Source organism: Lepidochelys olivacea (assembly GCF_965140295.1).
Source record: "Lepidochelys olivacea isolate rLepOli2 genome assembly, chromosome: 8".
Classification (NCBI taxonomy): domain Eukaryota; kingdom Metazoa; phylum Chordata; order Testudines; family Cheloniidae; genus Lepidochelys; species Lepidochelys olivacea.
In genome coordinates, this window is record NC_140418.1 from 6,680,933 (window position 1) to 6,787,322 (window position 106,390).

The window sequence follows — 106,390 nt, forward strand, 5'->3', positions numbered from 1 at the left end:
TCAAAGACAGACCGTGCCAGGGAAGTGCTAAGTGCCCTAGCAGGGGATACAAACTAATGCAGGCACTCGAGAAGGAAAGTTAGAAGCTTTCTCTAATAATGCCAGGGCAAAGGGGTATTTGATTAAAATCAAAGGCAACCCATTCATGATACATACAGGGAAATACTGTTATGCACTTCTTATTTATTATCATTATTTTTGGAGTACATACGTGTACAGAGTACTTCGCAAAACACAGAGCCAGAAAAGGCCCCCTGCCCCAAGGCATTTACTGTGTCCAGTTTTGGGCGCCACACTACAAGAAAGATGTGGAAAAATTGGAAAGAGTCCAGCGGAGGGCAACAAAAATTATTAGGGGGCTGGAGCACATGATTTATGAGGAGAGGCTGAGGGAACTGGAATTGTTTAGTCTGCAGAAGAGAAGAGTGAGGGGGGGATTTGATAGCAGCCTTCAACTACCTGAAAGGGGATTCCAAAGAGGATGGATCTAGACTGTTCTCAGTGGTAGCAGATGACAGAACAAGGAGTAATGGTCTCAAGTTGCAGTGGGGGACGTTTAAGTTGGATATTAGGAAAAACTTTTTCACTAGGAGGGTGGTGAAGCACTGGAATGCGTTAACTAGGGAGGTGGTGGAATCTTCTTCCGTAGAGGTTTTTAAGGCCTGGCTTGACGAAGCCCTGGCTGGGATGATTTAGTTGGTGTTGGTCCTGCTTTGAGCAGGGGTTTGGACTAGATGACCTCCTGAGGTCCCGTCCAACCCTGATAGTCTATGATTCTACTCTAAAATTCAAATGAAGGGCAAAATAAAATCTGCAGAATTCATTGCTACAGGATATTCTGGTGATTAAACAGTACCGTTCACAAGCGTGGTAGCAATTTAGAGGAGTAAGAATAGTATCTGCAGGGTCAGCAACGAGAATCAAATTACAAGAGGATGCAAACTTCACAGGTCAGGCCTAAGCTGTTCACCAGCTGGGGTCAGGAAGAGTGGCTCCCATGCACGTCCAGGCTGTGGGATAGCACCGCACAGCAAGGTGCAGGGATGGAGCTACCTGAAGCCTCCCATTGTCCGCTTTGGGCTCTTATTTAGACTCACATCTGTGTAATAATGCCAAGGGGGCGGGGGAGGGTTGTTTCTTCAGCTCACGAGCCCCTCTTGAGGAGCTTTCGCAGTCCAATTTGTAGGAGGAGAGCACAGGAAAGACCCCCCACACTGCAAACATACATGCTGCCATTACGGGTTGAGAGTCTTACGCCAGCCAGCTCTGAGCCGCGTCATGGCTGAGCCCTGATGGGCCCTACCCAGCCTGGCCGGAGGATCTGTGCATTCCAGCCAGCTCGGCTACAGCCTTCCGCTGCTAGGGACATTGGGCAAAGCTTTTCTCCAGCTGTTGATATGGGTTCAAATCCACCACTGGCTCAATTGACCTGGTGGCCTATGTACTCTAGGGCTCCCCGGCGGCACTCACCCCAGCAGCTAGTGACGGGGGGGGGGCGTTATTTCCCTAGTGTAGACGAGATTCCTGTAGCTGCCCATCCCGCCTATGTGGGGCTCTGACATTGACCATTCAAGCAGGGAGCGGCAGACAAAACCCAGCTGAATTGGGAGGGGGAAGCCAGGGGGACCCACACAATGGGGGATGCTCATTCAGCTTTGCTGCCACCTGGTGGCCGTTCCTTATCACTGCAGGTCTAGTGTTGGAGAGGCCAGAAGCCTATGAACCCCCCTGGTGTGAGCCATTTGGGAGCGCTAGAGAACCCCAGACTGCCCCTGCCATAAGCGAAATGCACGAAGCCCAAGGGCGTTCTTAGCTACCTTTAATTTTACCCCAAGTAGGAAGATGCTGCAATTAGGCCAGCTTGGACGCCCAGCATGTCTAGGGCACTGAGGGGGCTGGGGGGGGAGGGGGGTCACGCCTGGCTGGGTGGTTTGGGTTCGAAAGGACACAGGCAGGCCAGACTGGGTGGGATAATGCCGGCTTTATTTTCGAGCGTGGTATACAGTGATGTGGCAAAATGCGCGTCAAAGAGCAGCTGGCGAAGCAATGGCCAGGAGCGCCCGCTGCGGGCTCTGTGCGGCACACGTGCACCTGGGCACGCGACGGCCCAGCAGGCCAGAGCCGCTGGTCACACGGGGCTGGTGTGCCCTGCCTGAGCGGGTTCGCTTTGCTGTGTGGTGAGTAATGGACCCAGGCAGGCCAGCCCCTGCGGCACTCGGACGCCTGCTCAGTGGGGTCACGCAGCACCATGGTGATGAGGCTTTGGGACGGTCCACTGGTTCCTCCCAAGGGATCCACAATCCATGGGCCCCTTCCCCTGCTGGAGAAGTGGCACGCTCTGAATGGAGCCATTCCAGCCCCCTACCCTGCTCTCCCCCCTCTGGTGGGACTGCTCCCTGCCCAGCCCCCTCTGAATAACCCAGTTTAAAGGGCCCTCGCCCACGGGGCACTGGGGCTAGCCAGTGTGAAAGGGAAGCCCAATGTGCAGAGTGGGTCTGGATGAGCATCCCAGGGAGGAGCACGGCAGTCAGAGATGGAAAAAGCTAGTTACTAGGGGCCCTGCTCTAAAGCCCGTTCAAGTCACTGGATATCTTTGGATAAGCCCTTAGAGCAGGGCTGGGATCTGCTCCCCAGCGGAGAACATGCAAGAGCCTACAGTGCTCCAACCCTGGAGGACATTTCATCTCTGGTTAGTGAGCTAGTTGTGTCCCTGCACTAATGCCGGGCTGCACGTGTACTGGGGGGCCTGGCGTGTCGGAGAGGGGGGTGCCCAGCAACGTCATTCCGCACTGCCCAGCGCTCATCAATAATCAGTTAGTATTTATCTAACCTTCAGCAACTCGCATTTAACCAGCTCTTGCCATGACACGCCCCATGGCCCATTTGGCTCGTGCTGTCCCAAGCGGCCAGGCTAAAACAACCCCCATTTCACACCTCCCTTCACTTACAATAACCTCTGCAGTGCCACTTCTCCCGCGAGCCCTCTCCTCATTGTCCCGGGGCTCTTTCTGAAGAGCTTTCCAAGCCACACCGCTCCATGCCCCAGTGCGCCGCTCAGCCCGACGGAGCATCACCCCTTCTCAGCACTTGCCGACACATGCTCTGAACACCTACCTGTCCTCCCTCTCGCCCCACACATCCTCCCTGCAGCAACGACCCAGCCCAGGCCCCCTCACTCCCAGCCACGGCGAGCTGTGCTTGCCTTGGCTTTGGACAGCACAAGCCAAATGGGCCGTGGGGCGTGTCATGCGCGAGCTGTTCTTGCCTTGGCCGTGTGATCGTCTCTGTGTGATCAGAGCGGGGTCCACTTCATTGGCGCTAAGGAGCCATCAGCCACAGGGTGTGCAGACATCACAGGGCCCCACCCAGAGGCTCTTTCTACCTCGTCCTAGCAAACCTGGTAATAGTACATGTGATTTATAGCCAGGCTGGGGTTTGGTTTTGCTCTCCTTGCTTTGCTGCTGGTGTCAGATTTTTGCCTCTCACCTCTGCAGACTGAAATGCTCTCTGTAGCCCCAGGTTTCAGCATGGGTCAGCAGCGACATTAGCTTCCCCCACACATTGTGTCTCTAACCAGGACCTTCAGGGGACAGTCACCAAATGGCACCAATAGCAGCCCTGTGGCGTGAACCGCTGTCCATGAGACGTTGCACTGGGACCCCACATTCTTTTTATATGAGCCAGTAAACCGCTCCCCAGTGAGAAAGACTTTTGGTCTCTCCTGGCCTGGGTGTCCCCTCACAGCAGTAACCTGGAAGCAAAAAAACTCTTCATGTCGTTACCAATCCTTGGAGACACCCAGCCCCACAGGGATGAGTTGGCTGGTAATGTCCTGGGCACTTTAGCTGATGACCAAAGTCATGTGTATCTGAGACGGTGCTCTCTCCCTCCCAGCCCCTCTCCGCAACCTGCCCCACTTCCTTGCACACCTTGGAGCAGGGCGTCTGGGCTAGAGCAGAGCTCTGGCTGCCCCCTCGTCCCACTTCCTGCGAGCCGCCCCTTTGATGTGTGCACCCACATTCCTGCAGCCCTATGGGGGTGCTAGAGGGCGGAGGGGAGCTGGGGAGAAATGGACAGGAGTTGCCATGAACATCAACTTTTGTGAAACCTTGTTTTGGCTTGTTTAGGGATGAAAAAGTAAAAAAAAGCCTCATTTTCAGGGTCTTTTCTGAAACATTAAATGGGACGTTTCCAAAGAAACAAACCCGTGCCCCAGAGATTGCCCTGGGGGAGTGAGGGGGGGACATTTTTTCTTGAAAAAAATTTCACGTTAAAAATTCCGACTGGTTCAAAGGGCTTCTGCAGTTGCCCCAGCTAACCCCTAGAGGGCTCCACTTTGTGGACTGTCGCCTCCTCCTGGGAAAACGCGGGCCAAGCCCGGGGCTGTTCCCTGGGGGGTGCCAGGCGCTCCCTGGCGGGTGCCAGGCACTCCCTGGCTGTCGCTCTCTCTTGGCTTCATTTGTTTCCATGCGCCCAGCAGAAGCTGGCCCTGAGCATGTGATCCCCCCGCTCCCATGCCATTCCTTTCGTGAAACCAGAGCAGCAGAAATGCACCCGGGGGGCTTTGGGAGGCCAAGCGGCTGCGGGGCAGGACGGGAGGGCGGAGATCTGTGCACGGATACGGTAACTCCCCGGGCGAGCTGGGCGCAGCTCGGACACCTGGGTTCGCAGAGGCAAACCTTTCCTCCACTTGCTCCCTGCAGAACAGGGGCCCGGTGAGAGTTGCGGAGTTTTTGCTCTGGCTGGGGTGAAAGGATGCAAATCCACCTGTCTGGGACAGGCCTGAGCGCGGCCCTCTCCTGCCTGCACCCCATCTCCGGGTGCCCCAACTGCCCTTGCCCTTGGCCCTGGTATGGTGGCGTGGCACCTAGCGGCGCCTCACCCCTTGGCGTGCAGAGTTCAGCAACATCAGTGCGCCAGGAGCATGAGCCAGGCAACTGTGCAGCCCCAGCGGCTCCCCACAAACCCACCCCGCAGGACCTGTGATCAGCACCAGGGGCTAGAAAGCCCAGGGGCTGGGAATGGGGAGAACGCGAGAGCGCTGTGTCCCACTGAGTGCAGACGGGGACGGGCCGCCCTCCCTGGGCTCACCTGGCATTAAAGCCGGGCACACTCCTGCCTTGAAAGGTTAGGGTAATAAAAAGACAGGATGGCCAGCTTATCAGGGGCACAGAGGGTAACACCTGACACTGCTCTGTGCCCCCCGCCAGATCATAGGCTGCATGCCACGCTGCCAAGCATACAAAAGAGAGAGTGGGGGGACCAGCCTGGGACGGGCAGGAGGGGCTGGGCTGGCCAGGGAAAAAGCAAATGGGCTAGGACGTTGGTTTTCTTTCCCCAACACTCTGTGCGTGGCCGGGGACCATGATGCTGCCGAAGCTCAGTGGAGAAGCTCTGGCTGCTCTGGGAACCTGCCGCAGTGAAATACCGTTGTGCAGCAGGGTCAGCAGAGCAGTCTATAGCCTAGGCCAAATTCAGATGCCCCCAGTCTCCCCTCTAGTTTGCAGCAGCCTCTCTCGGAGACTGTCTATCAGCTAACGAGGCTGATGATTCACCCGGTGACTCCCCGCAAACAGCCCCTGGGCCAGACGTGCCGCCGACAACTCCAGAGCCCCATGGCCAGGTGGATGGCAGTGCCAGGCCTGGCCCAGTGACAGGACGGCACGCGTGCCTCTCTGTGCCTTCACCTAGAGCCGACCCGGACAGGGCCTTGTACCTTCCCAGGGGCCTCCTCCCCAAGTCCCTCAGCACCGCTCCAGTGGGCTCCTTTCAGCGCCTCCTCACACCCAGCCGGAGCGCTGCAGGTCAGGGGGAGTCCTTCCAGGGCCGAGACAGGGCCTGGGACCCATTGGCTCCATCCATTCTGCCGCAGGCCACTTGCTAAGAGGGAGCCCACCTCCAATCTCCCCCCCTGCTTCCGCTGCTTGGGTCTCGGGGTTGTTCAGGGCTCAGACCCCCAGGCAGGGTCCAGGAGGCCACAACAGCCAGAGAGGGCGGCTGCACATGCTGCATGGCTCTAAATCTCTGGTGGCTCCACCAAGGCCCCTTGGACAGGCCTCCCTGGCATCTGTTCTCCAGGAGCCGGCTTTAGCTGCAGCCAGCTTGGCAGGGGTGCGTGGAGCACGGTCGTGGGATGTTGGTTTGGGGCGTAGGCTTTGGTCACAGTCCCGCGGCGGGGCGGGGAACACCGACTCCATCACGCCCTGCCTGGGCGCTGTGGATCAACCTAAGGCACAACCTGCCCCCCTGCCAGGGGAACTCCGGCTCCCCTCCGGGACTTGAGCTCCTAGACTCGCCACGCCTCCCTCGAGCGCAGGGAGCCGCCCTGCCGGCGGAGCCCTGTGGCCACGGGGTGGGAGCCAGGATTTTGCTGTTCACTCCCCCGAGGCAGCTCCAATCTCTCCTGGGCTCTGGCAGCCCTGCTCTTCCCCTCAGGCAGCTGGAAGCAGGCCTGATCCATGGCCTCTGCAGAGCACACAAAGGAAACAATGGGATTCAGAGGCAGCAAGCTGGAAAGCCCACGGCTGGCGGCCTCCCAAGTCCCCTCTGGCCACTCGCTGTCTCTCTGCTGGGGATTACGCGGCCGGATGGACAGTCTCGGGGCTGCCTGTCCGCCGTCTGTGTCCCCTTCGTCCCGGGAAGAACAAAAGCAACGCCAGGCTCCCTAGATGTCATTGCTGGCTCCAGTCCAGCCGGGAGAGCACAGTCTGGGAAAGCAGAACACATGCAGAGATGGAGTTATGGGATCAGCAGTGGTGTTGGCTTGGGGCAGGAGCTGGGGGAGTCTGGATCTGGCAAAGTTAGCGGGTACCATCCCGCGGCTGGCTGTCGCAGGCCAGACTGCCATCTGCAAGGTCCCTGCTCTCTGGTGCGCTGCCTGTTGACCAAGCTCCTGCCCCGTTCTAATCCTGCAGCAGGTTTGGGGAGAGGTGCCGCGGAGGTGGGGAGAGAGAGGGACTTGTTATCATCTGTCCCCACAGCCCCCAGCATCCTCCCCCCTGCTGTGTGGCTTGGCCCGCAGGACTGGGTGCTGGTGAGTCTATGCATCAATTCAACGGGCTCCAGACGCATTCTTGCTCACTTCACTTGTCTCCTCCTGGCCTAGGAGGTGCAGGGCGCTTCCGAGGGCAGGCGGCCCTGTTTCAGCCGCACGCTCCCATTCCAGCCCCGGGGGCAGATATTAAAGCTGCGGATCCCAGGAGACTTGACCCCAGAGTCTTCTGAGTCGATGGACACATCCGAGTCCGTGGGGGACCTGGAGGTGTAAAGCTTCACGGGGGACCTCGCTCCCGCAGGGGGCGACTGCACTGGGCGAATGAAAGTCGGCGAGTAGGAACCCAGGCTCCTGGGACTGGTACAAGAAGATGCGTTGGCTGGTAGCACCCCAGCGCCGGCGGGTGGCACGAGAATCCTGTGGCCATCTGTCCAGGTGGCTTTCGGAGATGGCACTGGGTTCCTGTAGGTTGGAGAGTGGCTGCCTGTGGTTCCAGGGCTGCTGCCAGCTGCTGCATTGAGCGCTGGTGCCCCGGTGTTTGCAGGTAATGTGAAGGACCTGTGCCAATCCGCCCTGGCTGTGCGTGGCGACTGCAGTGGGCTGATGTAGGTCGGGGAGTGGCTGCCCAGGGTCCTTGGGCTGATGCAGGACGAGGTGTTGAATTGTGGGGTCCCAGTGTTGGTATGTCTGTGCCCATCCACCCTGGTGGCTCTCGGAGACCGTGGACTCGGGGAGTGGTTGTTCAGGGCTCTTGGGCTGCTGCATGGGGATGCGCTGGCAGGTGGTGCCCCAGTGCCGGCGGGTGGCGTGAATGGCCTGATGCCCTCAGTCCCCAGGGCTTTGGGGGAGGAGCTCTTCCTCCTGGCAGCATTGATGATGTTCCTGGCGAGCCGGGCCTGCATCTGCCGGCTGGCCTTGGGCTCTGCCTCCTGCCGCAGTGGGGAGAGGGACCTCTCGCTCCACGATGGCGACATGGGAGGAGGGGGGCTCCTCACACTGGCTGCTCGCAGGGCCTCCGCAGGCCTTTCCTCAGGCTCCGGCGTCGGGCTCGCCCACCCCTTGAAGGGGCTCGGGTGGGGCACCAGCCGCGGGGTCCAGGTCAGGGAGGCAGGCAGGGACACTCTTCTTTCCTGTAGGGGGAACACAGAGCACGGCTGAGTGTCAGGCTGACAAGGGAGGCCAGGGCAAAGAGCCAGTGAGGGATCCTGGAGACCAGAGCATTGGACTGGGAGTCGGGGCTTCTGGCCCCACCACTGACTTGCTGCGTGACCACAGCCAAGGCTTGTGACCTCCCGGGGCCTCAGCTTCGCCGCTGGTAGAGTGGATAATAACACCCATCGCACTGGCAGCTCTGGGGCCGACCTGTTAATAGCTGGCAAGGGCTTTGAGCTCCTCAGATAGCACAGAAGGGCAAACCCTTCCTCCGTCTCCTTCCCCCTTAACCCTGCCCCACCCCGCCCATCCCTCTCAGCCAATGGCAGGGGCAGGTTGCTAAATGTGATGGCATGCCAGGAAGCCCTGCCTTCAAAAGGCGGGACTTCCCAGAGTGAGGCCACACACCTGGCCAATCAGCACCTCCCAGCCAGGCAGGCTGTGTGCCGACAATGCTAACCTCACCCACCTGACCCCTGCTAGCAGAGACGAGACCAGCTCTGCCGTGGCTCTTCCCCAGCCCCGGCTTCAACGCCGCCTCCTTGGAGCACGCCATGTGCTCAGCGTCGGAGGAAGGCTGTGCCGCGGGCAGGTGGCAGCTGGGCGGTGACTGGGTTTTGTTAGCACCGTGGGCCCATTTATTCCATCCCGGAGATCGGGAGAAGCAAACCACACATCCAGGCATTTTTAGCCAAGAACATCCTGCTTTCTTCTGATGCCCTCATCTGCCCGGCAGGGACTTGGGCTCTGACGCTGTGCCCCTTACTCACGCTGGGTAGCGCTTGCTCTGACCGCCTTGGGACTACGCCCCCGAGTCGGCGCTCCCAGCCTGAGCGAGGGCTGCAGCACCAGGGCCTCCCTTGGGTCGTGTTCAGTACGTATCGCCTCCCTTGCCCCTTTATAGCCGGGTGCCCATTAACCACCGTCGTGCTGCATTGCTGCTGTCTCCTGGGGCCCTGCGTAGCTCCCCCTCCTGGTCCTGTTCTCAGGAGGAGCACTGGCTTGGCACGTGCCAGGCTGTCCCCAGAGGCATGACGCCCAATCATGCTTTCAGCGTCCTCAGTGCGTGGGGAGGGCTGGCCACCCGGGGTAGCCCCCTCTTGGCAGCAGGGAATGGAGCAAATGCTGCCCTGCTTCAATGGCTGGAGAGATGGCATCCAGCCAAGCTAACGGAGGGGGGATGCAGAGGACGGGGGGGGGGCAAACAGGACGGCCCATCATTAGGTTGTTCTTATTCTGCTCGCTCCTCCCTCCATGCTGCTCAGAAGCACAGAGGCCTCTTTGACAAGCGGGTGAGAGCCCTGTCCCACAGGCTGGCCAAAGGGAGGGAAAGCCAGAGACAGGAGCCTAGCAGGACAGGTCTGAGCAGGGCATAGGTGCCCAAGGAAAGCGACAGTGAGGCAGGGCTGGGGCCTGGAGCACCGGGTGCAGCTGGGACAATGCTTCCTTGGTCCAGTCAAGCAGGAGGAGACAAGAAGCCGGGGCCAGGGCTTTCCCATGGGTTGACCCTGCTCCTGCTCCCAGTGAGCTCGTGGGCACCGGGGCAGAGCTCAGCTCTGGGGCCCTCGGCCTCATCAAAAGCCCAGTGGAGCCCTTCCATTGACGTCAATGGTCCTTGGTTTAGGTCCCCTCTGTGCCCCCCTTCCAGTTCCTTCTGCAGTGCTGGATCCACGCGCCCCGGCTCGCTCTCAGCCCAGCTCATGCTCATGCCTCCTAATCCCTGTGCCCTTGGCATGGGACGTGCTCCAATTCTGTTCCTAGCCCGCGCGCTGCACACGGGAGGTCCAGCACCCCCAGCACGCCATCTGTAGGTCTGCTGCATCATTACAGCAGAGACTCGGCCCCAGGGCGCTGGGCTCAAACACCTAGGGATGGTTTAATGTTGGCCTGGGCCATGCGGGAACGCTTGGGTCTATCTCACTGCTGGTCCCGACAACCACCTGGGGCCCTTCCTGCCACCTTCTGCTGCTACCACTTGTTCCTGAGCCTTGGCAACACGTAACCTCGGCTGTGCCAAGGATACGCAGCCTCCAGCCCAAGCTCTGTGTCTGACCCTAAAACGGCTCCAGGTTGGACACTCCTGCGGAGAGTGGTTCAATTCCCTTTAAAGGCAATACTCAAGCTTTCTGGAGGTCCTGTCTCCCAGCCCAGGAGCTGCAGAGGGCACCAGGGCATGGGGCTGAAATGCCTACCAGGCCCGACGGGACCCAGCTCAGCCACAACCCAGACAGCATTTGTCAGCTGCTTTCTGACTAGACTCTCCAGCTATCTAGCAGGGAGAAGAGCTCATGGCACATGGGTGCAGCCGGGGCTGCCACGCTGGGCTGGTGTGAAGGAGAACGAGGACAGACTGAAAAGTTTCATCGAGTCACACAATAAAAATCCTCCCTCCTCCAAAACCCAATTCCCCCGCCCTGGTCTGGCCTTGCCAGCCAAGAGGAGCATGCTGGGGCGTGCCCTGCCTCTGCAGGGGCATCCAGGCCTGGATTTGCAGTGGGCACGTTCAGTTGAGACTTGGAATTGTGCTGAGCAATTTCCCCTGCAGCTGACGGTGGGCAGTGTCCTTGGGCCACTCCAAGGGGCAACTCTAGCCCTACCAGTGACTAATGTCCATATAGTCGTGGGTGTGGATGTGTGTCTGTGTATGCCCCTGTGTGTGCACACATGTGCCTGTCTGTGTGTGGGCACAAGGAGGTGAGATTTCAGCAAATGTAGACAGACCCAAGTCAGCTTTCGTCAAGCTCGCTTGCTAAAATAGCTGGGAAGATGCATTACCATGGATCAGCATGGGCTGGCCACCCGAGTACATACTCAGGATCCCAGGTCGGATGGCACTCAGACAGCTAGCCCATGCTGCTGCAGCTTCACAGCTATTGTGAGCAAGCTAGCTCACTCCAAGCTAGCTCACGCATGCCTACAGAACTGCGGCAGGAACTGGCAACTTTTAGGTAGCGTTCCAGCCAGAAGCAGGGTGGCACAGATTCACCTTGGGTCCTGTCACTCCTCCCTGACTTCGCTTTCCTCTTCAGGAGCACTCAAATAGTCAGGAAGATCAAATTTCAAACTAAGTCGGGGAAACATCACGACAGCAAATCAACCAAGTACCAGAGTGGTGTATAGCGTAGGAGTGCTGGGGTGGCTTTTCGGAGACAGAGACCCTGCCCTGTGCCACCCCACTGACTTCACATCCTAACCCGCGTTTACACAGCACTTCTGATTCCAAAGGCGCTCCCAATGTTTTACACCCAACGGGACAACTCTGCGGCTGGAGTAAATTGACACAACTCGGTTGACTTCGGGGAGCTTTGCTGATTGACACCAGCGGAGGATCTGGCTCTATGTGTACAGAGCGAAACGGCACGGGGAAGCCGAATGTACTTAGTCACTAGGCATGCGGTTGGGCGAGGGCATCACCAGGCCAACTTTTGCCCAAAATGCATGACGGGATGGTTGATTGCCTGTCACATCTCTCTGGGCCTATGACAACAGGGTTGCCCTAAATTACTCCTTTAAATGACCTAATGTGCTTCTCCATACATAGAGTACCACCAAAGCCAATACCCAAGGATGGCAGAGCACAAGAGGCCCCTCCCCACCACACCTGCTGCCTCCAGGGGGGTGGTGATGGAGGAGGAGGGCGTTGGAACAGAGAAGCTCCTTGGGGCAGGGACAATCTTTTGATTCATTATCTGTACAGCACCAGGCACAATAGGGTCCTGGCTCAGGGCTGGAGTTTCTAGACACTCCCACCAAACAAATCATAAATAATAACCCTGAAGCTACAAGACAGGCCTGTTAGTTTTGCTACTCAGTGTGTTGAGATCCAAGAGGAAAGAGCAGAAACAGACGAGAGGTCTGTGCTGTAGTCAGAGCCAGTAAAGAAAATGGACGCAGAGGAATTAGAAGCACAGTCGAAAGTAACCTTGTTAACATGGAAAAAGTGGAGAGACCAAGTGAGCTACAAAATCTTTACTAGCGTCCTGCCCTGGGTTAATTCAGCAGCTGGGATCGCAGGCTAAGTTTCCAAAACACATGTTCAAAAGTGCAGGGAAGGCACCGAACTGGTGACAGCTTCCTCTCTGCCCAGTTCCTTTCTCTGGCACGCTCCTTCAGCTGCATTTGTTCCAGGATGTGCTGTGAGTCACTGGCCCATCCCTTCCCCGGGAAGAGCCCACCAATCTGACACTGCCCAAACCCATGATCTAACGAGGAAATGAGGTTTGTCCAGGTGCTGCAGCAGCTAAAGGCCTCGTCTAGCTGGCAAGCGTGTCTGGGCTTCCTTGGATCACGGTTCTGGCTAGTGAGCCTGGAAATCAGCCTGGGAGCAACCTCTCCAACTGCTGGCTCAGAGCAGCTCCAGTGATGACAGTGGAGGTTACCCACATCCTGTGGCCCCCTGTGCCTCCCCCAGCTTGTGTCTCCCTGGAACAATCTAGCCAGGGAGCTGCCATGCACTGTACCGTAGCTATCCTGTCACTGCACGGCAGTAAACCCCTCCCTAAAGGATGGGCCAAGGGCCCAGGCCCTGCAGCCATCGCTCAGACCTAGAGCGGGGAGAAGAGTGAATAACATTCTCCACCCCACAGTCAAAGATTTCATGAAACTCATTGACTACATTATTTGACGAGTATCGTTTGACCATCTCTACCTGGCTCAAACGCCCTGCGCAGCCAATGGGGGTTTGACCTGAGTAAAGACTGCAGGATGAGCCTCTTCCCCTGGAAAAACCCAGCTCTTCCACAACAGCCCGTAAACACCTGGCTAGCCCATGAGATTAACCCTGTCATTGTCCCGCTCTTCCACAACACCTGGTAAATACCCAGCTATTGTACCCTGTAAATGCCCTCCTGCCATATGGTAACCATCCTATTGTTCCATCCCGTAAGTACCTGACCTGCCAACACCCTGCTACTCCATGGGCACTTGCCTTATATGTAAATCTGTTTCCATTGTCTAGCCTTTGCCTTGTCGCTTCTGGCCTTTGCCTCTACATGGCCCTCACCAGTGAAATGGCAGGTAGCAGGTACAGTAAGCGGTACTGGCAATTCCCAAGGACTGTAAATAACACATCATCATTTTGCCCTGTATGGTAACGTTTCATTACCCTGTCTGCTCCTGATGTTGATTCCCTGTCAGGAATTGGTTCACCAGCGTCCCTGCTTGGGAATGCTGACTCGAGCTTTTCACTCTTTCCACCCTGGCCTGGCAAAACAAGGTGTCAGCCAGGCTAGTGGGATCACAGAGAGACAAGGCAGGTTAGATTGTAGCATAAATAGTGTCCCAGCTGTGGGAATTTTGCATGTTTATTTTACTAGCAAATCACCTAACGGAACCTGGCTGTAAATTACGGTGCATGCCCAGAGACACACTATAAAGTGCTAAAGCTGTCGGTTTAACTGGAGACCTTTCCTCCAACTGCTTTTTAACAGAACAATTCTTGCCACCGTTCTACATAGCTGTCAGTTTTCTTATCCCTGACTGTTATTTTGCAGGTTGTCTGCTTTCCCCTGTAGCAGCCTCTCCTGTGTGTGTGAATAAACCCCTTGCACGACTAGGTGTCCGTGAAAGGGCTTTTTCTCTTGCATTCTAGTATATGAAGCAATATCCTGCAAACTGCAGAGCATTACATTCCAATGTGAGTGGAGAGTGCTTCGGACATTTGCAAACCTGAATCCCTACATTAAACCTGATATTTAGTCAACTAAATATAAGGAATAAAAGAGACCTGATTTGCAGAGCTAGGGCTGGTCAAAAATTAGCTGGTCAAACTGGTTTTCAGTGGAAAACTGGGGTTTTGACTCAGTGAAATTCTTCCCCATCAGTGTTTTCTTTCCATGGAAAATGTAGAGGAAAACTTTTTTCCAGCTTTCCCTGAAAATTTACCCAAATCCCCCTTCCATTTTCTGACCACTTCTACTCAGCCCTTACATCTCCCATTGACTGCAGTGGGGCCTGTGAGGGCTAAGCACCTCTGCAAATCAGATTTAGATTTAGATGCCTTGATTTAGATGCCTCAATATGGATTTAGGTGCCCACCTGTAGGCACCTAAATCCACCTTTGGTTGGAACATTTTGGCTTAAACAAATACATTGCTATGTCAGGTTTCGAGCCCTAGTTAATCATGCTCTTGGCCAGCTGAGGAAACCCAGTGACACCCTTTTGAACCTTGTTCCTGGAATCTCGTTAAGCTGCACTGATGCCTGGGAGACCCGCTGTGGATGAATACGAGACTTGGTGTGTGAACGCACAACGTATTCCGGAACAGAGGAATAACATAGCCCCAAATGCACTTGGTTTGTTGATTTGAGGAGTGTGATAATACTTGCTAGTGCACAAGTGTGGGTCCTGCAGCGGCTAGGTTCTGCTCCCAGTACATCCAGAGGAACTCCGCTGACTTCCCCTGACACCCGAGATGACCATCTGGCCTAAACCTTTAATAGCACGGAAAAACCCATCCTGTGGCCCTAAGCTGTCCCTGTGGCGGGCCTCTCACAGCTGCTGTGCCATCTTTAACAAGAAAGCACTGTGCCCTCCCGTACACACCCCAGCGGGCTAGTGCAGAGTGGCTCCAGGACCAATGCCCCCCCCTCCTCTGCCCCTGTTGCAGAGGCTAATACCATTGACCCTACAGAGTCCCAAGGGAGTACGAAGTGCCCCCTTTCTCGTACACCGAATAGATCTGATGCTAATTCTTTGCTGGGAAGGGGACTAAAGGACAGGCGGAGACTAGCAAGGTTCTCCTGTCATCTCAGTGCTGCAGTGGTGCTCCCTGTGCTCTGGGGGGGACCTCGAGTGATGCTGTTAAACTAAGGCAAAGAACAGAAGAAAACAGGAGAAACATCAGGAGCAGGAGAAGAAAGGAGACAGAAATGGAAATGCCACCGCCCCCCTCTGGGAAGCCCTTTGGTAAGGTGCACATGACAGAGTCAGTGGAGAGGAGAGGCTGCAGCTGAATGGCCTGCGAAGTTGCAGAGAGGACACGCAGAAGGCTTTGCAAAGCGGAGGTGGAAATTCAGAAGGCGAGAAGAAGGCTGAGCCAGAGGGTTGATGCTCCATAACGTTGCCAGACAAGGGAAAAGAAAAGGCACCAGAGTTCCTGCTGTTTCAGTGAAGCTTCTAGTAATGATCTTCTAGGGTCTGCACACTGGGGTTCTTATTAAACTCAGAGGATGCATCTGCTGCTTCTCTCTCCCTCCAGAATCCAGTCTGCAAAACTGTCCAGCTCTCATTACATGGACTGGGCTGGGCTGGCTCAACAAGCATCTAGCTCTCTCTGTAGGCTTTAGGCTACACGGCACTCCTCCTCCCCTGGCCTGGCCCTGCATCAGATACAGCCCAGACTCTGCTCCTCTTGCTCAGTTCAACATCCTCAGGACCATAATGAGCCAACAGCTGGCAGAGGAGGGCTGGCTACAGAAGGGCACGTTCTTTGCATTCAAAACCTCCAAGCTATTGGTTGGTTAGTTTGGGTTTGTTTGGTTTTCTGCACATCAATCACCAGTTAGATATGATTGTGGCCAGTTGAGGAACCCCAAAAACACGCATTCTAACCCCATTACTTGAAGTAAAAAGAAGGTTTCCACACCTGGGGTTCAATCCCTGCATTCCTGGTGGAATAAGAAGGTCTCGGAGCTTGGAAGACTCCTTTGGCTCTTGGTGACAAAACTCTGGAAGGGGATGCAAAGGGAGCTTCTGGTGGGGCACTTGTTCTGATGTCTTGGGCAATAAGCACAGTCCCAGAGGCTGGAGAAAGAGGACCATATGTTGGCCTGCTTGAACTTGACAGAGCAGGAGAATGAAAAACAGGGGAAGGTGTCAAGGGAGACGTTGGGCACGAGGTATGTCTCGTGTAAGAATTAGAGTTGGGAAACACGGCTTGTGGCGGTGGTGCCCCTCTTGGCAAAGACCTCACCGGTTCTTTAGCTGGGGATAGGATGAACAAAGATGATTGGAGCTGGTATGGCTGCTGCTTTGAGATTTCCAGCTCCTGTTGGGAAATCTCACTCTCCGCGACGTTGCTGTTGTACAAAGATGCTGGGGGAGTTTTTGATGACCTGGCTGGACTCTTGGGTGGGTGTTTGAAGACCATGGGTGTTACATGAATATTGGAAGCATACTTCCAGGATGGAGGCAGAGACATGGTGGGCGAAGGTGACCTGGCCAAGCCAGGGTGTGCTGGGGACTCAATGACATACTTCTCCATCCTTGACTGCCTTCTGGCAAACAGTTCAGCTCCTTTTCCTTTCGCTTCGGTTAGGTTTTGATTGGGTTTCATTTGAGGCTTAGGCTGTATGCTTGGGGACTTCAGGCATGAAGACCACTCTGGGGCATTGTCTGAAGAATCCTGGTGAAGCCCACCTTTCAGTGCATTCTGATGCAGAAAGTTGGAAGCTTCTGCCCCAAGAGCAAATGGTTCTTCCTCTGGGACTGGTTCTCCTTGCTCCTTCTGCTTCTTCCTTACATCTGCATTCTGCACTAAGTTCAAAAGATCTGGGTTAGGAGCCACCTTTGGCTTTTCAACAAAGGTGAACATGGATTTTTTAGTTGTTCTCCAGGTTACGGACTCCTCTAATATTCCTGTTTTATGCAAGGGTGTAGATCTGCTTTCGCTATGGTGAGGCCCTTGCAGAATGAGAGGCTTCTGTTCTGCACTAGGATACAAGGCTGAATACGCAGGAGGTGACCTAACCCTAGTTACTGGAGGTGGACTGAACAAGGTCTCTGCATAGGTGGGGGGCGGAGGAAGTTCTACCCCAGGGCTTTTCTCCGTTGGTTGGCTTGTTGTAGCTGATGATTGAGTCCCAAACGGTCTTGCTGTTCTGTTCTTCACTGGCATTGGTTTAGCCAAAGTGAGGTGAACTTCATAATATTGTTTATTGGGCCCCCCATTCCACTCTTTGCCGGTAACCGGAACAGCCGTCTCTTTGCTGGCAACCGGAACAGCCGTCTCTTTGCTGGCAACTGGAACAGCCGTCTCTTTGTCAGTCATGGGCACATTCTGCTCTTTGTTGATAACTTCTCCATTCTGCTCCTTGTCGATAACTGGGGCCGTCTGCTCCTGGATGAGAACTGGTGCGTTGTTCTCGCTGTCATGTTCATGCTCATTGGCGCTAGGTTCTTGCACTCCGTTGGTTGATGCCACCTTTATGTTCTCCTTTAAGTAGATAGTTAGAGGGACCTGCTGTATGTCTCCACTAGGAGACTCCTTGAGGGACGGCACTGGGATTGTTTGGGGAAGGATCTCCTCACTTTTGACTTCATTCTTTGGCGGGGACTGTGTTTTCTCTAGGCAGGTGTTTTCCTCATATTCTTCCATGTTGCCTTTAAGGATCTGCAGTCCAGGGGCTTCCACGCAGAGTAATTCTTTCAGTTCTTTGCTGCCTTCTAAAGTCTGTCTCAAATGCAGCAATTTTCCCTGGTTTGGGAGGCTGCACTGAAGAGCTCTTGGGCTGCCTCTTGTGGCTGCTTCCTCCCCACTTTTTCTGGTGCTTGCCAAAGTGAACGCATTCACTCTCTGCTTGCGCCTGTTGAAGAGCAGCACACCTTTGGAGTTTGAGCTGGGTGGGTTCGTTAGTTGGGCTGCGATTTTCTGGCTCCTGGCTTTAGCCTCTTTCAGCTCCTTCTCTGAGAGACTGGCACTCCTGGAGAGATCTGGAAGGAGAAAACAAAGAGAGGATAGTATGAACAAGGAGGGACCAAGGAGCCTGAAGAATGCAAAACTCCATTTATCTCTGCTTATTTACTTATACACACACACACCTCCTCTCTGCTCACGTTGGACAGGACGAATCTTGCATTTGAATCGCTTTCCCTACTGCTGTGAGTCTCTAAAACTGAGTGAGCTAAAGCCCAGTACAGAAGCCAACAAAACACTAAAGCCGGCAAGAACTCAACACACATCAAAGCAAGATGCTTTGAGCAAATCAGTGACAAAATCCCCCCTGCCTTGTAGTTTAGGAACAAGAGGGCGGCAGGGGGATGTTGACCAAACATGCTCCCCTGTAGGTACGTGTGGAGTATAATGGGGATTGCACTGCAGGGACAATAAACAAAGGGCTGTGGTGCAGATCCTGGAAGATGATGGAATTTAGGAGAATTAGTCTTCAAAAAAAGGGAGATCTAGGTGGCCCCTTGGGTGACTGACAGCTGCAGACTGCATCCTTGGATAGCCGTGAGGACTGAATGGGGGGTGTTGCAAGACTTTCCATTATAGCACGGAAAATTAAATCCCTCGCACTGCAACTCAAGAAGTATCTCTTGTGTGTGGTGGGGGAGGGGGATATTGAGCCTCTATTGTGGAGTGTCAGAGATCCTCCTTCTCTCCCCATCTCCCTAGCCCTATGTTGCAATGACGGTATTTCCAGCTGGGGAGCATGGGATAGGGCTCCATCTAGATCCTGTCCATGATGTTCCTACATTTGCTAGCACGGTAGCTGCAGAACAGGGGGTGCACCCCAGTGGGGTGAGGTGCATCCAGCCCCTGCCAGCCTGTGAGCCACTGAGTATAATGGAACCTACTGGCGTGATGCCTCCCGTTCCATCCCCTGCCCTGCAACCCCCTCAAAGACAAGGTTTCAGAACACTGGTGAGAAACGGGATTTTGAACAGAATGCAGGTTGGAGCCATCGTTGCAAGGCAAGGCTGTGCTGTGCAATTATGCTGATTTGCAGTAACGTTCAGGGATACAGATGAATACCAGTAGCCAACAGCCCAGTGCAGCAGGCTCAGAGGGGAGACAGAACGTGGGGACGGGGCCTGTACAGTTTGTCTTCTCCACCGCATGGGAAGTGGCAGGGACAGGAGATTTCCCAATGGCAGCCCCCACATCACCACTGGTCTGGGCTACGCAGCATCTTCCAGGATCTGAACCAAGAGGCAGGTGGCTGCTCCAGCATCAGGAGGGTCTATAGGGCTGTTCCTTTCACACAGAGGGATACACTCAGAGAAAGGAACAAGCCCTGGAATGTCTTAAGAACACAGGTAGCTCCTGGGTCATCAAGTCCAGTCTACTGCTACAACTCAGTCATAGACCTCCATTCGCTGGGGTCCAGGTTCTAGCACCCTGCAAGGTGGGAGGGTCCCAGAGCTCGGGCTGCAGCCTAACCCTTTACACCACAATTAAGCAGCTCCTTAGCCCGAGCCCCGCAAGCCCGAGTCAGCTGGCACAGGCCAGCCGCGGGGGTCTATTGCAGTGTAGACACACCCTAGGGGCCTTGTCTGGCAAGGAGAAGAGCAACAGCCAGAGGCACTGAGCACCCTCAACTCCCACTGAGTGGAGAGATTCCCAAGATGGCACCCTGCTGTCTGCAGCCCTGAGAGGTTCACCCGGCAACAGCCATACTTCATCGTTGTGCAGCCCTTTCAAACGGGGAGTCGTTTCTTGCTCTGCGTGAGCGTGTTCCCCAGCATCACAGCCTCCGCTCGCTTAAACTAGGCCTTTGCCTCAACACTGCAACTGGAGGCAGCCTGTACCTGGTGGTTGGCACTACCCATACACTAGAGATGAGAAATCAACGCAAGCCTCCGTCCCCAGAGATTAACATGCAGGAGAAGCTCCAGAGGTTTGGTCCAGGGCAGCACAAAAAGCCTGGATGCTTCTCGGCATCCTATTGGCTTAGAGACGGGACTGGCAGTTTAACCCGGGCAGTATTTCTTGGATGCTTTCCAGCACTCCCTGGCTCCACGGGATCCTGCAAGAATTGTCTTGTGTTGTTACAACAATTCCACTTCTGGCCCCAGCTAAAAGCAGGAAGCGCCTGAGTTGGGTGGGGAATCAGTTTATAAAAGATTCTCCGAAGTTCTGCCAACCCTGGGAAACTTCAGTTCAGGCACAGGGCACCGTTTCACCCATCCCTGCTCTCGACCCCGGGCAATGCATCGCTGGGGGCTAGCATCCGAGTGATAGGGGGCAGTGGGGGGTAACTGCATTGGTTATACATTGCCGTGGAGCGGGCAGTCAGGGAACTAGATCTATACCAGACGTCCATAGTGGGTGGCTTTAATGTAATCAAAACAAGCAGACAGGAATTGGAACAGAAGCCTTCTGATCGCGTTATGGGAAGTCTACCCCTGGCTGCAGCAGTCTGGCAACTCCCATCACTTTCCATGCCTGTCTGCAGAAAGAAGTGAGCTGTTGTTCATGTGAACCTGCTTGGGAGAGCACCTCGCTGCCTTCTACACCTCGCTGCCTTCTAAGACCATGCATTGCTTTTGGGAAGACAGAAAAGCCCCTGATTCCTTCACTCCTTGCAACATAACAGTGACTTTGAAAAACAAACAACAAAGACAACCACTGGGTGATTGCGTCCCTGTCTTCTTTCTAGTGTGTGTGTCGAGCTTTGCTTTATGGTTGCAGTGACTGTATTGGAAAGGAATTTATTGAAAGACTTCAAAAGGTTTCAGGTTGCAGTTCATTTGGTTTCAACCACCCTGCACAAACATGCTCAGAGCAGGAACTTGGCTGGCTCTGAACTATCTCACAGACTCCCCTCGCTCTTTAGACTGTCCAAGTGTTGGCTGACCACAATGCACGCAGCCGACATCAAGTTAGGAAAATAAACCCTGCTTTAGCTGGAAATGTCACAGCAGCACCCGTGGGTAACCCCTTGGGTGGCTGATGAGCCCTGTCACTGCAATGTTTTGTTGGGTTTTGAAGCAACACAAGAGGGCAGCGTCTGCTGGGAAAGCTGTATATGTTTTGGCCTGTCAGATGCAGCCTGAAGCAGTGGCTCAATCTAATTAAGCCACAGGCTTCCTAGAATAGCACCCACTTAGCTCCATGGAAGTGCTGAAAACATGCCAATTGCATGACTCTTAACCCACCGAAAATCCATTCATGGGCCTCTGGGCTCTTCAACTGTTGGACAAAAGGCTGGATATGGGTCAGAACAAAAGCTGTTAGCCAAGTCCAAAAGGATGTGGAATGACATGGAATGCATTTTCTCTGGGTGAGCAATTTCCTAGGAAGCAGTGTTCTGAATCTCCCATGATTTAACCCAGCTGATTAGAGGAAATATCAGAAACAAAGTGCAGTCATAAAAAGTTTACAGCCAAATGGACGACATTCCTAATCTGGATAGCAGGGTCGATGCTGCAGAGCCTCTGTCTGGGCAAAGACTATTCCCAACTCAGAGTCCCCATCCCACGCGGGGATCAAAATCATGCTAGCCGCAATTAGGGCTATACCCAGCTATTGCTAGCAAAGTCCCAGCACAGTTCCCATGGAGAGGGAATTTCTTCAGACAAAATATGCTACCGACTACCATCCTTGTGAGGGAAACCGTGCTAGAAGCCGCTGCAACTGTCCACAATCACACGACCATGGCAGCAACTTGTACTGTTCCCATCCCAGCATGGATCCCTGAGCCTCAGAAAAGAAGCTGAGTCAACCTTTGTGTAGCATAGTCACTGGCTCCTCTCATTACAGGCTGCTTTCGGAGCTCCCACCTCTTCCCTTCCTTACATGGGGGGAATCCGAGGTGACGGGGCAGCAGCGGGATCCCAGAGTGGGCCGGAGGATGGCAAGAGGAGACACAGCGGAATGTAAACAGAGGGAGAATGAAAGAGGGAGGAAAAAAGAGACTGATGGAGGGAAGGTGGGGTGGAAGGAGGAATAGGGAGGAGGGCCAGGAAGGGATGTGGCTGCTTCCGAAGGCATCTACCACCACCCTGGTGTTTGAAAAAGACAGATGGGCCCATGAAGTTCAGAGCAAGAGCTGCCCTTCTCCGAAGCTTGAGGGCGTTTGATCTTGGGGCTGGTTTGGGTCCATCTCAGTCATGTGAGGGAATGGTGCCTGCCCCAACGTGACCGTCGCTTACACGCATGCAGGCACAAGTTCCTGCCTTGCTCGGGCGTGCCATGGCACCCCGTTACCCCCTGTGGGCCTGGCCTGGTGAACCTTGAATCTCCTATCTCCCTGAAGGAGGCATCTCCCAGGCAGCAGCAGGAGGAGGAGGAGCTGAGAACCCATCTCCGATATCAGCTTGCCTGATAACCACCCCCTGCCTGGAAACCAGGGTCAGTGGGAGTCTGAGAGGCAGTGTCTGTCTAGATGAAACATGTAGCTAATGCCGGCTGACAGCTGGGCTCCGCTCCCCTGTGCTGGTTCTGCTCCCGCTCTCTCTCCCCATCAGACAGGGTAGCCAGCTGAAGGGGCACCAGCAGCCACAAACTCCAATCCAGACGACTAAGGGATGGGCCGTCCCAACTGCTGGGGTTGGGTTTTTTTGCTTGGTATCCGAGGCTTCCAGCACAGGGAACGGTCACAGGTTCCACCCTGCCTCCCTACCCACATCAATCTGAGAAATTCAGCAGCAGGGGGGGTGCTGGTCCCAGAAAAGACACCACTCCCTCTTTGCCCGGCAAGGGATGCTGAAGGAGAAGTGGCAGGAATGGGTCTATTTGGGTGGGGCAGGCTGAAGCAGAGGAGACTCGATCAGACTGCACGCCAGGGTGAGCAGGGCAAGCACGTCTCCTGTTTCCGTGGGTAAGAAGCCGATCGCCTGCAGGGTGCAGGAATCTTCCCGACCCTAACAATTGCCTTCCTCCCATCACCGCCCACTGCTGGAGGTCGTCACACCATGGTCTGGCCATTCCTGTATTCTCTGGGAAATTACAGATCATTGCTGTAACACCCCAGAGGGAGGGAAGTCCTGCAGACTGAGGCTTGGTCCCTGCCAATTGTCACCCTTTTATTAGCTCCCTTGCAACCATGGGGTGGCCACCAAGCGCCAGCTGAGGGGACGGGAAGGGAATTCCCGACAGGCTCTGGGACCTGGCATGGGGCAACACTACTGAGAACACAAGGAGACTCTCTTTCTCTCTCCCTTGACTTCATGGATCTCCCGGACGCACCCAGGGAGCAAATGGCGGAGCTGGGGACCCAGCCCAGGGCAGCACAAGGGCAAGAGCGGCTGGAGTGACGTTGCACGTTCAATGGCTGTTGGCTTTGTCAGTGCCTTTTGCACCTGTTCACCTCTCCTTGGTCGGTCCCTCTGCCAGTGCACCTCAGTCCTGACCACCTGCCTCTCCTGCTAGCCCTGAGCCCATCCCACCCCAGCTCTGCCAACACATGGCAGTCCTACCAACAGTACCACACTACCTGCTATTCCAGTCCTGGGCCACCATGCCGAATGGGCGGCAAGCTCTTCGGGGCTAGGGCCATCCTCTCCTATATGTTTGTACAGCACCTGGCACAGTGGGGTCTCGAGCTACCGCAATACAAACGTTAAACAATATAATAGCAGGGCTGGATTGGGATTCTTTGCTGTGCCTGTAGGGCAGTGAATGAGGGGCTAGCCAATTCTGATTTGTGGCCTAGCTCAAGATTGCAGCTGAGATCTCCAAAGGTGAAAGGTAGGTGTATCCCCACCCACCGGCTCCCAAGTCTCCAATCTCCGTAGAAGTTATAACAGCAGCCAGCACGCATTCAGCTTTGCAAGATCCCTCTGTGGGGAGGCATCCAACTACCACTCACCAGAGAGCACCATACCCCCTTGGCTGAGCTCTGCCCATGCCCAGCCCTCAGCGTCTGCCTCCAGCAGGGAAAGGAGCGTTTCCGATCACACCGGAGTGAGTTCACGGAGACGCAGGGTGTCCCACGAAGCAGAGGGGTTTGCTGTAAGCGCATCAGAACAGAGCCACGAGCCAGTCCCTGCTGGGAACCCCATGGGCATCTCTGTTTGATCTGGAGGCAGATGAAGGCCGACAATCACGGCCTTGAACCAAAGCTCCACAACTCCCAAAAGCCACGGAACGTGCTCTGATCTCTCCTCAGAGCTTATTCTGAGGAATCCATGGTAACCGCCCAGCGGTGCTGGCGAAAGGCGGGAGTGGGCGCATGCATTGTATGCTGCTACCAACCCAGCGCCCCCAGTTCAGGCAAGCACTTACGCACGTGCTTAAGTCGATGCTACATGTTTAAAGCTCAGGGCACACTTGAGCGCTTCAGGGTCAGAGAGCAGGGCTGGTACTTTGGGGCAGCTCAGACTGCACAGAAATCTCACATGCAAAGAGTTAAAATTCTCCCTCTCTCTCATCCTTTGCAAGAGACCAGCAGCCCCAAGGGACAGGGGTCTGGCCATGCTTTAGGGGTGCACATAACCCATAACGGGCAATTGTCAGTGCCAAAAACCATGCTCTGCTACTTAAGCCACTCAGCTGGGCTACTCTGGGCATGTGCTTGGTAGCCTATTGCCTGGGCTTGTTTATTGGCCTTAAGCCGCGCCCTCAGGCTGCCATAGCCCCCAGGCAGGTGGCAGCATTGCCCCATTATAATTAAAGTGGGGGTGGGGGTTGAAAAAGAGTATAAAAGCCGGTGATTCGGGGGGGGGGGGGGTTGGGAGATGACGGGGCTTTCCATTGGCTCTCCCCTTCCAATCTGTGCACCCTGGATAAGTGGGAGCCTGTGTCATATGGGGCTAGACTGAGCCTTCCAGCTCAGCCCTGAGGAAGGGGTGGTATTTGGCTGCGCCCCCCAGGAGGGACTCCAGGAAGCAGCTGTTACTTAGAGACACAACCCTCCCGTGTGTTACTTCACCCCTTCGCCGACACCCTACCCCCGCACTAGGCACCCAGCTAGCTATGGAGACCAGCAAATGGGGGGAAGGGGGGGCAGAGAGTCAAGGCTTCTCCCACCCCCTGCCCTCTCTGCCCACGTGCCCAAATTGGAGAGTATTAGGTGAGCAGCCCTGCTCTCCCCTCTGCAACCGGAGCCACAAGTGAAGCAGCTGTTCCTTGGGTCAGCAGGGAGTAAGGGGAACCCTCGCTCCCCTTTAATTTACAGCACAGCTGATCAGGGCCTGGGGATAATCTAGCCATAAATCAGCAGCAATTTACTATGATAGCTGAGCAGATATTGACCTATGGAGAGTGTGTGTGTGTGTGAGTGTGAGTGTGTGCAAGTGTCTGCACAAGTGTAAGGGAGTTCCATGTGTGTGCATATAGGAGGAGTGTAAGGGAGGGAAAGACAGAGGGAGAGCATGTGTGTAGGAGTGTAAGGGAATTCCATGCGTGTATGTGTGTGTGCAGCAGGAGTGTAAGTGAAGGAGTGTGTGTGTGTAAGCATGTAAGGGAGTCCCATGTGTGTGTCTGTGTGTGCATGCAGTAGGAGGAGTGTAAGGGAGGGAGTGTGTGTGTGTAAAAGGGAACTCCATGCATGGTGCCGGCAGGGATGCTCTGGGCTGTTGCTGACACTAAGTCCAGCTTCTCTGATCATGTCTGAAGTTAACTCCCATTCGTTTAATGTGTTTTTCATTTTCTTGCCTTCTGTGCTGGTTGGGACCCTTCCAGGCTATTTTAAGCAGTGGTTCAGACTGTAAGCCTACCAGCGAAGGAAGGGCTGCATTACTAATCCAACCCTTTCAGAGAGCTCAAAGTAAGAAGACAGAGAGCTCCAGCGAGGGAACGCTGGTCTGAGCTGGGAATTTCCTTTTCATCCCACACAAACCTGCCCCTCGATGCAGCGTGAACTGGCTGGTGGAGACTCCCCTGACTCAGACAGGCCTCGTTTCCTAGCAGGAGTTGTTTGACCCCCTGAGGAGTTGAGCAGCTACGGCACAGCGAAGCCGAGCGAGGGGCACGGGAACGGCTGACACCTCCCCGCTGGGAGCTGCATGCGAGAGAGATTGAGCTTATTCCTGTATTATTTCTATACCGTCTCTCTGAAGTAAACAAAGCCTCGAAACTATGGTCGTGCGCTGGGCTCTGCCTCGGTTAACACACACTCAGAGCTCAGCCCTCCTGCCTTGCTCTGTCCTATTTTCTGTTGTAACCCCTGCTGCGTCTCGTCTTAATTTAGGGTTCCATGAGCAACCCAGGAGACGGAAATCAGTGGGACTCCTCAAGGCGTACGGTACTATTCCATGAGTAAGGAATCAGATATGCCTCCTCTCTGCATGTACTTCACCCAGCGCTGTGGGGCCCTGATCCCAGGGTCTGTTATTGGTTACCAGCCTGCCAATGAGTGCACTTCTAGGCCTTATCACCAACACACAGCGTAAAGCCTGTAGTCATCCATTTTTGGCTTATATCCCATTAAGGCAAATTAGTTCTGCCAACTTGTCCTTGTTCTCCAACACCACATTCAGGACCGGCCAGGGCGCTGTCTGGGGAACTCCCTGCCTCAGGATGTCTGTCTGACTCCCTGCGTGGCTGCGTTCCAAAGCCATTGTAAACCGTTCCTGTGAGGTCAGCGATTCCAGGAACGTAGAATTCTCCCAGGTCTCATCTCACAGTCTGTGCAGCTGGGTGGGGCCGGAGGTGGCAATCCATAGCTGGGACGAGTTGGGGTGAATGAGTGTGCTCTTTGCAAAACGCCATGCGGTCCTCCAAGGTGGTTGCTGGGCATGAGCCCAAGCCTGGGTCTCCCATGCCCAAGCATGCGCAGCCTCTGGCCGCGAGGAAGCATTTAACGCAGGGAGGAGTGAAGCCCCATGGAGGACCTGGGATTTCCCACTCCACAAACCAGCAACAGTGCTGTGAAAGCCAGCCCTGCCCCAGAAGCCTCGAACTGGAGGGGGATGAGCAAACAAACCGGAGCTGGGCAGAGAGCTGGCAGGGAATCCTGCAGAAGGCGAAGGGACATGAGCGGTGCAGGAGCAGTGGCTGCTGCTGCAGGGACACAGTGGGCTGAGAGCTCTGGGCAGGGGAACAGATCCAGGGAGCAGCCGGAGCATGGCCCCAGGGGGCCTGCACCGCACGGTACCTGAGAATCAGTCAGAGCCCAAAGGGAAGGAGACCCCTGATTGGTGACTGAGCGGGAGGTGTGGGGCAGAACCACGGTCCTCTTCATGTCCCGCGTGGGCAGACGGCACGGGGCCGTAGGTTGCTGCGGTTGGCAGGGGGCAGGACTGCCTGAATCGGCAGCTGAGCGGTCGACCCAAGGCCGGACCCAGCGGAGAAGGCCAGACCAGCACGAGGGCGATGCTGGCAGAGACCCAGCCTCAGCCCACTCGCGCTGTAGAGAGACCGGAGCTGGGGCAGACCCATCCACCCTGGCCCGCTCGGCTCCAGTGAGGCTGAGAGGTCTCCACCCAGCCATGAGTATCATTGTTGGGAGTTTATTCAGCACCCCCCATGGGGACGCCTCAGGTTTACTCCAGCAGTGGCTTTGGCCCAGCAGTGCTGGGGGCCCTCCACAGATGGGGAGGTGTAATGCAGCAGGGGGAAGGGTAGACTCTCACCCCTCCGCCCCCATAGCCACGCAAACCCAACCAAAGGAAGAGGCGACACCCACCGCGGCTGGAGCGTGTGTCTCTTTGCTCTCGCAGCCTAGGCAGCACGGCACTTCTGCGTGTTCCTCTCCGGCGTCGGCCACACCTTAGCACAACCTGTCTGGCTCTGGCAGAGGGATTGTCCCCAGAGCCCTCGTCACGTCATCGCAGACAGGACACCCTTAGGGGAGGATTCACTGCACGGGCCTCGAGACTTATAGGACCCTCTATAGCTGCCAACGGACAGCATGCATCTAAAAGCAACCAGGGGTGCACGTGTGTGAACTCTCTCTCTCTCTCTCTCACACACACATATACACACACACACAGTGTCTCCTCTCTCTCCCTTACTGTCCCACCAACTTTGCCACAGTCCCTCTGCTATTCCTTCCCGATTATTCTTCATAGCAGAAAGCCATGGCCGGGGGAGCTGGAGCAGGGCCGGGGAAGGCAATGAATGGGACATGTCCTCCCTGCAGTATGCTATCAAGGGGATCCAGCTCCTCAGAGTGGGAGGCAATTCAGGGTGAGGGGCCCCAGCCAATCTTGGCAGCATGGGCCCTCCCTGGTCGCACCTGCAAAGCGATGCCAGTTGCCGTGGATGCAAACTACGGGGAGCTGGGAAGGGTTTCTGAGTGCGAGGGCCACGTAGTCACGGAGCGGCACAGAGCCAGCACCAAGCGGCCAGCAAGGCTCTCTCCCGGCGGACGGCCTCGCCTCTGGTGGATGCCCTGAGATCTATATGCATGGGGGGATGAAATTCCAGCCTCTTCTCTTTCTCTCAACAGAACAATGACGGGGAAACTCGGGGAGCTGTGTCTGCCCTCTAGGCAGGGCCCAGTGTACACAGCAGAAACCCGTTCAGTCTTTAGCAATGGGAGAGACTGAGGGGAAGTGTCAGAGAAATCCAAAATCTCCCTCTGTCCATCGCACACTCATTGCTGAGTGGCTGCTCTCCTCCGGCCTTGCCTCTGAGTAAACAGAATATGGCCTGGTGTTGGCAGCATGAGCCAGGATTCATTACCTCTGCTGGCTGACACTGCCCCTGGGTGAGTGGCTACCACAACCCCCTCACTTCTTCCACAGAGGTGAGGTCGTCTTCTCCTTAGCCCGGCCACAATGGGCCAACTTCATCCCTGGCGCAATCCCACAGATTCCAGTGGAGTTACACCTGGGATGAACGGGATCCACCCTCAACATGGCCCTAAATGTGCCCAGCACTTCACAAAGCAAATAAGGAGACCCAGCCTCAATCCACATCTACATACGGTACATGGGGACGTCCCGTGGGCCGGTTTTTGAAGTGGAGGACGTAGGTTCACATCCTGCATGTGGACCTTCAGATCAGCACTTGGGCCCCTGGAATGACACTTGTCTGCCTTTGTGCAAGTACGGCCTCTGAGTGAGGGATACGGAGGTTACAGCATGAGGTCCCTGGCTGAGAACGAGGCGTGGGGCACGCCTGTCTGTGCACACCAGAGCCAGCTGAGAAGCAGGAAGAAATTAAGGAACATTTTTGGAAAATTGTGGTTGACGGTAACATTTTGTTTCGGTTGAAATTTTCCAGCTAGCTCCGCTACGAGTGAGAACGCACAGCCTCTCTTCCCTTTAGACTCTCCATTGTACAGAGATGACAATCCGCTTCCTGTGGCTAATGGAAACTCAGAAAGAATGCATCCGATGAAGTGAGCTGTAGCTCATGAAAGCTTATGCTCAAATAAATTGGTTAGTCTCTAAGGTGCCACAAGTCCTCCTTTTCTTTTTTCAGAATAAACACGTGCACACAAATTCACACCTCCTACAGACACCCCTCTCCAACGTGCATCCTCCCCAAGCCACACACGCTCACATCCTGCAAACACCCGCAATGTACATCCTCCTGCACCCCCCCTACACGCCACACAGACCCTATGTCCAAAACACACAACACATGCATTCTCCCCACACAGCACTCCTTTGCCGTACACATCTTACTATACAGATAGAGGGAGAAATGCACTCCCACTTTCATATCAGGCACCTCTGATTCCCTACACTAATAATCCAGGGGGAATTTCCCTTTTTTACAACACTCCTCTCCATAAAGTGCACAACCAACACTTCCCAGACCTTTAGCAAGGGGTCCTTCTGTGGACTGCATGTACAAGCATTGTACATTGTACATCTCCTAAGGAGGAGACTGTGCATTGTACAAGCACGCAGGCAACATTCCTCATATCCTCTTTATTCTGTATATTTCTTTAAACCCTTGTGTTTTTTTCAGAATCTGCACCGGGCAAAACCCAAAGCAAACTGGCTGTCAGACAACTCACAACCACCCACCTTCCGCTATTACTTAATTAGGGATGCGTCTGATTCTGTTCCTTCGGAAACGCTCTCCCTGCTAAGGGAAGGGTTGAATCATTTGGCCCCTCTCTGGCAGCTACAAAGGAGGAGGAACGAAAGCCCTCCCCGTGTTATTTTAGCACCTGAAAGCACGGCCTCTCTGGCCTCTCTCTCTCCCTCTCACAGCGAGAGGCAGATTTATGGGGAGCTGTGAACTCCAAGGGTAGGGAGCTCAGTGGGGCTTTAGCAAAACTTCCATGCTGACAAGCTCCATCATGCACTTTGCAGCTGTGCCACGGCTGCCCCCCACCCATCTCTCCAGTTTAACTACTTCTGTTTGACAGGATGCAAATTCCTTCCCCCAGTCCCACAAAGGATTTAGCCAGCTCTTTTTTGATAGCTCCACTGCCCCAACCCGGCACTCCCTGTCCATCAGCACTGCGATCAGGGATGCATCCCTGACTCAAATGGACAGCACCAGACTAGGATCAGCCTGTTTGTTCCTACGGGGTTGGCGGGGAGGGGGAGGCTGGGATGGGGTGTAAGTCAGGTGGAATTGATTCAGCCATGGTATCTCCTGCCTGGGGCTGGCTTCTGGCTTCTTAAATGTGCTTCTGTACAGCGGGTTTGGGGAGTGAGAGAAGCTCTCGTGGGATGTCAGAGAGATGGACTGGAGACTACTGCAAAGAAAGAAAGAAAGCATATGGTTCTCTTCTCCTGGAAATGATGAGTCTGTCTAAAGCAGGGACATTAGAGGTCAAAATCTTCTCTCCTTTTTTTTAAATGCAACAAACATTTGCCCTGGCTTTGCTTTGGCAACAGCACAGAGGAGGGAAGCAGCGTTTCCTCAGCCAGCCAGCGTGGCTGACGCTGGCTGGAGAGGGGCCAGGCTCGGTCTGGGCTCCATTTTCAGCGGGGTCGCCCTCTCGGTGTTTATTTCTGAGGGAGAATGGAGGAATATGGCTCTGGAATGCTGGAGCTGCTGAGAAACAAGCCACAGGCTCCAGATGTTTGTGAATTTCATGCTGAACCACTCCAAAGCTGTCCAAGTTACTTTGTGTCCAAGGCTGCCTGAGAAGCAAAGCTCTCAACGGAGCCATTTCGGAGTCTCTCGATCTTGCTACTGCCTTTTAGTAGCAACCGGGGGGGCCTTTCAGGCTTGCTCTCTAGCTCTGAGGATGAATTTGCAATTGGGCAGTGAATTCCTGCTCGGACCAGCTGCACTGCGAAGGCCAGTCTCGCTCACAGGCCAACACACACAGCATCCCCAAGATGTGTGGGCACAACAAGTGTACATACACGCACTCTGGTCAGTGTGACAGAGACAGATGTTTTCTAATGGCCTCAGCACAGGCCTGGGAGCCAGGAACTCCTGAGGTCTAACTCTGAACCTCTAAGCCAACTACACTGATTTACACCGGCTCTGAGGCCTTGGACAAGCCACTTACAGAGGAATTTTGAAAACCAGCCACTGATTCTGGGTGGCTTGAGTTTGGAGCGTCCAACTGTACACCCCCAAGGGCCTGGTTTTCAAAGGTGCAGAGCACCCACATCTCCCATCGACTCCCACTGGAGATAGGAGGGTCCAGCTCTTATGAAAAGCAGGCTCAGGGCATCTCCAAATGGGCATGCCCAGACTCCGCACCCACGCTGGAGAACGTTGACCTATCTCCTCTGTCTCAGTTTCCCTCGCTGTGAAACACAGATAATAGCACCAATTCCCCACCTCCCAGGTGTATGAGGATGAACGGGTTGGTGCACGTCACCTGATCTGAAGAAGAAAAGCCCTGCTTAAGCCGTACATATTATTGCTGATGAAGGCATTGCCTCTGGCTACATCTGAGCGCTTCTCCTGAAGCCCGGGACCAGCGGGCATCCGTGCTCACACAACCTTTATTAGGAAAGGGTTTCACAGGGCATGGGGAGTTTGCAGGTGACCCTGCTTTGTGGAACTCCCCTCCCCACAACCAGCTCAGTCTCACTTTGTCCTTTCCCAACTTTTAAAAGGTACTTTACGTTTTTTCCCTCCAATAGGGGATATTTTCTTAAATGGCCATTCTGGTCCCTATATTTATCACTCCACGTTGCCAGTGATTCCAGCTGTGTTTTCTGTCAGATATTCTAGGTCTTTTTAATCAAAAGTTCATTTCAAATGTTCTTATTCAATTATTATTACTAATAATAATCGGTGTTGTGTGGCTTTTATTGCAGGGCTGACCAGCACCGTGAGCCCTCTGGCAACGCAGGGGAATTATAGCTCATACAATGATTATTAACTGTTATGATTACTCCTCTCACATCGCCAGCTCCCACATGCTGCAGCCGCACTTCCCCCTGGCATCGCAAGTGGCACTGCAGGACTTAGCCCTTTGGCATCCACGCCTCCCACGTGCAGTGACATAAACGTAAACTTAGCACTGCCCTGCACACACCCCTCCCTCCACGCCCAAGGCCGCACTCCGGGATGCATTCATTCTGTCACCCACCCCCCGGCATCCTGCCTTCCATCACCAGTCTAGCTGCAACAGGGGCCTTCCGCTTACCTGCCTCCCCTCCCCCCTCCATAGCTCTGATTCAGCCGTGGACTGTGGTTATTTAACCTGCGGGACAAAAGGGCCACATCCATTCCTGGCCCAGGAATAGGGTTCCTGGGGATGGGTAGGACGTCTCGTCTCCTCAGAGGTCTGAGCAGCAATCCCCGCCTGCCGTCAGAAGTTCTGTCTGGTTGCTTTGCACCTGGCTGCTGGACTGGAAATCACGAGAAAGGGGAGTTTGTGATGGGAATGCTGACAGACCCTGAAATGCAGCAGAGCTGCTGGGGGCTGCTAGGTTATACAGGCACTTGTCACTTAACCAACTCCTTCGGTTTCCAAATGTCACGGGCATGACTTCCAGCAATGCCCCCAAAGCTCAGGGCTTAACAGCTTTTTACTGACCCGTCAGAGTCGACCTTTTTGCAGCAAGGACATGGCCTGTTCCTGCAAGGCTGAGGAAGGGCTTTTTTGGTCACCCTCCCCTTCCCAGCCAAAGAGAAAACAGAATTCCTCCCTGCTCAGCTTACCTAGCAGTGGCAGGGTCCGGTTGCAAAGGGCTATTTTGCAGAGGGAACTGGAACTTGCAAACCCCCAGGTGACTGATGACATAAGAACCTAGCCCTTCCTGAGACTGTGATCTTACATGACATCCAGGCTACCCCTGCATCAAACCTTGACGTAATGCCCGGTGACGCAGATATCGGTGTCAAACAAGGGCGAGACCCTGGCCCCACTGATGTCAATGGGAGTTCGGTGGGTCATTGACGTGGGTGGGCCAGGATTTCACGCCAAGCCATTTCTGCTGCTTTGCTGCCTGTTACTGCTACAGTTGCCGAGCCAAAGGGTACCTTGGAAATAGCAAGGGAAAGTCTCCAAACCCATTGTGTTTAAAGGTCCCACAACAAACCCAGACACAAAGTATCATATGCGGAGTTCAACTGTGCTGGGGACACATGGGAGAGCCCCTAAGCCAGAACGGCAGGGAGCACATTTGGGGAAGAAAGGAAGCGACTTGGCTGGATGAAGGGCACTCTACCTCCACAAGGGAAAGCCCGTGCACTGAGACGACCTATACCAATAGTTTAATAGCTGAGGCCAATGGTGTTAATGGGCTGGAAGAGGAAACATCAACTCCCAGACTCAAGATTTGGCAGGTGATTTTCAAAAAGGTTCAATTTCGGTTTTCCACCAATATCCTGCTCCCCGTCGGGTGCCTTTGACTTTCCAAAGCTCCATGGTTCTCCTCCAAGAAGGCCCCGTGGTATGCAAGAGAGCTCAGGAAATGACACTGCACTGAACAAACTAACTATCTGATTCCAAACAACCAAGAAGAGAGGGCATGAATCCAACTCCAGAGACAGCACTGGTAATATGGTACAGGAAACACAGATTACTCCGGAGCAGCAGCCAGCCCTGGCCAATGAAGAGCTTTCTTCCACACCCGAGAACCCCATCGCCTCACACCGCAGTGTCGCTGGCAATCCAGGCACAAATGCAGGTGTCTCTACCAGCCAGTGGAGTGTGGCGAATAAGGAGACAAGTAGGAAGCTCCATCTCTGACCAACACAACAAATCAGGCCAGAGTTCTTCCACGTGACACCAGAAAGAAACAAGATAAATTCAGTCTCTCAGTAATGGCACCAAAAGCAATTTCTGAAACTCGGCTTTATGCCTCCGAGCTGCTTATCGAGACCAGTGTCTGCAGCAGACCAGAGACCCTCCTGACAGAGTCATGAAATGAAATGTAGTCCTGTCCAAACATACCCAGATGCTCACACTCTCAAAGAAGCTTCATATTCTTCATATGATCCTTGTTTTCCTCCCAGCGGATTATCTTGGATGCTGCGAGGTGGAGAAAGAGCAGGGGCTGGCTGGGTTATTTGCCTGAGGTTCTGACAATGCTTATACCAACCCTGTGGTAAAGGTACTTCCCAGACAATGCCAAGCAAGCGGAGCACCTGGATTCCATTCCGGTAACAACACGACTGTATCAGGTATGAGTTGGCCTTTGTGCAGCCTGGCTTTATTATGCCAGGAATGTTACCTAATGTGGCTGAGTGATCTTATGACTCAGCTTGTAACCTGCAACGGGGAAGACGATCCGGTGGTGGATAGGCTCAGGTCTCCAACAGATTTGTAGGTGGGACCACTTTGCTTCCCCCAAGCCAGCAGGCTGGGCAGTTCAGTGGTGACACAAGTATCAGAGAACTGAGTGAAAAACCTTTCCACCGGGCACCAAACTCAGGGAAAGAAACCGTGTTCATCAACGCCACATCTAAAACCACGGGGGGGGGGGGACGGGGGGACTTTCGTTTCAATGTTTTGAGCGTTTGACGACGAAGAAATGAAGGCATGTTTTCTGGCAGGAAACAACTGACCTTTCACCTTAACTATAGCTATGTGAAACTTTCTGCCCACAAATCAAATCAATATATGTATTTTCTGGTTCTGCTTCGGGTATGAAATTTCGGCCTCCTTTCTGGCCTCAAATCCTCTTCCCCCCAGATGTGAAAACTCCATGTGACCTAGGGCACTATAGACCCAAAGGAAATGTCAATCCTAACTTGGTCTGGGGGAGCCTCACCCCACACTTCCCTACTTTGGGTAGGTTCCCAGCTTTCTGGCAGGACATGCCACAGATGTCGCTGATGCTCTGTTTGGAAAGGCAATGGAATACAGTGGTCTAGCAACATCTCCCTGGGGCCGTCTGCGAACTCAGCTGCAACACTTGGGGGAGCGTCTAGTTTCCTTTTGCACGTGGGCAAGAGGAGATGAGAAGCAGGAGGAAAACCTCACTGCCTTTGCAAAATATGGAGGTGTTGGTGGAAAATAAATAAGTGGGTGAAAGCTGGGGATTGCATCCTGCTGCAGACATGAGTTAAAACTTCAGATTAACCCAATAAATCAACAGTCATAGAATCATAGAATATCAGGGTTGGAAGGGACCCCAGAAGGTCATCTAGTCCAACCCCCTGCTCGAAGCAGGACCAATTCCCAGTTAAATCATCCCAGCCAGGGCTTTGTCAAGCCTGACCTTAAAAACCTCTAAGGAAGGAGATTCTACCACCTCCCTAGGTAATGCATTCCAGTGTTTCACCACCCTCTTAGTGAAAAAGTTTTTCCTAATATCCAATCTAAACCTCCCCCACTGCAACTTGAGACCATTACTCCTCGTTCTGTCATCTGCTACCATTGAGAACAGTCTAGAGCCATCCTCTTTGGAACCCCCTTTCAGGTAGTTGAAAGCAGCTATCAAATCCCCCCTCATTCTTCTCTTCTGCAGGCTAAACAATCCCAGCTCCCTTAGCCTCTCCTCATAAGTCATGTGTTCCAGACCCCTAATCATTTTCGTTGCCCTTCGCTGGACTCTCTCCAATTTATCCACATCCTTCTTGTAGTGTGGGGCCCAAAACTGGACACAGTACTCCAGATGAGGCCTCACCAATGTCAAATAGAGGGGAACGATCACGTCCCTCAATCTGCTCACTATGCCCCTACTTATACATCCCAAAATGCCATTGGCCTTCTTGGCAACAAGGGCACACTGCTGACTCATATCCAGCTTCTCGTCCACTGTCACCCCTAGGTCCTTCTCCACAGAACTGCTGCCTAGCCATTCGGTCCCTAGTCTGTAGCGGTGCATTGGATTCTTCCGTCCTAAGTGCAGGACCCTGCACTTATCCTTATTGAACCTCATCAGATTTCTTTTGGCCCAATCCTCCAATTTGTCTAGGTCCTTCTGTATCCTATCCCTCCCCTCCAGCGTATCTACCACTCTTCCCAGTTTAGTATCATCCGCAAATTTGCTGAAAGTGCAATCCACACCATCTTCCAGATCATTTATGAAGATATTGAACAAAACCGGCCCCAGGACCAACCCTTGGGGTACTCCACTTGATACCGGCTGCCAACTAGACATGGAGCCATTGATCACTACCCGTTGAGCCCGACACTCTAGCCAGCTTTCTACCCACCTTATAGTGCATTCATCCAGCCCATACTTTGTTAACTTGCTGACAAGAATACTGTGGGAAACCGTGTCAAAAGCTTTGCTAAAGACAAGAAACAATACATCCACTGCTTTCCCTTCATCCACAGAACCAGTAATCTCATCATAAAAGGCAATTAGATTAGTCAGGTATGACCTTCCCTTGGTGAATCCATGCTGGCTGTTCCTGATCACTTTCCTCTCATGCAAGTGCTTCAGGATTGATTCTTTGAGGAGCTGCTCCATGATTTTTCCAGGGACTGAGGGTTGACAGTCCTCACAACATACCCCATAGTAATCCCACAGAACTCCAGTGCCCAACAGTCCCTCCCCCACAGTTCCTATTGCCTCTGTCCGGACCCACAGGTGTTCCAGGAGGCCTTCCCCAGTGCCAAGGGGGGCTGCACACACTCCGTCTGAACCTGCGCTAAACTGCAACACAGAACACAACGGCTTTGAAAGCAGCAAACTTTGGGGCTCTGGCAGGTTGGTCAGTGCAGCAGATCGAGCGTCTGTATTGCAACGGGTGCCAGCTGTGCTCCTTCACGTGCAAATCACCAGCACGCCCCTCTCAGCCCTGAGCGCGGCCAGAGAGCAGGCTCTCTCGTCTGTGTAGGTATGTAAATGGGCAACCACACGCAAAGCAGCTGTGCGGTGCCAGGGAGCAGCCCTGGGAGCCCCAGCCAAAGTCCCTGGAAGAGGAGGGAGCCTGATTGGCTCTCGCCTGCTGAGGTCAGATGCCGTACCTTAAAGAAAGGAAAATTAAACTTCCGCCAAGACAAAAGGGGCAAGAAGGCAGCTGTGGCAAAGGTGAAGGGAGAGGAAAAGGTAACAGCTCCACAAGAGCGGATTCTCAGTCGAGTCCAGGACGCAGCAGGGTCTGCATCTGAAAGCCAGCACCACGGCCATTCAACAGAGAAGCCAGCGCTGAACAAGGCAGGGAGACCCAGCTGTCACCTCCCGAGAGGAGGCCTTCCGAAGTGAGGGTGAGGCACACTGCAGGGCCATCCCATCGCCCCTGCCTGTGAGGCAGTTGCTCCGCGTAATAACAGAGGGCATCTGGCTCTGGGCCAGTACATCCAGCACCTGATTCACTTCCAGAACTACATCTTAGAAAAGCAAACAACAGGAAGTTTGAATAAAACAAACTGCCCCCGGGGCACAGATGCTGGAACTAGGGGTGCTGGGGGGGGGCTGCCACAGTGCCTGGCTTGAAGTGGTTTCCATCAGATGCAGGGTTGACAGTTTGGTTCAATGGGTCTCAGCACCCCCCACTGTACAACTTGTTCCAATGCCACAGCCTGGGGGCTCCTGCCTCAATATCAGAAGGGCCTGGACTCAGATTTCTGTGTAACGCATCAGGCAATGGAGCAAAATCTGAACAATGGGCAGACCTGGAAGATGATCCCAAATGACGAGCAACAGGTACAGCTGGCATCCAGTAAGACCAACAGGTGTCTCAAGGAGAACTTCTCCCCTCGATCCAGCCTGCCAGCGCCTCCATCCCTGCACTGGGGTGCAGACATATCCCCGGGGGGAAATCTGGGTTGGCTGAGTATTGCCAGGATCTAGCGCAGCAATGCTCAGACTGAGGCTCAACAGCTGCAAGTGGCTCTTTTATGGGTCTCCTGCAGCTCTAGTTTGCAACACTTGTGATATTCAAACACCCTGTGATTGAATTATTAACCAGTCTAAGTTATTAGCCGGTCAGGGTGCTCTTACTGTGTTATTACCCAACTGTACCTGATAAAAGAATCATACGTGGTCAGAATAACCAAGACAATATATATATGCACACCCGACCCTGGCTCTTTTGGGTAATGCCGATCGCTCATTTGGCTCCTGAACCACTGGGGTCTGAGTAGCCCTGCTCTAGGGCAGCAAAGCCAGTGGAGCTGCCTGACTAGCCCTTCCTTTGCAGGAACCAGGGACCTGCTGGAGAGATCTCCTTGTTCAGATGGAGGTGGAATCAGGCACTCAAGGGGGACTGTAGGTGGGTATTTTGTAACACCCTTCGAGCAATCTCCTTGGCCGCAGACAGGGTGCAAACAGGTAGGCCTCCTGTCTCCAACACAAGGGGGGGTGTGGTTGCGGCAGGAATCCCCCATGTGCAGCCCCCTGCCAAAGGAAGAAGGGAGGGCAGATGAAGTCTCCGGGGCTAGGAAGGAGGGGGTGGGATGGCAGTAAGGGAGGGTGCCCTGTGAAGCTGGGGGTGCAAAACCCCAACCAATCAACCCGGTCCATTCACACATCCTGCCACTTGGCTTTAACACAGGACAAGGTCTATGCCTCCAGATCCACTCCTACGTACTGCACCCCTTGGCAGCTCCGGCGTGGACGCTCTACGATACCCAACTCTGCGCACATCAATGTCCAGGTCCGGAAAAAAGCAGCCCAAGTAGGTTTGCAGCAGAGAGCTGGAGCAGGCAGGGGGGCCCGGCGAGCAACCGACCCTCCCCTCCCTGCACTTCTCCCGGCGCGAAGCGCTGCAGGTGAACGCCGGGAGACAGAGGGGGCCCAGATCTCTGCTCCTGCACCTGGCTGAGATTATAGGACCCGGCTTCCCAGCTCTGCGCTTGGGGCAAGCAGCCGTTTTGCATTACCCATTAATACCCAGGCTGCCCATCGTGTCTCTCTCTCACACACACACACACACGAACACGGGTGTCAATTTACGGCGACAGAAAACAACCCCCAGGGCTTGTTTACGGCGCAGCCAGAGGCGAAGCCGAGTTGGTCCCCAGCAGCGAGGAACCCCCGGAAAGTTTCCCCCCGCAGACCCCGCTGGAGCAGGCGGGCGAGACACCTGCCCTTTGCATGGCGCGGCTGGGGGGGGGGGGGGGGAGTTGGGAAACCCCCCCAGCGCTAGCCGCAGCCCATCCAAAAGGCAGCAGCAGCCAGAGAAGTTACATCAGCGCGGAGCTGCCCGGCGCGCCTGGAGCGCAGCGAGCGAGAGAGACCCGGGCGCTCCTGGCAGAGGCTGCAGGTCCCCTCGCCTCTGGCTGCTCCCAGCGGTCGCTGGCCTTAGGGTGCTGCTGGCCTGCGAGGTGCAGGATGATCTGGGGGTGCGCTGGCTGCCCCCCGAAGCAGGACTTCCCACCCCCCCCCTCCGCCCAGCTGCAGCCCCGCCAGCCGCCCCTGCCCCGGGGCAACTTTGCCCCCCGTTACCTTGGGTTCTGGGCGGGTTCCCCGCAGGGCGCGCCTTGCTCTGAGCCGCTGCCCCCCGCCGCTGCGCTTTAAGCAGCCGGGCTGCTCCGCGCTCCCTGGCCCGCTGGATCGGGTGTCAGCAACTGGCCGCGTCTGTCAAAGCGGCTCCTCTCCCCCCGCCCGCCCCGGCGAGCAGGAGCCGGGGACTTTGCCTCACGCCCGCTCCCCCTGGCTCTGCCGGGCTGGGAGCCGCTCCGCGAGCAAAGCCCATTGTGCAGAGCCAGCCTGGCTGCCGCCAGGTCCTAGCGCGGCCCTCCCCGCCCAGGGAGCCTGGTGTCTTTCACTTTCTCCCTGGTCTTGGGCGGCTCATCACTGGCTCAGGCCCCAAGAGCCAAGTCGCCCTGGGTGACCAGAGGTCCCGATATTTGGGGCTTTGTCTTATATAGTGCCTGTGCTGTGTCCCGATTTTTCACACTTGCTGTCTGGTCACTCTCCAGGGCTTTAGCCGGGCACTCTCCTTTGGCTGGCAATGCGCTGTTGGCAAGCTCCCCAAAGGGGAACTCCCCCACTAGAGAGGGGGCTGAATCCTGTCCCCCGCCGTCCCCCTGGAGCTCCCACTGGGTGAGGGGGGTGAACAGGCCAGGCTGCCACTCCTGCACGCTGCAGCTGCTGGCTGCTGTCCCTCTAGGGGGAGATGGGGCAGATGTGGGGGGAGGACGACAGCCATCCACTTGCCTGAAGCCTGCCTCAGCTGTTCTTGGTAATCCCTGGCCTGGAGCAGAATCTGTACTGCAAGCTGTGTGGGTCTCCCACCCCCTGTCTCCATGCTGGGGACTGATTACATGCCCCTCTAGCCCCCCAGAAGGATCCTCCCTGCAAGGCCAGGCTTGCTGGGGTGGGGGGAGAGCAGCCTCTGTTCCTCCCCGCCTAGCCCAGCTTCTTCTTCAGCAAGATCCTGCTGTGACATCATAATCCTGTCCCCATGACATCACAGGCTGTTGCCATGGAAATGATAGTGATGTCACAAATTCAGCATTATGATGTCCACTGGCTGGGATGGGAAGAAGCAACCCCTGCTTCAAACGCAGATACAAGTAAACAGGTCTATGTATTTTCCCAGGTGCCTAAGGGAGTTAGGCACTTTGCATTTCACCAGGATTGGCACACCCATTTCCTTTAGGCTCTCTGGAAAAGCCCAGCCCTAGTCTGACCCACTGGAAAGTCTGGGAACCTATTGGAAAGAGCAGCAAAATCCCCCTTTAAGGATCCAATCCTGCTCCCAATGACATCAGTGCCAGAGTTCAGCCGTTCAGGCTCAGGCCCTAACTAAGGAGAAGGGAGAAGGAGTGAGTCTCAGCATGTCTCCTCAGCTAGGAGGACGGGGCCAGGACTGGGGGCCTTGAGAATGGGAATGTGGTGCGGGGGCTAGTGAGACGCTCTTGGAAATTCACCCAGGAGTGGGGCGGTGGGAAATGATATCTCAGAACTGACCACAGGGGACGACAGTGTGCAGCACTGCACTTCTCCACCATGATCCAGGGGGTGGGGGGGCTCACTGGGCCCTTCCTTATACTGTCAGCTATACTTTCGTTTGCCAATGCAGCATGGGGGGGTGGGAGGAGTATCCCACAAATTCCCTGTCCTGTAGGAAAAGGCACGAGGGGCTCCCATTCTTGGCCCACCGCTAAGGGAGGCCAGATGGTCTATTGAGCTCAGTTATGCATAAGGCCCCTGTTACCAGAGTATCACAATCCTTACTGTATTTAGCCTCGCAGCATGGCTGGGAGGCAGGGCAGTGCTACTACCTTCCTTTCACAGATGCGGAACTGAGGCACAGAGAGACTAGATGACTTACCCAAGGTCACCCATGGAGGAGCAGGAATTTGAACCCAGGCCTCCCACGCCCTAGGCTAGTACTGCTCTAACCATTGGAACATCCTTCCTCACCACTGGTGAGGGTGCTGGAGACCTGGATTCAATACACTGCTCTGCCAGCCACTTAGGCCCAGATCCTCATAAGGATTTAGGTGCCTAAAGTCAGCCTTTGCCTTTCTGTGCCTCAGTTCCCCAACTATATAATGGGGATAATTGCACTGCCCTGCCTCCCAGGGAAGTGGTGGGGATAAATAGATTACAGATTGTGAGGGACTTCAATCTGATGGTGATGGGAGGTCAGCTATGTAAGATAGATAGCAAAGAGGATGTTCCCGTTGAGGATGCTGTGACTGGACAGGTTAAGGACTACAGTATGGACACTGTCTCAACCAACCTGGCCCTGATTCCATTGCCATTTCTACCAGGTGCATAGCCACCCCTTCCCCTGCCACTTACACTGAGCACAGGGGAATGGCAGGCCACAGCATCACAGGAAAGTCAGCCCCCTGGCTAAATAGCATCTCGCCTCTTTCATCTGTTTTTTTTAAAAGCATTCTTTAAATATATATCCAAGGCTGAGGGCTAGAATCACCATGCCGGCATTCCTGCCTGTTTCCGTCTGAGCTGGGGGATGGGAGGGAATGACTTCTCCACTTTATTCCATTTGTAGTTTTCTGTTCTCAGTAACTAAGGGTTTGGTTTTGTGTATTTCCCTTTTTAAAGGGAAGCTGGGGCTGCTGGAAAGTGCCAATGCCACACTCCCGGTGAGTGAAATCTACCCAACGGGCTCAGCAGGCGGCAGGAGTGGTACAATCCTTTCAGCCCCACGCTGCTCCAGCCAGATCCAATAGGAAGGGCAGGTTCATCGTCACTGGCTCAGACTATGCTCAAGTGGTCCCACTGGTCCTGACACTGCCACCAGAGGGCAGCACCAGTCATGAACGTCTCTCTGCTGGGGATTGCACTCACACCAGTATCGGCATCTCACAAAGGCCTCCTAAGAGCCAACACATGGCAGCCGAGCTGTTCCAGCGTCCGATGCAGCTCTGTCTGTTGAGCGCTGTGATTGGGTTTTGATTCCACTGACATTACTGGGAGCCCTTTTTTTCTGCAGTGACATGGACCAGGAAGAGGAAAAATGCCCGCTGGGAAACCTTGAAAGCTACCCTTGTGTTGAGACAGTTGTGCTGACATCCTCTATATTTTCTCTCTCTTTTTACCAACTTTTTTTTTCATTGCTGGGAGGATCTGGCTCAAACCAGGCCTTTGCTTTACAAGACTTCAGTTTCTCCAGGCATTTATTCCCCACCTGAAGCAAAAGGGCCTGATCCTACAGCCAAACATGGATACAAGACCTGACCTCCCAGTGAGTTGCTGTAGCAATTCTGGTGGCTCACAGGCAGTGGCTTACCATGACCTCGCTTGGAGAAAGAGCCGGGATGGACAAAGTGGTTCCAAAAAAACCCCTGTTGAGTTGCTTTAAAATTCCAGCCGTGCTTTTGGAATTGGGGCATGTGTTGTGAAAGCGTCGAGGTTGGATACAATGAACCCTGACCTTTCTCAAAGGAGAGCCACCATCCTGAATGTGTCTGATGAAGTGAGCTGTAGCTCACAAAAGCTTATGCTCAAATAAATTGGTTAATCTCTAAGGTGCCACAAGTCCTCCTTTTCTTTTTGCCAATACAGACTAACACGGCTGCTACTCTGAAACCTGTCATCCTGAATGGAGAACAACGGCAGCCCGGGAGATGATTTGGATCTGGTTGGTCTGGCTCGCAGTGTCCTGCACTTCACTTGCTGCTGCCAAAAGAGTAGCTAATGACGCACGCTTACAAATAGTATGGCCAAGGTTTTCAGAAGCAGCTAGTGATTTGAGATGCCTCCATTTTTGAGGCTGCTCATCCTGAAGTCCCTCAAAGGAGCTTGATTTGAAGAAGGCAGGTGCTCGGCACTTTCTGAAGATCAGGCATCTCAAGTGAGGCACCCAAACCCAGAGCTCCCCCTAATCACGAGTCCCTTGAAAATCTTAGCCTATATGGATAGATAAAATAAGCTGGGGGGAGGGGTACTTGCAAATCAGGGTGCAATCGCTCTGCTTTTTCAATATTTGGCAATTGAGATAATAACTGATCAGGAACAAAACATCAAGAATGGTGGCAAATGAGTTAAAATAATGGTTCCTGGGTCTGTAATCCCATCAGGGTGGTTCTAATAGTGTAAAAGGGGTTACCATAGGCTTCTGACTGAGGTTACAGCTAGAATACAAGGGTGGGGGCGTTATTGACAGATGGGTGGCTTTGCAAGAGGCTGTGTTTTGAAAGGTTGGTTCAAAGGGTAGTTAGAGCCAGAAAAGAGAGACAGTTACAGCCGCGCAAAGGTGGTCCTAACTGAACGGGTGTAGATGGAAGTGAAGTGTGGGAATCGAGGAGATTAAAATAAAGCACCTAATTTTTAAATAGAGCTTGAAATAGCGGTAAATAGGCCCAGTGGCCTGTGATGGGATGTTAGATAGGGTAGGATCTGAGTTACTACAGAGAATCCTTTCCTGGGTGTCTGGCTGGTGAATCTTGCCCACATGCTCAGGGTTTAGCTGCTCGCCATATTTGGGGTCGGGAAGGAATTTTCCTCCAGGGCAGATTGGCAGAGGGCCTGGGGGTTTTTAGCCTTCCCCTGCAGAGTGGGGCACGGGTCACTTGCCAGAGGATTCTCTGCACCTTGAAGTCTTTAAACCATGATTTGAGGACTCCAATAGCTCAGACACAGGTTAGGGGTTTGTTACAGGAGTGGGTGGGTGAGATTCTGTGGCCTGCGTTGTGCAGGAGGTCAGACTAGACGATCATAATGGTCCCTTCTGACCTTAAAGTCCATGACGCTATGACTCTAAATATACAGGAGTGGCTAGCCAAAGGGCAAGTAATGGGGGACCGAGCCATTTGCTTTTAGGTCACCAGTTCTAACAGAGCCCAGGTTGGGTAGTGACCACAAGTTATCCTCTGATGGCTGATCAGGAGCCGAGATGAAATGAATTGGATGTACCACTCCCACTTCAAGCAGACAGGTGTTCCACATCACAGAAAAAGCCACCAGAATTGGCCAGAGCCAGCATCCTTCCTGGCAGCCTCAGCGAAGGACCCACAGACTCACTAGGCCATGGAGAATGAGTCAGCCTTCCTCCCACAAAGGGCTGCGGGCGGGGGAGGGGGGGGGTCATGTCTCTTCTGTGCTAAGGGGAGGGTTGCAGTGTCCAGCAAGGGTAACCTAGCACCTATCACTGAATTCACACACATTTGGACAGAAAAGGAACCGAGAAGCTCCGGCAGCTCTATCAATCAAGCAGGTCTTTCACCAGGGAACACGAGATGGCTGCTTCCTGTAAATCATATCCCTCCCCCACCCCCCGCCCACTGCACTTGGAAAGATTTGGGATTTCCATCTGTTCAAACTGTGTGATGATGACCAAGCTCCAGGCATCCACACCCCTTGGGATGTCACTGGACTTTCCCCTGGGGAGACAATTAGGGAGGTTGGGGGTTTTCCTGTGTCTGACTGGGCAGGCTGGCCAGGGGATTGTCCTAGGAAGAGCTGTGGAAATCACTCTACTTGGCTAAGGGGAGATATGATTGAGGTCTATAAAATCATGACTGGTGTAGAGAAAGTAGACAAGGAAGTATTGTTTACTACTTCTCATAACACAAGAACTAGGGGTCACCAAATGAAATTAATAGGCTGCAGGTTTAAAACAAATAAAAGGAAGTATTTCTTCACACAACACACAGTCAACCTGTGGAACTCCTTGCCAGAGGATGTTGTGAAGGCCGAGTCCATAACAGGGTTAAAAAAAAACTAGATAAGTTCATGGAGGATAGGTCCATCAATGGCTATTAGCCAGGATGGGCAGGGAAGGTGTCCCTAGCCTCTGCCAGAAGCTGGGAATGGGCGACAGGGGATGGTGATCACTTGATGATCACCTGTTCTGTTCATTCCCTCTGGGGCACCTGGCACTGGCCACTGTCGGAAGACAGGCTACTGGGCTAGATGGACCTTTGGTCTGACCCAGTAGGGCCGTTTTTATGTACTTATGGTGGGTAACATGTTAGGCCCCCAATTATTACACATAACCTGAGTGACACATAGCCTTGCAGAGAGGGTGTGACAGAGCCGTGTGGGGAAGGGGCAAGAAGGCGCTTTGCTTACTTGCTTTCCACGGCTGGCCAGCAGGGTAAATGAGAACTCGTTTCACCTTCACCACTTTCCATTCTTCGCTGGGGTCATCTCTGGTGCTAACCCCAGAATGAATCAGCTCTGGGGCAGACCGTGGCAAGTCTTTGGTAGCTGGATACCCACCAGCGGATGCCAAGCCATAGCTGTTGAATTTGGGCCCCAGCATGTCTCCACTGGTATTCCTGCTCTCCCACTGGAGATGGTCTCTCAATTTTCCTCCTGACAATTCATTCTTTTCCTCCAGCTCCTCTGGGTTAAAAGGGCAAATGGCTCCAGTTGGCTGGCACCTTTGGTTGTCTTCCTTCTCTTTCTCCTTCTGCAGAACCAAACCATAGCCCACTTCTGGGTCCACCTTTAGAGTCTCAAAGCCATAAGAATGCTGGCTTCTTTCACTGGACCCAGCACAGCGGGGCTGAGGTTGGAGACAAGGCTGCAGTAACGTTGCCTTAAGCATTGTACTCTCTTTCTGCAGTCTCTTTGGGCAGGGTTCAATGCTTTATGGACTTTCAAGAGTGTTAAGGCTCAGTCTATTGTTCATACTCTGGGGACTCTCTCCTGTATGGGATAATCCCACAGAATAATCCACTGTTGCAGGGGAGAGCGTCCGGGTTACCTGTGGGAGCTGAGCTGTTCTTCACCCTGACCTGAGAACTTTCACGTACATTGGGACATGGGTGTTACTGAGAGCAGGTGTGGTTTCTCCTTTCAAAGAGGAACCACACATTTTTAGCTGTGAAGTCAGAGTCCCCAAAGACCATTTGAATCTTCTTTGTCTTTCGCTGCAGTCCCCAGATCTCCTAGCGGGGGAGAGTGGAAGACTGGGCTGAGGAAACATCAGGGAGGAGCCTTTTCGGGGGATTTTCCTTTTCCAAAGGTGCATCAGGCAGATGAGGCAGCTTCAAAGACAAGGAACCTGAGCGAACAAAATGGAAAGCGTGACAGATGTGAGCATATCGGCAAATATGGGCCTGCTCTGGTCTGAACCAGTGCGGCGATTCCTGTGCTTCTAACATTGCACACTTCATCTAGGGAGAACTGTGTAGAAAAGAAAATAATAATGATCCAGATGATCCCCTCCCATTAAAATGACGTAAGTGGGGGACTGGGAGAGGCAGTCTCTGCCAGGATCCCCTCGTGGAATCCCCCCACATCCCCCTCCCAGCTCCCAGGCAGCAACGGCCACGTGGCCCCTCAGGAAACCTCCATGATCAAATCTTTGAGGAGTGACCTGGGCCGTGTGATGTGAGAAAAGGAGAAGGGCTGTGATGATGTGCTGGGACTCTAGGTGCCCTGGGGGAACAAGGAGACAGGAAAGTTGCATTCTGTAGGGGAGAGAAGAGAAAGACCTGATTAATGAATTGGTCCTTAACTGCAGGATTGCTGGGTGCCTGGATTCCCCACTGCCATGCATGGAAAGGGTTAATTCCACTCCTCTGCCAGGGCCTGTACTAGTTCTCTTATTCATCACATTCATCCCTTGTGGGTTTTTTGAGGATGAGATGACAAAGCCCTGAATGGGTCTCTATTGATGACTCAAGACCAGTAATAAATTCCACACAAATTCCACATAAATTCCATTCCATTACTGCCAGCTCCCTCTACTCCCTGTCCAGTTACATCCCTGGGCTAATTGCCTCAAGGGGAATAGAACAGAAAGGAATTCACCGGGCAAAGAGGGAAGGCTGACCTGGGGCTCTGCATTGGGCCTGGCTGGAAGCCAGGGGAAGAACCTCTATTCCTGCCTGTACCATATGGGGGCCGCCCAGCGTGGGACAGGGGAGAGGACATTTCTGTCTGTACCACATAAAATCCCTCCAGTGAGGGCCCCAGCTAGGATGTGTTAATATTTCAAACTGGTCTAGGCCTCTGGCCATGTTACTGAATCCATAATAGCAAGAGTTGTGGGAGTTCTTTCTAACCCAGTGTTAACCCGGGATCCCTGGCTAGAGCAGAGACAGATGAGCCATGTTATCTGTCTAAGGAGTTTTTCCTGCCACCTTTCAGCATCGTGTCTGGGCGCCCATAGCAATAGCAAAGACCCTAGTGGGCTTCATAGAGTCTGTGGCATTGCTCCTTTTCCAGGGTTCCTCTCTGTCTGGGTTACAGTTTGGTCTGATTGTTTGTTTCAGGTGGAGGTTTGGTGTGGAAGGGGGTGTCCATGATGTGAGGGTCAGTCTCGCTGTGGTGAGAAGTCTCCTTTGAAGCTACCCTTCAGGCTGTTTGCATGGTTTGGTGAAATAGCGTCTAACTTGGCTGATGTCTGGTCACGCCAGACAAGGAACAGCAGCGGTGCACTCGATCCTACTCTGACTAGCTAATGACAAAACTCCCATTGACTCCCTTGGGTAGCACCCGGCTAAGCCAGGCCGTGTTGAAATATGGATTGACTAACATGGTTTCAGGGCAAGCATGGACAGGGTCATAGCTGTTTCCCTCTCCTTGTACTGAGCAATAGCATGAGTGGAGAATACGTGTGAACAATAGCACGGTGTGTCAGTTAAAGGAGAAGGGTAACAGAATGTGTGGGGAAGCTGTTGTGTGCGTAACAGCAGAGACCAAACTGGGGGAAATGCCCCTGGAGGGAGTCTCTTTTGATCTGTTTAATAACGTAAAATCCGAAAGCCCTGTGCTTATATCACAGCCCCATGGTACTTAAATTCCTTAGTGCACTGCCATTCAGAGACCTCTGCCTAATTGGGATTATAGTAGGTCTGCAGACCCCCTACTGTGCACACACAGAACCAAAAGACGGCCCCTGCCCCAAAGACCTTACAATTTATCTATGCCTATGTCCATTATATGCTGGAGGTCATTTGTATCTTAACTGGGACATGCTGCAAGCCACCTGATGTCTCTTGAGCCAGCTGGACCTGCCTCTTGTCATCTGAAGAAGGCTCTATGCCTCTGGTTTATCTGAAATGTGTGCAAAGAGAAAGTTGCCTAAAACTAACCAAACCATCCTCGGCTCATCTGCTCAGTTGGCTGTATGACAACTATCCACTGAGGGTTCTCTTTCAGAATCTCTTTCCTCCCCCCTCCCTCCCTCCCATCACTAGGTTTCATTAATGGACTAGTCATGGTGCCAATATGTCAGCATGAAACACATGAATAATCTGTGCCCTCTCACTCAATCCTTTCTTCCCCCATGAGCTTCCATGAGAACCCATATCAGTCTGAAAACCTTCATTCAAAGGTGTGTCCTGTTTTTGAGCAGAGACTTCAGCATTCGTCATGCCTTCAAATTTCCAATTTCCCTTTGGGCTGAGCCAGATTTGCACACAGAAATGTAAAGTTCCACAACATTTCAAAACAAAACTGCTTGTTTCATAAGAGGGGTTTCACAAGGAACAAAAACTCTGGTGTGTGCAAAATGGCCTGAAATGAAACTGAGAAGATTTTTCACATGCAAACATTCACAACAAAATTGTGCCCACTTATGCACGTTCCCCAGCAAATACTCTTCATGTAGGGGCAGGTTCTGGTGTCATTACTGATGATGAGTAGTACCTTACAGTGAGTTGCTCTGCTGATTTCAGCAGGGCTACTGATGCAGCCAGGAACCTCTCAACATGGGTAATGCCAGCAGAATCTAGCCTGAACTGGTAACCTGCATAGGAAAAGAATATTTAACTTGACTTGTCCATGGACCACTCGTATCTCCCAGGTCTGGCTGGCCAACAAGAAAAATAGTTGCCCTGATTTTATTTGTAGCCACTATAAATGAATTATTTTCATTGTTGAACGTAGGCACCCATCTACCACGGAGCTTGTTAAGAACTCCGAAGTAGGGAGATAAGTTGTAGCTGTTTGTACTCTACCTAATGACAGGTTTCAGAGTAGAGCCGTGTTAGTCTGTGTTGGCAAAAAGAAAAGGAGGACTTGTGGCACCTTAGAGACTAACCAATTTATTTGAGCATAAGCTTTCGTGAGCTACAGCTCACTTCATTGGATGCATTCAGTCATTAATCCTGAATACATCCGATGAAGTGAGCTGTAGCTCACGAAAACTTATGCTCAAATAAATTGGTTAGTCTCTAAGGTGCCACAAGTACTCCTTTTCTAAGTGCAGGTCAGTGACTTATCCAAGGAACACAACTAATTAAACTTTAACGGTCCAGATACAATTTGGGACTGGGCTGAACTGCCAGAGAATAGGGTTTTTCATACCTGGATTGTAACTATAGGTTTACATAGCAAATTTCCCTTAGCTGCAGCTGGGAATTCCATCTACATCATAAGATAAGAACAGCCAGACTGGGTCAGACCAAAGGTCCATCTTGTCCAGTATCCTGTCTTCCGACAGTGGCCAATGCCAGGTGCCCCAGAGGGAATGAACAGAACAGGGAATCATCAAGTGATCCGTCCCCTGTCACCCATTCCCAGCTTCTGGCAAACAGAGGCTAGGGACACCATCCCTGCCTATCCTGGGTAATAACCATTGATGGACCTATCCTCCATGAACTTATCTAATTCTTTTTTGAACCCTGTTATAGTCTTGGCCTTCACAACATCCTCTGGCAAGGAGTTCCACAGGCTGACTGTGTGTTGTGTGAAGAAATACTTCCTTTTGTTTGTTTTAAACCTGCAGCCTATTAATTTCATTTGGTGACCCCTAGTTCTTGTGTTATGAGAAGGAGTAAATAACACTTCCTTATCTACTTTTTCCATACCAGTCATGATTTTATAGACCTCTATCATATCCCCCCTTAGTTGTCTCTTTTCCAAGCTGAAAAGTCCCAGTCTTATTAATCTCTCTTCATAGGGCAGCTGTTCCATACCCCTAATCATTTTTGTTGCCCTTCTCTGAACCTTTTCCAATTTCAATATATCTTTTTTGAGATGGGGCGACCACACCTGCACGCAGTATTCAAGATATGGGCGTACCATGGATTTATGTAGAGGCAACATGAGATTTTCTGTTTTATTATCGATCCCTTTCCTAATGACTCCCAACATTCTGTTTGTGTTTTGGACTGTCATTGCACATTGAGTGGATGTCTTCAGAGAGCTCTCCACAAGGACTCCAAGATCTCTCTCTTGAGTGGTAACAGCTAATTTAGACCCCATCATTTTATATGTATAGATGGGATTATATTTTCCAACGTGCATTACTTTGCGTTTATCAACATTGAATTTCATCTGTCATTTTGTTGCCCAGCCACCCAGTTCTGAGAGAACTGTCCCCTTGAGAATCCCCTTTTGCTGGTCCTCCTCCGTCTAATTAGTGCCTGATCCTACAAGCCTGTATGGACTGTTTCAGGTTTGTACAGGCTGCATGGGTGAGCGAGGCACGCAGGACTGGGCCTCTAGGTCACGGACTTCTTAAGGGAGGGACTTCTCTTTCCAAATTGGCCAGGTCCCCACACTCACCCCAAGGCTCCCAGTGCCACCTTAGGAGCTCCTGGCCCAGCCATCCTCCACACCCCAGGGGCTCCACCCACAGGGGCCTCTAAGCCAGGCCCCCTGTCCAATCCCCATGGATGCTGATCAGGTCCTTTGTCCCACAAGGGGTATGACTTGTGCCAATTAAGGGGCTTCTGGCTAGGCCACATCTCCACTCCCATGCTCACCTATGGCCAGGGGTGAAAGTAACTTAAAGGACTTACCGGTACACCGGAGTCCTGTACAGGGGGGCAGGGTCTCAACCGGAAGGGGTGGGACCTGAACCAGAAGAGGCAGGGCCGTTAAATCCCTGGGCCCTTTAAATCGAGATTTAAAGGGCCCAGGGCTCTGGCTGCAGTAGAGGCAGCTGGGTGCCCCGGGCCCTTTAAATCACCAGCCTGGGGAAGCCGGTAGGGTGGCGACGTACCAGCTCTTGCCAGTACGCTGTACCGGACCGGACAGGCTTACTTTCACCTCTGCCTATGGCATTACAGAAACAATCACATAACCAGCAATAATAAGACTCCCTGTATGGGCAGGGTAATTAATGAGTGACCTTGTGACTTGCCAACTTCAGAGGCTAATATTTACTGGCTGAGGTTACATCTACACAGCTGATGCAACTCCCAGCTTGGGTAGACGTGCCCCCCCTGCCAGCTCTGCCTGAGCTAGTGACTAAAGCAGCTGCCATGGCAGCATGGGCGACTGCTGCCCGCATTCATACCGAGGGTCTCGGATGGAGGGGCACTCGAGAGGCTAGCACGAGCTGCCACCCTGTTATTTGTGGCGGGCTTGCTCAAGCAGGTCTAGTGTGTGTACATCTCCCCGCGCAGGGACTTACACCGATCAGCTGCAGGGCAGGCAGAGACTATCAGCCCCACCACTCCCTGGCAATCCTCATTGCAGATGCCCTGTCAGCAGCCATCGGAGCTAAGGGTTAAAGAGGCACAAAGTACTCGTATGATCTGTCCATAGTACTGTGGCTGCCAGAATAAGATTATGGTCCCACAACGTTCCCGTTGCCTGCAGGAACAGGCCAGGAACAAGACTGGTTTTTCGTTAAGATGCTGGGTTGGGAATCAGGCTGTCGGGGCCAAAGTTTTCAAAGCTGGGTGGCAAAAGTTAGGTCCCTCACACTATCCTTAGCCATCTAAACAAATGGCCTGACTTTCCAAGGTCATGGACAGGATCCCTCTCTGGGGTTCATTTCTTCCGCCTTTGTGTTCTCACCCTTCTGGATCAGGGACGAAGAGGCGCTGAGTGCCCTCCACTTCTAGTCAGCACTTGGCCGGAGCGGGGCCCTAGGAGAATAGGCTTTGACTTCGGTAAGAAAAGTTCAAGTTTTAAACTTGTGCCGGGGTGGGGGGGGGGGAGTGGGGCAGGGAGCCATTTACTGATAAAAACTGATGGGGAAACAATCTTCCTCTCCATGGTCTATTTCCCTTCTGACTCCACTGCATCTGATCCCGAGCAAACTCCGCCCCCCCCCACCCTCTCCGGCCACCCCCGCAAAAGGGAAAACTCAAGTGAACGTTCCTCCTCCTACGCAAACATTTTTGGCAGGCGCTGGTGGCGTTCGTGCTGCCAATCCCAGTGAGGGGCCTGACGAGAGCCTCCTGTATGACAGCCCCATCTGTTGGGGGAAAGCACGCGGCTTGCCAGCACAGCTCGACGTGCCCAAGCCACCCCCAGCCTCACTGGGCCCTCCAACCTTCCAGGAGGGAGGCTGGCGTGGGCCGTGTTCATGACTCAGGATGTTTTGAGGGAGGCTGGAGTGGCCAGCTGGTGATGGACAAGGCTTCAAGGGGTCCATACGTTGCTCCTAAAAGTGGCCATGATGTGCCCAGGAGCGAAGGGGCACATCTGCAAAGCGCTCAGCGAGTGTCATCAGGCTCACCCTTGTGACACCCCTGGGACGGCCAGTAGGTGACAGGACTGGCATGAAGTGTTCAGGGCTGGACAGCCCCCCCAGCGTGGCTCCCTCCTGCAGAGGGCACAGGAATTGGCAGGTGTAAGTTGGCACTGCCAAAATTGCCTACCCCTTGCTCCGTCAAGAGCGGCTGAGTTTGGCTGCCAGCTTGTAGGGCTGGCGGGGGCTGTCAGATCCCCCAAGAGCCCTCAGATCTCAGGGCACCCACCTCTGCATTAACTCTGTGCCTCCATAATCTCTCCTGTGTCCCTCCTCCCTCTCCTGGCAGCAAAGGCCCAATGGAGCCATGCTGCCTTGACTTCCTTCGCCACTCAGCTCCAGGTAGCCCAGCACAGAGAGCAGGGCTTCAGGAAGATTATCCCCAAGTTTCAAACAACAGCTGCGCCAGGGGCCAGAAGAGGTTGATTTTGGGGAGACAGAATGGTTGGCTGGTGAAGAACAAGGCCTTGAGGGGTCTGGCTCTCAGACTAGGGGTGAGATTATCCGGGTCAAGACAGGGTCCAGGGCCTATATTGCTCCTAAAAGAGCCCGCCGTTGTGTCCAGCAGCTAAGAGGCGCATCTTCCCCCCTTATGGCCCTCCGCAGGCTGGGTCCCATAAACCAGCTACAGGAATGCACCATCCATCTGCTGGCACCTCTTGGATTTAGCACCTTTCATCCAAGGATCTCCAACCTCTTTACAAACAAGAAGCATTACTAGGTTGCAGGGAGGATGGGACTAATGTCCTTTGTATTGCAAATGTGTCAGATGAAGTGCAGAGAGAGAACAGAAGAGTGTTCTCTTTAGTGGTTAAGGCCTAGACCCCGGCACCAGGAGACTGGCATCTGGGTCCCCGCTCTGCCTTCCTATTAAGTGACTCCTTTTTTGAATCTGTAAAACAAAGAGAATGGTACTGCCCTGTCATCCTCAGAAGGGTCTTGTGCAACCTAATTCAGTCCCGCTGGGATACCATGCTGAGATCCTCACAGGGAAGGTGCTATACAAGAACAAAGCGGTATCAAGTTACTCGCCCAAGGTCACGCTGCACGCCAGTGGAAGGGACCCAGTCCCCAGCTTGAATCACAAGGTCAGACCATCCCTTTCTAAAATAGCCCAGCAGCTATCAATCCGGGAATCCTCACCCTTCCGTCTGCGCCAGCAGCCACGCGCCCAGCGCTGTGGTACTCAAATAGTCCGGTCGGAGCACCTCTCTTGCTCAGAAATCCCAAGCTGTGGGAATCTCGGAGGCCAGCCCAGGCTGGAGTTCAGGGTGAGGGAATTGCTCCCTCCCACACCCCACTTGCATTGGGGTGAAGATCGGCCACTCCAAAATGGAACCGACATGCCAAGCGGGAGCCATCCTCCAAAGAGATGGCTCAAGAGCACAATGAAAGGGGGGGCGACCCGCTAGGACTCCAGGTGCAAGGGCTGCGGGGCCTGTTTGATGCAAACCGGAGACTTTGTTACTGGGTTCCGCAACAGGCTGTCAGCAAAGTGAGAGAAGGGCAAAGTGGCCAGGTTGCTTCCTCTCCTCCCCCCACCTTCCTGGGGCAAGTCCCAGGTCTGATACACCAACGAACCATGGGGGAGGCAGTGGCTCAAACAAAAGAGCCCGGCAACCAGAGGGTCTTGGAGTCTAATTCCAGCTGGGTCACTGGCGTGTTCTGTGCCTTTGGCTAAGTCGTTGATTTCCTCTGGCCACGGTCCTCACAGGCCAGCTAGCAAATGAACCAGAACCCCCTGGGAAAGCAAAGGCAGCCCCTGAGCTGAACAGCTGGCCAGCCAAAGGAAAGTGCATTACCTCACTAGAAGCTAGAAGGGGGCAATGCTGGCCCAGAAATGGGGACAGCGTTCCTTTAAGGGGACCAGCTGATCTCCCCAGATGCCATTCCAGGTATAGCTGTAACTGAGTGCAGTTTGGAGCAGAGCCAGCGCTGATGGTGCAGCCCTGTGCCCAGACGCCTTCCATCTGTTGCGACCTCATATCAGATGCCCACCTCTCCCTGTGTTCCCGGGGGCCCGGCCAAGACGGGCTGAAATGCTGCCTGCCGCGGAGGGGCATTGCAAAGACTGCGCGCTGGACGGCTGGCCAAACCTTCCTTCTCGGGATAAACCTGCCCGGCTCTTGGCCTTCTCCTTGTTCCGCTAAAGCCTCCGAGCCCACAATGAGAATGGGCCGGCTGTGCTCCACTGAGAGCGTGGGGCCGAGACACTGGGGGCAGAGGGGGCTAGCCAAACGCCCTCAGCAGGGGAGACAAGACCTTCCCAGCACAGGGAATACTGAGACAGTTCCCTCCCTAGTGGGAGACCGGCCAGTTCCCTCCCTGTAGGACGTTGTCTCTGGGATAGCCCTCTCCCAGCAGGGGACAGGGGTGTCTCTAGGAAAGCCCCTGCCGGCCTGGGACGGGGGAGGGTGTCTGGGACAGGCCCAGGGGGCATCTGTAGGAAAGCCCCTGCCCTGCCAGTGTGGGATGGGGTGAGGGTGTCTCTAGGATACCCCATTCCAGCATGGGTCAGGGAGATCCTTACCTGCCCTCAGGCAGAGACTGTGGGACCTGCCTGGCCTGTGGCGATTGTATTTTTTCTCCCGGGCTTGCTGTAGCCCCCGTGAAGGGGCAGGGCCAACCTGGCCCCGACAGCCTGCCCGAGACCCTGATGTCAGCGCTCTGCCCTCTGCCGTGTTTGATGCAATGTGAAAAACAACAAGCGTCTCCCGTGGCTGATTTACTACCTTGGAGGAAACCAAGATGGAAAAAACAACATTCCAGAGCTCCTGTCCTCAGCGCGCTCCTCGCAGCCGGGGACACCGCAACCTCCCGCTTCCTGAGGGTGGGGGGCACCGGTGCTGCGCTGGGCAAACCACCAACACCTAGGAAGACCCCCGCCCCGCCTTGCACCATCTGCAGCATGGTAGGATGGGGTTTGGGGATGGGGGTCAGGAGAACAGCAAGCGGCCGGAGCGGGGCTGTTTGGCAGGTGTCCCGTTAGCACCGTGCTGCATTCTTTTGATTACCTTTGCACCAGAACGGAGCTGAGGAGATGCTGCAAAAATTGGGGTGGATAGTGGGGGGTGAGAAGATTATCCGTTTAAACGTCATTCCCCTCGTGCCCCCTCCACCCACTGTTTCACTGCAGGAGCTTCCGGGCCTGCGGGCTCCGTCCCAGCCCCACATTGCTGTGATCCCCCCCCACACACACACCTTTGTCCTTCCTCCCCCACCTCAGGACTCCCTGGGATGCCGTTAGTTGAGTGAAAGGAGAAAGAGGATCCTCACCAAAGCGCCAAGGCCTCTTGGAGCCTGACCGCAGCTACTCCCCACAGCCCAGTGGCAACTGCCTCTGCTGGCCCCTGATGGTTGTGGGGTCATGAGTCTCCTGAGCACTCAGCTAGGGGTACGGACCCAGTGGCTTCCTGGCACTGGCTGGGCCGGGGTAGCTCCCTCTGCTGACTCGGGCACTTGGCCGGGAGGTGATTAAGAAAAGGCTGATGGGAGGGGGAGGGGTAGGAGTGACACTGGGAGGATGGGGGGTGCCCCATGCACGGGTTCCCCTCCCGGTGCGAGAGCTGCCCCCGTGTTCTCCCTGGGCACTTTGTGCAGCTCTGCCCTATAGCAGGAAGAGGGTGGCTAGTCTGTACTTTGCGACAAGAGGCTCCTTCCTCCCACAATCCCTCACATGCATATGGGCCACTCTGACTAAGTAACCCCTCAATAGCATCCCAAACCCACCACCTTCCCTGGCTCCAGCCCAAGCCCCAATGTCTACACACCGACTTTTCAGCCCCAGAGCCCCAGTCAGCTGACCCGGCCCAGCTAGGGGGCTTTTATTTTTGTGGAGATGCACCCTGAGTGCCCTCGCTTACCCTCTCAGAGCTAAAGTGGAGTTTAAATGTTGTGTCACCGTGGTGCTAGTCTTCTGCCCAGGACGAAATTTCACTCCTAAACCCAACCCAGATTGTGCTAGGCACTGTACAGACACATAGCGAGAGAGTCCCTGCCCTGGAGAGCTTCCAGACTAAGGAAACAAGACAGACAAAGGGGCAGAGTGGAAACAAAGGCACAAAGAAGCTAAGTGACTTGCCCTGGGTCCCGCAGCAGGTCAGTGGCAGAGCTGGGACTAGAACTCACGTCCTACTGTTATGAACACAATAATAGGTACATTTTGTGTGTTTATGACTGTGATGGGCTCAAATCAGGGCACCGGTTTGCTCCTGACTCCCAAACGCTGGGGAAGTTCAGCTCTGGAGCCAAATCCTGTGACTGAAGCCAAACTCTATTTTGAGCCAAAGCAGAATGCCAGATCTGGGCACCAACGAAATATGCGGAAGTTTGGACTCTCTTCAGGATCTGAACTTTGTGACTCAACATATATCTGATACAGAGGGAGAAATGGGAGTTTTGCAACATACAGCCTTGCAAAATTTATCACCCCAAGCACCTGCCCTTAGCTGGATGATTTATGAGAAAGAAAACCTCATATTTTGCTCACCTGTCCAAAAACAATGACTCAGCCGGAGCGAGGAGGATTTTGCAAGACTGTGTATGTACAGACATTTGCAAATGCCATATACAGCCAATCCTCCTCCCTCACTTTGCTCACCCACACATTCAACTTTCTTGGCAAAGATTTAGCAGATGCTGTACGGCGGTCGGACATTACTAAGACTTCAGGATATTTGTAAAACACACTTCTGAACGTGTGCTAGCATCTGATGAAGAATCATAAATAATGAAAGCCAAACCACGTGTCAAATAAAGGAGCAAAGTACGTTTTGTGAGGCGGTATCCCACTTTGTTTTTAACGTATGTTCCCAATAAAACTGGCAATATTCAGCAATTTGCAGTGGGGTTCCCAATCAGCAGTGCGAATTGGCAAGGTTCTGCTCTGTCATTAAATCCTCACTGCAGCTGGAAATCAGTCCCTCTTTTGGCCATATTATAACCACTGTGTCCGATTTCACAGCTGCAACATGGTAGATATGAAATATGACCTGTAAACGATGCAAAACACCCAGATAACTTGAAACACCGACTTAAACACGACTGCCGTATGCAAAGTAAGTGCATTCAGCAAAGTGATGATTGGCAACAGAGCTGAGCAAAATTTTTCACCGGAAACATTTTTTGGCACAAAATGCAGACACTGAAATGTCACATGAATTCATATTGATTCTGTCAAATTGTTCATTTGGGGGAAAAAAACCTCTGGAAAAAAATTCAGACTGTTTCGCTAAGCTAATATTTTGGAAATGAAACATTTTGATTTTTTTTGGTTCAAAAGAACTTTTCATGTTGAAATATCCATTAATTTTATTTTACTATTCGAAACCATTAAAATAATTGCCAAAAGGAAACAGTGCTTTTCTAATTCAACAAAACATTTGGTTTGACCAGAAACAGATTTTTTTCTGACTTTTCAATTTGCCAAATATTTGCACTTTCGATCCAACCTGAACTCGTTCCCCCTCCTTCCCCCGTGAACTTTTTGAAATGGCCAACAACCGAAAAATCCATTGTTCGACCAGCTCTAATTGACAGTTCCTTATGAGGTCACAATCCCACCACCCAATCGGTGTTGAAAACTATCTATCTCAATATTACCTCCCCCACCTTGTCTCCCTTAAAATCAAATGGTAAACTTCAAAACCTTCTAGCATTTTTTCTCTTTTATCAGTATTATTTGCATTATAGCGACTCCAAGTGACCTCAGCTGAGATCAGAGCCCCATCATGCTAGGCACATGGTAAGGGACAGTCCCTTCCCAGAAAACCTGACAATCTAAATAGGCAAGGAGGGAGAAAGGATTCCTATCCCCATTTAACAGCAAAGACAGGAGTTGAATGGAGATCCCTGGAGGCCCAATGCCTCTGTTTAGCCTATTGCCCGAGAATCTTACCAAGAAAAAATTTCATGAGGGCAACATTATGCCTCACCTTAAATGTGTAACTAGAACCTGGCCTTCCAATGGAAGCTGCTACCGGTTGCTGTCTTTGTTAGGGACCTCCTGGCCTTCCCTTCCCTTCCTACCTTGAGCCTCCCTAGAGAGCAGCCTGTATCCCACTGGCTCCTTACCGCCTTGCTGCGGCATCACTTTGCCCTCTCCCCATCCTGGACCTCTATCCTGTGACAAGATTGGGGCCCAATAAAGCTCTAGCAAGACAACTGGTTTTTCTCATCCATGCCAGGTACTTTGATTCCACATGGCTGTATGGAAACACTCAGGGCCATGTTCCAAGGGAAGTCGAAACAACAGTGCCTGCCCATGCTCGCAGATCAGTTGCACTCCCGGTGGAGCAGATAAGCAGATGTTAGCTCCCTGAGAGCACATCCACCTCCAGAGCCTGCCACGAGAGCCAGTTGTTTCCATGGCACCTTGAGTGATGCTTCATGGGTATCTTGGTCCTTGAGGCCAGCACTCCCTTTCCTGAACAACCAAGGGGTCACCCTCAACCAGGGCCTGCTGCTGCTGCTGCAAGATTCTGAGTCCTCAGGGGAGGTGCTGTGTCCCTTCATCTCCCATTACTCAGTCCTTACTCAAGCAAACTTCCTTTGAAGTCAATGACCCAAACCCAGAGGGGCAGGAGCAGAGCTCCGGCAGCCCCTCTTGAAATTGCTGGGAAACAATGCGTGAGTAAAAACCTCAGCATTTGGGCCATTGACTTCTCTGGGAGCTAAGGGATACTACAGAGGTGAGATTAGATAGATACATAGACTGGCTTGGTTCCTCAGTGAGAAGACAGGGAGTTACTCTGAATTTGCAGCGAGTGTCCCTCAGCTCCAATTCTGGCCCATAGTGAGGTTGCTCTGTGAACCCTCTGATTATACTACAGAATAGTCCCACCATATCTCGAGAAATGGAAATTACATTTCTTACAGCACGGGAAATCAGTCAAGCTCCATTTCATCCCAGTTCCATCTCAGGCACTAACTATTCTGGGGGGCTTCATTCCGCTAGCCTTGAAACGGGGAAGCTAGTTTGAACATATCCCATTTTGTGAGCAACACAGGTGCGATGATGCAATCTGGCCTGGTCATTGTAATAAGCGACTCTGGTGGTTTCCCACTGCTCTCCCCAGCACTGTCATATCCTGAGCAGCCGGGAGACGTTTCCACTGCCAGAGGGATGGCATGACAACCCGAGCACACCCACCCTAATAGCAGGACTGTGCAGCTCTAACAGTAGCAAAATCTCTCTGTGAGACAGATCTGCTTTGAGAGCAAGATCTAATCTAACACTTTTGCATTTCAAAGCCAATGAGAGGGATTTCAAATAAATACATTGTGTTCGCTGACAGATGCGGGGGCTGTGGTGGTGATGACTGGTATGAAATATTTTCACCTTCAAAGGGAAGTTTCAGAAACCCCTGGACATGTTTGTAACAGAGGGGAGAACTCTGCGGAAGGCAGTTTTACCATCTGTCCAGTCGGGTCTGGAATCTGAAAGTTCTGTAGCAAGCGGGATGTGTGTGTTTGTGTGTGTGTGTATGTCAGTCTGGCTCCAGTTCTCGCAAAATGCCTGTGCAATAGAAAGAAACACACTGAGGGCATATTCAAACCAGTCCAAACAGCCCCCTGCCTATCGGTTCACGCCTGAATTTTCTGTTTTCTTTAGCATCCTCCTTTCCTGCTCTCTTTAACCCCTTCCGTGCTGGACACTCTGTAGGCGGACCAGCTCTGCCAATGACACCCCTTATGTACTCCAGCTCCCTCAGGAATCAATAGATGTTCTGTGGTCTCAGGACGGCATTAGCAAGGACAAAGCCTTAAAACTTTCTCTGTGCCTATCTGCCCCTACGGAGGTGCCTTCCTCCCCTGCACCAGGCCCAGTGAGCCTCATCAGACTCTGCATCCCACTTGCCTGCCCCCAGTCTAAGTCTTGCTTTCCCTACACACCTGTTTCTTTCCCATCTCCCCCTCCCTGCTCCTGCTTCCTGCCTTGGCTTTTTATATGGGCTTCCAGCACCTCTACCAACTCCTCTGTTGGTCCCCAATACTGCGCCCTCTGCTGGCCATCTGAGATTTCCCACTCTGCACTGGATGGAAGTAGCAGTATCCTGAGCTGAATGCCAACAGGGGGGCATGTGGGTGACACCTGCAGATGCAATCCCTCACCCGTTCCCTTCCATCGCTTGCATTTGGAAGTGTTTTTGGAGGAGGAGAGGGGAAGCCCTGCCTCTGTATCCTATGCTCCTACAACCCAGAACCAGCAGGGCCAAACCCTAAAGCTCTTACTCAGGCAAATCTCCTGTTGGACCAGATCCTGAAAGTGCGCTGAGCACGTGCCAATCCCACTGATGCCAAGGGGTGCTGTGTCTGTGGAAGCAGCTCAGGATTTGGGGAAGGAAGAAAGGAGGATTTCTACTCCCCGGGAAGCGATGGGAGCCCGACAGCTTCAGCCGTTTAAACCAAGACTGGACCAAGCACTGGTGAATGCTGTGCAGGGAAGAGCCCTGCACTAGCAAGGGGCTGGACTGGGTAGCCCAATGGTCTTTGCCACCTCTCCTGTGGCATCAGCAAGGAATGGAGACATCTTCCCTTTGAAGGCAGCCTGTGATGGTCTGGTGATGTGACAGGAGGACAGGACTCCCATAGTATTCTTGTCAGCAAGTTAAGGAAGTATGGGCTGGATGAATGCACTATAAGGTGGGTAGAAAGCTGGCTAAATTGTCGGGCTCAACGGGTAGTGATCAATGGCTCCATGTCTAGTTGGCAGCCGGTATCAAGTGGAGTGCCCCAGGGGTCGGTCCTGGGGCCGGTTTTATTCAATATCTTCATAAATGATCTGGAGGATGGTGTGGATTGCACTCTCAGCAAATTTGCGGATGATACTAAACTGGGAGGAGTGGTAGATACGCTGGAGGGGAGGGATAGGATACAGAAGGACCTAGACAAATTGGAGGATTGGGCCAAAAGGAATCTGATGAGGTTCAATAAGGATAAGTGCAGGGTCCTGCACTTAGGACGGAAGAACCCAATGCACAGCTACAGACTAGGGACCGAATGGCTAGGCAGCAGTTCTGCAGAAAAGGACCTAGGGGTGACAGTGGACGAGAAGCTGGATATGAGTCAGCAGTGTGCCCTTGTTGCCAAGAAGGCCAATGGCATTTTGGGATGTATAAGTAGGGGCATAGCGAGCAGATCGAGGGACGTGATCGTTCCCCTCTATTCGACATTGGTGAGGCCTCATCTGGAGTACTGTGTCCAGTTTTGGGCCCCACACTTCAAGAAGGATGTGGATAAATTGGAGAGAGTCCAGCGAAGGGCAACAAAAATGATTAGGGGACTGGAACACATGAGTTATGAGGAGAGGCTGAGGGAGCTGGGATTGTTTAGCCTGCAGAAGAGAAGAATGAGGGGGGATTTGATAGCTGCTTTCAACTACCTGAAAGGGGGTTCCAAAGAGGATGGCTCTAGACTGTTCTCAATGGTAGCAGATGACAGAACGAGGAGTAATGGTCTCAAGTTGCAGTGGGGGAGGTTTAGATTGGATATTAGGAAAAACTTTTTCACTAAGAGGGTGGTGAAACACTGGAATGCGTTACCTAGGGAGGTGGTAGAATCTCCTTCCTTAGAGGTTTTTAAGGTCAGGCTTGACAAAGCCCTGGCTGGGATGATTTAACTGGGAATTGGTCCTGCTTTGAGCAGGGGGTTGGACTAGATGACCTTCTGGGGTCCCTTCCAACCCTGATATTCTATGATTCTATGACTCTCCCGTCGTGTTGCAGTAGCAATTCTACAGCATGGTATTTCTCATTCTCTTGTTTTATCTCATTCCCTTTCCCCCTTCCCTAGCTTCTGCCTTTGTCCCCCCACCCTCCTGGCAGCCTGGATGCACACAGGGAGAGGTTACATATTCTGCTGGATTCTGAAGTGGGAGGAAGGGGCCTTTCGCAGTTGGGATAGATATTGACACCTTCACACATCCAAGATCTGGCAGGGGGGGTGAGGGGGGAAGAGGCGCCACAGAGAATCCATCGGCTGCATTTACTTCACCCTCCTTGAGTGGGAGGGTGTCTATATCTGGAGAGACTGGCAGCATTTTTTACAGTGACAAAGACTGATCAGTGGGCCCCACGGGACAGCTGGGCCTCTCTACCGGCCCCCCTTCTGCCTAGTCACAGAAATGACCATGTTTCCCCCAGGAAAAAGAAAGGGGAGCTGGTGGGGAGAAGGGGATCAGCTCACCCTCTCCAGCCTGCCCACAGGGTCAGTTTTATTTCTCCAGTGGCCTCAAACAGCAGAACTCAGAGTCCTTCTGCCCAGGGCTACACTGATTGGCTCCTCCTGGACCATCTGATATCGCTCTACCTTATTGCCCAGCCCCTGGGTAATGAAAGGGATATTGTTCAGGGCAGGAGGGGGCTCACGCATCCTTCCCTGCAGTAGGTAGGAGGTAACTCCTTGCAGTTGCACATCTTCAGAGCTAAGCCCTTGAGTGCATGCACGGATACCAAAAGCTGGACCTGGCCAGCATCCCTCAGCCCAGCTAAGACAGTCCAGCTCCACGGACAGTGTTTACAACTCACAGCCAGCTGCTGTGCCAGGGACGAATGGGCAGTTGCATTTAGCGGGGCAGGAGGGAATGCCCTGCCTCAGCCTGCAACCTGAACTCCAGGGAGTAGCACCAGCTGGGCACTATTCTATAGATGGAAGAAGTTTCCGCAGTATCATTATTACTCTGATATCACACTGTGCTTTCTCTTTCCCTTTCCCTTCTTTCTTCCGCTCCTTCCCCCTTTCCTACTTTCCTTCTTCAGCAGGAAAATACCAAACATCTGATTGCCATGTGGTTTCCTCACCCTCTGTCTGCTCATCCAGAGCCAACCCCCAACCTCCTGCCTCATGTATTCGCCATCTCCCGACCCCTACCCTACCCACTTACCTGCTTCTGGAGAGCAAGGGCCCCAAGGCAGGGTGGACACTGCCAGGCTTAGAATCTTCCTTCCCTGGCCACTTCAGCCTGCATCTCACAGAGCAACTGGGTCTCCTCTGTCTCCCTCCGTAGCCTGAGCAGGAACGGAGGAGGGCAGGGTGAAAAGGGGGGAGAGGGGAGGAGGAGAGGGAGGAAGGGAGGGGGGGAGAGGAAACTTTAATAGCACAGAGCCCCTTTTGTTTCCAGCATATGGTATATTTCGGACATACTGAAGGCATTAGACACCTATATGAAAGTGCTTACACTGGAATATAAATGCAGCCCATATCCAGCTCTCCGGGAAAGCATTCCATCACGGATCTGGAGCCTGGCAAAATCCAAACAGAAAAGGAAAAATGGGCAGCTTCCAAAGACCTCAAGGTTTCTCTTTCACCTGGACAGTCCTTCCAAGCTCTCTGGGGATGTTCCCCGCTGATCCAAATGACTGATTACTTTTAGCAGAGATGTCGCTCCCAAAGAGTAAAAGATGTGGAGAATTCCAAAGCAAAAGGGCCCCTGTCACAGACAGTGACCACTGAATTACAGGGAGAGGTTGGAGTTTGGTTGTCTCACAGGGGCACTTGCAGAGTGAGCCAAACCCAAAGAGTGCAGACAAAGCGCGACAGGTGGTGGCAGTGGGGCTGTGGGGGCACCAGGGGGACTATGCAGTGTTGGTGCCAAAGGAAAGGAAGTTTCCCTGTTACATCCATTGTGTCTCAAAAGCCCTGGTGGACTCTCCAGAGGCTGTGTCAAAAGACTTGCAGATCTCAACAGCTCTAGTCACTCAGCTGGTCCCGTAGGGAGGGGAGGAGGCAGAAGGGTGGATGACATATCTGCCACTGGCCTAAAACAATTTATATACATGTCTGGAGTCACGGACCAAGTGGCAAAACCTTCCATGCTGCCCTCTCTTGCCCAGCAGGCTGTAGGGGAGAGCTGGGCATACCCAGACCTGGCAACCCCTCCTTACAGCCTGCTGGAGACTAGCATCCAAATGAGCACATCTGACTCTGATGAGATTCCTTGACCTGCTCGGAGCCACTTGGCATCTCATGGGAAAGGCCAAAAAAACATTCGGGAGTAGACGTTTAGACGATGCTCAAATAAATTGGTTAGTCTCTAAGGTGCCACAAGTACTCCTTTTCTTTTGACGTTTATTCTGTTCACACGTTGCCTTCGCCCCCTTTCCCCCCTTCTCTTGATCTTTCTAAGTCGCCTGGAGACTATGGGGTGGTGGAGGGAGGATCTGGATTCTGCAGCTGCTGCATGCACACAACTCCTGTGGCGCTCAGCTGGGCTGTTCATGCCCAGGTGAGTGAAGCTCAGGATCTTTGTGGCTTAGGAATTTGCCTGCATCTGCCTCTTCTTCACTGGGGCTGTCCTCTATGAGCTCAACATAGAGAAGGATGGTTTCGTGGCTGAGACAGGGGGCTGGGACTCAGGAGACCCAGCTTCAAGTCCCTGCTCTGCCACAGACTTCAAGGGTGACCTTGGGCAAGTCACTTCATCTCTTCGTGCCTCAGTCCCCATTGGTACAATGGGATAATACTTTCTTTCCCCCATGTCTGTGATCAGTTGCAGCTGTGAGCTCTTTGGGGCAGGGAACATCTCTTGCTTTGTATTCATACAATGGCCTCATTTGGAGCCTCTAGGTGCTACCATGATACAACCAATAATAAATAATAATAATCTATTTCTATAGTAACCACTGGAGATGTTAAAGGGGGCTGGGAGGAGTTCATTCATTCTGCAGTGCCACGGTATGTCTACACGGCACCCTAAACCCAGGCTCTGACTCAGGTTTGAGCCCTGGCCCCTCTTCCATCCACACACAAATCAGGATGGCTTAAGTCAGCAAGCACTCAGGATGTGGGACCTAGGGCCCTGGTAGAGGGTGGATCAGAGCCCAAGTCCCACTGAGACTTGGGTCCAAGCCCTGGCATTTTGCAGTGTGGCTGCAGGTCAAGCCGCAGACCTGAGTCAGAAGTCTCTGTAGTGTATCATGGATGTGTTGGCACGGCTGTAAGACCCGGGTCCAGCCATTGTGAGCCCAGGTTTAGAATGCAGTGTGGACACTCAAGCGTGGGCTTGGGAACACACGCTCAGGTCCCCCAGACTTGGGCTTAGCATGCAGTGTAGACAGGCCCTCCGAAGCCAGAGTTCCCAGTGTCAAAGTGCTTCTCTGGTGCTGAATCATTTCGGCCTAGTCACTGGGCGGGAGGAAGAGTGAGCAGTTCGGAGGAGCTGGCTAACCGAATAGGCTGTTTACACACCAATAGCTTGCTAATCAGCAATCAGCAGGCAAGGAGCTGAGAGACAGCACAGCCCAGGGCAATGGGAAAACACACACTACCTGATTCGGTTGTTTGACTCTGTGTGGTGCACTAACACAGTGGGGCTGATGTGCAAGTTAGGGTTCAAACGTGACTCACAGAATCATGCAAGGCGATGCCCAGGAACCTTCACCTTCAGCACAGAGGAGTGCCCAGCGCAGAGGCCAGAGGTTCCAATAGGAAACGCCCCAGCTCACGCCAAGCAGCAGGTGTGGGCAGTGCAGACTGGTGGTGCCGGAATGCCATGCTCCGGGAACCAGTGCATGCTGGGATCTGGCAGGAAGACGCGGATGGCTGCAATCGGCCCCAGTTCATACGAACGAGGCACACGCCCTGGGCTCCTGGCAAATGGCCAGCATGGCCCTTATATGGACAAACCTGGATCTGACCACGCTAGTGTCAGCTCAAGGCTTCCACCCCGTCCCCCTGGCTGCCAAACCAACACCTAGCCAAAGGGGCACGAAACTGATCCAGTTGCCACCCGCAGCACAGCAGGGCTCCCCTCTGCACCAGTGACTGCTCCAGAGTCCGAAACCGGGTGTCTCTCCCCCAACAGTCGTACCTGTGGCCAGGGCCGGGGCGAAGGCACTGAAATGAGACCGTCCTGATGAGCTCTGCGCCTGGACTCAGGTGAAAGAGCATGTCGTCCCCTCTCCAGAACCGCAGCAAACTTCCAAACCCCAATACCTCAGCAAGACAAGCGACGGCCACAAGCCGCGCGCACTGGGCAGGCTGCGTGGTTAATTGGCACTTTGTCCAGCGGTGAGCCCGTCACACTCCAATTTGAAGTAAAAAAAAGCAGCCAGTAAAAAGCCTTTATAGCTCTTCAGAGCTCATAAACCTGCAGGGCTCTAGCAAGGGGCCACTTGATTGGGGGCAGCCAGGAAAATCGATTGCAGATTTTGGTAAGTTAAACATTACAGCATTGCAAGCCCCGAAGCCTGGTTTGCTGAGCGGACCCCCAGTGGCAGAAATTAAACAAGGGAAGCTTTATGGGTGCGAGGGCGGGAAGGGACACTCTTGTTTTCCCTCCTCCCATGCTCCATTCTCATTTTCTCCCTTGGCTAAGGTACAGCAGACTTGTGAGGGGGTTTTAGAGAATATATGCAGTGTGCAGAACACATCTCGGGCAAAGCAGATCCTATAGGAGGACAATCACTCTGTTTGCCATCTAACCCTAATATAACTCCTCAGGTGTTGTGCCCTGAAGGGACACTCCCCCACACAACAGGAGATACGCAAAATCATCCGTGCAGATCATGTTTTCAGAAGCTGCCCACATCGCCTTTGTCTTCTGTGATTTCCTCTAACTTTTCCCATTGGGTTGCATCCCTTAAAGAGACTGGATGCTCTGGTTTAATTGGGACCATCCTGATGTTTCCATCTGATAGCTTGGTGGCCTAAGGACCATTTCATCTCATCAGTCAAAGCACTTGGGTGTTTGCTACAGAATGTTTGTTCCAGCCACCCTGATGTGCAATGGGTACACAAAGCGCTTCCCAAGCATGTGTCACACCACCCATCGTTCAAGGCCAAAGTTTGGCCGGGCAACAACGTTGCAATGTGAGCTCGAGGGGGCAGTGACCCAGCCCCCTCAGTGTAAAACCCCTGCAGGGGTCAAGAATCAAGGCTGAAGGGGGAGGGCGCCTGGCTGCTACCAGAGCCATACAGAGGAGGGAATTGAGGACACTGGAGTGCAGGGGGAAGGGTCTGAGCTCAGACACCACTTTGCTGTTCCAAGTGGCACTTTCCTGACCCAGGTAGGGCAGCCAGAATACAGAGCACTCCGATATTCGGTGACCTTAAGAAACATTGCCACAAAAATGCTCCGGTTTTGGATTATGAAACTAGGGTCACCTGAGCACCCCAGAGCTTCTTGCTCATCCAGCTGGTCCTCTGGAATCTCCTCCCATAACCCCCAATCCCAGTGGTTCTCAAAACATGGTCCACAGAGCGATTCCAAGTGGAGCTGCGTGTGTTCACCACAATGGGGAGACATCTATCAGTCTTCAAGCAGCTTCCTGCCAGTGGTATCCTAGCCCTGAAATCTTAGGCTTCCCACAACACAGTTGAACTAATGCCCCAGCCCACTCCCTGCACCCTATGTGGCTACTTCATGCCTTTCTTTGGCAAGCGTTTCTTTGCTGTGAAATTAGCCAATGCATAGGCCTGGTCACAAATTTTCCATCTAAACTTATTTTTTTTAAATGGAAAATTGGGTTTTTGGTCAAAACAAATATTGCCATAGGAAGTGTCTGTTTTCCTTGAAAATGTTTGATTTTCCGTCAGAAAACCATAAACCTAAAAACCGAACATTTGGGGTTTGGGCAGTATTTAGATAAACTTTTTCCAGCTTTTAGGCAATTTTTTTTTTTTTTTTTTTTTTTGGTTTTCAGCAGTTCTCAGGTGAAAATTTTCTGGGCTTTGGCAGTTTTCAGGCAAAAACTTTTGGGTTTGGAGTGCTTGGTTTTTTTGAGAAAAAGGCAGAATTTTCCAATGGGAAAAAAAACAATTTTCCAAACAGTTCTATTCACTCGTGATCAGATTTGCTGAGAAGACAAAAGTGGAGGGGAACCAAACCCAGGAGGAGAGAGCTAAACTGCAAAGCAACCTGGAGAGATGAGAGCAGTGAGGTCTTGACAGAACGGAGATCCTCAGTATAAGTAAATGTGATGTCCTACACCCAACAAGAGGAAATCGGCAGCATGGATTCAAGCAGCCACACCTGTTCCATTAATCACCCTCCAGTTCCTAGTGTCACTTTCTAAGTAAGCCAAGCACTAGAAGGTGTGGAGTTCAGAATGCGACATATCCACAAGTGGATCTCTTCATTGAGTAGTCCACAATCTGACCATGTTGGAGCACTATGACTCCACCTTACCTCCTTGTAGGAAGTCGTGACCTATTGCACCATTAAGTTGCTGCTCTTGTTCTTTGCTGAATGTATAGATCTCGGTCTCTTTGTTTGGCCTGTTCCGGGTCGCTCTTTGGGTGCATTTATTGATGGCATGACAGCATCACCAGCTATAGAATTGATCTCTCCCTCTTGTGTTCCTCTGAGCCCCCTGCCAAGCTGTCTCTTTCCCCTCTCCCCACTGTAACAGCATTCTAGCTGCTGGACAAAGGACATTTAATTATTCCCAACTGGAGGTGTGTCAGAAACATACGTTGCTCAAGTTCTAGGGCACTGAGCGTATTTCTGCTTTAGAGATTGGGGCTCAAACTCAAGGATGGCTCACAAGTGAAAAGGCACTGGGTGGTCTCTTGCCCGACTCTCCATTCATGTGTACTGCAGAACTACCCCATCATTGGGTTTGATTGGCAGTCTCTGATTAAGAGGGAGAGGTCCAGGAGTTAAACAGGATGGGTGGCTGCGGGTCAGGATTCAGGTGCATTGGCAGAGCTGGAGGGTGGGGTCCCAGGATTGGAGCAGCAGGGGGGTACTGCAAGCTAGGAGGGAGGAGCATTGACAGAATTGTGCACCAGAGCAATTGTATAACCATGGTGCACCGAGATGTCATTTTTACAGCTGACTTCCCCTTTAAGGGCTTGATCCTGCTGTTGTTGAAATTGATTGGCTTATTACCATTCAATGAGTGCAGGGCACTATACTTTTTGGAACACAGAAAAGGGAAAATAACACAGAAAGGCCGCAATGGCCAGGCCTGAGCAGGAACATGAGAGAAGAGCATCGCCGCAGAGTACTAGCCAGAACCGGGAGCGTGTAGACAGCTATATCAAATGTGCAGCTTTGTTTATCGCACTGGGAGCTGTTGGGGACGATTATGTAAATATATATTTTACAGATGTTCTAACCACATAGTATTTATCCAGTCGAGAGTAACAGCACTTCCCGCTGCCATAGATACAGCTTGTCATGTCAACAGGGTCCAACCATCTGCTTGGGGAGTCTGTGGACGTTCAAGGGCTTTACGGCTCATCAAAGCAGCAGCCCAGCAAGCACGCCTTTTGGAACAAACCCCGTGAGGAGACAGCAGGGGTCCCTGAAGACAGCGGTTGGATGAAACTTTTGTATGAAGCCAAGAGGAGCACCATGGAGGGCCGCCAGGGCTCAGATAGAGTTCCGAGGCTGCTTTGCACCGTTCACATGTCAGATGCATGTAAACATGTAGCGTGGCATTAGCTCTTTACACAACAAACGTAATATGAAGAAATCTCACGGCCAAATGGGGCCCAAATAACCATGTTTACTAACTCTATGCAAGGCCTAGCTACATATATAAATATTCAATTTTTTTTCCAGAGGCAAATTAGGCTTTAGACAAAACAGAAATTTGTACAGAAAGTGTCTGTTTTCCTTGAACATCCTGAAAAATTTCAGTCTTTGGTTTTTTTTTTTTAATAAAAAGTTGAAAATTTTCAATGGAAGCTCCCCCTGCCGTCACCACCACCATCTCTGTTATTTTAAATCACACACAGCTTCTGAGACATAGTTCATAGAATATCAGGGTTGGAAGGGACCTCAGGAGATCATCTAGTCCAACCCACTGCTTAAAGCAGGACCAATCCCCAATTTTTGCTCCAGATTTCTAAATGCCCCCCTCAAGGATTGAACTCACAACCCTGGATTTAGCAGGCCAATGCTCAAACCACTGAGCTATCCCTCCTTCTTTAATAACATCAATTCTGAGGCCCGAGAGGGAGGAAGACCTTCTCAAAAACGTCTAAATCCATCTCATCTCCAGGCTCTGGATACTCTTACAATCCAGAACTGTCACATTGTCCAGTTTGCTGGACTTCATCAGCATATACTGTACAGCCCCATCACACTGGTAAGTAATGGTGGGATGCTGTCACTTTCCTTCAAATCTGTTGCACACAGATTTATGAATCTTAATAACACCATGCGTGGACTTTGACTCTCAGCTGCTACAGAATTCCAGGGCCCAGTTGCTGTAAGAAGGGTATCTGGGTGTGTGTCTTAGCTGGTGAACTTTCTTAACCTTCCCTCTACCACACCTCACAGATCCATTGGCGACTTTACTGGAAGTCTTGATTCGTGGCAGGAAGAGTCTGGACAGCCAAGTTTGTTGTGGGAATCATGAGAATTTGGAGAGAATGAGAGGAAATGGGTGGGGTGGGGGGAAGTTTGATGAGGGAGGGGGTGCAGAGGGGAAGGAATTTTTCCTTCCCAGTGTTTTGGCTGCTTCGGTGTGAACTTGTATAAATTTACTCCTTATCTCTCAGACCATTTGATGTTTCCATGAAAAGAAAACAGTCTGCAGAAAAAAAGGAATCTTGATATAATATCCCTTTGGCATTGTAAAGAATGTTAAACGGCTCTAATCGGCTGGGACTCTTCAGCACACTGGGGCTCGCATCGTTCTGGGGGAGCCACTTCTGGCGGACAAAGAAATGTAAAAGAGCAGCTTCTTATGCTGGGAGTGTGCCGCCCAGACAGGTCTGGCTTGAAGATGGAGGGCGGCCTCTCTCCTTCCTCCCTCTCCTCCCAGGGGGAGGAATTAATGACTTCAGAGTATATTTACCCAGGCCCTGGCAATCTTCAAGTCAGTGGTTCCTAGTCTGCAAAAAAAACCAACACAACTGCAGGCTTATGAACCAAGATGTCTTGAACCAAGATCATCAGATCCAAACTGGAGCCGAACTCTGAGGCTCGGGTCTGCCTCCCTTTCTGTCTTTCAGTAGTCAAGCCCCATGGCCCTCAGCCTTTTCCATACCACAACCTCATCTTACAACATCAACAAAGTTTCAGGAACACACCCCCCTCTTCCATCTAGCCACAAAGAAAGGGAGAGTGGGCAGGACCCCCAGGCCAAGAACCCACGTTCTAGACTGGCCTAAGGTTGATACAACCACCCCTTCCTTCCAGTCTACGGGAGTTCAAAGACAATGAACAGAACTAGCGCTTTGAGCCTCACACGCAGTGGGCCAAAATGCGTGAGCTGGAGGAAAAGGCACCTGCTGACAGGAGAAGAACGACACGGGCTACGTAAGACCCACAGGTCTTAGGAAATCCGAGCAAATGTAAAAGGCTCTGTTCTGCCTTCAGTCAGAGCCTTACCCAGCAATTTACTTCAATGAGGTTGAGCTGCAAAGGTAAAACAGAGAGCAGAAACAGGACCCAAGTGTCTAAACTTAATGCCATGCAGTTGGAATAACCTGATTCACCCATATCAGTGCTTAAGATGCCTTTAGAGGGTCCGGGTGCATAGGAAAACCATAGCAAGATATATAAGCAAGATGACATGGGGTGCATTAGCCTATGTTTCATAGAGTTTAAGGCCAGAAGTGACCACTAGATCATCCATTCTGACCTCCTGTATAGCACAAGCCATTAAATTTCCCCAGTAACTCCTATACTGAACCAATAACTTGGGTTAGACCAAAGCAGTGGTTCTCAAAGGTATTTGATCGCGCCCCCCTGCATTGTATTGGCTGTAGTTCACGTCCCACCCACCCCCAGCCACACAAGTGCATATACCGATTTTTTAAAAAGCCAACATACATCACTAAATATTAAAACCAGCAGGGCATTGATTCAAGCAGAGCCACCGAACCATTGTGATCAGAACAAAAGCAAAACCATGAGACTGTGTTCGATGCTTACAGTGAAATGTGCACACCTCAGCGTAGCAACTGGATTAATGTGCGGAGGGCAACGACTTTGTAAAATGCTATGCCAGAAAATCCGTCAAATGCACAGTGCCTTCTAGAGTGAAACACACAGCACCATCTGAGGTCCTGATATGCCTGGAGGAATCCGCTTGGCTAGTTATTCGTTGCTGTGGGTAAAAATGTGTGCAGTACATTGTTTTTCTTAAAGCTTCTCATGCTCCGCCCCCCCCCAAATACATTTCACACATCCTTCCCTCAGGGGGGCATATCCCAGCTTGAAAACCTCTGGACTAAAGCATTTAAGTTCTCAGAAAACTAAATTGTTGTGTGTATCAGAGTGCATAGGGATATAGACACTAACCTAGGGTGACCAGACAGCAAATGTGAAAAATTGGGACGAAGGTGGAGGGTAATAGGTGCCAATATAAGAAAAAGACCCAAAAATTGGGACTGTCCCTATAAAATCAGGACATCTGGTCACCCTACACTAACCCCTTTTTTGGATCTTGCCAAGAAACAACTGGAAGGCTCAGACAGACAGGTAAGACACAAACCATTTAAGATCCCAGCAAGTGGCTCAAAGCATCAAAGACACAGGAATCATCTACTGCTTCTACACTGGGAAAGAGGTCACCTCACAAACAGCCTTTCAGACAAGAGTCTTATTAAGCACAACACGGGCTCTGAAATATTATTATTCCCTTGGAGAACTGGTCCCTCTTGCAAGTACTGTAGTTCTTCTGATTTACAGCTGCAACAGCAAAATCTGCATGATCTTCCCATGGCATAATAACAACATTCTATCCGATCTGGGAATTATGGAGCGAACCCCCAGATAAACCGTCACAGCCTCACAACACTAAATGTGTTGAGGTACGCGCATGTCCTTAAGAGGGGCAATGTGGTGCAAATTCAAATGGTGTGTGAAAAAAATCTACAATACACTGTATAATTATAGATACTGCTGTGATCTTATGGAATATACTTGAAGGCAAACGAGCTGGAAGCATTATTTTAAAAGACCCAACCGTATGGGGTTTCTCCTACACAGGCCGGTGACTTGCTCGTAGGGATCGTGCATGCAGTTATCTTCCGCAGTTCTGAAGACCCATGTCAGCAAACGTATGACTAAGAGCTCTGATGCTGTGCAAGGAAGTCGCTACTGGGTCTACCGGAAACTAGGATCTAAATTGCTGGGCATGATGAGCATCAAGGGAGGAGGCAGGGCATTGGCAAGGCTGAATTTGTTCCCTTCAACATTCTAAATTGGTACAAGCTACTCAGCTGGGCCACTTGCACCCACATATACCTGGTTTTTGACCAACTCACCCCCAACGTGGTCCTTACAAGAGCATTTACATCACTGCTGGATTTGGCCCTAGCTGTACAGGAAATGACTAGCACACAGGCACACAGATCACTACATTGTCGTCATACAGTGAAGGCCAGTTACATCCTTTGATGGTACGGTACTATTTTGTCATGCAGAGATAACAGTTGGGCAAAACAACCGGCCCACCATCCCGCCCCTCCACACACACACACACACACACACTATCTGCACTTAGGTGACAAAGTTGCAAAGTCATAAATATGCATTCACCCCACAAAACAGAGCGAAAACGGCACTGCATATTGCACTGAAATTTCTCCGACCGCGCAGGCCCATGCCAATGAATAGGTGCCGCACCTACGTGGAAACACATATGCTCCATATCTGTAATGTGGCCAAATGATGTACAGATCAATGCCGAAACATGCACTTTCATGCATACACCAATGCCAAATAGATCCATTCATGTTTACACAGGCTGACGAGATTTGCTGGGCTGTGTAATTCATTGATGTCAGGAAAGCTTTGCTTAGATCTAGCACAGGGTTTTACGCGGCCTCCAATCACCACAGTATCTGAGCCCCTTCCATGGAAAAAGAAATATCAATAATGCAGTCCTTAGTCTTGGCGTCTCTGACACTTCTCCCTTTGCAGGGGGAAAAAACCCTCTGCTTGTGGCACTTTTCGTTTGGCTGGTTGCTTTGGTGGCTGTTACAGGGGTTTATTTTGGGGTGGGCGTGGGTATTACGTTAGCTGGGCGTGTCAGCGTTGATTGTGCCATTCTGGCTATGGTGCAGAGGCTCGTGGAGGAGGAAGGTTTTGCAGAATGTCCTAATGAAGCTCAGATGCCACATCCGATTCCCAGTGAGATTTTTTTCTGCCTTTATAACCAGTACACAGCACACCCCTGCAAATTGGCATGATGCCCACAAACACACCCTTCCCTTCACCCTGCACTACGGAGTCCACTAACCCCCACAGCAGGGAAAGCCAGGGCCATTGGAAGAGCCATTCCAAGCATGTGCAAACTCTGCTGTGGTCCTGGCCATGAGCTCACTGAAGCAACTGTGGGAACGTGGAGGTTTCAGCCACAAGGGCAAACTGAATGATACGCGATGTCCAAACCGCCAGCTGGGCTTCCTAGCTGTTCTGTAAAAGGCTGGGAGATTTTTACAGCAGGGTCTGTTACCCAGCTTTATAGCGTAACTGCCCTTTCAACCTAACCAGAGATAAAGCAAGTTCTGTGGGAGGTTCCCGTTGGGCCGCAGAGTCTTGAGTTTCCTTGCGATTCAGAAAAATTCCTCTTGCAGTCGTCTCTGACACAGACGGCTTTCTTTTCTCCTTTGAGAAACCAGACAAGTTCTCCTTGGGTACTAACGGCAAGAAAGCCCCTTTGTTCAACTCTGCAAACAGGGCCATGCCACGGCCTACCCCCGTTTCCTAATTACCGCCTCCCGCGCAAGGCGCTCAATCCCCAGTGTCTAGCCAACTGCCCCAGCATTAACCTCGTGTTTGTCTAAGTGATCTGCCTCCTCCGTCCAACAATACAGCACTGTCTGTCCTGCAGCCCACACCATTTCAGGGGGCATGCAAGGCGGAGCACCGGGGGAGCGCGCGTGTGTGAGAAAGAACATGGGCGCCCAGCTGTATGTTGGCGTGAGAGTCAGCCTGCCCGCCCCATCAGTTGGGAACGGCTGAGGTGGGGATGCAGACACTGGAGCAACGCTGAAGAGGCCTTCACCTTACGGCTGGTTGGGAGCAGCCAAACATTTTGATCGAAGAAAGAAGGCAGAAGAAAGAGCCTGGGCGGGAGACGGGGGGGGGGGGGGAACTCGGCCCTCCACGCATGAGCAGCCATTAATGAGAACCAGCTGAGGATATTCTGCCCCCTGCGTTCCTTCCCTCCCCCTCACCCCGCCCACACCTCCTCTTGGCTCACCCTTGGGGTCAGTTTGTATTTTCATAAGTCTTGACTGCCGAGAAATTGGAGGCTTGTGTGCCAATGAGGGTCTGATTTGTTAATGGCAGGCCCGAGGCAGAGAGAACTGAAACATGAGGAACTGAATTAAAAACTCCAGCCAAAGGACTCCTAACAGGGCGGGTTAACCCCCCCCCCCTCCACCTCTCTCTGTAGAATGGCTGAACATCTGTGCAGCAAAACCTCAGGGACTCCCCATCTTCCCCTTACTAATCAAACACATGTAGATTCGGGGCATGTGTTTTCCTTGTGGATCCTGCCTATCACGCATTCATTTTATGTGGCTCAGGTGAATTATTTGGCTCCCATGTATTTCATATGGGGCTTTCTTCTTATGAACAAAAAAACGCCATATGAACAATGGAAATCACATGGAAGTTACACTGGAGGACATGGCTTCCCCCCACGCATGTGAATGATGGGGTATGGGAACATGCCTCCCATTATCTATGTAGCAGAGGACCTGACCTAGTCAGTAAAGTGAACTGAGCCAGCAGGCTTGATCCAACAGGTTTGTGTGTAGTGATTTCCCTTCTTCTCCTTTTCTCTGGGCTATTTCGTGTGGCAGTAGTGGTTGATGCAACATTCTTATTTATATTGCCTGGACCAGGCCCCATTGTGCCAGGCGCTGTACAAACACAGAACAAAGACTACTGGTCACCTTCTGGTCACATTTTCTACACGGACCCTCATTACCAGCTTTGAAAGCAGAAGCAGCTGGGGCACCAACAAAAGAGTGATGAAATCTCTGATAACGATTAATAAGTAATAATACATAGGGCTTATTTAGAGCTTTTCATCAGTAGATCTCAAAGCATATTAGAAAGGCTCCCCTCTGCTTCTTTGTATGGCATGTATTTGCATGTGCGTGACAAATAATAGAGGTATAAAGCTGATGCGTCATTCGATGGAACTGTGGGAGAGAGTCATCGATAAGAGACTAAGCAGCAACATAGATATTAGTGCAAATCAATATGGCTTTGGGCCAGGAAGATAGACCGGAGATGCTGGTTTTGCATGGAGGCAGCCAGTGGAAAAATTGAGAGAGAAAAGGAAAAAAGTGTTCACATGGTATTCACTGATCTGGGAAAGGCCTTTGACTCAGTTCCAAGAAATGTCATCTGGTGGGGTGTGAGGGAGAAAATGGTACCAGAACTTTATATGCGGCTTGTTTAAGCCATGCAGCCAGGATGGGCAGGGATGGTGCCCCTAGCCTCTGTTTGCCAGAATGAGCAACAGGGAAACGGTGTGCTGTCATCGAGGAAGACATGTCAGCATGTGCCATGGTAGAGGACATGGCACTGAACAGAGCACTTTAGAGGGAGAGAACTCGTAGAGCGGACCCCCTTTGATGGGATTAACGCAAGGAAGAAGAAATACGTGTGTGCGTGATGTTGCTCTCAAGTGCAACTCATATTATGTTTGCAACATCAAGGTCAAACAAACACACACAGCCTCTTTCACAATAGCACCACTTTCCCTAGGCCACTTCTGCAGCAAATAGCAACCAGCTCACAGAACCTCAGCCTGCCTCCAGAGCCATAACACCCCCCAACCCAATCCCCTCTTGCTCTTCTGGGTTGGTTCCTCCGTATCTCCCGGGGGGCTTTCTATGCCAAGAGCCACTCAGCACAGAATAGCTAGTAGCTAGAAGCCTGGTAAGGGGATCACTTGATGATTACCTGTTCTGTTCATTCCCTCTGGGACACCTGGCATTGGCCACTGTCGGAAGACAGGATACTGTGCTAGATGGACTTTGGTATGGCCATTCTTATGTATGTAGATGCAACAATCATAGAATCATAGAATATCAGGGTTGGAAGGGACCTCAGGAGGTCATCTAGTCCAACCCCCTGCTCAAAGCAGGACCAATCCCCAACTAAATCATCCCAGCCAGGGCTTTGTCAAGCCTGACCTTAAAAACCTCTAAGGAAGGAGATTCCACCACCTCCCTAGGTAACGCATTCCAGTAACGCATTCACCCTCCTAGTGAAAAAGTTTTTCCTAATATCCAACCTAAACCTCCCCCACTGCAACTTGAGACCATTACTCCTCTTTCTGTCATCTGCTACCACTGAGAACAGTTGAGATCCATCCTCTTTGGAATCCCCTTTCAGGTAGTTGAAAGCAGCTATCAAATCTTCCCTCATTCTTCTCCTCTGCAGACTAAACAATCCCAGTTCCCTCAGCCTCTCCTCATAAGTCATGTGTTCCAGTCCCCTAATCATTTTTGTTGCCCTCCGCTGGACGCTTTCCAATTTTTCCACATCCTTTTTGTAGTGTGGGGCCCAAAACTGGACACAGTACTCCAGATGAGGCCTCACCAATGTCGAATAGAGTGGAACGATCATGTCCCTCAATCTGCTGGCAATGCCCCTACTTATACAGCCCAAAATGCCATTGGCCTTCTTGGTAACAAGGGCACACTGTTGACTCATATCCAGCTTCTCGTCCACTGTCACCTCTAGGTCCTTTTCTGCCGAACTGCTGCCTAGCCATTCGGACCCTAGTCTGTAGCGGAGCATGGGATTCTTCCGTCCTAAGTGCAGGATTCTGCACTTGTCCTTGTTGAAACTCATCAGATTTCTTTTGGCCCAATCTTCTTTTTTGTCTAGGTCCCTCTGTATCCTATCCCTACCCTCCAGCGTATCTACCTCTCCTCCCAGTTTAGTGTCATCTGCAAACTTGCTGAGGGTGCAATCCACGCCATCCTCCAGATCATTAATGAAGATATTGAACAAGACCAACCCTCGGGGCACTCCACTTGATACCAGCTGCCAACTGGACATGGAGCCATTGATCACTACCTGTTGAGCCCAACAATCTAGCCAGCTTTCTATCCACCTTATAGTCCATTCATCCAGCTCATACTTCTTTAACTTGCTGGCAAGAATACTGTGGGAGACCGTGTCAAAAGCTTTGCTGAAATCAAGGAATAAAACGTCCACTGCTTTCCCCTCATCCACAAAGCCAGTTATCTCGTCATAGAAGGCAATTAGATTATTCAGGCATGACTTTCCCTTGGTGAATGCATGCCGATTGTTCCTGATCACTTTCCTCTCCTCTAAGTGCTTCAGAATTGATTCCTTGAGGACCTGCTCCATGGTTTTTCCAGGGATTGAGGTGAGGCTGACTGGCCTGTAGTTCCCCAGATCCTCCTTCTTCCCTTTTTTAAAGATGGGCATGACATTAGTCTTTTTCCAGTCGTCCAGAAAAGGTGGTGTCGGAGAGAAGGCTTTGGATTCTTTGACCCTGGGATAGTGTTCCAAGAAGGAGGAGTGCTAGGCAGAGACAGGCTCCACCTAACGAAGAGAGGGAAGAGCGTCTTCGCAAGCAGGCTGCCTAACCTAGTGAAGAGGGCTTTAAACTAGGTTCACCAGGGGAAGGAGCCCAAAGCCCTGAGGTAAGTGGGGACATGGGATACCGGGAGGAAGCACGAGCAGGAAAGCGCGAGATGAGAGGGCTCCTGCCTCATACTGAGGAAGAGGGATGATCAACAAGTTATCTCAAGTGCCTATCGGCAAATGCAAGAAGCCTGGGAAACAAGCAGGGAGAACTGGAAGTCCTGGCACAGTCAAGGAATTATTATGTGATTGGAATAACAGAGGCTTGGTGGGATAACTCACATGACTGGAGTACTGTCATGGATGGATATAAACTGTTCAGGAAGGACAGGCGGGGCAGAAAAGGTGGGGGAGTTGCATTGTATGTGTAAGGGGACTGTTGCCCCCTTACTAACATTCAGTGGGGGTATTTTAGTTGCTAGCTCCCATTACTGAAAAGGGGGAAGGGTCGATGGGGAATCAGGACCCTGGGACTGCCAGTCCCTAGGAACAATGGGGAGAGGCCAATGCTCCAGGTCAGCCTGAATGACAGGGCGGGCAGGCTAATCAAGGAGTCAGGAGGCCAGGGAGGTCCCCTCCATCCTCCGTGTAAACTGGATTTGCCTGGGTCAGACAGACAGAGTGGGGCCGAGCTAAGGAGAAAGTAGGGGCCCGAGCTGAGCTGGGGAGCAGAGCTGGGCCAGATCCAGAGGGACCAGAAAAGCAGCCCAGAGAGAGCAGACCCTGTCCTGGGAGCAGAGCTGCAGCCCCAAAGCCAGAGGCACAGCCCAGAGAGAGCAGACCCTGTCCTGGGAGCAGAGCTGCAGCAACCAGAGCCAGAGGGGCCAGAAAAGCAGCCCAGGAAGCAGGTCAGTGCTGGGAGCAGAGTCACAGAAGCAGCCTGCAGAGCAGACCTGTCCTGGGAGCAGAGCTGCAGCAACCAGAGCCAGAGGGGCCAGAGAAGCAGCCCATGGAGCTGGAGGCAGAGCAGCAGCAGCAGCAGCCGTGCTGAGACCGAGTGGCGGAGCCGGGGCTGGAGCAGTCCGGAGCTGGGTGCGGTGAGCAGCTGGGGAGAGCGAGGGGGACCCTGGGCAGCGGGCCCAGCACAGGGAGACGCCTCAGCCAAGAGGCTCTGCAGGCCAGGCTTGGATCGTAACCCCGACAGGGCAGGGGCGACACTGGGAGGAAGGGTCCTGCCACTTAGAGCCTGAGAGCGTGTGGCCACCACCAGAGCGAGTGTCCAACCGGCAGCATCCCTGCAGCACAGCCAGGGCCGGAGACGGGGCCTGGGACTTACAAGGAGCAGACCGTGAACTGCCCTGACATTCCAGAGACACTGTTTGTGATGTTCCCTGCCACAGAGCGGGGTGATGTGTTTCCTTTAACCTTTCCCATTTTCCCTTATTCTTTTTAAAATTAATTGTTGATTAAATAACTTGCATTTGCTTTAACTTGTATGTAATGGTCAGTGGATCAGAGAAGTGCCCAGTGCAGAGAGAGTACCCCGGAGTGGGGACACCCTAGCCCCTGTCCTAGGTGACCACAGCAGGGTTGGGGGTCGAGCCCCCCAGGAATCCTGGGCCCAGCCTTGTTGGGGTTACGAGGACTCTGCCAGACAGGAGAGTGGAAGGGGAGTCCTCAAGGGCAGGGAGGCCACTGGGTAAAGGGAGTGGGAGTGAGGACACAGATCCTTTCGCTAGCCCACTTCATCAGGGTAGTGCAGAAGCCAGGAAAGTTCCCCACAATAGCGGGACTATTCCCCCGCTTACATATGTAAGAGAGCAGTATGACTTCTCAGAGCTCCAGTATGAAACTGCAGAAAAACCTGAGAGTCTCTGGATAAAGTTTAGAAGTGTGAGCAACAAGGGTGATGTCATGGTATAGACCACCAGACCAGGGGGATGAGGTGGACAAGGCTTTCTTCTGGCAACTAACAGAAGTTACTAGATCGCAGGCCCTGGTTGTCATGGGAGACTTCAATCACCCTGATATCTTCTGGGAGAGCAATACAGCGGTGCACAGACAATCCAGGAAGTTTTTGGAAAGTGTAGGGGACAATTTCCTGGTGCAAGTGCTGGAGGAACCAACTGGGGCAGAGCTCTTCTTGATCTGCTGCTCACAAAGTGGGAAGAATTAGTAGGGGAAGCAAAGGTGGATGGGAATCTGGGAGGCAGTGACCATGAGATGGTCAAGTTCAGGATCCTGACACAGGGAAGAAAGGAGAGCAGCAGAATATGGATCCAGGACTTCAGAAAAGCAGACTTTGACTCCCTCAGGGAACTGATGGGCAGGACCCCCTGGGAGAATAACATGAGGGGGAAGGAGTCCAGGAGAGCTGGCTGTATTTTAAAGAATCCTTATTGAAGTTACAGGGACAAACCATTCCGATGTGTAGAAAGAATAGTAAATATGGCAGGCAACCAGCTTGGCTTAACAGTGAAATCCTTGCTGATCTTAAACACAAAAAAGAAGCTTACAAGAAGTGGAAGATTGGACAAATGACCAGGGAGGAGTATAAAAATATTGCTCAGGCATGCAGGAGTGAAATCAGGAAGGCCAAATCACACCTGGAGTTGCAGCTAGCAAGAGATGTTAAGAGTAACAAGAAGGGTTTCTTCAGGTATGTTAGCAACAAGAAGAAAGTCAAGGAAAGTGTGGGCCCCTTCCTGAATGAGGGAGGCAACCTAGTGACAGAGGATGTGGAAAAAGCCAATGTACTCAATGCTTTTTTGCCTCTGTCTTCACGAACAAGGCCAGCTCCCAGACTACTGCACTGGGCAGCACAGCATGGGGAGGAGGTGACCAGCCCTCTGTGGAGAAAGAAGTGGTTCGGGACTATTTAGAAAAGCTGGACGAGCACAAGTCCATGGGGCCGGGTGCGCTGCATCCGAGAGTGCTAAAGGAGTTGGCGGATGTGAACAATCAACAGTCAGAACTTCTAGTAGTGAAATAGATGAGCTATTGGTAAAGGAGGGAGTGGATCAGGGATCAGCACCAAACCCTTTCTTGTTTATCCTCGTCCAGGACACCATCACAAGGGACATACAAAAGTCGGCATCTTGGTACATGCTGTTTGCAGATTATATCATTCTATGCAGTGAGAAAGATTGTCTAGAAGAGGATCTTGATAACTGGAAGGATGTGTTGGAGAGACATGGGCTTAAAAATAAGGAGAGGGAAAACAGTATATGGTATGTAATTTCAATAATGTGAACACCAAAGAATTATTCTTGAAACTAGAGGGGAAGACAATACCGAACACGCAAAGTTTCAAGAATCTGGGTTGTAGAATCTGGGGAAATGGAGGAGGAAATTCGAGCTAAGAATAATAAATGCTGGGCTCAGATGGAGAGAGAGGAGTGGTGTAGTATGTGTCTGGAAGATACCAGGAAGATTAAAAGGGAAAGTCTATAATCAGTGGCTAGTTCAGTTTTAACATATGGCATTGAATGTTGAGCAACAGAGAAGAACCATGAGCAAGTGATCTGATCTACAGATATGCAAATGGTGAGCTGGATGAGTGGTGTAAGCAAGAAAGACCACATGACATGTTCAGAGACACGCTCAAAGTAACACCTAGAAATGAAGAAATGAGGGAGTGCAGGCTCAGATGGTTTGGTCATGTAAAGTGCAGTCATGACAACTGTATCTGTAAGAGAGTCTGACAGATCAAGACTGAAGGAAAAAGTCAGAGCAGCTGACCCAAGAGGAAACGGTGGGCTGTCATAAGGGAAGACATGTCAGCATGTGCCATGGTAGAGAATATGGCATTGAACAGTGCACTTTAGAGGGAGAGAATTCATAGAGCAGATCCCATTTGATGGGATAAGTGCAAGGGAAAAGAAATACGTGTGTGCGTGATTTGCTCTCAAGTGCAACATCATTATGTTTGCAACATCAAGGCCAAACAAACACACACAGCCTCTTTCACAATAGCACCACTTTCCCTAGGCCACTTCTGCAGCAAATAGCAACCAGCTCACAGAACCCCAGCCTGCCTGCAGAGCCATAACACCCCAATCCCCCCTTGCTCTTCTGGCTTGGTTCCTCCGTATCTCCCGGGGGGCTTTGTATGCCAAGAGCCACTCAGCACAGAATAGCTAGTAGCTAGAAGCCTGGTAAGGGGATACCAGGGCTGCTACTCACAAAAGCTAGTGGCAGAGGGGTGCTTTCGGATGCAAACCCCCTCAGTTCAAGTCCTAGCTGGGGCAGGTTCCCTGCAAGAGGCGACCTCTCCACAGGAAATGTTCAAATGACTATTTGTGTCTGAAATCTGAGGGCAAAGAGGGAGGGAGCAGTGAACTAAATCCTCCATCTCACTTCTCCTGTTTAGCCATTAAAATTCCTCTGCCTCCTCAGGACAGAGTTCCAGAGCTGTTTCTCAGGGCGGCACTTGGAAACCATCTCTTGACGCCTTCTCCTTTGACAATATGTTTCTGAGCGAAGCCCGAAGGCTAACAAGCTGTCCGAGCACAGCATCCCAGCGGATCTCCCCACAAGGATGGCTCCTTATCTGATTGGAAGAGCTGGGACATGGTTAACTTGAACTGATGAGACATTTCCCCCCCCTTTATAAAGTGTCTGTGATCAAGGAGGTATCTTTGGCATCATGAATTTTTCTCTTGGGTTTAAAGTCTAGTCAGTCTTGGCAAAAAACTCTTCCCCCTTCTATCCCCCAAGTTCCTCCCTGTTCAGCCTGATTCCCCTCCCTTTCATCTGTGCCTCTAGTCGGCTGCCGCCTGTTACCTTTCCTCCTTGACCAAGAGAGGACGAAGTTAAAGTGTCTGTTCCAGTTTCCTCAACCTGTTTACCCTGCAGTTACAGGACGGTTTTGACCAACGGGAACTAGGATCCCGGTTTTGTTTCAAGCCCACCTCTAACACTAAGTTCTGAAGAGGATCCAGATTCAAACTTTGCTCAGACTTCTATATCAGGACCAGCCAAACTCTGGATCCCAACACACCCAGAAACCTCTCTCTCCATTAATCAAGCACCTGATCTCAGCAAAAGGGCTGGTATTTCCATTCCCCATGTCACACATTTCTCCTGGCCACAATTCCATCACCTATACCTCCCTGCAAGGAGGAGCCAATAGGTGTGTGAGCTGAAAAATGGCCGTAGGAAAGTCCATGATGGGCCTTTATATATCAAGTCCGTTAGGCTCCTGGAAGTCATCTTTCTTCCAGCTGTGTTTCTCTGGTGTCCAGATCAGGCACGCAGAAGCAAGAGCTCTGGACAAGTTGACTGTTGACAGTTCTTCATATGACACATCTGACAAGCCGTGGGCCCAGCTGCGGACACGCAGCCAGTGCGTTCACCCACTCATGCTCCATGTGGACAGCTCTTCAGAATAACAGGCCAGAAGGCAAATGCTCTGCAAGGCCTTGGAGAGAAGCATTTTGGGATCAGTTCTGGGCAGTTCTGGGCAGCTCTTGTCACAAATGCTAACTGCCCAATAGCTTTGCTTAGCAAGGCACTTCCTTTTTCCTTTTGCTCCAATATCAAATATCTTCCAGCAGGGCTGCCCCATAGGGAAGCTCCCAGAACTTCAGGGTCAGATGCACGAGCAACCAAAAAGTCTCTGACTTCAAGGGTTTCTCAGTGAAGACACTACCAAGGGTGCACCCCGCTGTCGTCATAGGGAAACCCCGACAGTGCCCATATCAACCGAGGGAGACTTCAGTCAGCCCAGCAGAGCAGCCTGTCTACAGCCACTGTGCCACAAACACACAGGCCAGCAGCACCTGTAAAAGCATTCGGGGATGATGGCATCTGCCAAAGGGATTTTGTCTCTGGAATGCCCATCATTACGCAGCCGTTTGCGGCACTGTGAGGAGGGGGCAAACAGATGTTCTGGGCAACGGAGTGCTTCTGTGGAACCCTAGGGCTGGGAGAGGGATGAGCAGGAGAGAAGTGTCCTGTGGGGTGAGCCCACTCATGGCAGTGCCGGAGGGCTTGCTGGGCAACAGTAACTGACTGGGATTTCACTCATCATGGCTGTCCTGGGAACACACACAAGGGTCAGGGCTTCAGTGTTTGGGGGTGGGGGGTTCAACAGAGCTTTGTTCCTCAACTGAAGGCTGGTTTTGACTATTTCAGTGCCGTCTGCTGCTCGTTCTGAGATCCACACCGCAGGTCGTGGAGTGCTCCACACATCTGACCCGGTGTAATAGTGGTTAGCATCCACTCAGTCATGGGGTAGTGGTGGGGGAGCCAGGGCCCGCCTACTCCACCGGGCTCCAACCCAGGGCCCTAGGAGGGTCGGCAGCATTTGACCTCCAGGGTGGGGAAGACCCTTTGAGTCTGAGTTACCCTCCCTTGGTTACTTCCTGCCACTGCTTCTGGTCCCAGAGAAGGAAAAGGAAACCAAACCATCAGCCCCAGCCGGGCTCAGCATGCAGTCCTGGTACTTAGGGGCGGCGTCTCCAGCCCCTTTCGGCAGGAGCCTTCAGGGTAGATCTATCCTCTTCTCCAGCCTCCTGACTTTGGAGCTGGGTTGCTCCCTTTTCAACCCTGTCTCCAGCTGGAGCATGCTCTGCAGGTTGGAGGGGCAGGGCTAGCTGGGCCCAGTACTGCCCTTTAACCCCTTCCATCCCAGTGTGGGGTTTGTATACCCCACCACACAATACTACAGCACAGGATTCACATGCTGTGATAAGACACACATGTGCTTGCTAGTGCGGCTGTGTCAGGGTTCATACTCCAGCCTCCGAATGTAGCGGGAGCCATGTACACCCCAGCTCATCAGCAATGACAGTCACATTAGCTAGGACGCTCTAGGGTGGGGCTGGGGATGAGGGGTTTGGGGTGCAGGAGGGTGCTCAGGCTGGGACCAAGGGGTTTGGAGGGTGGGAGAGGGATCAGGACTGTGGCAGGAGGTTGGGGTGCAGGGGTGGGGGAGTGAGGTCTCTGGCTCTTGGTGCGGGCTCTGGGGGTGGGGCCAAGGATGAGGGGTTTGGGGTATCAGAGGGTGCCCTGGGCTGGGACTGAGGGGGCTGGGGCGTGGGAGGGGATAAGGGGTGTAGGCACTTACCTCAGGCAGCGCTTATTTCAGGCAGCTCCCAGAAGCAGCAGAATGTCCCCCCTCCGGCTCCTATGCAGCGGCGTGGCCAGGCAGCTCCGTGCGCTGCCCCTTCCACAGGCGCCAATGGGAGCTGCGGGAGCGGCGCTTGGGGCGGGGGCAGTGTGCAGAGCCCCCTGGGGAGTGTAGGAACTGGAGGGGGGACATGCTAGCTGCTTCCTGAGAGCCGCACGGTGCGGAGGCTAGCAGGGAGCCTGCCAGTCCCGCTACAGGGGCGCTGCCAACCAGACAGTCAAGGACCCGGTCACCGGAGGTGCCAGGATCCCTTTTTGACCAGGTGTTCCCATCGAAAACCAGACACCTGGTCATCCCAGCGCCCGGGGGTCTCAGCTGCCAGCCCTGCACCCGGCTGCCGGCCCCAGTTCCGACTCCCGGCCCCACGTCGGGAGCTCCACTCCCAGCCCCACATGCGGGGTACCGGCTGCCAGCCCCACACCCAGGCGCCCGCTGTGACCCCGGCCTCAGCTCTCTTACCCCTGCCCCCCATTCCCGGAGCCACGGCCCTGCTCCTAGCCCCAGCTCTAAGGCGCACGGGGGGCACGGACAGGGATGGAGGGGGCACAGCTCCCCCACTCTAAAAATTGTTTCAGTGCCATTGGAGTGAGCTTTGCAGCAAGCCCCAAGTGTGGGCCAGTAAAACCTTCCCATCCGCCCACCATGCTTTACATTGAAATCATTTGAGGGAATTCTAAGTGTTTTATTGAGACTACTGTTTCGCATCCCTCTACCTGAAACACCAGGTCCCTTCATTGTCAGGAGCCCAATCAGCCAGGACTCAGAGGACAAGGAAAATTTGAACTAATGCACTGAAAACACCTAAAACAAATACCTACCATCACTTTTCTACACCCACTAATGCCACCGGTTTAAGATCTGCTCTCTTGGGACCTGCCAGAGCTAGAAGAAGAAATGCTGTGTCCACACTGGGAACCCACGATTGTTTTCTTTCAATTGTATAAAGCTCCCGTTTCTAGCTCCGCACTGCCATGGGGGCAGGGCTGAACTGGGCTTATTTTGGGTGTCAGACCATTGTAATTTTGAGGGAGAAAGAAACATTTTCATGGCAGGTTGTGGGGGAGAAGCAAGTTCATTTTGTTTAAATGTGGCTTTTCCTTCTGAAAGTTGCTCAGAGCTTTAGAATGGTAGAAACCCTGGTCAGGGGTGGAGTAGGGGGCAGCGTGTAAGCCAGGTGGAGAAGGTGTGTGATAAATGCAGTTAGTTATACGGCTCTGCTTTATATCTCATGGATATCATAGAATCATAGAACTGGCAGGGACCTCGAGAGGTCATCTAGTCCAGTCACCTGCACTCATGGCAGGACTAGGTATTATCTAGGACCATCCCTGACAGGTGTTTGTCCAACCTGCTCTTAAAAATCCCCAATGATGGAGATTCCACAACCTCCCTAGGCAATTTATTCCAGTGCTTAAACACTCTGACAGTTATGAAGTTTTTCCTAATGTCCAACCTAAACCACCCTTGCTGCAATTTAAGTCCATTGCTTCTTGTCCTATCCTTAGAGGTTAAGAAGAACAATTTTTCTCCCTCCTCCTTTTATGTACTTGAAAACTGTTTTTCATGTCCTCTCTCCGTCTTCTCTTCTCCAGACTAAACAAACCCCATTTTTTCAATCTTCCCTCGTAGGTCATGTTTTCTAGACCTTGAATCATTTTTGTTGCTCTTCTTTGTTGCTCCAATTTGTCCACATCTTTCCTGAAATGTGGCATCCAGAACTGGACGCAATACTCCAGTTGAGGCCTAATCAGCATGGAGTAGAGCGGAAGAATTACTTCTCATGTCTTGCTTACAGTACTCCTGCTAATACATCCCAGAATGATGTCTGCTTTTTTTGCAACAGCGTTACACTCTTGACTCATATTTAGCTTGTGATCCACTATGTGCCCCAGATCCCTTTCCACAGCACTCCTTCCTAGGCAGTCATTTCCCATTTTGTGTGTGTGCAACTGATTGTTCCTTCCTAAGTGGAGTACTTTGCATTTGTCCTTATTGAGTTTCATCCTATGATTTCATCATAGCACGTATGTGGTCTACAGTATTTATAATAAATACAGTATGCACGTGTGTGTGTGTGTGAGAGAGCTGGAGAGGCACACTGGATATGCACATGGATATGTGTGTGAGATGGTTTGCACGTAATGAATCTCTGTGTGTGCAAGTCTGTGTAGCATTGTGTATATGTGAGTTCACCCTGTCCTGGGGGTTGGCACAACCCTATTCCATCACAGATCACAGGCACCAGGTTCTGTAAACTACTTGCAATCAGCTGCATATCAACTTCCATGAAGACTAAAAGTCTGGGGAAGAACTCCAAGCAGCGGTGCAGTCCGAGGAAATGAGGGCAGAAGAATGTCAGAAACAACTGTAAACTTCCCAGGCGATTGCTCTTCCCTGCCCCAGTTTAGATTGGGTCAGGCCTTCAGACTGTTTACAGAAAACCTAGCTCACCAAGAAATCCATCTTCCACTTCCTGTTGACTGCAGAAAGACAACATTTAAACTGAGTCAGAAGGCCAGGAAGTCTGAAACTCAAGTGAATTAATGTCTTCTATTCAAAAGACAGAAGGGGGCTGCATTGAAGTCAGCACGACCGGGTCCAGAGGCAGTTAGAAGCCTGCAAGCAAGTTACGTGTTTGCCTTTGTAACTGAGCTGATCATAGTTGCCATTCCAGGAAGTCCCACCTCTGGAAGACAGTACTTAAGAAGTGACATCATCGAATCAGCGGCTAGTGATTGGCTACGGCGGAGACTATGTCATTTGTGGCAGGACTCGCCTTTCAGATGAAGTCTGCATCCGATGAAGCAAGCTGTAGCTCACGAAAGCTTATGCTCAAATAAATATGTTAGTCTCTAAGGTGCCACAAGTCCTCCTTTTCTTTTTGCAAATACAGACTAACACGGCTGCTACTCTGAAGCCTTTCAGAATGGTTCCTTTTGGAATTATGTTACAACAGAGCAACCTCACTGGTCTGGGCTGCCAGTAGCGTACCTAGGGATAGGGCTTGGGATGATGACACTCCTAGGTGGACCATTCCCACATCAGGCACACTCTGGCGTCTAATGATTTTACTTTATATATGAGCCCAGTTGGGGTCTAGTTTCCGGACGTGCTGCACAGCCACACATTAACAGAAGCCAGGGGTGATCAACAGCTTGGGAAACAAGGTCAATACTGCGTGTATGTGCATCCGGTGATCCCAGCGTGGGGGCTGGGACTCAGGAGGCCCTGGGTTCTATTGCCACACGGGTGACCTTGCACAAGATTTTGTGGCGTGATTTCATCTTCTGTAAAACGGTGGAAATCGTATTTACCGAACTCTCAGCAGGGCTGGGGAGAGGAATTCCTTTAGAGCCATCCTGGTTGTCTGAAAATGGCTTGGAGCAACTCCGCTTTAGATACGGAACATGCCACCTCTCCGTACTGGGCTTTCTCGGGACGCCTCCCTCCCTTGTTCTCTCTCTCTCTTTCTACACAGCATTCTGCCTCAGTAAAAACCACTTCTCGGCTGTCTTGTGTTTAGTGGAGCCGGTAACACTCGGCCTATGTTCCACTCAAGGCCAGGCTCCATTGTTGTGAAGTTCTTCGAAGTGTGGAGTTCAGCCAACCAGAGAGCAAAGCTTTGGATACAGCTGCTGTTTACTGCCTGAGTCATCATCTGTCACGAACCCAAGGAGCCAGAGAGGGAAAACTCAGCGCTGACCTGAAAACCAGCTTATTTTTCTCCAAGTCAACATAAAGGGATCAACAAGACATCTCTTTTTCTCATCAACATGAGGCACTTCGCTGGCAGTGGCTATATGCCGGAGGGAGAAAAACCCTCCCCGACAGCTAAGCTCTCTCCCCAGCTCCTGTCTCCATGCTGTCCTCTCTGCTGCTCTGGATCCATTACGTGCTAGGCGCTGTACAGAACACATGAAACCACAGGCACAGCCTTGGCAGGGGCTCCAATCCTAGGCCCCAATCCTGCCATATGAGCCATATGGGAAGGGTACCCTATGTCCACACTGGGTCTTGCTGAAGTCAATGGGATTTGACGCCAGGCACAAGAGTCTGCCCGAGTGGATCCAACCGCATGTTCGGGGCCTATAAGCTGGCCAGACAATGCAACAAGCACTGGAAGACCTGGAGGAGAAAGCAGCTTAGAAAGGGAGATGATGTTGTTTTCAGTTTTCTCCTTTCTGCTGTTTTAATCAGTGATCCCCATCCCGGCGCGCCCACCTCCCTCACACACCTTGGCAGTCCCCATCCCAGCGCGCTCACCCTCCTTGGAGGTCCCCATCCTGGGATGTCCATCCCCCCGGCCCTTCTCAGCACTCCCGATTCGCTACACCTGGCCTCCACTCTTGCCCCATACAGATCCTCCTTTTAGAGTCACTTCTTCCCCAGGGCTCAACACTGCTGACCTATAGTTTGCCTTCTCCACTCTGTTAGTAGCAGGGGGAAGACAGGGAAAATGAAAACATAAATAGCTGTCCAGGCTCTCTGATCTCCATCTCCTCTGGGGCCCCAGTGAGCCTGGGCCTACGCTGGCCTGTCTCAGGTTGCGAGCCATTTGGGACAGGAGCCATCTTCATTTCTGTGCCTGGCGCAGCATCGAGCACATGGCTGGAACTTATCAATAACGACAATATTGAGACAGTAGAAATTTAACTTAGCTGTCCCGGTAGATCAACATGATCCCACAGCGCTTGGCCTTCACCCAGCATCCCTTGGTGCCACTTGTCTTGCACCCAAAGAGTCTTAACGCAGAAGGGAGTGCTTAGGAGCAGCCGCCAAAGAATCTCCATCAGCCATCACAGCTTGTGCTTCTCCCCGCTCCGGCACAGTCCTCCAGCCTCTAGAAGGAAAGGTCAGTACAGCAAGTCGGGGGCCAATGGAGCAGCTCCACTGGCTGAGCTAAAGGAGGTCCCCAGCAGAGGTCAATAGTAGCATCTCCAGCCATACAGGCCTGGTGGAAAGCGGTTTGTAAATAAACCCAGTTGCAATGGGTAACATTAAATGCACAAATGAGTGAGCCCCGGCAGCGTTGAGGCTCAGCTTACACGGGAATTGCCTCGCTGTGAAAGTGATTTGAAGTAAATTATACACACGCCTTACAAGCACCGCAACTCCTCCTTGTCCTTGTGGCCTGCACCTCCCTTCCCATCCATGCACCATTTGCCACAATCTTTGGCCCTGGAGGCAAGGCCAGTACTAATCTACTCTGATAATAATAGAGTGTCCCTAGCCAGGGTTTCCTAATGGCTTGTCCCTGCCCGCACAGGCCAGGGAAATGGCATCAGCGTGTCCTTGCTAGTCACAAACCCTGTTTAAATAGGATTCTGGCCACAATGGTTCCAGTGCTGCCTTCTTCAGTGGCCGTGGGCCGCCCCTGCTCCTGGCTGGTTAGCCTATAGCTTGCCCTGCTCTCCTTCACCTCTTTGTTTAGGGTCCTGCTTTAATTTTCTTTCCTTGGACGCTTTCAGCGACAACATTGTCCCAGCTCCTTGAAAATCCAGCTCTTTCACCAGGAAACAAAACCGATTTTTCATGTCTGCCTCAGTAACCATTAGCCTGGCCCAGCCAGTGGGATCCTGAAACATCTCCCCTGTATGCAACTTCCGACAGCCCCCTAAGCAGGGCTTCGGAGACCACCCCAGATCTGGCCTTGGCTGCACATCTGCAACCCAGTTTGCTTCCCTGCAAGGTACCAGCAACTCCTATTCGCCGAAGCTAGTGGGAGAAAAATCAGACCTCTGGCCTCGTCCAGCATAATGAATCAGAGCTCTGGGACTGCTCCCGAACTCTCCCCTCATAGCCTTATGTACCGAGATTGTTCCACACCCTGGGACATAACGATTCCAGCAGACTGAACAGAGCCTGCAGCAATACACTAGGTCACGTGTTCACCAGCTGCTTGGAAACCATTTCTTGTCTTGGGGTCATAAGTGCAGATTTTTATAATTATTAGCTCTGGTCATTTACCATAAACTATTTATTCTGGCTCATTCAGAGGGGTTTGATGCATGGAGGTCTGTATGTACTCACCGAGGGCGTGTGTAGGGTTGGGGGGCGTTGACTAGCCCGTGTGTGTACAATAGTGAGTGCTGGAGAGATGGGACTGTGTGCATCTGGGACAGCGAACACAAGTTATGTCTCTCTGTGTGTGCGTGCACAGCTGTCAGAGAAGTGTGCCCGTTTGCCCCTGATGGGGCAAGGGTGAGTGTGTGTGTGTGCTGTGTCATCTATAAATAGACACATGGCTGTGTGTGGCACATGGCAGGGAGCCGTTTTCACTTTGGGGTGCTTGGATGAGCGTATCCAGTTCCATCTTGGGATGCTAACGCTACATAAAACGAGCACCGGGGCACAACCTGAGTGTTGATTTGAGCACCCGCTTGTGGAATCAGGTGCCCTGGCGACACTAATTTCTGCTTTGTCAATTACAACATGCCCCCCCTCATCTCAGCACAGGGCACCAGTTGCTGCAAGGATTCATTTTAATAGTAGAAATTGCACTCAAAAGAATGAGATTTATAAAACCAAACAAAGCAGGTGCTCACTAGTGTGAAGCGCAACACGAAGGGGGTTAATTGCAGAGATGGAAAGGGAAAGGAGAGGCTTTTAAAAGCGGGAGGAGAGGAGGTAAAACTGGGTGTCGATAAGACACACCCCAGCCTGACACCAGTCACCAGGTGCCCGATGGCACAAAGGTGGGATCCCTGTAGCTAATCGAATGAGGGTCTGGAAGAACCCTTGACTGTGGAGAGGCCGTGTGCCAAGGGCTTCCCATTCCTAGATGCACCAGATGAAAATGAGGGCAAGGGCAACTGTGAGTTCACATTGCTGAGGAATGTGGCACCCAGTACTCCCAAATGAAGGGTGGAGTGGGAGGAGGGGTGATTCCTGCTGTTGTTCACCGGGGCTAGGGTGCCTTTTCATGCATTATTCCTCAGCATGGAACAAGTGCTGGCAAACTACCGTGGAACAGCAGGGGAAGCACAATGTCTTACCTGTAAGGATGCGAGCCAGGAGACAAAGGGGGTCTTTTCCCAGGATCTCAGCCACTCCCACTCCCTGACTTTACCAGCTTTCTGCAAACCTGGGCAGCTGGGAACTGGCTGGCCTGGCCTGTTCTCCCCACCTTGAGACACTGAAGGCTGCTGTTTCAGAACATCTGGCTGCTGGAAAGAATCCAGGCCTAGCTGTTATGGCTAGCAGTGGGATCCTCCTTTCCCTCCGCTCCAACAGCGATGCCATCAATCACCCGTCTGAGCCCGGCTGGTGTGAGCGTGCATGGCGCATGGAGAACTGTGGGCATTCCAGAGTAACGGAGCATCCTTTCCGGTCCATTTATTGTCATGCTGTAGCCAGCGCTGGTACAAGGAACGGGGAGGGGGCACTTCAAACCCAGGCCTGGCCAGACGTCCCCTGGCTCTGGAAAGGATCAGGCGAAGCGGGACATGGAGGGTAGTTTTTCATTTTCTTTTCAACAGCAAAGGAGAAATATTAATTATCTTCCCTCCACCCCATCAGTCTCTCCCTCTGGGAAGATATCAGCTCAGCACATTCCTGCTTTAGAAGAATCTGAAAATAAATTGCCCTTCCCTTCCTCTTTAAATAATTACAAGTCTGCATTCCCCATCTGTTGTCCCACCTCCAGCTTTGGTCGGTGCCTCTGTCCTTTCTCCCTTCTGGGGGCCATTGGCTACTCACAAGTGTCTCTGAATTTCCACAGGGCAGATCTGGAAACAAGCAGGCGTGTTTGGGGGTGACATTAAATGGGCCAAAGCAATGGATGGAAGAGAGACCATGCGGGCATGGAGACAGTTCAAAGAAATGTGTGTTTTGCCTTCAGTGTTCTCCGTTATGAGAGAGACTAAGAACAGGCCCCAGCGATTTCCCAGAGTGCAAAGGAAAGGTGGGAACGGGGATCACTTCCAAGTGTGCACTAGTGTCTTAAGCACAAAGGACGTTGCAGCCTGTCGGCGGGTCTGGCAGGCTGGGCTTTCCAGCCCCTCCCCATGCTCCACAGGTAGAATGAGAGGGAAGATGGGATTTTGCAAGGGAAGTGCATGGCTGCCATCTACTTGCAATGCCTTATCCCACCCACCAGGAGGCAAACTAATGCCTCCCGCCATTCCCCAGCATGAAGCCCGGGAGGGCACCTCCCAGCAAGTGGCCAGTCTCCTACTAGTGGGGTTCAACCTAGCACGCTAAAAATAACAGCGTGGCTAGTGTGGCTCAGACAGCAGCTTGGGCTTTCCAGCCTACCCGTCCGCTTGGGTCCGAACCCAGGTGGCTGGCTTGGGCCACCGCAAGAGCTGCAATGTCCACACTGCTACTTTTAGCTTCCTAGCTCCAGCCGAGCTAGCGCAAGACTGTCAACCCCGGCTGGCAGGCTCCCGCTGCGGTGCAGCCTGTCCGATTGTGCCACACACCACTGGCACTGTTTACCCGGCAACTGGTTGACTTTCACTGGCATTGGCACAGAGAGTCGACACCAGCCGGACAACATAAGCCAATCCCCCCCGACTGGAGAAAGTGAAAAAATAATTTCTAAGCGCAAGAAAATCCAGCAGCCTTTTATTTTGTAGCTTATTGATTATTATTATGACGTAAGGCAGCATGAAGGGTGCCATGTTCAACAGCACTCGACACCAGCCTAGCTCTTGCTCTCCGTGCTGCCCGTGGGCGTTTGACAGTCCTGCATGGGTCCGTCTGGACCATCGCTCATGAAGTGGCTTTGTCATAAGAATAAACTCCACCAGGGATTAGAAAGACACACCAAACTCCTGCCACTCGTAGGTCTCCCCAGATGAAAGGCTAGTGGTTTATCCCACTTTGCCTTTGAGAGGCCAATACTCAGTCTTGTAGACGTCGTTCTTATGAAGGACTGCTCATTCAGCTCTGCATGCAGTGAGGTTCTCCTCTTTGCTCGAAAGCCCTTCTGGCAAGTTAGTTGGAGTATTAGACAGTTACTCCAAAATCATTGGGTATTACTGCAAACATCCCTGTCTTGTCAATGGCCCACTATGACTTGGCCTCAAGCAACGGAAGAGGGCATAACATTACATGGAAAGGATGAGACTACACGCCAGTAATTTGTTGCCAGCCTAGGGGGAGGCAAAGTCTCCCTCCACACTCGTCATGTGGTATTTATGGAAAGAGGCCGGAGAATCCACACACATCCAGGCAGAATATGAAACCCTGTTAGCCAGCTCAGCGTGCGTGTTATGGACGTGCTGCTGGGCCCGCTAGGGGCTGGGGTGTCGCAGGTGGTCTGGTAAAAATGGGTTGGTTTGGTTTTTAAGGGGGCTGCATGGCTGTGTGATTTGCACAGATGCCAGGTTGCGCGGGCAAGAGAGAGGAGGAGGAGGCTCTGACTTTTGGAGGCTGACCAGCCTGCAGCTGCTGGGGAAGCGCCTGACACAGTGATTCCAAGTTGGTGAGGAGAAGCAGTGGGGAGGGAAGGCGAAGTAACCTGTCACCCGAAGATCTGCAAAGCTGAATGCGGGGAAAGCCACGCCTATTCTGTCCTGACAACGATGTGCATTCAAAGTCCAGCACTGCACTGAACACCCACACGATGGTCATATTTTTTTACAAGTTGAATTTTCTGCAGCGCTAGCTATCACAAAGGTAACCTCATGACAATTGCACAGCCCAGGCTAACCAACAGGGTGCTGAAAATGGTGCCAGCAGCTGATGACCTATCTATGCTAGCGTTTCTAACACCAGTGGAGCTGAACTCAGGTTAGCTACAGTGGCCCCTTGAAAATTTTTCCTTCATGTACAGAGGAGCTGACAGATCTAATCTTGGTTAGCACCACTTTGTTAGCTGCTGTGGGATAATGATAATACCTAGGTCACCTATGGCACTTTTCATAAGTAGATCTCTTAGTGCCTTACAAAGCAGGTCGATATCATCATCATCCCATCTTTACAGATGGGGAAACTGAGGCATGCCACAGGGACATGACTTGCCTAAGGGCAGCCAGGAGGCTAGTCGCAGAGCTGGGAATGGAATGCAGGTCTTCTGACTCCCAGTCTAGTGTTCGACCCACTAGGCAACACTGCCTGATGCCCCAAAGAGCCGCCTGGTGGGGAATAAGCATAAGCAGCAAGTACAGAGGACCTCTTAGAAACAAAGAGCTTGATTTTCAGGTAAGCCTTGTTGGAAATTAGCAAAGGCACCAGCCAAAAAGAAAACAAAAAAAGGCTTGAAACTTGGGAATTGTGCACGGCGCTGGTCAAGCTACAACCCAGCTCTGTCATGGTCCTGTCTCCTTCCTCTCCCACCCCCTCCATTTGTCTTAACACCTACGTGCTGTGTCTTGTCTTAACCAAGATCCTGATCCTTCAAAAAGCCCCACGGACTTTAGAGAATCTTTGCACTGGCCCAGTTTCAAGAAGGATGTTGATAAATTGGGGAGGGTTCAGAGAAGAGCCAGGAGAACAATTAAAGGATTAGAAAACCTGCCTTATGGTGATAGCCTCAATGAGCCCAATCTATTTAGCTTAACAAAGAGACAGTTAAGGAGTGACTTGTTCACAGCCTGTAAGTACCTAGCAGGGGAACAAATCTTTAATACTGGGCTTTTCAGTCTAGCAGAGAAAGGTCTAACATGATCCAGCAGCTGGAAGTTTAAGTTAGACAAATTCAGACTGGAAATAAGGTTACATTTTTCACAGAGTAATTAACCACTGGAACAACTTACCAAGAGTCAGGGTGGATTCTCCATCACTGACAATTATTAAATCAAGACTGGATGTTTTTTCTAAAAGCTCTGCTCTAGGAATTATTTTGGGGAAGTTCTACGGCCTGTGTTCTACAGGGGGTCAGACTAGATCAGGGTTCTCAAACTGTGGGTTGGGACCCCAAAGTCATAACCCCTTTTCAATGGGGTCACCAGGGCTGGCTAAGACATGCTGCGGCTCGGGGCCAAAGCCTGAACCCCACTGCATGGGGCTGAAGGCCAAGGACTTCAGCCCTGGGCAGCGGGGCTCAAATTACAGGCCCCCTGCCTGGGGCTGAAGCCCTTCAGCTTTGGTCCCCTCGCCCGGGACGGTGGGGCTCGGGCAGGCTCAGGCTTAAGCCCCCACCTCCTGGGGTCATGTAGTAATTTTTGTTGTCAGAAGGGGGTCGCGGTGCGATGAAGTTTGAGAACCCCTGTCCTAGACGATCACAATGGTCCCTTCTGGCTTTAGAATCGGTGAATCCATTAAAAGGTTGGGGCCTTTGGCTGCAAACTCCGTGTTGCAGGGACTGCGTCTTATTGTGCATTTGTACCAGCACAAAAGGACCCTTGGTCTGACTGGGGGGGCCTGGGCACTACTGAAATGAAACTAAACTACAGCAACAAGCTAGCATAGTCAGATCTGGGTTTGGGGGCTGGAATTCAACAGCCCCCTTCAAGGTGCAGGGATGGTCAAATGCAGGTTCCCAGTAAGATCCCATCTATTTTATAAGGAGTCTGCTGATATAGCTACACCGTCAAAGCTTTTCTAGGGTAGACTAGGCCTTAGAAAGCTGATTTCTTTGCACTTTGAACCTTGCTTGTTTCACAGCTGCATTTGGTTTTATTCAAGCGCATTTTGGGTGGTTCAATGAGGTGCTTAGAAGTTTTGCATCATGTCTTTGTGATCCTGAAATTGCCCTTCATATAGTGAGCTCTGTTTGGGTTCCCCTTGTATTTCACTGCATTATTCAAAGGGAGTAACATTGCCGGCTGTTGCCTTGCTCAGCTCTTCCTGAGACCTCCAAGAGCCTTGTAGATTTAGCTCCCCAAAGAAATGTGAGTGCCTTGCTGTAACGTGGGAGCTTTGTGAAGATCACAGGAGCTATGGAGACAGGCAATACTCACAGTGGTTCAGATTTTGCAACGCCTTGCTCTGTTTTCTGTTGTGTAAAGCCCAAACCAAGGGTGGTTCAGTTCCAGCATCTGTATGATTCAAACCCCAAAGCACTGAGGAAAGTGGGTGGGTTTCAAATTGATACTGGGCGTGGCTCCTCTCTGAATCACATAGAGCCAGGCAAAAGCAGAAGAGATTTTGCACATCCCAAATCACGGCAGTCAGGAGTTGTTCTGGAAACCCAGCAGCGGGGTAGATCTGGGGCTCCGGTTTATTTGAACCACTGAAGATTGTCTGTTTTGTGGGGAAGCAGCTCGGGGTTTGGCTCGCTACTCTTTTCCCATTGAGTGTTTCAGTTTAACTAGGCTCTGTAACAAATATTCCAAAATTAACCTACTCTAGCCACACAAAGAGTCGTTTTTAAAAAAAACGAAACTTGCCAAAACCCGACTGATCTGTTCGCTACTCCTTGCCTGAGTTTCCTTTCCCTTCCCTGCTGCTTCCCCTGCTATGTCACACACTTATTCTTTTCTAACTAGTGCTGGGATTCCCTCCGAAACCCCTTTCCACTCGGCTCCCCAAGAATTCTATTCGATGCCCTGGCTTCTGTCTGTACCCATCATTGGTGTCACAATTCCGCACTGGGGTGACCACCATCCCTCCCATGTGGGTACAAACGCTGGGCTACAACATCACAGAAGGATCTGAATGGGAGAAAGCAGCCACTGAGCGGGTCCACCATTCCCCCATTTGCCTTTTATTTTATGGTCAGTGAGTTCCATGTGCATTCAGAAGAGTCACTCTGGCTCTCAGGTATGCGTTAAGCACGGAAGGTAATGGTAAAAGAGGGAGGCTTTCGGGTCCTAACTTCACCAGGAGATGAAGGAGTTCCCCACCTCACAGGAGTGAGGCTTCAAAGAGCAGCAGCCGAAGGGTGAGCCGCTTTGATGAAAGGGTTAATGGTGAGCTCAAAAGAATCCCGCTGGCTTGCTGCAGCTTGTAGAAAGCATATGTGTGTACTTAGCAGAGCCTTGCAAAAGGCCTGTCTCTCTGCTCCAGCTGCTAGTAAGCTGGAGAAGGAGCTCTCCCTGTCGGGGGCCCATCTCACGTCACAGGACGCCCTTGATCACACCACCAAAAAAAAAACCACCTCGAAATTTGCCCTTACAGAATTGGAACGGCGTTTCTTTAAAGGGATTGCTCTGCAGATGGAGCAGGCTTCAAAAAAGTCAAGAAACTGACTCTGCTCCTCCCCACCCCGTCCAGGGAGCCCCCTCTTCCAGCATTCACACTGGGCCGCCTTCCTGTCCCAGCACCCCCCAGTCAGGGGATTGGTACAAGCTCTTGCCAGCTTGGCAACTGGGCTGTTTTGGATGAACAATGCCAGTCAATGTTTCACACTCCGGCGTCTAGACGCTTCGTGTTATTACAGATGGGGTGGGAATGTGGCGTCTGGCCCTGCTGTGCACTTCTTCCCTCCTCAGAAGCTGGCTTCCCCCCTGGAAGAGAGTTATCGGTGCTAGCACGCCAAGGGAATCCAGGGGCCTGAGCCTTTCAAAGCCCTTTTCAATCCTGCAGCAGGACCTGCTAGGAGCAACTGCCAGGTTCTCTCCCTGTCCACCAGTCAGCTCCAGGCTGGCTGCCTGCTCCAGCTCTGACTCTCTGGGGGCCTCTCCCACGGCTTTTTAGGGGGCTGCTCCCAAGGGTGGTTCTTTCCATTCAAAGGCTACCTCCAGTGAGCCCTCTTCGTGGGCACCCGAAGGACCCAGTTCCCGGCGGAAGAGTTCTGTAACTGGAGTCGATCGCTCCAACCCTTCCGGACAAGTGCAGCCAGGAGCCCAGTTCTGTGACCGCTCACAATCCCAGGATAACGCCCTCTTTGTGAGGGAACGGTGCTGAGCCAACAGAGTGCAGGTCCGTGTTCGGACCCAGTACTCCTCTTCACTTCACTGAATGGCCTGGCTGTGCTTTAGAATTGCTCCTGTTTGATCCGGTGCCCAGGACGGGCTTGTGCAGTGAGGGAGAGGAAATCTCTCTCCCTTCATCCTTCCCCTGTTCTTGCCTCCAGAGCATTCTCATGGCAAAGCCATTGGGTGCTGGGTGGTAGGAAGCAAGTTTGCTCACACATGCTCAGTGCGGCATGTTGTAGGGCGATACGAAACACGGGTCAGCCCACCTCCTCTCACAGAGAGCGCTTGGACGTTTGGATTCAGCTCTGAACTTCATGTTTGGGCATGTTTGGACCCAGGCTTCTGGCTCAGGCCTTCTCTGTGGAAAGCAGTATCAGGCTTTGCTGTCAGCTGCAGATCCCATCTTTGTGAAATGCACCTGGCCCAGCTGCCTTGTTATGCAGAAGGGTTAAGGACACACTGGGAAGGGAAGGAAGAGAGAACTAGGCAGCAAAAGAGGGGATGGTAACATGAGGTACGGGGAGAAACAAAGGGGAGGAGACAAAGGGTTTGACTCACTCCTGCTCTGTGTGTCACAAGAGCTGCCATTGGCCCCCAAGGGCAAGTCACTCGGAGGGGGAAGGCTGGCAGTGTGCACACCATTACCACTGCCTCCTTAATAGGATCCACCAAGAGCAGGCAGGTGGGGTTCTTCTAGGAACCCAGCCAGCAGAAACGGTCTGGGAGATATTCTGTACCAGCACATTTCTTGAGCACCGTGGGCCTGTGCTTTCCGAGGCCAACTCCACCCAGCTCCTGAGTTGTGGACCCTCCAGCAGAACAAGTGTTGCAGGCACCTTGCACCTGTGAGCTACCCTCCTGGGCCAAGCCTTTGAGAATAGGAGCCCCAAACCCAGGGTTACATCCGGGGAAAGGAGGAACATGGGCCACGAAGTGAGACTCACCACCCGAAATAGGGTCAGGAGAAGATACAAGAGGGAAGAGGCCTTCAGGTGACGAGTCAGATGTTTTGTTACTGCGGCATTTCCAGGGCTCAGAAGCAGGCCAGCTCCAAACGGAGCCATGGGCCCCTGTCTGAGGAAGGGGTCTCTGCTGTCCACCTGGGACTCCTCTGCAGGCAGCAGTTGACGAGAGCCAGGCAGGACAGAAAGGAGGAAATTGCGCCCCAGTTCTTTCCAGGCTTTTGGCGAGTTAATGACCAGGCACGACTCCAGGTCCGGAGTCCATTCCAACACGTGGCTTTAATAAGCGGCGTTGGGAGGGACAATGGCTTCTTGTGAGAGAAGCATATGTTTCACCTCAGCAGCAGGGAATGGCAGGTGGTGAGGGCGGGAGTTAGACGGGGGGCAGTGGTGGGGGCGGGAAGGAGATTTCAGCCCATAAATTACACGGTGCTATGGCCGTGTTACTGCTGATGCTCCCTCAGGCTGACACGAGGGCGTTATACTAGGTACCTTGCTCATGGGGACCAGCCCTGCTCTTTCCAGTCAGCAGGGGGACTGCCAGGGGTCGGTATGGCAGGGCCAGGGCATCACTGCCTCTCTGGCTCCGAGCACGGAGCGGGCAGGGACCTCCGCACCCAGCTAGGGGCAGCATCTCCGCACCTTCTGCCATCGCCCTTTACGAGACTCTACCGGGAGCCCCAGAACACTGCTGGGAGTAGTTCTGCACTGACGAGGAAAAGGGATCGAAAAGCCCTATTGGCCCATCTCTCTCTGACAGAATCCTTTCATTTACGGGCCTGTAGGAAACATAGGGTAGCGAGCAAACAAACCAAGGCCCTTCAGACAGTTCCCCCAACTCATCACTCAATTGCCGTCACCCTCACTCCCACTGGGAGTCAGATAGATGCCCAGGGATGGACATGCCGGGACCATTGTGTCTAAGCCAGACCTTTCTGGATTTTGGAGGGGCTTGGAAGGATTTCTGTCACTTGGGACCACCTCACAATGGAGATGACCCCTCACTAGAAACGTCTCCTTCCTGAGGGTGAGAGAGACGTCCCCGGCCTGAGCCCACACTCCCTGGGGATCAGAGTGTCACAGGAGTTAAGAGATGGAGTTAAGATGGAACTTGAGAGGTTTCTGAATAGGATGAGAGGACAGGTTTGCCTGTGATAGCAATGGTCTGGACTCTATGACCCAGGAGGTCCCTTCCAGTCCTATTTTCCTTCGTTGATGGGAAAGCCCTTTAGGGCCATCCACTCCCGGAGCAAGGTGGCTTTCTACTGCATATGTTCTAGTACTTTGTCCAGTCTAGGGACCTGCCTATGCTATGAGGACTAGAGCAGCCTAGCAACGGCGCCATAGCTACATCGGTGTAACCCTGTAGTGTAGACGCAGCCCACTGCGACATCACTGTAGGAAAACCACCTCCCCAACAAACGGTGGCTAGTCGACAGAAGCCTGCCAGCTGCATCCACACCAGGGCTTAGGTCGGCACGGCTATGGTAGAATTTGCTCAGGCCTCATTTTTAGGCCTGACCCGGACCCAAGCCCACCTGTCTGATCCCAAATGGGTCTAGTTGTTTTCTGACCCGACCCTTCCTTCAAAACCTGAGTTTGCAGCACCACCTCTTCCTCCCATGAGGCTGGCTCCCCTCCTTCTGCCCCCGGGGTCAGGCAATGGCTGCACTGCCTGCTGCCCTGGGCGCATGCCATGGAGAGAGAGGCACCGTGACTTCTTGCACACTCACTCCATAGCACACATGGCGCAGCAAAGTGGCAGTGGCCAGCTGGAGCGGGTCATGCAGCTGCCGTTTCTCCTACCCCACTGGAGACCTGACTCCAACCTGACCTGAGCCCACGAGGGTCGGTTGTTTTCCCACCTGACACAGACCCAGCACCTGTGGCTGGGTCCCCATCAGGTTCGTGTCGCAAGGCTCCAAGCTACGGTGCTCAGGGGATAGAGTTTTCTCACCCCAGCGTGCTGTAGCTATGTTGGGCTAAATGATAAGTGTAGACCATACCTAGGTTTCAATGACCAGAGCAATTAGCCTTCCATCATTTCCCTTAGAGACTATTCCACAGCTCAGTGCATCTCCTTGGCATGACGTTTTCCTTGATTTCCTACCCAAACTCTCCCTTTCTCCATTGCTCCCCAGTGCTCTTAGTTATTTGCAATAGCTCCTCGTTTAGCAGCACCCACAAAATTCACCCCACTTTCCAGATCTGGCTAATCAATGAATCCGGTAGAACAACTCTTGTGAATAAAGTTAGTCAAATGTGCAAGTTTTTGCAGGATCAGGCTTTCAGGAAGTCATGAAAGCCTTGTTAAAAAAAGGAGGCAAGGGACTCATTAGAAAGTCTGCTCATGTAAGAGCCAGCCAGCACTAAGGACAGGAACACTATGGTGTAAAAGGGCACTCCTACAGATCTGAAAAATGACAGTGCAAACATGAAACCTTCTTAAATCACCCAATCAGCAACCTTCGGCAGATATGCCGAGTATAAATATGTCACTGCTTTTTTAACCCTTTTACTTCTGGGAAAGGCTGGGAGTTATAAGTGAAATCATGTTTTCCCGAAATGATTTGGAAGTCATGAGGAGATAACAAACATGGGACCCTACGCGACAACTTCGGCAGAGTCATCTATTGGTGTGGAACTGCGCGTTACAAAAATTAGTTGACAAACCCAAATTGTATTAATGTGAGGCTCCACTACCCAAAACTCAGATACTCACACGAGTAAAGTTACACACACGTGTAAGTCTTTGCAAGATCAGGAGTCAATTGTTTCATTCTTTTCTTCTTCTTCATTTTTCTTGTTTAAAATCAAAATGTAGAAAACTCTGTTAATTCCAGCCATTCTAAAGTCACCATTGACGTAAATCCAGTTTGAAGGCAATAATCCCCATATGGCAGAAACAAATTTTTGAGATCTATATTTTGACATTTAAAATCTATTTTACTTCTTAGATCATTTTTTATATTTAAATTCAAAGGGATATCATGCAAATGTATGACTCATATTTACAGTCATATTTTGGAAAATATATTAGTCATACATCAACTTATGGTAATATATAATTTATAACATCTTCAAAATAAGATATGTATATGATAAACATGGTTAAAGGAAAATATATAAATTGCATATGATTGCATCAGGGTTATATATATTACACACTACATGCCTATATAAACACACAGCAAGGACATAATATTACCCTAGGGTTAGAAAGAGTACTGCAATTGAGTATTGTTCCATCAGGGTACAGAAATTAAAGAAATATTTTGCATGGCTTTTACTCAAGGAAACAGTCACTATTTTTTAAAGCACATTTTCAAAATAAATAAAAATGGTACAAACTGTACTTAGAAATGCTCAGCAATTCTGTTGTGTTGGCCATCTTGTTTCTTGAAAGCATGGCATTCCTGAACATGTGCAGAAAAATGGTACCTAGATCTGTGTGATATATTGTCTGAGTTTCCTGGAATAATCTTGCACAATTATAAAGATCACATGATGCTGTTTCCTCCAATCAAATAAGAGGACAAAAGGAGATTTTTATGGATTCATACCGTTATATCCCCACATATACCATACACACATAATTCAAACCTTCAAGTGGGGTCTTCCCAGACAATTGCAATCATAAATTCCAAAAAATTTCTCTCCGTGGTTCTGCTTAAGAATCTCAGCAACGTCAACATTCTTCTCCTTATTGACTTTTTATTGTCTCACCACATTGTCTAGACATTGCCGCCCTCAAATTCCCAAGATTCTGGCTTCCCACAACAAAAATGCAATAAATATATCTGTCAGAGAAACTAATCCACCCTAAACGAAGTGCTACTGGGGGGTCAGTTAGGGCAGACAAGAGAAGTATTTCCCACATAATGTACAGCTGCCACCCCGATGATGGAGATAGCAGAAAGCTGCCCTCTCCCAAAACAGCTAAAACCAGAGAAGCACAGAGTGGGGAAAGCAGATGGCATTGTAGATGCTTAGCATCTGGGGTTTGAGAGATTGCTGGCTCAGTGCTATGGTTTGGGCCAGATTAAGGCTGGGTCTGCATTAGTCTTTGTTATGAAAAATGGCTCACCACTGCAACTCCATCAGGGGTAGTTCTAACGCAGACAGGGCCCCAGGCCAGAAGGGACCATTAGATCATCTAATCTGACCTCTGTCTATCACAGGACACTGAATTTCTTCCAGTTACTCCTGTACTGAGCCCCGTTACTTGTGTTTGACTAATACATATCTTCCAGAAGGCATCCAATCCTGATCTGAAGACATCAGAGATGGAGAATCCACCACTTCCCTTGGCATTTTGTTCCCACTGGTAATTTTTACAAAAATCAAACATTTTCAAAGACAAACATTTATTTTATTAGATTTCAGAAGATCAAAACCTTTCATTTGAGAGGTATGATTTTCAAAAAGAGAAAATGTTTGGACGGGGGAAAAATTGCCCTGAAAATGTCAGCACACAAATAGATCCGCTCATTGGGAAACACAACTAACTGAGAGAGTTTTCCAAACGTTCGTGATATTTCTGTTTCCTTCCAAGCAGCTCTGCTCACCCGCTGATACAAGAGCCAGACAGGGCAGTCCGAAGAGAGAGTCTCTCAGACACATGCTACATGTCTGAACATGGAGCTAAGACCCCTACGTGGCCTATACAGTCCCAGAGTTAGCACCTTGACTGGCTGCTGGTGGAGATAGGTGGGTACAGAATCCTGGCACACCTAGGTGACACCAGCAGCTGCTTTTCTGTTCTCTGCCCATCTCTGATCCCATTAACACCCTTCATTGCATGCACTGCAGATGCTGACAGCAGTTCCGCAGCCTCAGGGAGAAATGCTTATGGGTTTTTTTTAAAATAAAGCAAGTGTTTTAAAGTGTGAACTTCGCTCCAGTCTCCTGTTTTATGAGCATTATGTTCGTATGCTTCCCCCCTCTGCCCCCGAGCCTGCTCATTGTGTGGCTGAACAGCACTTTCTAGTAGCAGATGGACCTTTCAGGGGAACTGAGTGGCCATAAATCATCTTCCTTTCCAGGCCGGTAATTCCCCAGCAATGATCCCTGCAGGAACCCTGGAATCTCACAGTTTTGTTCTCACTTCTTTCTTCCTACTGCTTCCCTTTTCCCTCTCGAGAACCTTCCGACGGGAGTGCTTGGAGCATGTGTCGAGTCTGTCCCTCCTCTCGTCCAACAGCCTCCTGCCAAAGTCTTTGCTCTGGCAAACTTGATAAGGCAAGTGCCGAAACAGAAGCTCGGCTCTCAGTGTGTGACGTGCCTTTCCAGCCCCTCGCCACCAGACAGTCAAAGCCTGCAGCGCAAGGAAAGGAGGCAGCGGTTTCTAATGCTCCGCCAGTACTGC

At 52.0% G+C, this 106,390-nt stretch overlaps 1 protein-coding gene across 2 annotated transcripts; it reads right to left on the reverse strand.

Moving 5' to 3' along the window:
* Positions 1 to 1,966: 1,966 nt before the first annotated feature.
* Positions 1,967 to 93,416, reverse strand: SYNPO (synaptopodin). Of its 2 annotated transcripts, XM_084637405.1 has the most exons (5): positions 66,548 to 66,688; positions 63,623 to 63,746; positions 45,423 to 46,362; positions 15,733 to 17,798; positions 1,967 to 8,124 (listed from the first exon to the last, which is right to left on the reverse strand). In XM_084637405.1, exons 3-5 carry the CDS (start codon positions 45,901 to 45,903, stop codon positions 7,102 to 7,104), a joined length of 3,570 nt encoding a protein of 1,189 aa, XP_084493531.1. In that variant the 5' UTR covers positions 45,904 to 46,362; positions 63,623 to 63,746; positions 66,548 to 66,688; the 3' UTR covers positions 1,967 to 7,101. The 2 variants fall into 2 exon arrangements, with proteins under 2 accessions (XP_084493531.1, XP_084493532.1); XM_084637406.1 differs by lacking the exons at positions 63,623 to 63,746; positions 66,548 to 66,688 and adding an exon at positions 93,308 to 93,416.
* Between the last annotated feature and the right edge of the window lie 12,974 nt (positions 93,417 to 106,390).

Bases quoted from the DNA above. Each gene is read 5' to 3' on its own strand.
- SYNPO (XM_084637406.1), bottom strand. From the start codon at position 45,903: ATGCTTAAGGCAACGTTACTGCAGCCTTGTCTCCAACCTCAGCCCCGC. The intron at 17,799-45,422 runs GTAAGCAAAGCG...TTCTCCTTCCAG, and splicing joins TGGCCAGCCGTGGAAAGCAA to ATCTCTCCAGGAGTGCCAGT. The intron at 8,125-15,732 runs GTGTGGAAACCT...TTCCCCCTACAG, and splicing joins ATGCAGGGATTGAACCCCAG to GAAAGAAGAGTGTCCCTGCC.